The sequence below is a fragment of the Uloborus diversus genome, chromosome 4, assembly GCF_026930045.1.
Source record: "Uloborus diversus isolate 005 chromosome 4, Udiv.v.3.1, whole genome shotgun sequence".
NCBI classification, from domain to species: domain Eukaryota; kingdom Metazoa; phylum Arthropoda; class Arachnida; order Araneae; family Uloboridae; genus Uloborus; species Uloborus diversus.
In genome coordinates, this window is record NC_072734.1 from 168390386 (window position 1) to 168534564 (window position 144179).

Sequence of the window (144179 nt, forward strand, 5' to 3'; positions counted from 1 at the left end):
TCTGTAATTTTTTTTTAAACGTTTTAATTATTTTGACAACTTATACACTGCGTGGTGAAAAAGAAAGCCTTCAAATGCTTCTGGTCCGTTCTTGCTAATTCTTATATTAAATGCCTCCCCCCATTCTTTTGAGGGGCTAGAATGGTGAAAAGTTCAAGAACATTTGTAACAAGTTGGTAGACCCCTTATGGGGATTCTCTCCCCTAAAATATTTGAAAAATCATCAAATCGATATTTTTTTCTAGTTTTTTTTTTTTTTTTTTTAATCTTTTTTTTTTTCGGTGTAAAACCAGAGTATCGGAATTCATTCCTATGAGCCCTCATGGGTGACAAAATTTTCATGATGTAAGTTTATTCTAAAAACTCTTGGAAACACTGCATGCTGCATATGTGTCCCACCGCAGATCTCAAGTAAAGAAACTCTTCGTATTATTTATATGTATTCAAGTTGCATTCCTAGATCTAGTTAAGATTAAAGTATACTCGAAATGTAGCATATAGCTCAGAAATTTAAATATAATGTATATTTAAATTTCTGAGAATGCACCGCCCCCACTCTTTATGATTTAATGATATAGTGCTAAAATTAAGGAGGAGCATCCCCAGAAATATAACTCAATGTTATATCGCACACTAATTTCAAAAACATGACATATCAAAAATTAGCGATTTTGAGTTATGCCTTCTTTTGAACTGCCGTGAATGAGTATAGCATGTCTCTGGAAGACCTGCATTTCTATAATTTAATATTTTCACGTTAGAGACCATGCATTTTCAAGAATTTTCAGAAATACTCTTTTGAAGAATGTCACATCTTGGGTTGCGCTTAATATGTTAGGCATGAAACATCTGCGTCGTCTAGTAAAAGATTTATTCCAAAAACAGTATTGCACCCAAAAAAAGACCATATTTCACTCTTATTTTTCAATCAAGAACGCACTATTTGCATTTATGTCGGTACTGTCGGTATTGTAAGGAGAACAATTAGTAAAAATAATGATATATTTTAAGAAACTTTAAATAGTATCTTCGACATTTAGTGCGAGTACGTCATAAATGAAACGCAACTTTTTAAAACTTAGACTTTTTACATTCCTTCTTCCTGAAACATAGAAGAAACCCCAGATTTTCTTGAAAAAGACCTTATGCGTTAGAAAAAGTGCAAACAGTGGCTTGATATATAGTTCTAGAACATGGTATCTTACTTTTAATTTTTAAAAATCGCTCTCCTGAAAAATCACGTTTTTGCGGTGTGACGTTGTTGAATGGAGTGAGCGATAAAAACAATACAAAAATCTTAATGAGATAAATAAACAGCGAATTTTTTTTCAAAATATATATATATATATATATATATATATATATATATATATATATATATATATATATATATATATATATATATATATATATATATATGTATATGAATAATAAACAAACAAAAAAAATAGATATTTATTTATTGTAGTGGGACGTGAGACTAAGTGAAAAATCCGGTAAAAGTGAAAAGGTGAAGTATTAACGCTTTTTTTAGTGCCACCTATCTGCTAATATGTAAAGCATGTAGCAATACATGTAGTGTATTATAGTCAGAAAGAAAATTACCTCTGAAAATCATAGAATATGATAAAAAAAACAATTTTTAAAAATTGATACTCATATTGTAATACTTTGTCGTAAGTCAAAAATTATTTCTGGTACTTTAAAACGATGAAGTTCTTGTTGTTAATATTTTAAATACTAAAGTGAAACCTATTAATGTTAGGTACAGTATTTATTTATTGAATATTCAGCATTTATTATTATTATGATTTTTTTTTTTTTTTTTTTTTTTGTTTTAAAAATGTTGTACAATTAGTCAAGTGCATGTGGAGCAAAGTGAATGGAGCCAAGTTTATTTCGTTTTCTTATTCAATCATTTATTTCATTACTTACGTATTCATTTAGTAATTAATTCATTTACAATCCTTCATTTAATAATTATTTTTTCTTATTTATTGATTCATTTATTTTCTTATTTATTCTTTTATTTATTCATTTATTTGCACAAAAATATTTTTAATAACCAAAGAAAAAATAATTTCTTAGATTTTTTTTTCACTTGGACCCGTAAAACAAAAGTGAAAACATTTTCCGCCTTTTTTATTTATTTACTTTTGAAGGTACAGATTTACTGCCAAAAATAAAAACCATTGTTTCAATGCAAGATTCATTACAAAAAACTTTGTACTTTATTTACTGCACTTGATGTACTGTACCTCCAAAACAAATTTCCTATTTATTCACTTTTTGGAAAGGTAACTTATCTGAACTATTTCACTTTGCCCGACACCGCACATTCCCCACACTTTTTTTCAAGTAAATCTCATTTAACAATTTCATTGAAAAGTTAAAATTTCTGCTTTTTGATTGAGCAATAGGAGATTACGTCTTGCAGAACCTCTGTGAGTGCTCCCATGAATCATAGAGTTCCGTGGAATCCGGGTTGAAGAACTAAGATCTATTGCATCTAAGAACACGTAGAAGTTACTATTTAAACTATAAATAAATTTGTACTCGAAAGAAAACTAAATCAGAGGCAAAATTTGGTGGACTAAAATGAGATACAGATGGACGTACATTAGATTAAACTTCGGATTTAATTCGTAAGACAATTTTAGAATGGATGAAAGTACGGATGAAGCTTTAATAATTAATTTACGCTCTTTAAACGTTGGAAATGTTAAGAGAAAAAACTAAATATATTTCCAAAGTTTGCTCTATTATTTTTCAATTGTTTTTCAATATTTATATTTCAATTTTTATTGCTTGTAGGTGCTTAAAACATAGATTTTAACATGTTGCCTGCATGTCTGAATTTCACATTGTCGATTTCTTTTTTGTCTTCTTCCATCACTTCGGCAGAATTTAAATACTCTTTTACTTCAATATGGGCTATGACTTATATGTTTTTTAATATTTCCACGTCTTTTGATAATTTTACAATGTTTTATCCAATGATAGGAAAATATATTATATAAAATCTTGATTCGTATCAGGTTTAATGATTTGAAACGATTGCTTAAACCCGTCTTGATGGCTATGGACATTCAGATCGCTGTAAGAAGCTAGTAATCTATATATCATTAACAGAAGCATAATGTATTTGAACTACATATGGCACGAAAAAAAATTGATTTTTCCGAATACGACTGGTTAATATGACGATGATGACTCATTCACGACGTGGTCAAAAATCGGATTGTTTACAGTTAAGTAATCAGGATAATTAAGATACCTGTTAGGGTGGCAGAAACGGTGTGGTGTTTCCAGATATGTTATTTACTAACTCGATCAAGGTTTTTTTTTGCAATAGATACATCATTATAAGTCATAAGAAACCGCTGGTTGTTCTTTCCAAGTAAATGGTAAATGCTAATTGTTGTGCGATTGAATTAAAGTAATTATTGAGAATAAAATAAAAAATCGAATTCTTAAATTACGAAATTTCTTACTGAGAAATGGAGGATTCGGCAATTTAAGAATAATGTTTTCAAACATTTTTTTCTATCTTGAAACATTTTTCTTTTCTTTTCCCTGGTTCAAATTAAGAAATAATTTGAATCACTTTGCTCCATATGCAGCGTAGTTGACTACAACTACTACATGTTTCTAAAAAGCTATGCATGAGTTACAAACCATCTTTTCCAATATTTTATTCCCACTAAATTTCATACAAAAAGAACACTAGCTAATCGAAACGCTTCAAAAGTTACATAATACGTAAAGTAATCATCAAAAGTAAAAAAAAAAATACGTAGTAAGAAATCTGTACTTACAATTTTTAAAATGTAAAATAATTAATGTGTATACTAAAACAGTCATTTCACGTCAAATCGCCAAATGCCATGTGCAGTCATGCCCAAGATTTTGAATGCATATTTTTTTATTAATAGAGTATCTAAGAGATAAGCTTAAATTATTATTTCTTTTTTTTTTTTTAGATTTTTTGAATAAAAATTAAGCTTTAGAGAATTTTTTCAACAATTCGATTTTTGATCACTTTGGTCACTTTTTTGGTATGAATTTAGAAAAATCTCCCTAAATTCAATATTTTTCAACCAATTAAGCTGAATTAAGTATCACTTTCAAGCTAATACTTTTCTCTTTCAGTAACAGAAAATACTCTGCGAATAGTAGAGTGGTGCTACTCTTCATCTAAAGTCGGGTTTTATGCTTTTTCGTTCGGGAGATTTAAACATTCATGTCTTCGGAGAACCAGCTAATAGCTGAATCAAATTCTTTTTTTAGCATAAATTAATCATGCTCTTACTATGTGCAAAAAATTAGAAGGGTGTTTTTGTTGTTTTGAAAAAAAAAATTAAATTTGTTTTACAGAAAAATTTACTTCAAATACAAGTTTTCTGCAATTTTAAAGTCCTTTTGAGCTTAAAAATGCCGAAACACTTTTCAGAACAATTCATACTGGAATACCAAAGAATTAAATCGTAAATCGTTAAAAAGTTGTTCACTTCGGAAAATAATTGTGCAAAAATCTCCGTTTCAGACTTAACAAAAAAAAACTTTTGATTGAAAATATTCTATATATTAAGAATAATAATAATATTTTAAAAAGCATTTCTAATAGCTATATATTTTTCCACATGAACAGAAAAAACAAATTGAGTTACTATTGAAAAGTTTTCATAACGCGAACTTGCTTGGACTACGTAACATCTGACAATGCTGCCGTGCGCAGGTAAACGGCAAAAATCTGCAGAAATGAGTTTTCGAGAGAGTTTTTTTTTTTTTTTTTTTTTACATTCATTTCTTTGGATCCTGGATGTGTTATTGTATCTCGGACTCATTACGTTGTGAAGAGTACCTGAATTAAATATGTGATGCAATTCTGATTAAATTGACGATTTATTGCGGATAGATGTCTTGGAATTTATAAATAAATTGAAACTAATAATTTTGTGTGAAAAATGTAGAGAGTCTTTTTTGTAGTATTGAAGCCAGGGGAAATTTATAGTGCTATTTAAAATGCTAAAGAAAAAAACAGTATCTCTTTAATCATTTTCTCACAAGGTTTGAAAATATCATGATATTTTCGAAAATATCCGATTTTTTGATACATACAGGGTTCGTATGGGTCATGGAAATCCTGGAAAGTCATGGGGAAAAAATAAGCAAATTTCAGACCTGGAAAAGTCATGGAAAATTGAAATTTTCATTCAAAGTCAAAGACATTTTTTAAAAGTCTTGGAAAAATGTCCTGGACTATACTGCCGTGTGCAGGTAAACGGCAGTATCTGCAGAAATGAGTTTTTGAGACATTTGAAGAAACGCGTTTCGGATTCAATACTAACAATAGGGAAATGTTGGAATTAGACGTCTTTTTCGCGCCTTTTTTTCAGCGGAAACCTAATGAGCGAGCTTGTACAATAAAGATAACGTACAATAGATGAAAAAATGCAAAAAAAAAAAAAAAAAAAAAAAATGAATAAATTAAAAAATAATTTGAATTCTAAAATTTTGAATTCAAATTATGTTTTTCGCAATCACGAACTGAGACAGAACACTACTCATTGGAATTATTGTTTCTAGAAACAGCTCCCCCCCCCCCCAAGCCTGCCTCTCCTCCTGGGCGTTTACGTGTGCATAGTTGTGTGTGTAAGCGTGTAGGCTTGTGTGTGCACGTAGACCTGTGGGTACGCACATAGGCGTGTGTGTAGGACATGGACGCCTCCGACCAGTAGAAGCGGATAGCTCAGGACCGGAGCAGCCGCGTCGCGCCGCCTGCAGAGGACGGTGGGCGGTGGTGCTGCAGCGGCTTCTGGTCCAAGCTGAAAAAGGCACGGAACATCAAAAACGGTCAAGTGAGAACAATAAGCAATCGTGATTGCTCAAAAATTTGCAGATACTGCCCTTTACCTGCACACGGCAGAATGATCCTCAACTCTTAAATTACAGGGTGACAAGACATTACTTGGACAGGCATAATACATTATACTTTTAATGCTTATGAAAATATTAAGACCAAACTTCAAAATTAATACGAACACATCATTTCGTTTAATACATTTACAAATTTTCAAGATCGTTATCTTTAGCCTTAATACAGCTTTAAACGTGACACAAAATTTTCGGCTGTGGGTCGCAACTCACTAATATTTTATCCCATTTCTTTAAGGATGCCAAATTTTCATGAGGTTTAGCTCACATCCTTGTCTTTAAGACCTTCTTGCATTGTTAAACAGCGTCAACGACCTCTATCTAATGGTTTATGTGCTAGTGGAAAACTCTGAAAATTTGTAAATATATTTAACGAAATAATGTGTTCAAATTTATTTTGAAGTTGGGTTGTAATATTTTCACTAAAATAAAAGTTATGATGTATCATGTGTGTCTAAGTCATTTCTTGCCACCCTGTACTTACTCTCTCCCAGTTAATCTCAAAGAGTTACCATTTTCTCTCAATTCATTCAGAAAAAAGGGAAGGATCCAAAGTTGAAACATTGAAATTCTGTTTCCCTTTAGGCCTCCTTCACACGAGGCAAATTAGTTGAATCAACTTTCCAACGAGTGGCTATCACCCGGAGTGAAGGAATCATCCAGTATCCATCAGACGATAATCAACTCATCAGACACATCAAGCACGCGCACCGCTACCACTCTCATCCCGACGAGTTGGAACTACATACTTTTTAGTTGATTAAACTCATCGGGATATTGCCAAGCGTTTGCTCTACGCAAGAGTAAACTATTTGAGTCAACTCGGTTCCGTTTCAACAGCGTTGTGGAGCAGCTCTTCGAACAAATTTGTCTTTTTGAAAAGAAGAAGAATGTTTCAACTAAATTGCCTCATGTGGACCCAACGAAAAGCGCCTGCCAACTAGTTGGCAGGCAACTTTTAAGAAAAGTTGATTCATCGAACCACCTTGTGTGTAGGAAGTCTTAGTTCAACTGACTCTACTTCATTTATGTCTTTGAACATCATATGTGCGAGTATAAGCCATGGGTCTTGGGAGAAAATAATTATGAAGGTCAATGGTTTAACAAGAACGATTTGATAAACGGCATAAGGTCTATCCCACGAAAGGAGGTCACTTGGACCCGTACGTCCCAATGTCCCAACTATACATTTCATTAAAAATAATAATTTAAAAGGGTGATGAACAAAATTTTGTTGTTCAAGAAATCACAAACGTATGTGTGACCTTTTAAGCAAAAGATTTCGTCATTACCTTTTACAATTATTTCTTTTTTATGAAATATAGGAACCGTCACATGCGGGAAAAAATGATCGTGTTCAGTGGAATGGCCCTATACATTTTTTCCCAATGGTTTAAACTATAACTTCTCAACAAATGAGGTATGTTTCTGCATAGTTAGAACCTTAATTTTCAAAACCTACAACTTGTTTCGTCGTTGTTATATTAACAAAGCAAAAATATTCAGTAATGCGTACAGCACAGGTTGACTTTGGATGTCCCGAACATGACGCAAGCAAATAAAATAAATTTTAAGAAACTAAGTTATTTAATAAAAATAATACTGTTTAAGGAGTAGTATTGTATCAAACGCAAATATTAAAACATGTTCTTACTCCTTGATTAATTAAAATATTAAGATCTATAACAAAATATTGGTGACGTTTTCGAGTCAGTTTGTCCCGTACGTGACGGTGGAATGGCTCATAATTGAATGGATCTGGTTGCAAAACGAGTGTGGCATTTCTTTTGCAAGCGACGGATATTTCACTTTCCCCCCAAGTCTCTGGTCCCAAGCCCGGTTGAATAAATCAGTGGGAGATTCCCAGACGATTACAGAAGGAAGAATGGGCATCACTTTCTCCTCCACACAAGACATCTATAATCTTTCTCTCGATTACCTCCAGGAGCATCCGCATTTGTGGTGACGTCAGGAGAACACGTTACGTCACATTAACCACGAATCACACCGGGCTCTATATAAGCTTCTCTATCCGGCAGACCCTTTTCACTTTCCGTGCGATTTTTTGGCCGCCAAAGTGCGCGCGGGGTAGTCTTGATTGTTGTTGTTGTTGTTGAACGCGGGGTGAGAATTAAAGTGGGTTGCGGATAGTGACGTGCGAGGGCAAACCGGCCTATCGTAAGTGAGAGGTGGCAGCCGGTCGGACAGGTCACGCTTTTTTCTTGGAGAAACCGAAGAGTACTTTTTGGACTTCTCCTTTCGGGACGGAGCTTTAGTGATAGCGGGACTTCCGTGAAACCATCATTTGGTTAGTGACGCGCCACTCACTACTAAGGAAGCAGTAGAGCAGGTAAGAGCTGATCCTCCTCTCTCTTTCTTCGACTCTCTCGTTTTCACTTTCTCCCTCTCTTTCCGAAAGTGGTTTGCTTCTGTCACGCTTTGCTGAGTTCGTTTTAATCGCTAAATTATGAAGTGATAATTGAGTCGCTTAGAAGCTAATGCAAATCAGTCCATTTGTGTGTACGTTTTAAAAGAATGAATATGATTATTTTAATGATTAATCACTTATGAGTATTGTTTTTTTTTCAATCATATTCGTCAAAAATGTGCTTATTTTTGAATTCAATAAGTTTCTAATCAAATCAATTCCCTCAAATGAACTAAAATCTGCAATCATCGTTTTTTTTCTTGATTATGAAGTGATAATTGAGTCGCTTAGAAGCTAATTTAGATCTGTTCGTTTGTGATATTTACTGGTTTTTGTAAATTTCAATATAATGTATATGATTATTTTTAATGACTATCACTTATGAGTTTTGTTTTTTCGATCATATGTTCAAAAATAATAATAGTTTTGAGAAATAATTGTCTGATCAAATAAATTTCCGAAACTTAAATCTGCAATCATCACTTTTTCCTTGGTTGTGAAGTGATAATTGAGTCGCTTAGAAGGCAATACAAGTCTGTCCATTGTTGATATTTACTATTTTCTGTACATTTTAATAGAATGAATATGATTGTTATTAGTATTAAACACTTAACAGTTTTTTGTTTATATTACGTTAAAATATAAGCACATTTTTGATGAATACTTTTTCGGATCAAATCAATTTCATAAACTCAAATCTGCTGTTATCACTTTCTTCTTTTTTCGGAGGATTCCGAAAATCGTTTCTGTCACGCTTCGTTGAGTTTGTTTTAATCGCTGAACGGCAAACGATGAAGTGATAATTGAGTCGCTTAAAAGCTAATGCAGATCATTTGTGATATTTATTGGTTTTTGTAAATTTTAATAAAATGAATATGATTATTATTAATAATTAACCATTGTTCATACTGTGTTCTGAAATTAGCACAATTTTGATTAATTACTTTCTGATCAAATCAATGACAAATTCAAATCTGCAATCATCACTTTCTCCTTTTCTCCGAGGGTTCTGAAAGTGGTTTCTATCACGTTTCGCTGAATTGGTGGATTCGTTTCAATCGCTGAACAATAAATTAAGAAGTGATAATTGAGTCCTTTAGAAACCAATGTAGATCGGTCTATTTTTGATATTTACTGATTTTTGTCCGTTTTAAGGTTTTGAATATGATTGCTCTTAGTTATTAAAGAAACAATCGCTTCTTTTATTCCGAACATATGGATTCCGTTCGCAGATTCTGATTATGATGTAAAATATATACAGTAAAAAAATTACTTTTTTCAATTATTGTGTTTTGCACGTTCTAAGCTACAACTTTTTGCTTCTCTCGGAAAACTCCAAAGGGGATTCCATCTCACACTTTGCTAAATTACTGGACATGCTTTAATCGCTGAACGGTAAATTATGCAGTAGTGATTCAGTCTCTTAGAAGCTAATGTCCATTCTCGATATTTAGAGATTTTGTTTTAATTTCAATAGAATAAAAAAATAATTTTTTACTCTTTCTTACACGGTGAGACTAAAAATGCTCCAATTTAAAAATACACGGTAATGTTTTAGTGGGACATTTTATGTCAATTTCAAATATTTACAAAATCTGCAATTATAATAAATTTACATTTTAGCCATACATCACTTAAGCTGTTGGAAATGTTATCAAACAATTTAATAAATGTGTTGGCAGGTATCACCAGGTTTGTTGTTCATCATGTGATGCAACACTTTTGTTTAATTTTAAACGCAAAAAAAAAGTGAGTATAAGGGTATCGCCCCAAATAGTTTAAGGATTTAATCGCTTTCTATTCTTGGATAACACATAGATGTGTATAGCTGCTTTTGAGTGACATAGTTTACAGCAGCAATAGAGGTGTTTCGACTATTACTTTTTTTTTTTTTTTTTTTTTAATTGAGTTAGTTTGAATGCAAAAAACTGTAGTAAACTTCGGATTATCCACGGAATAGGGTGGCACACCAACTACGGATAATCAATTACGCGGGGTAATCTGTAAGCTGGGTAAAAATGATGCCAGCTTATGCAATAGCTTTAAAATATTAATAACAATCGCATACATTTAAAACCTAGTTAAAATGATAACAGCATGTAAAAAATGCATGTAAAAGCAAAAAAAAAAAGATCGCTCAATATTTCACTGGATTACACATGCGAGAGCAAATTGTGCAAATAGATTACCTTAGGAAAACCAAAAACGCACAGGGGAGAGAGGGAGAATTTTCAAGACTGATCCAGTCACTCGTTTACGTAAGGTAGATATAAAAATCAGTTAGTAGTGTATACCTAAAGCAGTAAGTAGTGTAGATCTAAAGCGGAAAGTAGCGTCGATAGAAAGCAGTAAGTAGTGAAGATCTGAAAATCGGGTTTTTTTTTTACTAGTCAGATTTTCGGAGATCTTTGAAGGTGTGATGTCATTAAAAAGAAGGGGGGGAATAAGAAATAGGAATATCTAAACATAGATTTTGCACTTGTTAAGGGGTCTAAAGACCCTTAACCTTCAAAATTATCGACTTTCTGGACAAAATATATGTTATGTATAATTTAATTCTGAACAATTTGATACCTTATTTATTACCATACGCAAAAACTTTTCATGTTATCGAAAAAAACGCGTAAACTTTCCCCGTAGAGATTTATGTTAATAGCAGCTGTTTAAGCCTCTTTTTCTCAGGTTGAGTTTTCTCAGGTTTCTCGTTTTTGTGTATGTGATTTCTCAGAAAAGTTTCTCATATATTCCCGTAAAACTTTAAATACATGTTTGTCTGGTTTATTTGTATGATCTGAACCTAAATTTATTTGTTTATTTTAAATTATTTATTTATTTCGTTTAATTTTTATAAGTTAATATAAAAATTTTTCCAAAATTTTGGGTGAAATTTTTTTTTAGCTATAAACTTCATTTTTAACTAAAAATTTAGGTTCATATCGTAAAAATAAATCAGACAAAACATGCATAAAAAATTTTTACAAAAATACATAAGAAACTCACGCACGCAAAACGAGAAACCGGCACCTGAGAAAAAAGAGGCTTAAACAGATGCTGTCAGCATTATTCTCTATGGAGAAAGTTTACACATTTTTACGATAACTTGAAAAGTTTTTTTGCGTATGGTAATAAATAAGGTATCAAATTGTTCAGAATTAAATTACGCATAGCATATATTTTTTTCCAGAAATTCGAAAATTTTTGAAGATTAAGGGTCCTTAGACCCTTTACGTTTAAAATATGTGTAATTTAGCTACATTGAATTGTTGATCGCCGAAAAAAAAATATTTTTGAAAAGTGTGAAAGGTCACGGATAAACCGCTCATGTATAACAGCGAGTTTACTGTATTACATTTAAATGTGAAAATTAAAAGATGTGAACTTTGTCATATAGTGTTTGTAATGGCTTTGATATAACATAACATCCAAAACATAATAAATTAACGTAATGATTCATGTTAAATATCGCTTGAGTAAAAGAAAGCCTTCTTGATATTCAAAGATAATTTTCCAGCTTATAATCAATATAATATGTAACAAAGTCTTTTTCATCTTATTTTCTTGTTTATGTAATTGATTTGTGTAAATAGGTTCCGTTACTATATGTATTCAGTAGCAAAGACAATTAAAATAAATAAGTCAAACAGATAATGTACAGGGTGTCCAAAAAGTCCATGACACATTTAAAAAATTCATAGAAAACCAACAAATTGTCGCATGAATTTGCGGTTTGCACCATAATACTTCACAGGTTCAAAAGTTTTTATGACATTGGAAAAAAAATGAAAAGGGGAAAAAAAGAAGAAGAAAAAAGGCATTTCGCAGTCAGGGTATCAGTATATGCTATGCTTGTAATTCTTCGTTTAGTAATTTTCATTCATTTTTATGTTTTCCCATGTCAACAAAAACGATTTAAAAGTTGGTGAAATGCCGCAAATTCTTTCGACAATTTGTTGGTTTTCTATGATTTTTTTAAATGTGTCAAGGACTTTTCGGACACCCTGTATAGTTAAAAATTTACTATACAAAATTAGTATAATATCAATATAATAGGCAATAAGTATGAAAATAAATAAAATGATTAACGTCCACTACCAAGGCTTTTGCACCAAAAACCCAATCAAACCCATATTAGTGAGTATGGCAAATTTCTGTAGGAGTTTTTAATTGATAATTTGGACTTATATATCTTTAACTTTTGCTGTATAATCCAAAGCAAATATTTAAACCATAACGAGTCAAAATTACATGTCTGGTTTTCAAAAAGAGTTCTGCCATTTCTATTTCAAAAGTAAGTCTGTTGTAAAGATATGTTCTGAAAGGGGGCATCTAATTTCAACCTACATATTACATTTCTAAACATAAACTAAATAAAAAAAATAACTGAACATTTTACAAATAATATCATATCAATTACATTCAATCAAAGTTATAATCAAAAGATTTATTTTGCTTATTTATTAAGTTGGTATTTTTATTTCTTAAAATTAAATTACTACACTGGTAATTTTCATTGCACTAAAAGTTCATTTTCCCTATTTTTGATTTCCTTGCAGTTAACACTTTATCATCAGTTCTTTTTTCTTTATGAAACTACACAATGGTATGATTGGGCATTGAAATGGTGCAATAAAATTTTTAAATCACGTTCTTTAATGGTTAGTTAAGTAAAATACTAAATTCTTTTAGAAAATTAATGACATAAGCCAAAAATGTACAAAAAAAAATCGGGGAAAAATACATGAAAGTAGGATTAATAAAAGGCAACTTGTATAACATACATTAAATACAGTGTATAATTATGTGAAATGTGTAATTATAAAAACTTATGACCGTAATAATCCAATGAATAATAATTTTTCAATAATAATTTTAGACTCCAATTCAAAAGAAAAAAAAATCTGCAAATTTTTAAAATAATGTCCAAATTATTACGATTTGTAGTAGTAAAAATTGAACTTTACAATACTGTTTTGAACTTTTTTGTAATAACTGCTTTTTAAGGTATGATTGCTTCCTAAAAGTTTCATGTGACGAAAGGGCATAATGCAAAATATTGACTTGATCTAACAATATTTAGATAAAGAAGGTATTTCATCTCTTCATTATAAAATCGTTTCTTCAATATTACACGTAAAATGTTCTCTCTTTTTTTTTTTCAAATTTACAGCCTTTTAAACACGCATCTCTCAAATAATATTTCATTATAAACCACACTTCTCTGAATTAATATCACTGACATAGGTGATGTTTTTTTATTAAGCTAAAAAAGTAAAAATTGAGCACAAGGAATTAGTACTACATTTCGAATTCAGTATTATCAGCATTTTAAATTTTATTCTTAGCTAAATTTCATTAAGTCACTTATGAGAGAGAGCACACTGCATAAAACTTATGATTACATGAAACAAAATTACAAAAATAAAGCAACAAAGAACATATTTTTTTTTTCAAAGCTATATTTTACTCCATATTTTGTTCTGCAAACTTTTGTGTACCCTTTCCTGTAAAATAAATATGTTAAGAAAATAAAACTAATGAAATCATTAAAAATTGTGTGAGGGGAGTACTAATGAGTATAATTCTCAGAACACTTCACTCGAAAAAAATTTCAAAATTAGTCTTTGAAATTTCAAATTTAATCACGAATAAACGCTTTCCCACACTTCTCATTACTATTCTTCACTTTTTACTTACTTCGAACTTTAAATTACTAGCATTTTTTTTCTTTTGTGTGTGCTAACTGTACAAACTTGTTTGAAAACTGCAACCTTTCAAACAGTTGCTATTTTATTTCGGATTCATTTGTTTTTGTGCTCGTTTTATTTGATTTTACTTTTAACTAAATATGACCTTTTTTTCGAATATTATTGCTCACTATTTGTTCTCTTAAACCGTTCATTTGGTTTCGAGAAATTGAAAAAATAAATAAATAAATAAAATATTAAAACGCAAGAGTTAAAAAAAAAAACCTTGTTTTAAGCATTTTGAAGATTTTACTTAAACCTGATTCATGAAAAATTTTACAGTCTAACACTAGTGAAGCACTAAATGTAAGAAAAGGATATTAATATTAGTTCGTTCTCTCTTTACAAAAACTGAAGTCATCAAACTTGGATGATCTCAAGATTCATCCTGTAAAACCCATTTCTTACGTAATTTGTTACAACGTACGTATTTCCTTTCATGAAGGAAATCCCGTTATCAATTGTAAATACTTTAAGTTAAGTTTAAAACCATCTCTCTTTTCTAATGTGTAACATTTAAATTTACTTAAAATTTAAAATTCTTCTGTAAAAACGAATTATCATAATTATTTTTTTGTTTTGTTTTTAAAGACTTTGGCTGAAAAACAATAATGTTTTTTTTTTTCTAAGTTCCTCTCCAAAATATAGAATTGAACGAAATTCAGAAAACATGTTATGCTTTGATAAAATTTCAAAAGATTTTGAAATGCATGCAGTACAACTTTCAATCAATTACGTTACTTACACAAACATCCTTTTAAATGGCAAAAATCATCTTAAGTTAGAAAGGAAATAATATTTTTAATTTAGTATCATTACGTATATCATAAGCATTGTTAATGTAATCATTTGACTAGAAAAATGTTTAAAAAATCAAAAATTTGAATAAACATTTCTTTTGAACTGTTCTAATTTATAATAGAATTTTAATGTAGGAAAAAGAGTTTGTTTTTGAAATATAATGATTTAAAAATGAATAAAATTACATTCTTTTATGAATGGAAATTGTTATATAATGATTTAAAACCAATAAAATTACATCTTACCATGAAAAGGAATTGTTTTGTAATGATTTAAAAAACAATAAAGTTACATCTTTCCCATGAAAAGAAATTATTTTATAATGACTTAATATTCAATAAAATTACATATTTCAATGAAAATAAATTGTTTTATAATGATTTAAAAATCAATAAAATTACATCTTTCAATGAAAATAAATTGTTTTATAATGATTTAAAAATCAATAAAAATGCACCTTTCCATAAATGGAATTTTTTGTGCGATTCTAGAAATGTAAATATAAGCTTTAAATAACTCAATCATAATATCCTTGATTCAACGAGACAAGATCACTTCGACCAAAAAAAAAAAAAAAACTATTAAGTTTGTAATGCTAACAACCTTGGGTACTCGTCCGTTGAAGATACGTCACTTAGTTCAGTGACTTTTTAACTATTTTTGGGCTCTATTGCCTTGGCGACAATGGAAAAAATGTATAAAGTGATTGACAATATCATATTACAAGTATATCGCATATCTAGAACTACTGAAGCTCTTAAATGTCACAAGTATGAAATTTTTACTTTTTTTAGCCATAAAGTTTTTAGCACTCATCAGCCCGGAATAGGAATCACATGAGCTGGTGCGGTCACTCATCTGGTGTGCTAACTCTACATTAGCTACCAGTTTGTTTGGCTCTCTTGGCTCCCTTAAGAGGATTCTGCCACCAAAAAGCACGAAACTGCAGTCCTCGAATGGAATAACTGAGCTGGTGGTGTATTTTAAGTATTTCTGCCTTAGCCCTGGCTTAGGGCGGTAACTTGCTACAAAATACATAAAGTTTTCAGCCAAAAAGTAAAAGTAGTTTTTTAGCCAAATTTTTTTTTAGCCAGTTAGCCTTTTTTTTTAGCCATAAATACATTTTAATCGCCAAAAATAAAAAATGCGCCAAATGACGTATCTTTATCAGGAAGAGTACTTAACCTTGAAACCGTTTTGTCTCCACATAAAAACACAATTCACGAAGTACTTAAATTTAAAAGCAACAAAATATAAATAACCACAAAACAAGTAGATTGCCTCTATTGAATATAAGCCAGCTTACGTTTCACAATGTACCCCAGCGACATAAACTATTAGAAAGCGATAAAGTGTCCATTCTGAACCTGATATAAATCTCTGTTGCTCAGTCTGCGCCGAATGATTAGTGTGAACCATCAGTGATCGGAAAGCATCAATAACATCGATTGCTTCCTATCTGCTCATTAAACCGATGACTGGATTCATTTTGCCTAAATCACCTTTTATAAACACTCTTGATTAATATCCGTTTTTTCCCCTATTCAAAGGTTAATAATGTATGCTCCAGGGTTAACATCAATATTAACCGCACAAACACATGGAGGAAATTAACCTTCGCGCGACGGGTAGTGTGAAAAAAAAGTTATTAATCGGTTTGGTCGTTTAGCTGATGCTTTCAAAAAGATTTCATCTCAAGTCGAATTGGATTTCGTTTTCGTTTTGAGGGAAGTGTTCGAAGGATGGGAAATGCGCCCCCTGTTGTCGGTCTTCTGTATTTCCGCTCGGCTTCTGAGCGAGGCAGGAAAATTACTTTTACAGAATTCTTCTTGGAAAGTTTTCTTAAATCGCCTGCATTGTTTCTGGTTTTCGATTATACAATGTACAGTTTACTCACAGTGAATGTCACAGAGTAATTTTATTTAACAATTTTAGCGTGAAGTTATTTTTAACTGTAATCGGCAAAAAAAAAAAAAAAGAAAAAAAATCTTTACGTTATTTGAGGGTTGATATTTTTATTTCATAGTAAATGAAAATTTCGATATTTTTTCAAAAATATTTGTTCGTTCAATTATAACTGTATTTGGACGAACTACTTATTTTCATGCATGAACCACTAGTTCATCACATTGTCATTGATATTTATGCAACAAAATAATACTTCTTTTAATTGAAAAACGGAAATATATTTTTTCATTATGCCAAGCGGCTCATATAAGTATCATTTTTCAAACAGAAAAATGATTCATATATTATTTTTCTTCTTTTCATTTTACAATCAATAATTAGATATTTAATCAGCATTTTGAAATAAAAAAACGAGCTGATGTGTGCATCACATGACTTCCTTTTACTCCAATTTAATGTCATTTCCCCATTATTCGCTATTTTAATGTGATTCAATATTTATTCTCTAAATATCACCAACAATGGCCAAATTAAAACCAAAAAAAAAAAAAACTCCGCCAAATTTGTCGCCAAGTTGGCGACAAAACTTGGCGACCAAAAGACTGGCGATATATCGCCAAGTGTCCGACAAATTATAACGCCACTTGAGTTTACATCGAAATTAACAATGATTTCCCCCCAAAAAGGTGCAAAAGACCCCCTTAGGAACATCCGAAAGCAACCAAAAGGGGAGGTGCACAACTAGACCCCACTACGAGTCTATGTACCAAATTTCAACTTTCTAGGACATACCATTTTTGAGTTATGCGAGATACATACGCACATACGCACATACACACATACATACAGACGTCACGAGAAAAGTCGTTGTAATTACCTCGGTGATGGTCAAAATGGATATTTCGCGTGTCTATACATTCTTAGGCACTTTTCCGCATGTGGTCGAATCGGAAAAAAAACTCAACATTCATTTGGGGGTGAGCAAAATGGAAATTAAGGGCGATTTTTGAGTGAAAATTTTTTCGCGAATACAATACTTCCTTTTTTGTAAAAGGAAGTAATAGTTTTCTGTAAAGCATTTCTCGTGTTCTTTATGTGCATGTTAAGATATTCCTGTTCTTCATGTGTTCTTCTTGTTTTAGTAACCTTGATAATATTTGAGCTGATATTCTGTGCGAGTTTTTTATTTTTCGAAACAAATCTAAAATATGGACACTTAAAATCAATATTTATTTAGTTACTTCCCAAAAATTTCAGTGTTTAAATTTATTCTGGTTGTTTCCCGAAGCAATTTATCAAAACATGGTTTGCCTTTACTAAAGGATTTAAAACAGGTGGTGTGGTATGGGAAAATCTGAAGTCAAAAGTTGTTTGCTTTGGAGTTCTCAGATAGGATTTTTAAACATATATGTGATATGGGGCAAGACAGCTGCTCCCAAACTTTTCCAAGCTATGGTACCCCTTGTGCGGTTAAAATTTTCTCATGACACCCTAATTATTTATCTGAACTATATATCTATATTTATTTGTCCACGTATACGTTTTTTTATTTATTTATTTGTAAACAAAATTGTATATACTTCCGTAACGATAGTTAAACATCACGTCTATATATTTGCATGATTTTTCTGAAAAGACCAGAAATTACGTAGAAACAGAGTTAGCACTTAAAAAATGTGAGTTATGAAATGAAGACTTTTTAAGATTCTTAATCGACAGGAATTTTGTGTGCATGGTTTTTATTTATCTATATATATTTTTCAAATTAAAATACATGAAACGGGGCGAGACTTTGATAAGCAATCATTAAAATTTTTTGTTCAATTATCAACGAATATTTGGCATCGTGGACACTTAGTGGCACCCCTTACTTATCACCATGGCACCCCAGCCTGTCGCGGCACCCACTTTGAGAACCCCTGACGTAAGGGACGGTTTTGTTTGATTGTAAGTTGAGCAAGCATTCTTAAGAAAAAGTGAACGCGACGATTTAGTAATATTGGTGATTTATTGTTATTAAACGCACTCTATCACCAGAAAAATATGAAAATTAGTTAAAATTTATGTTAAAATAAAAATGAAATTTAGTGGCTTTCTCAACCAATTTTGTCGGTTGGGACATTTTGCTCATATATATTTGCACTTTATTCGGTAATTTTTAAGAAACTCAATTAAATTAAGATTTATTTGAAATAAAAATGAAAAATAATGGATTTCGCTACCAATTTGGTCGGATGTGACATTTTTGCGCATATATTTGCACTTTATTTATGACTTTGTTACGAAACTGAATTAAATTAATTATAATAATGTGAAATTTAAATGAAAAATATTGGATTTCCCAACCAATTTGGTCGGGAAATATTGGGTTCGAATAATGTGACTTTTTTGCACATTATTCAGGACTTTGTTTTTAATTTTTATATAGGAACCAATTCTTTTTTCTGGAGAATCCCCTTCCCTCCCCCATTTTGATCGTTGAGCAAAACGCAGCGACTGTTTTTGCGCCCCCCCCTCCCCCTCCCCTTCAATTCTTGTACTCCGATCAAGAAAAATTAGCACTACAACACTGGTTACATCCGAAGAAATTTTCCTTCAGTTGGTTAGGATTATTCAGTCTACTTCCTCGTCTCAGTAGTTAAACCAAAGACTATCTCTTTAAATCCAAGACTTAATAATAGAATGACACACATAGAACACTTTTTTTATTTCTCAGGAAATAGTTTTTCGCCAACTAACAAACTTTTAAGCTGATGAACTCAAGCGAATCATTAAACACATTATTCAAATAAAGATATTATCCAAACCATTTTAACACCAACCTAAAATCAACCTCTAGAAAACACCCACCGATTCAATTAAATCCTCTTCAGCGTAATTTCCTCTCATCCACACACGATGAGCAACTTCGGCTGAGCATTAAACAGCAGGTGATTCCCACTTCCTGGGTTATTGCAAAGAAAGGAAACATTTGGCCTTTCTTAATGATAGAAAATGATACTTCCTATTTGAAGAAGAAAATTTTGCATTTTTTGCTATGATTCTTGCATTTTCTGAAGGGGAGTGCTTGAAACTTTCTAGAATATTTGTGTGTTTGAACGCAATTGAATCGCTCCGTTACAAACTTATCAGTTCACAATTCCACTGATGTTTCTAGTTCCTCAATTATTCAACTACTAGTGGTGCCCGTACGGCTTTGCCCGTAGTAGAAAATTAAAAGGTCATTTTGGTTCGACTGTATATTAACAAATAATGGATGATGAATTTCTCGCCAATCTTAAAATTGGAATATAAAAAGAACAAAATAGAATTTTTAAAAATCGCTTCGAGGTGCACACCCCCATGATACAAACTAATTTTGAACCAAATTTCATGAAAATCAGCCGAACGGTCTAGGCGCTATGCTTGTCACAGAGATCCTGACAGACAGACAGAGATCCAGACAGACAGAGAGATTCGGACAGTGAGATATCCAGACATTGAGACTTTCAGCTTTATTATTAGTAAAGATGACAACGCATACAAATGCTGTGATCTGCACTAATAATTTCAAATTAGGTTGAACAATGCTTTTTTTTTTAAATCTGTCTAAAAATAAGGAAAAATTAATTATATTTTCAAAAATCGCAATGCTTCAAAGAAGGATACAGGAATAAATCCAACTCGGCAATACGCATTTTTATGATTTTCGAAAAAATTATAAATTTATTCGAGCCATGTTTTTTTATTTTTTTACATTTTATTTATTTCATTTTTTTACTTTGATATTCGTGGACTCTCTAATTTCTTCCAGAAAGTTCTATGAGAAGTTCATTTATTTTTACTTTAACTAACATTCAACAATGCAGCTCATACCGTTCAACTTCTACCTACTACAACACTGACAAGTACTAACTACACACGATGAACACATTTCTCTACACTAAACTTGACTGACTTCATAAATAAATTTCCACAAGCCTATAAACCCTCTCAAAAATGCCAATTACGAGTTGTTTATACTTTTCTCTTTCCTTTGTTGTTGTTATTATTATTGAACCTTCTTCAGAAATCTTAAGACCAATTTCAATATTTTCCGTCGACAGTCTTTATGGGTCTTGTATCTGTATAGCAAATATCAGTATCCTGTTAGACTGATTAATCAGCACTGCAACTAATTTGAATAATCTCTTTGAACATTTTTTTACTATAAAATCTAAAATTTCTGCTATAAGTACCCTTTCTAGACGCTGACTATTTTACACTGGTAGTTTTCGTTATGAATCCAAAAAGCAAATCTCAATGTCGTCTTAAAGCAAACTCGAGAGTCTAATGGCCCTATAACTGATATTAAGGTTATTTCTTAACATTCGTGTAAAACCTATTAATATATTTAAAGCATTTTCTCGGATTCGAATGTATGTGATTGATTTTTATATTACCTTTTGTCGTAACAGTATTCACAAAATACGTCGTTAAAATTTTCGGTGCCCTGCACAAATAATATAGCTTGTGTTTGTATATGTAGGGTTCCATTTATTACTCTAAATTTTCTATGTATTGTTATGAAAATTTCAAAATTTTACAAAAAAAAATCTTTTCCACATGATCCCTTGTAACAGGAATTTCATTGTAATGGAATTCAGTCAATGTAATGGAAATAAATTTGGGACTGAAAATTTATTTCATATTTCGTTTTGTGTTATAATGGTATTCACTGTAACGGGAATTCACTGTATTCACCCTTTCTACTTCTCAGCGTGAAAGGCGCTCCAATGTTCCTTTATAATTATTTGTCGTCTGAATAAGTACTATAACCCCTCTTAATTTAAAAAAAAAGTAATTTAGAACCATCCTGTTTTACCTTCAAAATCGTGCATTCCTTTTCTGTAATCTATTTGTGTAATTTGTTTCCCTTACTTCTGTGTGCTTACATATTGAAACATAATGTCCTTAAATTTAAGGTGTTCTGGGATTTAAAAAAATTTACTAAAAACTGAAAATTGCCGTGATGCCTTACATTTAAGAGAATGAATTCGCTATCGCTTTTTTCTTTACTTAATTGTTTTCTCTTTGCACAAAATATAAATTTTGTTATCCTAAATGATTTTACTGTCCAGAGAGCATATTTAATAACTTACTCTGGATGGTAAATAAGTTGGGACAGATAGAGAGAAATATCATGGCGATGTTAGAAAACTTGACTTGTCATAAGATATCATAGGCAAGTTGAATCCTGGACAGAAGTTTGTTCATTACTAGGGCAATTGACTTTAATTTTACAGCCCGTAGTTAAGGGAGTTCTTTTTGCCTTAATTTTCGACGCCAGAACCAAGTGTTTTTGCACTACTTTTCGATCATGCAGGCATTTTATGAGTTTGAGTTACAAAAGTTCATTTCCAAGAGTCCTCATTTCCTTTTTTTTCCGTAATACACATCTCTCTGGAATTGTACCATTCATAGCACAGCGAACCATATAATGCATTAGCAACTTTTTATATTGGTATGGTAAACAACAGTGAACCACAACGAAATAAAATTTACTGCAAAATAAGATTAGTTGATGACACTATCATCAGTTAGGCTTTCTGATGACGATTAAATCACGATATACTTGGGGTAAGGCGCGTAGGTAAATACATACGAGCCGACGCATCAGCTGAAGATCAGCCATTTTGGATCGGAGCACGTTTTTGAGTGGTTGTCTTTTCTGGCCAGTTATCGCGTTTGGTGATTTTTCACAGGAGAAATTATTAGCGGCACGTGAATTGTTTATTAAATAAAATAGTATTTTGGGTCAATTTGGCCCAAAATCCAAATTTTTGCTCTGGTAACCCTGGCTCCGCAACAATGAAAATCCGATACAAAATGGCTTAAGGGGTCTAAGGACCTTTAACCTTCAGAATTTTCGACTTTCTGGAAAAAATATATGCTTTACATGATTTAATTCTGAACAATTTGATACCTTATTTTTTACCATACACAAAAAACTTTTCAAGTTATCGCAAAAGTGCGTAACTTTTCCTTATCGAGATTTATGTTAATAGCAGCTGTTTAAGCTTCTTTTTCTCAGGTGCCGATTTCGCCCGTTTCTTGTTTTGCGTGCGTGATATTTCAGAAAGTTTTTTATATATTTCCGTAAAACTTTTAATGCATGTTTGTCTGGTTTATTTTTATGAACTGAAACTTAGTTTATTTTTTTTCTTTTTAAATTATTCATTTATTTATTTATTTATTTATTTATTTGAAATTTTATATGTTAATATCAAAATGTTCCAAAATTTTGGGCAAAAATATTTTTTTTTTAAATTAACTTTCATTTTTAGTTAAAATTTAGGATCAGGTCATAAAAATAGACCAGACAAACATTCATTTAAAGTTTTACGGAAATATATAAAAAACTTTCTGAAACATCACGCGCGCAAAACAAGAAACCGACACCTGAGAAAAAGAGGTTTAATCAGCTGCTGTTAACATAAATCTCTATGGGGAAAGGTTACGCATTTTTACGACAGCTTAAAAAGTTTTTTGCGTATCATAATAAATAAGGAATCAAGTTGTTCAGAAGTAAATTATGTATAACATGTGATTTTTCCAAAAAGTACAAAATTTTAAAAGGTTAAAGGTCCTTAGACCCCTTAACTTAATCTGATACGTCGGCCTGTATATATAGCGGCTCTAATCTAGTTAACGTAGGTCTTATTGGTCTCATATCCGTATTTGGTGCAACCACCTTAGTAGAATTAGTGAACTGACAATCAATTGTCTCTCCACACATTTCCGATCAAAGACAAGACTCACTCTTGCAGCAGAATCGGAATAAAATCCCCGTCGCACCTCTTTCTTTTCAACTTGATGGGCCACGTCACAATATTGGCGCGGGTTGTTGCGCTTTACTACCTTTGAAGGAAGGGCCGGGCCACGGGCTGCCTTCAGAACTTGGTGGGCGATCAAGGTTACACGCGCAACTAACTGACGCAATGCGGTTAACCTCCACTCTTCGGCAGGGCCTTTTTACCTGGGGTGGGCTCCAGCGGGCAGAAGGGAAAGTGTAGGCGCGAATCATTGCTTTCTAGTCCATGAAGATGAGAGAGGTTTAGTTGTTTATTGTTTTTCAGGCTATGAGGAAGAAAACATACAAAGGGGTTCTTTTTTTTCCTGGATCATCTTCAGTTGCCCAGATCTCGGTGAATAATCCGATTTATTGTCCGTAGTATGCGCGTAATGTGTCTCACATATTGTTGTCGCCCAATAGGCAAGAAACTTTTAAAGCCTTTTTACTTCCTTTTACAAAAAAGGAAGTACTGTATTTGCGAAAAAATTTCACGCAAAAATCGACCTTATATTCCATTTTACTCACCCCCGAACGAATGTAGATGTTTTTTTCCAACTTCACCACCCGTGGATAAGTGTCTAAGAACGTATAGACCCACGAAATATCCATTTTAACGACTCCCGAGTTAATTACAACGAGTTTTCTCGTGACGTCTGTATGTACGTATGTATGTCGCATAACTCAAGAACGGTATGTCCTAAAAAGTTGAAATTTGGTACGTAGACTCCTAGTGGGGTCTAGTTGTGCACCTCTCCTTTTGGTTGCATTCGGGTGTTTCTAAAGGGGTCCTTTGCCCCTTTTTGGGGGGAAATCATTGTTAATTGCGAGGTAAAATCAAGTGGTGTTATAATTTGGCGGACACTTGGCGATATATCACCAGTATTTTAGTCGCTAAATTTTGTCGCCAACTTTGTGACAAATTTGGCGATTTTTTTTATTTTTTTTAAATCTGGTTTCAATTTGGTCACTGTGATATTTGGAGAGTAAACTATTGAATCACATTAAAAATGCCAATAATGGGGAAATGACATTAAATTGGAGTAAAAGGAAGTCATGTGATGCACACATCAGCTCGTTTTTTTTTTTTTTTCTTTTTTAACAAAAAAGGTTGTGCCAAAAATCATCATTTCAAGAAGAAGTTACACATTTACTGCTGAGCTAAATTAATGAACTTTAAATTATTTTTTGTTTTAATATAAATGATATTTTTCTGCTTCATTTTCACTGTACCTTGTACTGTCTTCCAGAACGTATTGTTCTTCAACGAATGCAGTGCGTAATCTTGTTGATTAATGTTGTTCTTAATGTGTCGTTTAATGTTTTTTTCTTTTTTGTGCTTTATTTTCACATAAAACAACGAATTGTTTATTATTCGGATGAGATCAAAACCTAATTTTGAATAAATATGTGTCAGTGTAGTGCATGATAGGTATCAGGATTCACCTGGGCCTTAGTACCCCTTGTATTTGTTTCTTGTAAGTTGATGTACATTACTGAAGGGGAAAGACTTTCAGAAGTTATTTTCAAACATTACCCCAATTACAAATCTTCCTTCCCCACAAAAGGAAAACTTAAAAAAACTCGGAAAAACAAAAACTTTACTTAAATACTTTTTAAAGGAAAGAGAGCATTTATACACTGGTGGGCTGATGTACTGATTATACAAGGCATTGTACACAAAAATCCATCAGCGTTACTGCGCTCAATTTTGCACACGTGTGTTTCGAAGTTGCAACTCAACCCTTTCATCACCCCAAGGGGGAAAAAAGCTTCAAGATAGAGCAATGTATTTTTTCCATTTCTCTTCATTTATTAATTTGTATTTTTTTTTTTTTTTCTGAAAGCAGTTTTTATTGAAAACTAGCTGCGTCACCAGGCTTTGCGCGGTCTACCTCGAAAATAAAAGTTTTTTTAAGTGACGCGTATTCAACAATCAGGCTTGAACAAAAAAATAATCTGTAAAATTTCCCGACAGATCGCGGAAATATAAAAAAATGAAAAATAAAAATAAATCCCCCGATTACAGGAGATGTCTCCAAACAAAAACCAGATTTTTAGTTCATATTCGTCAAAAAAAATAGCAACATATCTTCCTCCTCAAATATTTTCTTCACGCTACAAATTTTATACAACGCATTGTTCAACAATGACCGTGAACATTAATAAATGTCTAATTGAAGGCTTACCTACATTTTAGCGTGAAATTAGTTAAAAACAGTTAACTCACGTTCTAATTACATTGGAACATTGGAGCAAATTTTATCTAATGCAGAAAAAAAAAATAGAATAAAATATTCATGGAAACCCCTAATCTTTGCAAGCATTTTTTCGGCCTCATATTATCGAAAAACGCCGTTTTCAGGTCCTATTATTAAAATTCGAACAGTTCGGTTCTTTTCGATCTAATGGTTCGGTCAACCTAATCACGGCTATCAAAACTAGGACGTTTAGGTATTATCCAAAAACCCTATTACGACTTCCATTATTTTTCCTACATCTTATAAAACCAATAAATTACTTTGCCATACTAATTTAACATTGTCTGTTAACCTTATCATTGGTGCTTATACTTTTGTTATAACATTCACTACATGTATGGTAGAAATTTTCCGCACCCTCTATAAGAAAAACCAATGGGTATATTTGGTTACATATTATTATATTTACAACTAGTGGCACCCGCATGGCTTTGCCCGTAGTAGAAAATTAAAAGGTCTTTTGGTTCGCCTGCATATTTACAATAATGTATGATGAATTTATCGCCAATTGGCTTGCCCATGTTACGGTTCCACGTTATGATAACTTAGTAATTTACTTGTCCATCTTATGATAATTTTGCTGGGGAAAATGTTCTTAAAACTGGAATAGAAAAAGAACAAAATCGAATTTTCAAAAAATCGCTTCGAGGTGCACACCCCCATGCTACAAACTAATTCTGTGCCAAATTTCATGAAAATTGGCAGAACGGTCTAGGCGCTATGCACGTCACGGAGATCCGGACACACAGAGAAACTTTCAGCTTTATTATTAGTAAAGATAAACCTGTGAACTTTTTATGCACATAGTGACAACATCGAAATTATTAGAAAAACATTCACAGCATCAAAGTAAATACATCTTTTTTTGGTTGCAAAGAACCTTTTTTATTTTATGTAGAATTGTTTTTAAACTTTTGGCGCTATAAATAAGCTGTCATCATGGACATGCTTTCCGTCAGCTTGCTGTTGAAAGGTAATACGTAAAAACGTGTGATTCTAATAAAAATCAAATCATGTCTTGCGGTAAAAATTAAATCATGGTTTCCCCAATATGAATAAAAATATAAATATTTAACAGTCTTTTAAATATATAGTTTTATGCGAGTTAAATAAATTTACTTTTAAACACATTTCTTTCCGATCATTCCCATTTTAGAAGATTATTTTATCAGTAAGTCAATAATTATTTATAGTATTTATTTGTCTGTTTGTTTATTTTTTCTTTTTTGCTTAAACCTAAAATACACTTTATTATTATTAATAAAACTATAACGTCGCCCGTCAAGGTATGACGGGTGAAAATTGCTTCTACATTTGAACGAAGCAATTCAATGTTTGATGATATTCTGATATTTGAAATTTTAACCCTAATGTATCAACCCTAAACCCCAGTAGATAGCGCTCATTGTTGACCACTTTTTCGCTTCTTCATTCTAATAAAACGAGATTTACCAGTAAAACAGTTAAATTACCGGATCCAGTTTAGTCTTGTCAAAATAAAGCCTTTCCCTGCTTGTTAAACGTTACCAAAACACACTATCAAATTATCACGCCGTGGAACAAGTTTCATTGTTGATGACGTCAGAAGCGTTACTCGATCATTCGCTATTATATATATATATATATATATATATATATATATATATATATATATATATATATATGAGGATAATACATTTTGAAACTGTATGGTAACCCAGCCTGCTATGTTATGAATGGTTTATTTCTTTGACACATGTTTATATTCTAAAATCGCTAAAACTGCAATTTAAACAAATCATAATAAAATTTTCATCAGTCATCTTACATTATAGTGAGATAAATATTATTTCCAAAATTAGAAGTATTAAGGAAATGTTAAAAAGAAACGTTTCCAAAAATTGCCTCACATCGATTTTTCACCGCAGATTTGTCACGGAAAATAATCACGATTTTTCCACGATCACGATTTCATTATTTTGTTTACTTAGAGCAGTGTCCTGACACTTTTCTTATGAGCTATAGTTTGGCGAATCATAAGAATAGAATTTAAAAAAGGCTGCAGAAATTTCCTTAAACGTGGTGTAGCAGATTATTTTCCTATGATTTATGCTTTTTGACAAAAATGATGACATAAATATATAAGTTAAAAATGTATTTGGAAAAATGACGTTACTTTTTTTCTGCTTCCACTATTTTTCAAATTTTGAAATGTAGGGGAATGTAGGGCAAAGTGAAATGTAGAAATTTTTACTCCACTTTTAGAGGGTAATATTTTAACTATGTAGTAACGCATGTAGTCTTTTCCAGACAAGAAAAAGTTACCTCTGTAAATCAGCGAATATGATAAGAAAAGCAATTTTCAAAAACTGATTACACACAGTGTGATTTTTTGTTGTAAGTTAAAAATTATCTTTGTTATTACTAAATGGTAAAGTTCTAGTTATTAACGTTTTAAATATTAATTGATATACACTAATACTCGCTGCAGTATTTATTTGTTTAATATTAAGCTTATTTGGGTTTTAAACAATTTCTACAGTTAATCAAGTGCATGCGGGGCAAGGTGGATGAGGCAAAGTGAAATAAGTCATTTCGTTTACTCATTCTTATTCATATACTATTTTATTCATTCATTCATTTTTTCTCGTATATTAAATAATTAATTGATTTTTTATTTCTTTATTTATTCATTTATTATTTCATTTACTCATTCATTTGATCAAAAATACATTGAATGATCAGATAAAAAATGTTTCATTCAAAAAGAATTTCATTTTTCACTTTGCCCCATAAAAAAAAGTTAAAATTTTCTCTATCTTTTTTTTGGTGGTTACTGCCAAAAATAAAAAATAATCTTTCAGTGCAAGTTTTATTATAAAATGTATAGTTATTTCTTTATGAACCGTAAATTTTAAAACAAAATTCCTATTTGTTCATGTTGAAAAAAGTAAGTGATCTTAACCATTTCACTTTGCCCCACATTCCCCTACTTTTAGTTTATTAAACATATTTCTTTTTTTTTTTTTTGAGCAATCACGATTGCTTATTGTTCTCACTTGACTGTTTTTGGCGTTCCTTTGATTTTTCCCACCGCCACCCTCCGCACCATCACGGTCGACGGGCTCCTCACGATGTTGCACCTCTAGCGAAAGCCGTCTCCAGGTTGCATCCACGTCCTTCACACACGCACATACATACACAACTACACAAACACACGCACACACAAACACACGCACACACAAACACACGCACACACAAACACACGCACACACAAACACATACACACACGCATACATACAGACACCCACACAAACACACACAAAAACATACACACACATACACACAACTACCTACACATTCATGCCTGCACACAGACACAAACACATATGCCTACACACACATACACATACCCCCCCCCCACAGACACACATGCCTACACACACATACACATAACCCGTACACACAAACACATACCCCCACACACAAACACACACGCCTACACACACACACTCGTGATTGCGAAAAACATAATTTGAATTCAAGATGTCAAAATTCAAATTATATTTTTTTTTTTTTTTTCGAATCATTATTGGAAATTTTTTCTGTATATTAAGTGTGTTATCATTTATCAAAAAGAAATATTTCAGAAGTACAGTAAGTAGACAAATACATTAGTACTAAAATATTAATGGTTAAGGATTTATTTACAAACCAGTTTCTGCCATTTAATGTTTAAATTTTCAAGTCCCGAAAATTACGGGTGCGAGTCACAAGTCGGATATAAAAATGACAGATTTAAAAGAAAGATAAAGAAAGAAAGAAAAATTATCAGAATTCCCCCATATGCCAAATAGTTTTTTTTTAATTACATACTTTAAAAAATGTATCAGTTTCCATTACCGTACAACGCGTCAAAAGTTTGTTATATTCAACTTTCTTTACATAACCAGATACATTTTTTTATTGGCTTTACATTCACTATCATCGTTACTCTGATCCGTTGATAAAAATCATATCACGTTCCACGTTAGATTGTAAAATATTATTATCAAAACTTTTTGAGCTACTTTTGAATGATGAGTTTCAAATTTATCTTTTGAATTATTTCAACTCGTTCCTAAATGTTGAGGAAGTGCTGTATACTGAGAATATTAATTGAAAATACGCAGTTTGAAGTTGGAGGGAGCGTTATGTACACCCGAAGCACTTCGTGTTTCAGAGAATCTACCACAAGGTTAGCAGCAGTAACTAAAACGCGCAAAGATTAACAGCGGTTAAACATTTAAATATTAAACAAATTTACGCCTGTGAATCAATTATCTTTTTCTCTCTTTGTATCAACTTACGCATGATGACAATCTATATATATAAAAATGAATGTTTTTCTGTATGTCATCCATGAACTCAAAAACTACCCGGCAGATTTGGCTGAAACTTTCACCGTTTGTTATTTTTGGTACTGGGAATGTTTATAGACCAGTTCGAAAAAAATCCGATCGCTAGTTCCTTTTTTATTCCAATTTAAGTCACAATCCATTGGATAAATACGAATAAAATTATCGGCTGCAGAAATTAATTCGCGTGAAAGATCTCATTGATAAGAAGTTAGCTGTTGCCATTTTTCTCGAGTTTGAACAAATAAATTCTTTCTTTATTGTTTTATGGCTTTTCATGCAACGGGGGGATTTAAAACTTTTTCTATTTGATATTTTTAGCGATTGATTGATCTTGCAAACTGCGTGAGTACAAAATTTGAGTATAGTCACGGCTTCACTTGATACCTGGACCGATTATTATGAAAATTGCTATATATATGTATTTTTCCACGGAGAAGGTGCATAATATGCTCATTGAAGCCACTCGCCACCAGGTGGCACTGCAGAGTAGCAACTTCTGCCCCGTTCAACCGATTGTCATGAAAATCAGTATAATGATGTATTTTTTTGTTGGCGTAGCAACGCGCGTCGGGTATAGCTAGTTAACTTATACAAATCGTCACAATAATGACCCATGGTATGTGTTCCTTGAATAAAATCGCTGAATTCTTCCGATTAACAATCCTTTTCAGGATCAATGCAAGTTGCGATTGTTTGCAAAACAGGATTTAAAAAAAACTGTTTTAAGGTAGGGATACCCGGCGTGGGTGCCGTGGCATCCTTAGGTGCCCCAGAGAGAGACTAGGAGTGCTGCAAAGTGTCCACAATATCAATATCAATACACAAAAGATCTGGCCACGGCTGCTGTAGGAAAATTCTAACTCTTCAAAGCTTCTTCTTGTAGTGAATCGGAAAAATTTGAAAACCCTTGTTTAGATTATTTGTGCACTCAAAAAAATTATATCACAACTTGTCAAGTTTGTTGACTGCCTTTACCGGGCACTCACAAGTGTTCAACAAAATATAAATAGAGTACATTTTTTTTTTTTGACAACTTACAAGATAAGATAAATACCTTTGTGCTGAAAAGTAAAGTAAAAAATAACAATGTTAAAAAGCACAAGTTGCATTTTACTGCAGACACGTGTTTCGGCGTTACAAGGAACGTCGTTTTCAATGCAAAAAGTAATGAGCTTATGGATGAAAAGACCTCCGACAAAAACCAAGAATTAGATAAGCAAACAGCTTTAAAGAAAAAAATAGCAGATTAACCAAACACCAATGAGAAAATTATAAACCAATAAAGAACCAATAGGAATGCAAACAACGGGCAAGAACTCTCTCATGGGCACAGTAAAGCCGAAAGAAAGAATTCAATTGGACAAATATTAAGCCACAAAAGGTCTGAAAAACAGGAGATCAAAAATGAAGATTACTTCGTTTTTAAAAAAATCAAATACAAATAATTTGCTTTAAATGTTTGACTTTTTTTTCATCGCTAAACCACACGTGAAGAAGCTCATTAGTACCAAATTAACTCTAAACAAATAAACGTCAAAATGCACATAACTGTTAATTGCAAATCAGATAACATTGCACCATTTAAAATGTAAAAAAATCCTTACACATTAAATGATAAAATTTTGTGGGAAAAAAAGTTTTAATTGCACTTCTGTTTTTGTTGTTAATCTGTTGAAACAAGAAATTAAATAAAGTAGTTTAAAAAGTCCATACTATCAGACCCATTTTCAATATCACGACAAGATGTAGTTTTAGCAAGGTAATAGCCTAGCTTTTGATTGTCGAATTTATAATTGTGGGCATTCCATCTCAATTTTTTAGGAATTTTGAAATCTTAAAAAACACAATACACCACAGGAATCATCGCTACAGAAGTTAGAATTCCACGTTTTGCTTAAATTAAAGGATTGACATTTGACCATTATCTGCTCCATTAAACGAGTTTCTTTTTTCTATTTCAGTGGCTTCCCGCCGGGTAAAACAATCTAATTACCTTCTTCCTAAAGTCTGACAAACAATTGTTAGCTCTTTTCGAGGCTTTCACTTTTTTTTTACCTAAATGTATTCCTTTTTATTGGTGCTCGATTTAAACACACACGTAAATAACACAAACCTTCTTCCTTCATCGGATTTTGCTAAGAGCTTCCGCGAAATGTGTTCGAAATCTAGAACTGTCCGATGTCCAGGAACTTTTCAAAATGGGTTCTCTTTTCAACGGCACGGAAAAAAGAAAAAATAACAAGACCATCATTCTAATTAAAAATAAAGAAGGCAAACATTTGAAGATAGAAAGTTATTCCTTGACAGATGCCATGGAAATATTTCAATGGAATGACGTCGATAAAAAGCTTCGCGCTATTATTAACAGTTGCAGTCGTGATTTCAGAGGTCAAAAACACTTTAATTCGCTCGAGTAACTCCAAGAATTGCATAACACTTTATTTTCCTATGTAGAATAACCAGTAAAACAAAGAAAAAAAAGAGAAAGTAATTGGCGATGCTTTTTCTGTTTTGCTATGTGGTTGGGTGTGTAACCTTTTTAGGCAACCTCCATCCCACGGTGGCGCCGTGACTGTCCAGTGTGCTTCAAGATCCCTGATGAATTATATGTATAGCAGAATGGTAATTAGATTGAACATCGAAGCAAATGGCAAAATATGCGCTTTATTTTCGTTTTCATTCGCATGTCCGCAAAGACATATTGTGAATTTCTGCAAGAGGAGGTGATTGTCTTTTAACCTTACTTCTTACTACGTGTCTGATTTACAGCTGCTTGGGCAGATTGGAGGGTTCTGCCATATCATTTTTCTTTAAAACAACTAAACTATAGGGGTCATTCTCCAGAAAACGTAACTTTTGAATGCAAATATTTTTCAATTTCGAAACCTCTTGTTTTCTTTTTTTTTTTTTTCGTTCTTACATGAAAGTGTTACCTACTAGAAGTAACCATAAACAATGGCCCAGCTAAGTTCCAGTTATTTTACTCATAAATAAAAAAAATGTCTTGTTCATAGAAATAAAAAAAAGAAAAAAACTTTTAATATAAAAATTCGAGGCCAATTTAATATCAAAGTAGTAATTTCGTTAATTGTGCAAACAATCAGCTATTTTAATGATTAGTGGGAACATAATATAAGGCTCTCTTAATTAAAATACGGTTTAATTAGTAGTTTCAAAGGTATGTTTAAAAAATAGTATTTAGTAAATTTGAGGATATACTGGCAATTCATAATTTTGGTAGAGTGACTATTATTGATTTATTTCCCCTCCATCATTAATTTTCACCTCAAAAATAATGACATTGATAAAGTCTGTCATGGAGTTTTCCATTAATATAGGCCTAATAGATACATTTTTCAGGGATTTTTTTTTTTCTTCGTTGCTACAATCTTCACATACTAAGCATATGAAAACATGTTCACTTCTTTTTTTTTTCTACAAAAAACTCACAACTTCAACTATAAAAAATTAACAAGAGGGTTCCCTTGTATCAAGGAAAATAAAATTTGATGTCATTACTGCCACGTGTTAACGAGGAATGGCATTTTGTGTTTAGGTAACGGAGGGAAGAATTTTTGTGACATGACTTCTTGGCCGACTAAAACGAATTAAAACACAATACTAAAAAAATAAATAAACTTGAAACACTTAGCATTTGAGACACTTGTGAAAGGAATAATCAATAAATAAGTATATACTTTTTATTAAACAAGTCATTAAGCAACATAAACAGTCACACAAGAAGTGTGACATGCCACAGAGGAGAGAATTCACATGTTGTGAACCAAAAATATACTAAAATAAAAATTATTATTCAAAAATTGGTGGCCCGTTTAAATAGATAAATTTTTGATGAAGTTAAAAATCATTGTTAAATGAATTGTTCGTTTAAGTTTTTATTGTAAAAGGCGTGTGACAGAAAAGTTACACTTTTTGAAGAATGACCCTTAGAGGTACACGATACCTAAGACACGATACTAAGGATACCCTTAGAGGTACACCAAGGCGATACACGAATCTATTTCTTTCGTTTTTCTTTGATAAAGCTGTTCTAAAATAGCGTTTTAGAAACTCAATTTTGAAAACATTTCAAGGGGAATACGTACCCGATTCCTTTCCTTGTCGTCACATCAAAAATGACCTACACTTCTGTTTTATGACCTTAATTCGGAAAAAATTTCCTGCGCAGGATCTCTCAAGGGAGGGGCGATCGCCTCCATTGCCCCTTTCTTGTATTCGTCATTGAATGTCCAAGACTTTATAAATTACGTATTTATTGGGAGTTAAGATAAGAACTTTTTTTCGGAAAATGTTACGTTGAAGTCGTCGGTTTTGTATGCATTCGAGCTTTTAAAACGAGCAAATGCAATTTTTCAAAAATAAAAGTTCAACACTTATGTCTTTCAATCCATTATTATTCCAAAGTTCAGCATTTATTTTAGTGAAAGAAGTTGAAAAATTGAGAAATAACTCAGCATAATCGGTTATCATGAATGTCAGAAAAGATTCTTATTTGTGAACAAACAAAAAGAGAAAAAGTCTCATGCAAATAGTGCGATTTAAAATCGAAACATTGTTTCAGAAAGACCATATTAAATAGGATTAAAAGCGATCATTTAGATTGATTACAATGCCCTTATGAACATATCTAAAAAAATTCTTAAATGTTAAAAGATACATGTCCAAAATAATAGACGAAAATTGCGAAATTCATAACTTATGTCTAAATATTTTGTACAAATATCTTTATATATTATGAAAATATTTTTAATAAATTTTGTTTCTCTTACTTATTTTTTCTTAGTGTGATTAAAATTACTATAATGACTAGCATTTTTCAAATGTACCGGTAATTTTGGTGATCTTACACTCTTTTTTCTTTTTAATACCTTTTAAAATACCTCTAGCGTCATCTGTTGAGGAACAGTGTAACTAATTTTTAAAGTGTTTCTGTTGGAAAATTTACTCTTGTCCTAAGCAAAATGCAACAAACGGTATATTTCTATTGCTAACCGTTTAGTTTTTATTGATTTTTCAAATATATCAGTCATTTTTGGAACACACTGTATATTCAAGCGTTGAGATAGTAGCTTCTCTTAAATAAAGAGAAGCATTTTTATTTAAAATTTCTAAACTGTCGGATTTTTAATTTTGTTTTAAAGGCAGAATTTAAAAATTAATTTATGGGTTCTACTTTACAATTTCAAAGTATTTAGAAGTTGTTACGCTGGAAGAATATTTGTTAATTTTAAAAACTATCTTTACCTTTCGCACACTGAAAGTTAACTTTTTTAGTTTTCAAATGAAACAATACATTTGTGGTCGAAAACCAGAATTGCTTATTTATGTTGTCCGAAATTTCCTCCGAATCTCGATGTACATATTCTCCTAAACAAGATGTGCAAAAGAAAAAGCGACTTGTCATAAATATTCCATGCATGGACTTTCATAAATCAAATCAATCAACTTGCTTGAGAACGTTCTGACATTTTGAATCAAGAAACGTCATCCTATTTTTCCACTCTTCCTTCTAAATGGAACAGCTAAAGTTCCAAACACGACCGACGTGGTATTCATAAGAACTTTTCTCCAATGTGGATTATTAATGAATACAAGATAATTCTTTCACAGATTCGACCTATCCCCTTAAACCACTTTAAAACTGGATACTATTTCATTTTTACCAGACAGCTTAGGTTTACCGTAAACGATCGAATTCTAAATGCACGTATCCGTTGCTTAACTTAGGTGCAGCTCTCTTATTTATGGCAGAGAAAGTGTTGTTCTTTCCTTGCTGGGGAGTAATTACTGAGTACGTCCACTTCTGATGCCCATCGTCCTATTTTAGCAGCCATGTGCGAACTTATAAAAGAGAGACTTTATTAGAAAGTCGATTACAAATTGTCTTTTCTCTTTTTGTAACCATTAAAACAGATTCTTTTTAGTCTTAGGCATAGAGCAACGCGCTTTGAGTCTCAATAAATGTTGGAGTAAAAGGAAAACTTAGGACTTGTGTAATTGGAACACACATACATTTATTTTTAAGGGTATGTTAAAATAATCAGTAGAAACATTTTAGTTAACATTTATTGAAAGACTAAATCAACGCATATTTTTTTATTTATCAAAATTAATTGTTTTCCTACGTGATTAAACAATGAACGTTTTCCCTTTTGTCATCACATGTGCGTCAAATACTTTAGATTCCCAACAGCTAAATGTACGCCACATTGACGTACATTAAGTTTTCTACGAATACTGCTACAGGAAAATGTTTAAGATTTTTTCTTTTAGCACTTTTTTCCCCAATATGATTTCAATTCACACATTTAAATTTTAATAACTTTCCTAACCTAAGTGACTTAATAATATCTTGAATGTCTGGAAACTCTTGATTAAAACATTCAATAACAAATGTTTCATAGTAATGTGTAATAACATGTTTGCCTGACTTTCTGAAAAATTGTCGGTTTAATTTCAAAAACAAATTGATTGAATTTTATGGCGTATCACTTTTCGAATTCGCGTTAACCAATTTCAAAACTTAATTTGTCTTCAGTTCTGACACTGCTATAGTTAAAATCTAAACTGTAAAAATTTGTAAAAGATATTTTTTTTTTTTTTGTATAAATATTTTTAAAGGGAAAAGCAACACATTTTTTCAACATATGTAGCCTTTTTTTCTCACAAGTTCAGACTTTTTTCTTTAAATTTATTGTGACGCAAATTGCTGTAAATTTCAAACATAGATTTTTTGACAAAAGGAAACTATAAACGATTTGAAAGAGAAAGTGGGGGAAAACGGAAAATTATCACAGAAAAAAAAACGAAGATATTTTATCAGAAAAATCATAATTTTCATTAAAAACAGTATTTTTTTTTTTTTTTTTTTTGGTTCTTTACATTCATAAAGTAAAAACGTATTCCGATGTGTAGCTTTCTCCCAAAAATATCGCTTATTTCTTTCGATTTATTATGCTTCAAATTTCTGTAAATTATATCAAGACGTTTTCGAAAAGTGAAATTAAATACAATTTTTACATGACAAATGCACAAGAACAAAGTGAACCTGTCCTATCAGAAGCAGCATCATTTTCTTCAGGAATTTTTTTATAACCATTTGCATTGATAAAAGATTTTCTTTTTTCAAAATGTAGTTTTTTCTCCAAAAATGTCGATTATGTATTTATTTATTAACTTTTAATTAGTTCTGCTTCAGATTGCTGTACACTCTGGCTATCAGTACTACTTTGAAAAACTTAGCGAGAAACGATTTAAACTTGGAAAAAGAAAACGAAACTGTCTTATCAGATGTATTGTTCCGGAGAGGCATTTTTATAGTATTCTAACGTAAAAAGAAAGGACGGAAAATGTCTTCTCCAAACCATCATTGTTTATTATATTTTCTCTAGATTGCTGTAGATTGTAATGATCGAGATTACTTTAAAAAGCAAAACTAAAGATGACTGGATGGGGGGGGGGGAGGACAAATGCTCAATAACTGAATGAACATTTACTGAACGATTACTTGTAAGAGACATTTTTATAGTATTCTTTACTAATAATAAAGCTCATAGTCTCTCTGTCTGGAGGATGTCTTGATTTCTGTGACGCGCATAGCTCCTAGACCGTTCGGCCGATTTTCATGACATTTGGCACAAAGTTTGTTTGTAGCATGGGGGTGTGCACCTCAAAGCAATTTTTCGAAAATTCGATTTTGCTCTTTTTCTATTTCAATTTTAAATACATTTTCCGGATCAAAATTATCCTAAGATGGACGAGTAAATTACGAAATTATCATGACGAGGAATGGAAGAGCGAATGAACATAGCCAATTGGCGAGAAATTCGTCATCTATTATTTGTAAATATACAGGCGAACCAAATGACCTTTTAATTTTCAACTACGGGCAAAGCAGTGCGGGTACCACTAGTGTATGCATAAAAAGGAGAAATGTTTTTCCCAAACTATCATTTATTTATCATATCTGCTTTAGATAGCTGTAAGTTCTAATTGTCAAGATTTCTTTGAAAAGCGAAACTGAAGCTGACTTGAAAGAGGGAGGGGGGGGGGGTGACAAATGCTCAGAAAGAAAACGAACCCGCGCTATCAGACGGACCATCATTCGTGAGCGGCAATGAGTAAAAATTAATTTTAACCGCAAATTTCCCCGAAGAGGAAGTACGCTTTTCTGACACATTTAAGCAGCAAAATCGACACCTGACCCAAATCTTCTCCGCGGTGGACTGAAGTAACAACCTTCGGGATCATTCCCCGATTCCCCCCCACCCCCTTCTTCCGCCTCTCCTAATGAATCCTCTTTTCCGAAATTCTAATCTGATTGCAACGAGACGGTGGCGTTTATGATGAACTTGCGCAAAATTTCAAGGAGATTCGATTCTTGTCTTTCTTCTCTCGCAGATCGAATCAGGTGAAAAGAAAAAAAAACGTCGGGCCGATTGTCAATTACTCAACAGCATTTTACGATCTCGCTTTCGTTTTCCCCTCGGCAATTTTCCTTTTCAACGAACCGCTTGTTATACGTTGTTGCATTTTAAACGAAACTTCGTCTCGAAGTATCAGAGTTTGCTGCCTTTCGTAACAACATAAATTTAATGATATGTTTTCTCTAGACATTTTAAAAACAAGGATTTTTTTTAATTTTTAGTTTTATCAAACGTATTCGATTATTAATGCAGTAACATAGAACTGATTGAATACACCCCAGTGAATGAAAAGCTGTGGTTTATTTATTTATTTATTTTTTATTTCTTTTTTTTTTAAGTTTTATTTATTTACTAGAAAATCACCCGTCAAGATATGACGGGTGAAAATTGCTTCTACATTTGAACGAAGCAATTGCCTGTTTGGTGATATATTGATGGTTGAAATTTTAACCCTAACTCCAGTGGATTAACCCTAAACTCCAGTAAATAGCGTTCATTGCTGACCACTTTTTCGTTTTTTCATTCTCCTAAAATGAGTCTTACCAGTAAAACAGTTAAGTTACCAAATCCAGTTCAACCTTATCAAAATATTCGCTGCATGTGAAACATTGTAAAAAATATTATCAAATTATCATGACGTGGCGCGAGTTTCATTGCTTGTGACGTCAGGAGCGTTACCCGATCAGTGAATTCGCTATATATATATAGCTATATATATATATATATATAGCTATATATATATATATATATATATAGCTATATATATATATATATATATATATATATATATATATATATATATATATATATATATATAGTGGCTCCCAAAAGTGTTCGTACACCTTGAAATTTAGTAGCAAAACCAAAATAACGCAAAACTGAATTCGAATATGAAGTCCAATTTTTTTTCACACCATTCCTATGCCATTCTGAATAAAACCCAGTAGTCTTTTTCAAAATATTGCCAGATTTTATTTTTGAAATTTGTCGAAAAACGAAGAGACAGAGAAAAGATACGTCACAAAAGTCATCGTACACTGAGATATTTTCGAATAAATTCATAATTAAAATTATCATATGCGGTTTTTTTTTATTATTTTTGCATTGTAATGACACTATAAAGTCATTTGCCTTTGATTTTTCGTGTATTTATTCCCTAATATTCTGCTTATTATTTTGAAATGTCAGGTATGCGTAGAAAACAACAAACACGATTCGAAATTTGATTTTTTTTTCCCTCACAGTAGCCGTAAATTGGTTTGAAATGTCTCTAAATTGGTTAATTTACACCATTCTATAGTGAAGTGCTTGATAAAATGCTTTAAAGACAAGAATCGGATCGAAAACAAGGTAAGAAAAGGTTAACCAGCAAAGTTAACAAAACGTGATCTGAGGTTTACAGTTAAAAAAAACATGAAAAATACACATTTCAGAACTGAAAAAGTTTCTGCAGAATTGAATGAAACATTTTACGTTTAATTTTTACCTAAAATTGTTCGCCAAGGTTTATGATTAGCTGTATTAAATGGGACCTATTCCCGCAGAAATTTTCTTGTTCGTGCGAAAAACGGTAAGCTTACGCTTTCCGTCGTAAAATCAATGATAAATAAGCTCAAAACGTTTTGGAACAACGTCTTACTGAGAGATGAAAATAAGTTCAACATTTTGGGTTAAATTGTTGTATAATTGTAAATGGAAGAAAAACTGAGGAATTTAATCTTAAGAACTTAGTTGGATCAGTTAATCAGGACGGTGAAGGTGTTCTTGTGTGAGGGTGCATCTCAACATAAGGACTTGGAAATTTGGAATTTTTTGGTGAAATAATGAATTATGATGTTCCTTTAAATATTTCAAAAAACAATTTCAAACTATTAGCCAAAAATTTGGTAATCGGAAACAACTTTGTTTTTTATCGAAATAACGATAAGAGGCACACATTCGCGTTTGGTGCCTCAAAAATTGTCCTTAAGCTTAGATATATCTCCTCAATCGCCAGATTTAAACTTAATGGAATATATTTGGAGATATCTGGTGGCTAGATTACGAAAATACACCATTGAAACGAAGAGCGAATTAGAAACAGTAAGACTCGTGGTGCGGCTGAACACTTACTCAGAAATTGCACAAAAAAAAAGAAAGAAAAAACAATGAAATCTATTCCCAGACGTTTAAAAGCTGTTGTTGTTACTGCATGATATTCTACTAAATAATAACTTAGTAAAAAATTAGATTATTTACTAATTTTTTGACATTTTTTCAAAGTGTACGAAGACTTTTGTGAGATTAAATTTACGGCACGTTTTGGTTTTTGATTTTTAAAAAAATATGTTTTAATGTTTTATTAAAATTTTTCATGTGGTTTTGTAAAAAATAGATCATAGATCTTATAATAAAATACCTATTCCGAAATATTAATTCTACCCAATGGATAAGAGTCTATTTCATTGAAAGTCGTAGGTTTACGAACACTTTTGGAAGCCACTGTATATATATATAAAGGTTTTTTTAAAAACGGATTCAGAATTTTTTTTTCCTTAAATTCACTGGCAGTTGTCATTTCTTTCTGTACATTTCCAAGAAGATAATGGCTGTACAATGCTGTGTTTATAAAAGTTGGTTAGGAGTATTCATTCGTTGAGTTACTGCACTTTTTTATTTTAACCTCCCAAACGATTTGACGCAGAACAAAAAAGGTTATCCTTCTTTAAAATTCTTAATTCTTTAAAAATAATTTTATATTTCAATTGAAGTATTTTCACTGCAATGTGCAAGCTGATGCGGGGTTTTTTTTTTTTTTTTTTTCACAATATTGGGATTTTTTGAAGGAAGTGAAATGGCGCTAGAGTATTCATTCAATGTTCTGTCTAACCTGTAGTATTGAAAATTTTGATACGTAGTTGGGTTTTTGAGGAAATTAGTCATGAATAAGAGTAACGACTTGGTTGATTTCTGAATTTTCTTTGATTTTAAAAAGAAGAGAAGTGAAATGGTTAATTTTCGTTACTAACAAACATACTAAACTTCGGAAAAGGCATTATCGAAACTTTTAAGACTAAGTCGTACATTCTTTTAATTCATTCTTATTAAATACTTCATTGCAAACTGAAAATATTTTATTTTGATGTGTCATATTTAAATACTCAACGAACTGTTTTTGCCTGTATTTGAAATGCGTTGCTTTGAGCTCGATGCAATAAAAGTTCTTATTTAACATACTTTTACTGTTCCTCTTCTCATATTTCACTAAACAGTCATCTCTGATTATTTTCAAACCAGCGTTAAAGGCAATTATCTATGTAATAAAACGTAAAAGTTTTAACAACTACTAGAGTTCAAAATAAAAGGTTGGCTTTAACTGGTAAAAAAAGATTGTTTGATTATTCAGTTTAATTTTCGTTACAGTAAACGAAGATTAAATGTAAGCTACTCTAACATTCTAATTTAAAAAATTTCCATATATTTAACGTTTGGACGAAATTTTCATACATTTATGTGTCATGCAAGATAATTAAGTTTTTAAACTTTAAAAAACAAAAAGTTTAAAAAATATGTTGAAAAAACATGTAAAAAAGAATAACTTTGTGTTTTTGGAATAATTATAAATACATATTGAAATGAACAAGAATTAAGTTGTTTATTTTGTTTTCAGCAGCTTCAAGATAATAAACGCAACAAAAGAATGAGAGACAGAGGGCCGTGGCGGTTATGGAGCTTACTCCTACTCCTAACTGCAGGTAAGCTTATTTTTCCTTTTTTTTTTCTTTTTTTTTTTGTGAATATAAATGCAAGCTGGCTTTTGTAATTCAAATTTGCTTTGATTTTTCTAATTTGATCGAACTCATAGCACTAAGATATATCAGTACAATTCTTTTTCAAAGGATGTTGAATTTTGTGGCTGCTTTTTCCCCCTTTTTTCTTGTTTCACCGCTGAATATTTGTTATAATTACTATGCTTGTGAGTTTTATATTGCGTGGGTAATTGCATTTTACCCTTTTTTTTTATTTAACATTTTTTTAAAAAAATCATTGTGTTACAACAATAGAATGCTCTGCATGCTTAAGCATTTGGCAAGACAACTTCATTTTTATGCCATTCAAGTTTGGATTAAACATAGGATTTCATTTTTCTATTTCTGCACTTATCTCAGCCCTGATATTTGAAACAATTCTCAAGGATTTTCAAGGGAAAAAAATTGCTAATGTGAAAATAACTATATAGCATTTGTAAATATACATGCCAAGAAAAGAACTAATGCTACTTACGAAATACTGTCAATTACTTTTACTGCAGGACATGTTTTATTCAAAAAATATTTTTAGTACCATATAATACTTTGCACATGATTACTTTCTGCAATATTTTTTCCTCATTGAGTTACTAAAATCCAAAATCATGTTATTATATGCATAAAGGCACAGATACCCAAAGGCAAGATGAAGCCCAAGCCCCCCCCCCCCTCTTGGAAATGAGAACTTCTTTTCTTTTAGCACTTTTTTCTTCGCAAAAATGTAAAAACATTTTTTCTCCAGCCACTAATGAATAAGTTATCCAAAATGTCAAATTTTAATAACGCTAATCTGTACTGAAATCGGTTTCCACGGAGAAAATATCTGAGCCCCCACAAAATTTTGCATATCGGCGCCTATGATTATCTGCATTTTTTAAACCTTAAGCCACTAATGAATAAGTTATCCAAAATGTCAAAATTTAATAATGCTAATCTGTACTGAAATCGGTTTCCATGGGGAAAATATCTGAGCCCCCACAAAATTTTGCATATCGGCGCCTATGATTATCTGCATTTTTTAAACATTATAAGAGTTTTCGAAATGAAAAATTAATTTATTTCGAGAAAGGTAGCGTTATGCTATATTCAGTACAAAGAAAGGAAAAACTATGCACAAAAGCGATCAACATTTATTGTGAGATAGATATGTAAACTTTTCCATTCATTAAACCCAAACATGGCTACCCAAACATGGCTGATGCCAATAAACTTCTCTTTATCAAGAACTACAAAAATAAAAAAGAAATTTAAAAAACAAATTAATTAATTAAAAAACAAAACACTCGTCTTCCTCGCCTCCGTGAATGCGACTCTGAAAATAGCAATATTAATAACTCGGAACTTAAGAAAAAAACAACGAAAAACAAAATGTCTTGCTTTCGGGAATTTTGAGTAAAATTTTTAGCAAAATATAACATGTTAAAATTATATTACCTGTTTCCTAACTCTTTCTGAATTTACAAAAAATTAACATAGAAAATTTTCGCTGACTAGTAAAAAGAAAGTTTAAAACCATCAGTAATAGAAAAAACTAATAAAATTTTAAATTACAAAACAAAGAATTTTGTTCAAAGCGCTAAAAGTTTTTCAAAAAGTGACTTTCCTACTTAGAACATCTGTATTCTTTACACATTATATCATTTCAGTTCTCACAAAATGACCCCTATTAGCTATTTTAATTTAAGAGTTCCTTGCAATAAGATCAGTTTTTTACGATCATCTTTATAACAGTAAAATTGTTTTTATGATGACTGATTATGAAAAATATTTTGATCTAATAAAATGATTTGATGTAATAATATTTTTTAAAAAATATGTAAATTCAGTCAAAAATTGCAAAACAACATCTATTTGATATAAAAATAAGACAAGATATGATAATATAACAAACATCAATCAAGTAGCTTTTTTAAGAGCAAATACTATAATAAAGCAACATCCAATCAATCTCATAGTCAGATTTCATAAAGCGTTCATAGAATTTGAAATCTTTTCCCTCTTATTTTTGTATTATACGCTTAAATTTTGTTTCTTCTCCTCAAAACCTTAGACTACAACAGGAATTTCCCTGATTGTTGCTGTGTTTTTACCAACGCTCTTAAAACAACTAATAAGCGGTATTCGAAACAAGAAGAATCTATTAAAAGAACGAAAGCCTCCAAGTGACAAATTTGACATGGATGCACTTTCCCTTCCTCCATGACATAACCTTGTTATTTTTCCACGATGAGCGAGCAGAGGCGTAAATAGCTGTTAAACAACGCAGCAACGTGACTTATCAGCTCCATCATATCAAATCATCACGCTCTTAGTTTTATTATTATATTTTTTTCTTTTCTTCAGACGAGCAAACAACGAAAACGATATGGTTAACCTTTGTCGAGCCATCTTTTCCTTCTGTTGTTACCAGTTTTCCCCCTCTTCCACAAATAATATTTATTGCGGCTTCAGGCGATTTCACGGTCCATGGAATACCTGCTAACCTTTTAAAAGCTTCTGTGTCTCCACACTTAGGGTATTTTATTGACAGACTGCCGATTTGCTTTTGCGGGATTAAGAAGATAAGCATATCAGATATGTCTTGTGAGGGCTTACGAACAATGAAAAACGACCTGATGAGAATCTGTTGAAATGAAGATGTGTTAATTGTCTTTTAACAAATAATCCCGTAAATACAATACAAATAATTTCCGTTAAGCAGCGAAAAATCATGAAACAAATCATGCCAAGACAGAATGTCAAGGTATTACAGTTTAGCTTCAAGATTTGAGTGGCGGAAAAATGTTACTAAAAATTACCAATTGGCAATCCCACGATAACAGACGAATTGTTGTACAAAGTACCCTACAATGACTGCACATTAGGGTGGTTCAAAAAAAAAAATTTTAGGGCTAAAGTCTAGGACATCCCCTATTTTTTTAAATATTATGCAGTGTAAGTTTCTGCTTCTTACTCAAATTTTCAGAGGTCGTTCAATGACCCCCTTAATTTAACATTAGCCGTAGTATAGAAAATGCTGAAAGTTTAGAAATATTTAATTTCCCCAACTGTTTTTTTCTAAATAATTATTTTGATGCAATGTGTATGCATATTACTAGTGTATATTATGATATGTAGCATTGTTTTTTCAGTTTAATGTACTTTTTTAACCCCCCCCCTCCCCCATCTTTGTACTGATTAAGTTTGGGGGAGGGGGGTTGAACACCCTTTTTCAGTTGAAATAAAGAGCTAAAATTCTTCCAATACATTTCTATCTACAAGTCTAAAAATATTGAGAGGTGTCCCGTAATCTAGGAGGAACTTTTTTTTACATGTATTTTTAAACCACCATACTGCACATGTGATAAATCTTTGTTCAGTTCATTTACTTTATGAAGGACATAAAATCAACTTCGAAATGATGAAATTAAATTTTAAAGATTAACATTAAGCAAAATACTAAAGTATTTGTTTTTTTTAGTAACGGACGTGTCTCAGATACGTCCGTTACTGTGCTAAAAACATATTACTTCTTAAATAATATTTCAGGAAGTCTTGAAAATGTAATTGCATTTTATTAAAAAGGAGTCTATTTTTTTTTAGTGAAGTTCATGAAATGAAACAAGGACCTCCCATATTTGGAGTCTTTTAGAGTATTTTGTGCAACAAACGATACTTCTATTAAAACGAAACTGCCCAAATTTTAAAAATAAATGCCATTATTGTTATTTTTTACTTCGTTATTCATTTTCTCTTGCTTACATTTCAATAAACATCATAACTCTAACTTCACTTTTGGCCTTGACATTTGAATAAAACAGCCCAAATAATTCAGCTGTCCGAGTTCATTAAAATTCCCTTTTAAAAAGTATCTTGATTATATAACTATTTAAATTTCGTGACCTGGATCTAAAGATTTCTTCATTGCTAAACTTGACTTCTCCTCCGTCTGACATTTTTAAAGATGATAAAATCAGTTTTTATATTCCTCCATCGAGCTCTTTCTCAATTTATTTAATCCTAACTCATTTTCTATCACGTATTCAAAAGTAACACAGTTCGTTGTTTTTGTACCAAATATTATCTCTGTATTTCCGCCGTTACAGTTTTCGACAATTTAGTTCTAATATTCTCTTCTCTTCCCTTTAATTAAAATTTTGTTTTAGTTATAACATTATACTAAATTCACTTGCATAAAAACCAACTTGTTCGGACTGTCTTTTCAGCATAATTTTAATTTCGACGATCTTCGCACTAAGGGCAGATTCAGCAACTGATTTTGGAGGGTTTCATTACAAAAATGGAAGCACAAAAAATGGAAGGGGTCCTTTTTGCAACATTCGGGCACAAATAGTTAATTTAGGACTGTCCCGGTTTTTTTTTTCGAGATTTTTACCACCCAAAATGCAGTTCAGGGGTATCATTTCGTCCTGTTAAGGAGGTCAGGGCTCCCATTCCCAGGATTATCGTTTGCCCTGCATGAATGTTGCTAAAAATATTAAATACCATCTGTTAACTGCAAAACGATTTGTTGCAAAAGGCTTAAATTTCCTGTATATGTAACGCGTCTAGTTGTACACCCAACTTTTTGGTTGAACTCTGGTGTCGCCTCCCCCCCCCCCCTGGAATGAAGGAATCTTAAATAAATGTAAATTTCAAGCTGATTTTCCTAGCAACATTTTTTGAAGCCATCAGTCAACCATGTCACTACACTAATAGTCAAGTAAAACAAGCTTCAATGAGTTTAAAGCCCGATAATGCATCTCCAACAACACTATACATACTTAAAGTTAATTTTCTAACCAGAAACAGTTCATCAGAAATATTTTTAAAAAATCTTCTAAGTTTTGTGGTACGCTTTATACACTAGTTCCTGTTATTTTTTAATCTTCGGTTTTTGAAACGCGACTTATGCGTGGATAGGATAAGTATAACTTACGATATTAATTATAGATGAAATGGAAAGGTGCCACCTTGACAAATAAATAAACTAGGCCTAATAGGCTGGCACCTTTATTTGTGCATGATAATTCAACACTGCAGTGATAATTATCAGAAATTTTCTTCAATGTAGGCTCTCTCGCTTTTTAGTTACGTAAAAAAAAAAGAATCTGCACTTAAAAAAGCATTATACGACATATCGTGCCTCTTAGAGCATTTGGTTCAAACACTTTCAGTACTCAACAGTTACTAACCACTTAAATAATTGTTGCCATCTTTACTTTGTTTGAAAAGAGTACGAATTTGCTATGTGCATGCAATATCAGGGGTGAAATCTTAAATTTGCCAATACCATTTCACTCCAAGGTCCCTCGTACCTACCACTACTTGTGATTTAACCAGTTGGATGGGGCCCTGAAGACAATACTCTGACGTTTTGGTCCAGACCAAAAATCGAGCAAATCAGGGTCTAACATTGAAGGAGTTTGTGACCACAAGCATATTTAACGCCCCCCCTCCCCCGTCAGTTAATGAAGACGGTGGATCTTCGACCGGTTAGAATCTATCCCGGGACCCTCTTGGTCACAAATCCGATGCCTTACTGATCAGGCTACCACGACCTCAACTTGCTAATACCGGAACGCCAATTAGAAATACTTAAACTCTGAGTCCTGACCAGCAATTACTTTCAATGCCACCTACCTGAAAGTCTATTTACTTTAATGTTTTAACTTAACTATACGCTGAATGATTCATCAACTACGATTAAAAATTTCACTTCAAAAACTCTTAAAATAGGATTAGGAACCATAAAGGTTGGTGCCAATCAGTTGACTGCAATTAAATCGTTCCGTCCTTGCACAAGAGACATCTTTATCAACCATCCTGATGAACAGTGGGTTTTTCCAATACACTTTTCATAAAAGAGAGTCCGAAAGCAATTTAAAAAAATGAATAGCTGCAATTTAAGCAAATGTAACCGCCATCAACAAAAATACACTTGTAATCGCCATGACTGCAAAAAACAGGAGTCGCCAGCGGAAGATTAAAAAAAGAAAATGACGCACACCTGATTTAATTGGACCCCGGGGCTATGACAAGAGGCACTGGAGAAGACTTTCCTCAAGAGGCATCTGAGCAACCTTGAAGATAACAGAACTAAGATGTTCTTTAGTATACAATTCCCAAAACGGTAATGAATAGAACTTTGCCGTTGCTTACCCCCATCCTCCCGCTCAACTGGCGGCCTTGCGATGACGTTATCAAGGACTCATTTGGAATATCTCGAGGAAGTCGAGCAGAAACAAAATTCAAACGATGAAGCTGATGAACAGAAATGCTTCGGTTAACATTGAGGGAAGTCTCCTCTCAAAATATCATTGAAATTGTACACATTACGAAAGACGAGAATCATTTTATTTGCGCACAGTTATAACAGGGAAATGTACTTTTTTTTTTTTTTTTTTAATTCGATACAAGTTTATAACCATCGTCTGCCGAGAAATTTCCACGTTTAAGTACTTTTTAAAAGTTGAAGTTTTTGAACAATGGGGAAGCTGTAAACCTGATCAATCACTGTTAAGCACTTTTTGATATTTGAAGTGTTTCAACAATAGGGAAACTGTTAAACTGATCAATTACGCATTGAGTGAATGCGCATCAAACCAGTCATGTCTGGGAAAAAGCAATCAGGAGAGAGTAAATCTAGATATTCCCGATATAGATTTTAAATTCAGGCACAGGAGAAATTTAAAATATTTAATTTTAACAACGTGGTGCGACTGGCCGTGAACATTCACTGTTAAGCACTTTTTGATAGTTGAAATCTTTGAAAAATGGGGAAGAGCTGTAAAACTGATCAATTGCGCAGTGAGTGAATGGGCATTTCACCAGTCATCTCTGGGAACTAGCAATCATTGGAGAGAAATTCTAGATATTCCCGATCTAGATTTAGATTTAGACACATGAGTAAAACTAAATATTCAATTGCGATTGGCCACTAGTACAATTGATCATAAAATATCAGTCACGTAACTATCGTGAGATTGTTTTTACGTAATTTTTACATACTTTTAAATGCTTCTTTACAAAATATATAAAAATAATATTCTAATGGACAAGACTATACACAAAAAAAAATTTTTAAGCACAAAAATGCAGTTTCTTTCACATCCTCCAAGCATCAAGTCATCATTCACGTGACATCAGAATTAATCATTGCAGGGTTTTCAAAAGTGCAAATTACTTTGAAAAATTAGTTTAAAATATAAACAATAAATATTTGCACTATTATTGAAGTCAAGATAGATGAGGTACGAGCACTACGCCATTTTAAAAGATAGCAGCTGCCATTGAATGAAAAACTTAAATAGGTGAAGGATTTCCAATGAATGCGAAAAATTAATCTTTTTTTTTTTTTTTTTGTAAACTGTACATGTAGGAGAAGGGTGGCCAAAGTGAAATAGTTGAGAAAAATTATTTTATTTTCAAAATGAACAAAAGAAAATTTATTTTGACAGTTTCAAAGCATAAATATAGAACTATGTATTTTAGTATAAAACTTGTATTGAAATTTCATTTTGCATTTTTGACAGTAATTTTGTACCTTCTAATCAGGGAAATTTGAAAATCATCAGATTTTCCCATACATGAGACAAAGTAATGACCGAAGTATTTTATTTTTGATCATTAAAATATTATTCTTCAAATGAATAAATAAATAAATGCATATGTAAATGAAACAATAAACAAGAATTAATTAATTAATTAATGAGTAAATACATGAATGAATAAATTAGAGGATGGATAAGAGAGTAAGTGAATGAAGAAACACGTAGTTGGATAAATAAATGAATACAAATGAGTTAATGAATGAATGGTTGCTTATTTCAATCAGGGAACTTAAATATGCTCAATATACTTCTTTGTTACAATACGTACATTAGTTTCCTTTATACAGTAGGCGCCGCTTAATGTGATCATGGTTAATGTTATCATTCGCTTAATGTTATCAGAATCACGAAGTCCCGGAACACTTGTATGTTAACACACGTTAAAAAAGTCGTATATTGTAATCAGCGTCTTTGTTTATTGTTATCACTTTTTCATAAACTTTCAATTTTTTCACTTTTTTTATTCCTCAATTAACAAAAATACATAGGCAAAACCTGACGAGACTAACTTTCTGTGTAGCATTTTGTGGTTTTCAATAGCAGTTCAAAATTTTTCTAGGAATGAAGCTACAGAAAGTTTGCCCCCAGCGACCACACACACCCCCTAAGAAAACTTCCTTTTGCACCTAAAAAAATTCAGTCGCTGAACATGTGTCAGGCATTGATGTAGGACCTCAATTGGTGCCATTACTTTGTAAACTATTAAAGAATTGTGTCGAGATTGAAAACAAAGCGATGTTAAATTAAAATTTAAAGAACAAGCAAAACCATGCTGGAAAAGATAGAAAAGCTGAATGTGCTTTGAAACTGGTTTACGAATGTCAGGAAAAACGGTCGTATTTTACTTCACCTATTACTATGTGATTAAAAATTGCATAATTTAGCTTTAACTTTTTATAATTCAGATATATCCATTCTGTTGATTTAATTATTTATAATTTAAAACTATGTTCAGTTGAGTCATTGTGATTTTAATTTGAGGTTGCCAAAATAAATGCACCTTAATTGGAGAAAAAAAATCATTACTTTGTATCTCCTGGATTCTTTTCGGTTATTGTTATCAGTCGGTTATTGTAATCAAATTACATTTGTCCCAAAGTGATCACATTAAGCGGCGCCTACTGTATATATATATATACACTGGTATAAAGTAATATTTACAATATTTTTCGCGTTTGTCCATTTAAAAATAGTGCAATAAATACAGAATAAGAAACCTTTCGATTCAGCTCGAGCGCCTTTTTTCTTTCGGAAAATTCAATATGGCATTTATGCAAAAAAGTTCCCCAACTCCTGCAACGTATGATACATTTATACTTAAGGCCTTTTACCCAAGGATTCCTCAGCATGAAATCGAAAGGTATGGAGCCCAAAATACTATGTTTCAAGGCAAAATTGATTTGAAACAGAATTTTAATCTCACTATATTTATGTGCTCCAAGATGTTTTGCTGAACTGCTTTGGATCACTTGCTTATTCATTCATTCACTAATTTCTTCACTCTTGTATTTCTCTCATTACTTTTAATTTATTTAATCAATTACATTTATTACTTCACTTGTTTATTGTTTCAAGGCAAAGTTGCTTTGAAAAAGGATTCAAAAAATGTTTTGCGATACGTTGTCTAGGTGTAATTGAGTTACCAGAACGTTGTTATTCTGTTTTTCTTTACCGCAACACGCAAATTCAGAGCAGCCACCCTCACCCCCCCCCCCCCCCCTTCCTCCCAGACAACTTTCCTTTTAACTGCCCTTTACGAAAAAAATATTTTTAACATTCCTGACTTAAAATCCTTGATTTTACTGATATGCACATCCGTTTGATAGGTCATTTCAAAAAGACCAATTCGTAAAAATAGCAAAAACAAAAAAATATAATTAAATTGTTTTTGATTTAGAAGTCATATTTTTCAATTAGTGCCTCTTTTACGACGGCCTGTATCAGTATGAAATAATTGCACCCTCTTCCCACTCCCCTTCCTATATTTCCTATTTATGTATTGAAAAAAAAAATTCTCCCAAAGTATTACTTTTACTAAAAAACCTCATAATAGCAAACATATTATATTTAATATTTTTAATTTCTAACAACGCAATTCTTTATGTAATCCATAATTACTGTCGATTTTTCTTTAATTAAATCTTCAGAAAAAATATTGCAAAACTCACCCTTTAGCATACAATAAAAAATAGAACTACCAATCAGGTACGCGTCGAATCACAATGAATAACAATGATAGTTTGAAACTTACAACAGAACATATTAAATATATTGTCACTCAACTCTTAAGCTACAGACCTCTAATTTAGAGCTTAAATGATTAATTTCTTCTAAAATATTAATGAAATTCATTGAATTTACATCGCTAGGCATCCAATGCAATAACAAACAATATCGAGTACGTGAATCAAGATTAACAAAGTATAAACACGTCAACCTATGTATTTAAAATTGTTTTTTATCTTTTACGGGCGTATAAAGAAATTCAAAGTCATTGTTAAAACCGAAAGTGTTAAACCATACACTTAATGAAGCTTCTCACGTGTTTGAGATAAGATTGCATTTAAGTCACAAAAAAAGGTGAGTTTCAGAAAGACTACGCCTTGGCAGATAATAGAAGATCTCAACGAAGAAATAAGCAACTGTCTTCATTACTATTCTAGGATCGTAGAAGTTTTGGGTTATGACTGAACATGAACCAGTGAAAGTGAATGTTATATCTTTGTTATTTTGATTGGTCCCTCAGTGCAGCGTAATTGCTAAAGACGCGTTTCGTAATTGGGTATACACTTCTTCAGCTTATCTGGTAATAATACGGCTATTACGAACTTTAGAAAACCATGTGATTAGTGACTAATATAAGAGATCAGTGACTATATAATATCGTTACTATTTTCTGTTGCGAGTCTCAGAAAATAAATTTTTATTACATGAAATACACCGCCAGCTCAATCATTCCATCCGAGGACGCAGTTTCGTGCTTACTAGCACTCATAAGCCCGGAATAGAAAGTGCCTGAACTGGAGGTGGAAAACCTCTTAAGGAAGCCAAGAGTGCCAAACAAAGTGGTAGTTAATATAGAATTAGCAAGATGTATTTCATGCATTTCTGCCTTAGCCCTGGCTATAGAGCGGTAACTTACTGAAAAAACCATGCCTTGCCTTCAATCTTCGAGTTGAACCGAAACAACCGTCAGTAGGATTGCGAATTTTGACGCTAAGTTTCCCATCAAAAGGAGGTACCTGGGTTTTCTATGATGCGAAACTGCACAAGGGATTTTTAAATTTTTCCGAGGATATTCAAAGCCAAACGAATACCCAAGCAATCTTTTACATGCCGCAAAACAAAATAACATGTGCATGTTAGTTTTCTACATCTCGAAAATCCATCTGAGCCGCGGATCAAATCCCAGGACCAAAGACACATGAAGTCAACGCCTTACCACCACGCTCTCAGTCGACCTTATGAAAAATATAGTGTCTTAAATTTAAAATATTAGTCCTTGATCCTACTTTATTTCTTACACCATCATGTTTCGCAGCTGCATGTGATTTCTTTTTAAAAAAATTGTGATAGTTCATTGTTTAATGAAAATGATAAATGACAGAGATAAATTTAAACAAAGAATAAGTTAGTCACTCGCAGAAGTCACGAACAATGTGGGAAATGCAAGAGCAAAATCCAATGAAATTCGATATATGTACTTCATATTTATTAGATTGATCTTTCGGTTTGAAAAATTGTTTCGGATTAATTGCTTTGTAATTGACTTTAAATTTTTTTACTGACTGAAATGAAAGTATTTCTGTTTATCTGAAATTTAATTACAATTTACTCTCAACTTTTGATCTACTGTTTTCTGAAATAACACATTTATAGTAAACTACTGAGCATTACCTACTGAATCAGTCATTTCGTTTTATTTTATTTTTAATTTTATATAGGCATTTTGTAAAGGTTTATTTTATTTTAACTCGGTCAAACTCTTTGTGTACATTATTTTCAAATATTAACTTGTGTATAAGCTGATAACTCGAAGCAAGTTTTATTTCCTTTTCGCATTTTAATTCATTACTTCAACTCATAACTTGTGGGTTTCAACGAAAATATTATTGTTAAATATCTTGATTGCATTCTTTTAACCCTCAAACTCAGCAGTAAACATAAATATCACGTGATTCTCGAAGAACCATGATGACTCTACTTTCTCCAGGCGAAATACACTGCGCTGTAGGAGAAAGATTGCCCACCTATCCCTTTAAAGATCTATGATCTTCAGTTAAAAACAAAATGTTTTTTTCCAAAACACCTTCCTGTTCATTCTCATCTAATGATTTTCTGAATTCTAGATTCTGAAATTTGTTTCTTCTTTTTCTGCCTTGCAATTATTTAATTATTTACTCACTCATTTTATTTATTTAGTTTATCCTTTTTTTTTTTTTTTTTTTTTTTTTTGAAGCAATTGCAGTACGTAAAGCTTTTTCCAATTGATTAGAATTGGTTTTATTTAATTTTCACTTGTTGGTTTTATTATTTTACAGCTAACAAAATTTAAATTTACGTGTTTCATTTCTTACACCCGTTTCTCAACAGCAAACTTACATTTTTTTAAATTTTAGCTCCAGGTACTCTCTGTACCTACTTTTATAGATTAATTAAATGAACAGCACTATACCTGAATCGCTTTTTGCTAAAAGCAAATTTCTTCCTCTATCTGCCTCTCTCTCTTTCTCTCTATAGTTTGAGTTTCTTTGCTTTTGCCGATTTTACAATGCTCACCACCGACGTCATTTATTACTCTTAAGAATAATAATAATAAACTTTTAAATTGGAAACGCCACTTTATTTATTTTATTTATTAATTTTTTTATTTCTTAATTTTTTTTATTTCTTAATTTTTTTTTTTTTTTTTTTTTTTTTTTTTTTTTTTTTTTTTTTTTTTTTTTTTTTTGCTTTAAAGCAGCGTTCGTCATATCGTGTTATGCTGCTAATAGTAAACTTTGCAAATTTTAAAGATTTTTTTTCCTTATTGTAAACAAAAACCATATTTTAGAATATTTTTTTACTGTTTCGTTTTTGACGAATTATTATTATTGTAAGAAATTTATCACATTTGCTCTCTACCATAGCTGAAAATGTGGTCAAAATTGAAGTAGCGAGAAATAAAGAGATGTAAATGGACTCTTAAGTTTTTTGCGTAAAACGCGTACCGAATTCAAACCCTAAGAACATTTTTATTTGAAAAGTTTTTCTCCATCATGCCGTATAGCATCTACCAAGGCTACTACTACCATCTCTTTCCCCAAAACAGATGAGAATTTCTTCTAACATTTTCATCGGTTATATCTAGCTTTGAATTTTGACAGCAGCACCACTTTGCTTCTAGGGCATAAATTGGTCTAGCCATTCGAGGGGCTCTCTTAAGATGATTCCGTTAAAATAAAGATGGTGAATTATAAAATATCTCAATGATGAAATAACTGTCAAAACTACTTTTTTTTTTTTCAAATTTGAACAATTGAATATAGTACTATTAATACTTGTAGAATAATTTATAAATCTGCCCTACTTTTTCCCTCGATTTTTTGGCCCGATTCTGAAAATAATACGTTGAAGTACGCGGGTAGAGAATAATTCAAAAACACGTAGAATAACCATTTTTCATTTCCACCGAAAGTGAGATAGAAAAATAATCATGGTATGTTTATGGATATTAGCCTCTGCGTTAAAAGATAGCAGCCACACCCAAGCGTCTGGATCACTCAGTCACTTCAAACAATTAAGCTTAAATGTCCTAAGAAGTAGCAGTTAAAATACGGTTGGATGAGATACCTTTTTAAAAAATAAAACCCAAATTGGGGATATTGAAAAGAAGTGAAGAAAGCGAGAGCGAAAAAAAGATAGCTAGGCCTAAGCTACGCCTAACGTTCGACCTGGTTTACATCCATACGCATCGAAGTTTGAAAAGAACAACATGACAACCAAAAACTGTACGGTTCAAAAGGATATGAAGTGAAAATAATGAAGAAAGAAAGTTCTGCGTAAAATATTCGCGAAAACGCATTAGTTTAATAACAAGTTTTAAAAAGGAGGCTGCACTTTTATTATTGTCCAGTTTTGCTGCATTGAATTAGGTGCTGGAATGTTCTCTTGATAGATGATTATTGTATGATGCTTGAGCTTCCGTTATGAGCCGCTGACGTGTGGGGAATCGATTATGAACTGCGCACATTCCATTAACTTTGGAAATAATTTTCAATCATCAAGGATTCCGATTAGAAACTCATCATTAGTAGTCGGCAATTTGTGCTGAAGAGTAACCATGTTTTGGTTTCAGTTTCTTTGTGAAAGTTTCCACGAGGTCTCTGATGCCTGTAATTTTCTGCTTAGCATCAAACACTTTTTTTTAAATAAAATCATAATAGTTTTGTGCCCAGTTTCTAATGCAAAGCATCTGATTAGCGCTGGTAATTCAGAACTTTTATCACCCTAGAGGAGTTCCGTGTTAGACCTTAACACGTGTGTACAACATTTTAACTTTTATAACACTGGTATTATTTAGCAGTATAAGTTTTCGCCCCTAAGCCAGTGCTAAGGCCAGAACAACATGCAATGTACCAGACTGTCCGGTTATCACATCCAGAGAGGTCAGTGAATAACCGAGAGGGAGGCAGATGTCATCTCATTGAAGTTGGTGCCCTCAGCTTCAATGAATTGACATCTGCCTCCAGCTTGGTTATGCACTATTCCGGACTGAAGAGTTCTAATAAAAACGAAACTGCTGTCTTTGGATGTGATAACCGGACTCTCTGGTATATTGGAAGTGGCTTTATTATTTGCTCAAATTATTAGTTGCTGAATTCAACCAAATTTAAAGTAATAGTCTACTAAGGTACCTTTGTAGAGCAATACAAAATGTGTTCTTTTTTTTACTTGTTTACATTTTTTTTTTTTCCTTTCTGGACCTTATCTTGTTCAGGTTCAAAACTGTTGGCAATGAAATGTTATTTGTACCTAATTATGTTCTAAAATGCACTTAACATATTCTAAAACATTGCTTGAACTTATAACATTCCTTAGAAAAAGCTTGTTATAAGTTGTACTTTACTGAAACATGCATAATAAATTACGGTTCGAGGAGAAATTTTTATATGAACTAATTATTTTCGTCTCACATAAATGAGATGTTTTGTTTCTAGAAATCAGTTTTCAGTACTAAAAAGCCGCATGTGCAAAATCAGTTGTCTTTTGTAAGAAATTTCATAAGCGTTTTATTCTGTAAACATATGTTTTGATCATATGTCAATTACATCAAAGAGCCGTTAATTGGTTCACGCTTTATTCATCTTAGACTTTTTCGACGCCATTGCCATTACATATCGTCAACACACTTTTACTATAAATTTATTTCGAGAGAAAGAGAGGAAATGAATTTGAGTAACAAAACTGGACCCCCTCAGCAGAAAACTGGTTTGAACAGTCAAAAAGAAAACCGAAACGGAAACATTTTATTACTTCAATGCAACATGAATAATTTAAGTGCGTGATAAATTTTTATATCGTGTATTAAAATTGGAGTCAATGTGTTGCTTGATGCCAAAGTTCAAATACAAATAATATATTTAAAACTCTTAATTATAGCATTTGTAATCGCCAAAAAAGGGACAAAATCCTAAAGAAAATTGAAGCGATTATAATAGTAGCTATATCAATTAAATAAAGCGAATATCTTTCCTAACTGAATTCTTTAAATCATAATTTTTTTTAATGGATATTAGTCTTCGTTTTACGTTTACATTATTTTATTAACATCTAATGCGTCTCTAAATAATTGTTTTAAAATCGTAAAGAGTATTAATGTTAAACGATTTTTTTTTTTTTTTTTTTTTTTACTTCTTTTAGAACTAATTAAAAAAAAAGTACTCTTTGCCATTTCGTTTTATTAGCCTAAGTTTAATTTTCTACAAGGAAATTTATTTTTATTCACCTGAAGCAAATGTTAAAGTTTATTATCATGACTTCATTTCAATAGGTTTTAAGTCAGTTTCTCCCTTTTTTTTTTGTAATGAATTGTAACATCATTATGACACGAAGTTTTCTTGAGCAAGAACTAAATGCTGGTGAATTAGAACTGGAGAGTTGGATGAATATTTCAAGAAATTAACATATATATATATATATATATATATATATATATATATATATATATATATATATATATATATATGCATTTGTTAAAAATGCTTCGAACTTCCATATTGTGCCTCAAAACTTATGACTTTCGAATGGTTAAAAATCGCAAACAGTAGTTTTGATGCAAACAAGATTACCTCATCGTCAGTGCAAAATTAGCGAGTGGTCACAACACACCCCTTGCCGAGTTTTCTGAACTATTGTGATTTTTTTTTTTTTTTTGAACAAATTTAAAACGAGAAATTTAATGGTACAGCAAGATAAGGGTGAATGAACTGGGGCTTTGGACAACATTTAGTTAAAAAGTTAAGAAATAATGATCTCCCCAGATAGCACAATTCGTTTTATGAACGTTGTAAAACTGATGTTAACATTGCCGCAGCAGTTTTAAAACGTTTGAACTTTTCGTGTGCACTGGTGTGGGTCTGAGATCACCGGTGAAAAAAATGCGTTGTCTCGGAAACGTCAAAGCACCAGAAAAATTTTAGCACTTTTAAGAGTGGCATCGTAGCTTCTTAAATTGTAATAAAATCTGAGGAAGTAATTAGTTACTAATAAAAATCTGATATCGAAAATGGTTCAAAAAAATTACATACGAGTACAGTACATGAAATTAAGTGCTTAAACTGAATTCTCCCTTTCCTGTTTTATAAAACAAACTACATAATGTTTGTCTTCTCGCGATTCATTTTGAAGAAAAAAAACTGGTTTTGGAAGGTACTTTTACTCCATAATTGTACATATTTCGATTTTAAATGTATAACATTATAAATATTATGCATCAATACAGTCAAGTTTTTGAGGAAAGACAATTTTTACCATATCTGTCCCTCATTTTAGCCTATCATTTTAGCCATTTTTATTATCATGGCACTTGTGTCACCCAATTCCGCGGAAAATCGGGAGTTTACTGCATTGAGTTTATAAACATGTCTCTCACCGCAAAACTTTGTTTACACATTGCTACATTCAACAGCTTTGAATTAAAAAAAAAAAACAGGCGTGTCCCCATGCACTTACAAAATGTGGCGAAAAAACACTTAACCTATTGATATCAAGTGATGATAACCTAATAAATGTTTCTCCGTTAATTTGTGTATCGAAGAGAGCCATTAAGACGAGTTTTTGTGCCTATTAGTTGATTTAAAATTTCGATCAATTACGCCTCGATGACCCGTTTTCCGTAACTTCTGGACCTTTCCGAATCAACAAAATGCGACCATTATGGTCATTCAGGTTAAAAGAACAGAGCGGGTCACTCGCGTTACCTTCAGAAGGACGTCAGCAAGGACACGAGATCTCTTTTTTCCGTTGGTGATAGCTTCACTTGATACACTTCTGAACAAGGGCACTGAATCATTGATGATGGTTTCATTCGATGAATTTCTGACGATGACTCTGCAATGACTTTTAATTACTTTGTCGTCTGGAGCGCTTGATAGCCGCGGTTGGCAACGAGTGACGGCAGGCGAAAGTGAATGCCTTCCAGCGAGTGGCAGAATGTTGTTGGAGAAATTTATGGTGGAAAATGTGTTAACATTCAATGCATTTGGCTCCTTTTTTGTCACTGTCATATAAAGAGAAAATTTAAAACGCCGTTTGTCATAGCGTTTGCCTGAAGAGATACTTTCATCGTCTAGACCAGTGAAAGTACCTTTTTCATTGGGAGGGATTTCGTTCGAATTTTTACTCACGCTTGTTCGTGAAAAATTAACAAAATAGAGGTTTCGGAAGTTTATATCAAATAAAACTTTTGAGACATTTGCGTAGTGAGCTTAATTTTTATCCGTTGTTGTGTTTTCAAAGAAAAGGAAACGAAAACACGATGTATAGCTATATATGGAATCAAGATTTTAAAGAAATCACTTTTGTAATACACTTACTTTCAAACACCTCATTCTCAAGCCTACTAGTGGGGTCATGTCATAGATTGCGCCGTTTAAATTTGTAAAGGGGTCTTAGTCTTTTCTTTGGGAGGTCTCGTTCATGGGGAAATGCTCCGTTGGAGTTGAAGGAAGGCCTCATCTTTCTTGGAGGGCTGATCCTCCTTGATAAATAAGTAAATCTTCCTTTTATTGCTACTTAACACTCGCTTAGGATTTGACGTTTTGTGGTAATGTGGTTTTTTAATACCTTGTTCAGAAGCTCAATGTAACTCTTACTCCTCCGTTAGCTTCTTTAGCATTTTAAGGACTATGAGATACATAGGAGGCAGTGAGAAGCAAAGGGATGTGAGTGGACATTTTCAAGTTATGAGTAAAACGCGTTTAAAGATTACGTCCTAGGTAGGTTTCCATTGAATTTGTTTTCTAAATCATGCTGTACAGCAGCACCTATCAAGGCTACTAGTACAATCTCTTGCCCCAAGACAGAGGAGAGGTTCACCTGCCATTTGTACGGGTTATCTCCAAATTTTTCATTTTGCCACTTGCATCTCTTTGCTTCTCACTACCTCATATGATCTTGACATTCAAAGTTGATTTCATAAATGATTAGCTTTACTTGCTTTCTATGGCCAAAAAAGGAAAATTTATGTGCGTTGGAAGGGGAATATAGTTCCAACCCCACTCCATGGACACACCACTGCAATTCAGCCAAAAACATCATTGAAGAAAAAAGCTTAAACTTAAACATTATCAGCTGCTGAAAGTCACTTTGTGTAGTTCTGCAATAGTCAAGGCTGCAACTAGATTAGAATCGAAAACAGAGATTAAGAATTTCAGCGTTCCCGGAAACGGAAGCAATACTTGAGGGGAGGGGGGGCGGTGAAATTTAAACACCAATCTTCTTTTTTCCGCTGTTAAATTTCCATTGAACTTTAAAAGATAACTTCAGCAATGGACGTAATGTTTGGATGTCCATAATCACGGCATTTTAGGAAATCGTACCGTGAGACAATAGGTAGACATTCCATTAAGAAAATAATTGCTTCCGAGCTCTCACCGGAAATAAATACCCACAACGTCCTAGAAGCGACGCCCGAAACTATTGGCTACTTGAAAACGTGTAAAGCCTCCTGCTTCGCGCAGAAATAGGAAACCGCATGTAGCTATTTCCAAAACAACTTGTGCATCTTCACTCATCATTAGCGAATAACTTTCCTCATATTTGCATTAAAAGATGCCAAAACCTAACATAATAACATGCCCCGGAGTAGATTATTGATTGCTTCTATAAGTGAAATAATTAATTCAATGTTATGTGGCCTCGTATTTCCTCGTGCGCGCAGTATTGGAACATCATATGTGCCAGGGGTGCAGGAAGCTTTTATGGGATGTCCTTCCGGGCATAATTTGCCTTCCCAGTCAGCTATTAAGGATGCAAATTGTGTTGTTACAAGGCCAAGATCGGAGATTTCACTCATAGATTGTAATTATTTGTTGTCAATTGATACTTTGTTGTTGTTTTCTTAATAGATCGTTGATTCATACTGTAAAAATAAAGTAGCAAGTGTATTGGATGTCCATCATAATGGGACAATGAAATTGGTATTAACCAGCTTAAAATTCACTCGGGCACTAAAATTGGATGAATACATCGTGGTAAAATACTAACTTTCATTTCGCTTATGATTAGTTCACTTCTACAGCCTATACAGAGGGAATAATCATTGAGCGAAGTTCGACTCCTTCGCCTTTCTCTGTGTGGGACATCTCTTTTTGTCCCAAGTTCACAAATTCAACTACTTTTCAATATAAAGCTTTCACCCCTTTTTTAACTTTTTTTTTTTTTTTCGAGAAACTGGATACTGTTTCGTCTCTTTTGAAGATAAGACGTCATTGTGAATTGTTCTGTAAACCAAAATGTCTCAACTTTTTTCTCCGAAATACGGGCTTGCAGTTTGTTGTTATACCTTTATTAACTCCTTTTAGCACCTTACACAAATGTAGCGATTTTTGCTAGTTATTTTAGTTAGAAGCTTACCCTCTCAACCTTACAGCAGGAATTAGTAAATGGAGGGAGCAAATCCAGTCATTGACTAAGCAAAAGCTTGGAAATCAATCCAGGGGCGGCAAATAGGGGGGTCAAGAGGGGGCGGTTGCACCCCCAAATTTTTCACTGTGAATAATAAAAAAAAGGGTAAATTTAATTTAGATAACTTAGAAAATCATTTGCCTGCATTTTCAGAACAGAAAAAACTGATGGAGAATAATGGTTTGCCTTAACTAAAGAAGTAATCTCTTCAAATGGGTTAAATATTTTAAAATTGTGTAATCTGTGTTATGATGGTGCATCTTGTATAAGATGCCTGTACCGTGATGAGACCGTGCAAATTTTACACGTGAACTCCATGTCATCTTACATGAATTTAATGCTCATATTATTACTTAATGCTTAACTAGTAAGTGCTCATTGATTCCCTGTACTAGAAACACATTTTAGCAACTTGATATATTATATGCTTTCATAGAAATTTTTTGTAAAGATATGCTATTTTTGAAAAACTTCCCACACCAAAAGATACTTTCATATCAACTAATATATCTTGAGGCTCTTTACTTGACAATATCTGAGTGACACAAATGGTATTCAAGAGCTAAACCTATAAAAGCTCCCTAGAAGAATTACTGGAAAGCAATCTTCCCAGTGATGGAAAATCAAATATTATTTTAATATGTATGACTTAGTTTGAATTTTTGTTTACTTTAATTCATGCGGAGCGTTTTTTGAAGAATACCACACTCTAGCATAAAAATTTCAATCTCAATTATTGGATTGACAATTGAAACTCTTAGTAATTTTTGCACTAATGCATACTTGAACCAAGTGTGGAACTTTGTGACAGAACTTTCTATAACAGTTTTTACTGTATGCCAATGTAGAAGAGGTGACAAAACTCACATGAAGTTGTAGTCAAAATATAAAATTAATATTTTGAATAAAAATATCAATTCAGTTTCTCAAGAAATTGAGGCAGGATTTGATGAGAGACATTTATCATTAGTCTTAAGTTCAATATTATGTAGGTTGGTTATAGAAAACAAAAAAGAAAATATATTACACTTATACACTAGTGCAGCCAAAAATTCCTTCTGGAGGGTTTTTTTTGATCAAAAATACCTTCTGAAGGGAATTTTTTGATCAAAACAGCCCTATCATATGCATAAAGTACTGCATTAGAATCTGCATTTCTGTTAAAACCAATGGCTTTGGGGGGGGGGGGGGGGTTCACCTCCCCTTCAGAGCCACCCCTTCCTTGTGTTACTGCACTTATAAGAAAAATTTATAGTATGAGGGAAAAGGGATTGTTTTGTGAACTACGACTATACATTTTAATGACGCAAAATAAATACTAAACCAATTTAATAAGCTTTCTTGGTTATTTTAAAGAGAGAAATCTGAAGGAAGTGTGTTTTTTAACATAACTTTTTCTTGCTTCCATTGTTTTTTGTCTGTTTCAATCTGGTTAGTCATTTTAAAGATGGCTTGTGTGTCTTAGAAGATTAAAATTACCTTTGAAGAGCAATGTGGCAAGCAAGACCTTGATCTTTAGCTGTACTGGAAAAAGTCAAGATAAATTTGAAGCTTTGGTCGCAAAAATTTTAATTGTTATTAACAAACCTACTTATTCTTAACATTAAAACCATTTTATTATTCCTTCCTGTTAACCAATATTTACTTTGTACCGCACTGAGGAAATTCATGTTCAAGAAACTCGACCCCCCAAACAAAATGCTGAAATGCCGCCCCTGCATCAATCTCATGTCGCGTGACTTAACAACGACGAATGGCTGACACGTTTTGCGAGAAACTAGTGAAAGAAACCAGATTTCTTATATATATATATATATATATATATATATATATATATAATTCTTTTCTTTAAACTATCACGTGACTTGGGGGTCTTTCCTTCACGAGTGAAAATCTTCACTCCCTCCATTTTACCTCTTCGCAATGCTCTCGGTCAGCTCTAATGTACTCATACATTTCCCATATCCTATTTTAGGCAGATTGCACGTGCCATTATCTGCTTATGCTATCAAATAACTTACTAAAGATCTTTTAGCTAGACGAATGGGCATTTTTAAAGCATTGTAAAATATATTAATGTAACTAATACTTATTTCAACAAATAAAACAATACCCACTTATACAATAAAGTAACCAGGCGGTTTTCGTAATTTTCCGTAACATTGTAAGCTAACTGTAGCCAATAAATGTACATAAACTTCAAAAAAGAGAAAAAGTTACAATGAACAGTATTTTCTCAATTTTTTTCAGAAATTAGATGCTGCGTCCTTTTTTAACCAAGACCACTAGCAATAAGAACGCTGAAAATTAGTAAAGGGAAACTGTTTAGAGTAACGCTATTGAAGTATATTATAGTAACGCCTTAAACTATTTAGCAAATATTAGGAGCCAATTCTTGGTATACCTGCCATAATGTCAATACGTATTTCACATCCTTATTTGGCCTCGTTTTTTATCACTTCATTAAGTTATGTGAACCCTAAATTCACCTTTTGAACGCAACATTCGTCTCATAGCCAGGTATAGTTTATGGTTAGTATTTATAGGTGGCACTGTACATTAAAGTAAGTCGGCCCGAAAACTTCAGGCATAATGTCAAAAAAATAAACATGTTGTTTTCTCGTATTGTATTTTAGCTGTTTTAAATTTACCGAAACAAAATTACCAAATAACTCCTGAACCAGTAGATTAAAAGAGCAAAGGCGAATCGACGTCTCGGAGATTTATGTTCTTCAAAACAGGGAAAAAGAAAAACAATCTGTCCTAAGATTTAATATGCCGTGCTAAGCACAAAAGTCGTATCTTCACTTTTCCTCAAAATAAAGTTACGGTCACCAAGTGATTCTTTGTCACATATATTACCTACTAGCGGAATCCGCACGGCTTTGCCCGTAGTGGAAAAATCTCGTAGTGGTTCGCCTGTATATTTACAAATAATGGATGATGAATCGCTCGCCAATTTGCTATGTTCATTTGCTCGCCCGTGGTCGCATATGGTATAGTTTGCTCGTCCACGTTATGGTAATTTGCTAGTCCACGATATGGTAATTTTTTCGTCCACGTTATGATAATTTGCACGTAAAAATGTTCTTAAAATTGAAATAGAAAAAGAACAAAATCGAATTTTCGAAAAATTGCTTCGAGGTGCCCACCCCCATGCTACAAACTCATTTTGTGCCAAATTTCATTAAAATCGGATGAACGATCTTGGAGCTATGCGCGTCACAGACATCCAGACAGATCCAGACTTTCAGTTTTATTATCAGTAATAATAATAATAAAGAAGAAATACAATGTTTTATCGTCATTTGTAAATAGAAAATATTTTCGAAGAAATTCTGAAAAAGTTGCATCCGTATCAAAAACATGAAGGCACACTTTTGAAAGGCAATTTCTCATTTTGAACTCAGTTGCAGATACGATTTTTGCACTTCGCACGCAACCTCTACCACGCTGTAATATGATTGAGCATTGTACTCGGAAAAAAATAGAAGTTTTATTGGAGTAGAGTCACCACATAAAATATACACTTTCCCGCACACAGTGATATATTATGCGCTTGTAATATTGTATCTTACGCAGTCCGTATGGTTACAAAGAGTCAATTCATCCTTAACCTGTCTGAAACTAAGTAAATTATATCTTCACTTTTTCAAAGCTTGTTTTTTGCTCATTCAAAAAGACTATTACTTGCTACGTTTCCAGATGAATAACATCATTTAATATTCATCGCTGCAACAGCACATTAAACTATTTCACTGTAGCAATTACCCGTAGACGAAGAAAATTACAGCTGAACAATAAACAGTTTCCGTTAAAATCGCGAAGCTATGAACAATTACTTTCTAAAGAGAATTCAAAATGGATTCCAGGAGACCATATACAGTCAAGACACGTGGAGTTTTATCAACAGAGAGCTAGCTTTAGGCAGTCTGTCGTCTTAATTGTCGCAGGAGAATCTAAAGAACGTTTATCTTCTGGTCACTGTTTAAGAATTTTGAATGAGTTGTAAAACTTATTTATAACTTTATAGCAGGTGGAACCTTGATGTTTGTTTGCCTGAAGGAAAGATTTTAAAACAGGAAGTATTGAGCAATATTTCTTGAAAATTATGTTTACTACCATTCTAAACGAAAGTTAGTACTCATCAGACGGAAATAACTTTTTTTAGATATGAAAGCAAAAGGTTATGTATATATATAATATATATGTATGTTTATATATATGTATACATACGAGTATATTTTTACTGTTAACTCTCGATAACTCAAAGCACCAACGGACCGGCTAAAACATTCGAGTTATTAGTAATTCTCGCTGTAGGAAGTTTTCACCCAACAGTCTCAAAAGTTTTTGACCCGGTGAAAACTTCGAGATAAAGGAACATTCGAGTTATAAATTTCGAGTTATCGAGATTTGACTGTATATAGATAGAGAGAGGGTATTTTAAATAATGTAATATTGAAAAGATACTTTATGATAGAGTGCATGGAATTTATTAGAATATTCGATGAACCAGTTTAGAGTAAATTTCTTTTAATTTCATTTTTTTCTTTCGATTTTTATTGTTTTATTAATTTTTTATTTTGTTATTTACTATTTTTTGGTGTAAAAGTTTTTGTAGAAATGTAATACAATCGTACTCGCTTAGAACTCATCTATTATACTATTATTACTCGTAGTAGTAAACTGTGTCAATTAGTTTTTTACCTTTATTTTTGAGTGAAATTAAAGCGTTACTGAGATCCCTCGGATATAATGTTTTATATAAGATAATATTCGCATAATCCAATCCTTTATGTTTGTGTAAGGTAATTAATACCTATTTTATATCCACTTATCTCTTAATCTACAAACCTGAGTTAAACGATAAATTGTTTCCAGTGGAGTTGATTTCATTTTTACATGCCTCATTCCGCTCAAGCTTTAACGCAACATTCATAAAAAAAAATGTAATTAGGAAAAACAATGGAAACAATCCGGAACATGAAAAATATTTCAAAGAACTTCCCACTGAAATGTAGAGAAAAAAAGATGAACCACGAAGATGAGGACCGTTCGACCTTGAAAGGACCTTTCTGCTTGAATTGCGAAAGTTCGCAGGATCTATGTAACTCGGAAAGAACCAAGTTGTGCGCGTTTTCCTTTTGCGTTTTATGTAACTAGGTGAGAATTGGGTCAAGTTGATGCAGCCACTTCTCCATTGAATTAAATGTAGATACCTCTTCCCATAACAAGTGATCTTTCCTTTAACTTCTGTATCAATTAGTCAAATACTCAGAAAACAGTGAGGAGATAAATAGCCGACCCCATTTCAGGATAAGATAGTGCGTTTTTTCACGCATTTCTTTCACTGATCTTTAAATTTATATCAGCCACAATGATCGTTCTATAATGCGTTACATTGTACTCACTCCATCTTGGTTGGGTAAGTAGCTGGCAGCTGAGCAAGCTTTTTAATTGATGCCAAAAACAAAATTGAATACTTACAATTATAAAGTTAGTAGTTAATGAAGTTACACTATGAAAAGAAAATCCGAAACGTTACTGATTATTTCCATGGAACGTTTCTTCCCTTTGTTTTCTTTGATACTTGTCTCTGCGCAACATCCAAAATTAGTCAGGCGTCATCTTAATGGTTTTTTTTCTTGATTCTTAATATCCATTTCCACTCTTCTGATGAAACCTTTCACCCATTTCTTCGCTAATGGCATCTAAACTTCTTGGAAAATAGTCAAAATAAAAAAGTGGGACTGTTTTATTCCTTTATATCCATCTTCCACATTCTTGAGATGAAATCATCCTTCAAGCTCATGGAAGTCTGAGTTTTTGTACGACTGCAACATATTATTCTCAACTATATGTTTGAAGTACAGATCCATCTTATTACTAAGAAACTTAATTATTATATCTATAAAGGATACGCAATTTTTGTTTCGTCTTGTTTCTTAAAATATTTTCACTTGAAGAGTTTTCCCTTGCGTCATCATCAATAAAGACAATATCGTTAGCTTAGTGGTTGATAGGGCTGCAAATTTACCACTAATGTAGTAAAAAGTATGCCCTCTTCGACAAACTGACTGACTACTGACAAACTGTTTCATCAAATAGAATTCTACATGCTGAGATGGAAGGAGAATTTTATTTGGATGTATGAGAACTTTTCTGAGCACATTTCGCACTTAAAATTCTAATGAAGCATTTTTGGGTTAGCTGTTAGGTTGAGGTTTTGCTGTGAAAACCAACGAAAAACGTAATGAAATAGCACGTTACGCTCAGGAGCATGCACGGGAGGGGGGAGAAGGGACACCTGTTGGCCCCGGCCTGGACCTGAAGGGTGCCCGAGATTTTTGAAATGAGGATGAAATGTATGATTGGACGTAGGAGTAAACAATATCGATGGGGTTGCTCTGATATATTGCATGCAATATAGTGGGGCCCGTAAAAGTTATTTGTGACAGGCCCCGAAATTTCCGTACACGCCCCTGGTTACGCTCACTTTCGCAATGTTCGTGACAAAACTGATGAGTCAAGAACACTCTCCGTGCCTCTTCCAAACAGTCAACTGTTTTGAATTAATAATGCATGATATATGCTTTAAAAAGTGAATGTATTTTATCATGAGTCTTGTTTGCTTTATAGTTTCACATATTTACAATTCTTCGACTTTGCAAGTTTTAAAACTTGCAATTTTTTTAAAACCCTTAACGTGACGGAAGCAAATGAGGATCGTTTTTGTGTTCAGCATTAAAACATATGCAAAAATTATTCATAATGAATTAGAACACATAACCGTACAAACCTTCTGTTATTGTTAAAATCTCTTCAAAAAAATTCGAAGAAAAGTCGATAAATCTATGCTCTGAAATAATATTGTTTGAACCTTACATGACTTCCTTATGCAAATTATTTATTACGCACTGGTCTGTCTTGTAAGTTATTTCCACTCAGTGGGTATTTTTTCCAAGATAGCTATTTGCACTTACTTGCCTAATTATAGAAAGCTAAAAATCATACATATCGTTTGCATTTAACACTAGGTTTTTACGATACTGTCCATAAAATTTCATCTATACAGCAGTGATTATTATCCCATATTGTTTTGACTTAGTGTCTTCACTATTCTTAGTGGAATCTTCACTATATACAGGAATTAACTTACACACGTCACTAAAACTTTAAACTTGTTTTTTTTTTACATAAAAAACTAATTTAAACTGCTGACTGCGTTTTTATTATTTGTTTTTTTCTTCAAAAAACCCTTTTTCCCCTTATGATTATTTTTTCAAAATGTTCATAAAATCAATAGAAATACCTAAGAAAATGTATCACGGGGAGGGGAGTCCATGCATTGCAGCATTAATATTCTTAAGCATAAACAAACTGATGACGAAATCAATCTTTCGTTTAATTATAAAATGAACGGTGATTTGAATGTGTGCCCGTTCATTACATCAAACAGTAAACGCAAGCATGTGGCACAACCCGTTAAAAATTTTGCTTGTGCCGCGATGCTGTAGAAAGCATTTCCTGATAGCTTTTCATTCAGCTACTTTGCATTCAGAATCTCAAAAATGTCGTCATCGATCTTTGGATTTCCTAAAAGCTTTATGTCTATATGGTTGTCATTCCTTCTCAATGAAGCAGGTTCACCCAGGCCGCCATTTCCGCTGCAATGAATACCAACTATTGCAGAAAAAGAATTGTGAAAGCTGGAAACGTTGAATGGCACTGACAAACTATGAAAATCTAGGCGTTCCATTTCAGGGAAATGACATCCTGACAGTACGAAACGAATCTCGAATGCAAATACTGCCCAATCAAAATGCAGAAGATATATTCCATGGGGTACTACAGATCTCAGATGAGAGTCACGATCCACAAAGGTCAGGAAACAAACTTTCACTGTTTGGGAGTATCCAAAATCTCAAATCGTCGAGGGATTCTGTGACCTTTCTGGTTCTAAATCTCAATGGAACCTGAAAAGAACAGTTGTATAAATGTTTTTCTTCACCCGGGGGTGTAAAAAAATGGCCCACCCTCTAGGAATCAGACAAGATCCACTACGCCCTGGGTTCAAACTGTCTTACATTCCGCGAATGAAATGTCTTTAGAATTTGGGTGACTATTGGAATCTTTACAAAAGAGTTTTTTCCACGTGACTTGAGAAAACAAAAAGCACACCTCTTAACCTATTTGGAGGTGTCTGCTTCTTTCCGATTCGTCTACTCAAAGGTTAAACGTTTCAGTTAAATTCGGTAACATCCGGTAGCATGTGTTTTCGTCACTTTTCAAGAGTTTTCTGTCCAAAACTTGATTGCTTTTTCTTTTTTTTTTTTTTCGTTGAATACATTCAGATACGATGCGCACAAAAAGTTTAATAGGAAAAACTCTCGCATTAAAATCATATGGTTATGAAATTTTGCTCAGTATTTTCGATATTTTGCCATCTGAAATTTGTTTGATCCTCGATTATCTTCTTTTGAAAAAAAATGACAGTTCTTTTTCTTCATGTGTGAATCTTCTGAAGTTTCAACTTTGAAATATGAAAAGTATACATTTATTTTTGAAATGCATTAAGCATTTTTCTTCTTCATGTAGGCAAATTAAATTTCAAACGAAGTTTTGCAAGACTATGGTTGTTCCTGTCTTTAAATGTTTTTATTGTTTCGAGAATTGATTTTTTGACTACTAGTGTGGACCTTAAATCTTTTTTAGACAGGACCTTTTTTGTGCTTTTGAACAGCACTTTTATACAGTTCCAGCTTATACAGAGGTTATTTTATATTAGTTATTCAATTCTGTCTAAGGCGAAACCTTCATTAAGCAGAAATCTGCATATGAGAGGGAAAACGGCATTTAAGTGTCCATACATCATAAAGCTGAATTTGAAAGTTTTCGAAGAAAGTTGGTTCAAGGATTCAAAAGAAAATATTGATTCTACTAATTTGCACCCAATACAAAAATGGTCAGTTAACCATCTATGTTCTATGCTGAATTTTGTGTCAATTTCCCATGTATGCGCTTAAATTTAGGGAAAATAATTGCATAAAAATGCACCATTTTAGTAAGTAACAGTTCTTGTAGCTGTTAAAATCAACAACATTCAGCTATTTTTAACGTTTTTTTTTTTCCTAAGATTCACTAAGCACTATTATACTTAAAAATATTTTGAGAGAAATAAATATTACCTAGTTTAAGACTTTCAATAAATTCAAATTTTATTATAATCCGAATAAATATATAAAAATCACAATCATCCAGTTCCAACAATTGTGAGACACATTTCTACCAGTTGTCCGACTAAACTGCTGCCCATGCTCCAATTAAGTGTGAAGGAAATTTAAATTGTCTAATTTTTGTAATTTATTTATTAATACAATAATTTCGTTCTATATCGACAAATATTAAAATTTCAGCATATCGTTACCTAATCAGAAAACTTCAACAACTAAACCTTACAGGAATACAAAATAACTACTAACCTTTTAAAGTAATAATTTTCGTTTCATTTTATGAACTTCGTATATTATTAATTTGAGTTACTTCCTAATAAATACTTTAAATTTTGAATTATAACTGCATTTATAATAGCTAACTGTTTTTTTGATAGAAATACTACGATGTGCGATCTCTAGATTGCTTTGTTTAATTGATCGAACGTAGTTGCAAGATATCTTAGAGTTATTTCTGGGATTAGATATTTCCCCGTTGCTCTAAGACAACGACTTCATGCGATAACTTTTTCTCAATAAACTTTGCTACAGTTTTAAGTTTTCTAAAATGTTCAGTCACTTTAATCACTATGAGTTTGGATTAAAATAACTAAGTTTAAATTCTAGACAATCACAACCCTCGGTACATCTTACTTCGAGTTATATTTGAAGATACTTTTTGCAAACTTGTTACGTCTATATGTGAAATGTGAGGAACCGCGTTCAGTGTATATAGTAGTATGTTACCGCCCTTAAACCAAGGCTAAGGCAGAACTACATGCAAATATACCAGACATCCCTGTTATCACATCCAGAGACCGCAGTTTTCTTATTAGAACTCATCAGTCTAGATTAGTGCATAACCAAACTGGAGGCAGATGTCATATCATTGAAGCTGAGAGCGCAAGCAAACTGGTAGATAAAGGAAATTTTTCTCACCAATGAGTGTCCGCAGCATGGTAAGGTACGACTGGTGAATTAAAGGCAAAGCTTGGGCTTTTTTTTTTTTTAATTCACGAGTCGTACCGAACCATGCTGCGAACATTCGCTGGTGTGATAAATTCACTCTATCTTACAGTTTGTTGGTGCTATCAGCTTCAATGAGATGACATCTGCCTCCAGCTCGATTATTCACTATTGCACATTGAAGAGTTCTAATAAGAACAGAACTGCAGTCTCTGGATGTGATAACCGGACTGTCAGGTATATTGCATGTAACCTTTCAGTGTATTGTCGCTTGTTTGCAGTAATGCTACAAAATAGCATGATTGTTATGAAACAAGTTCGTCACATAAGAACTAATCGCGCTTACCTTCCCGCTCTTCAACGTCGAGTTTTTGATATTAACCACACCCCAGTCTCCCTTTCTCTCTCTCTTTCGATTGCCTGAGTCTCCAATATAACTTTACCTAAATATACCTTACATAAGTGTTTAAGCAATTATAAAAGAGCGTTTCTTTTTAAATGTAAGATAAATACAAGAAACAAGTTATACAAATTAAATGAGAGAAAGTTGTTATAGAATAAAATTAACATCTCTTAACAGAGCTGACTTTTCGAAAAAAAAATCAACAAATCATCCTGATTAAATACTACAACTAGGTACATAAACTGCAATTTGTAAAAAAAAAAACCACTGATTTTTTTTTTTTTTTTTTTTTTTTTTTTTTTTTTAAGGTATTAAAAGCTATTTTCAAAGTAAAGTACAAAAGGAGTTTAATATGAAATAGCCAGTCACGGGTGTTTGTGATCCGAAAATGTTAAGCTTTTAAAATGTTTTTATTTTCAATGTTTTCAATGATTTTTGTATGCATATTTGAAGAGCTTTTACGGGGGGGGGGGGAATCGAGCTTCCTCATAGTTTCCAAAAATTTCATACTGTCTTCAGAAAATTTTACTTGAGTCCACTGTCAGCCCTGCAGTCTTAATATGTAATGATGTGGGTGGTTTCAAAATTATTGAATTACTACTTCAAAACTTCAGTTTCTTCTGAAGCCTTTTTCGTTCCTTCTTTTTTGTCTTTTTCTTTACAATCAATCCTCCAACTTGTTTTTAATGTGGGTAGTAGATTATAGTAGAAGGAACAACTTTTTGGCTTATGTATGAATACTGCTTTTTAGAGGAGGTAGTGTATGGGTAGGACAAACCTTAAAATAATAAGACAAAGCCATAAAAGTATGCCACTTGAGACGGCAATAGACAAGACATCTTATCAGGTTGGGGTGCCAAGTGTCGTTTTGAAAATGTTTCCTGCCCTTCAATCCTTTTTTGTAGAGTCGGCACGAACTAAAATTGATGAAATAAATGGAATGATCGACAAGCCCATAGAAATTTAAGTCACTGTCCTGTTTCTCCTGATGAACGTTACCAAAGTGAAGAGCCGCATTGCTTGCCAGAGGGGGTACAGTTGATGACTCTTTTTCTGTACAGAGAGTAGACAGTTCCAAAACCAACTTTAAGCTTATGGAATACAGCAGAAAGATAATATCTTTCTTTCATTCGCCTTTTTATAGTATTTGCTGATTACTGGGTGAACATTCGATTGTCCATGTGCTCTTTTTTTCGTGTCACTAGAGTATTAAATTCAACAGATATTCGGCATTTGAGTGTGAATCAATCTAGTTAAAATAACCTAAGACGCTGCAAATTGCAAAAACCTGCATGCTGAGAAATTCCTCAAAAACTAAAAACGTTTTCAAAAATGTCCTTCTAATTACAGCTATCTGATTTACAGGTATTACAAGGACCGCACTATTTTCATATAATGCAGATTTTTTTTTAATCCTGCTACAAACAAATAAAAAAACTGCAGTCAAAGTGAGTCGTGTTTCAACCCACACTAGGAGCTTGAACCAGATTCTGAAGATGAACCACATTCTTACCACCTCATCCTAGTATAGATAGACACGAAAGTGCTCTATGGAACAAAAGGCAAGGGGCGTCGTCCCAACTTCCACGAAAACAGGTCAAGGCTCTTCGTAATAATTAGTGTAACCAAAAGAAAAAGAAAATGCCATGTGGGAATAATTTTCTTGTTTATTTACTTTTTACTCGCAAAAAATGAACTTTTATTTTCGTTAGAATATTTTGCAACTTCTTTTTGCCAAAGCTGGTTTTAGTGTGCAGCTTTGCCGACGAGGGGAAAGTCGTGCGGCTTCTTTGAAAGAAAATTAACTTTGCCAAAGTAGCAAAACATCACGACGGAGAGTTATTTTTTTAGTGGACTTAAAGTCTTTTTTTAGCAAAAAGGAGCAAAGTTTTATCTGTCGTACTCTGTTTTACTCGTGCACAACCTCGTTGGGGATAACTGAAAAAATCATCCTGTCTCTTCTTTCTGACAAAACGATAGCGGAAGTAGCGCGAGGCTGCGACGCACAGTGGGGCGAAAACATCAAAAAGCGCTTTAAAATGTTTTTGAACCTCTTCCGCTTGTTAATTTACACTGGCATGTAATTAGAGAGTTTTTTCGAATTGTTTGGGCTCAGGGTTCAAAGTTCGCACGTTTACGCAGCTAATTCCTTTTCAGGGTCTTTCTACAGACCATTGATGAGTAATTAATATTAATTTCAAAAATTACATAAGAGGACTTTTTTTTTTGTAGAGTGTCTTGTAGAGTGTTGTCGTAGAGTGTATTTCATTTTTCTTTCCTTTTGATAGCCGAACTACTGCTGCAGCACGCAACTAATGCTTTTTGTTTTATTTGAAAAAGAATCGCAATTAGAATGTTTTCTTGCCTTAATTAATGTGAGCATATTTCTTTTCTTTTCTTTTTTTTTTTCCAGTGGTCAGCATCACACTAGAAAAAATAATTTATCTTTCTTCTTTATAACGCATCACGTTGCTTCTTCTCTGCTTCAAAATGTTCTGTGACACTAGGAGTTTGAAACTTTTGACTGAATTTAAAGTCGAATTTATTTTAGCGTCGTCCAGCTCAGTTTAAAACCATATGTCTAGTGGAGAAGTTGTTTTCGGTTGTATCAAAAAAACAAAAAAACCATTAACACGGGGTCTTGTCCACGGCGAACAGTCCTCATTTTTCACTTCCGCGTTCGATAAAAAGCAATTAGAAAACAGCTCAAATAATCTTCTTTCTCTCACGTGCTCGAAGATTCAAAAAAAGCTGTTGCCGAACAGTTTCTGTTACGGCACAACACATTTTTCTGATAATTTCTTAATCAAACAGACAACCTTTCAGTAAACACTCTCTTTTCGCGCTGACCATTTTCCGTCTTTCGAATGCCGAAGCAAGCTGAGTGATTGACGATTGGACCTCGATTCCTTGACACTATGTCAACCACCAAGTTCGCGGCTACCGTACAATTACGGGAGGGATGGCGCGAGCGTGAGGTAAGGAGCAGAGAGGCACGTGATCTGGGAAAGGGTGTTATACTCAACCCCCAGGTGAAAATGTACGGATCACGTGTCCCCCTACCTGGCCTTGTTTTACGAAGTAGGGTAATCATATGAACGTCATCGAATTCTTTCTGATCCGCAGAATTTTTGTTTATTTTTATATATGAGTGAAAAAGCAGACTTCCCCGCCGGTCATATCTCCAATACGGGTGATTGCTTATGAATGTATTCATATTCCCACGTTTGCCGGTAGTAGCATCATTCGCATTTGGATCACCCATAGAAAATGACGTGCTTTAAAGAAACAAATATGCTAAATTAAGCAGGGTTATTAGAGTTTCGGCCAGTGCTAGTTTTAACCATGGATAAAACCGGTTAAAACCGGCTTGGATAAAATCAGTTTTGACCATTAGACGTGGATATAGGAAATAATAAAATTTAAAATCAAAATAAATGAGTACATAATTAAAAGAAATACGAAACATCTATCCTATAATCAGTCACCATTCATTATTTAAGTAAACAGTTCATTTTACACCCTATGCAAGTAATAAATGACTGTTCCTAACGGTTAGTCGGATTATAATGTTTCAAACAGCGTAAATAGCACAATGCATACTTGTTTCAAAGTTTTATGCGCACAAAATGAATTTCAAATTTAATCAAAGTAAATTACTTATTTTTTAATATGTTGTATACATGTTACAAGTTTTATGAAGAATAGCTATTAGTTAATATTGTAGGCTGTTTAGTATTCCTAATAAACGAGTGTCCCTTTATCTTCGTTGTGAATGATTTTTAATGTTAAAGAAAAGTTGCATTTAATCAATAAATCAATTTAAAAAATTATTTCAATTATGATAAATACACATCCTATTTCTTTTAATCATGCATTGAAATGTGCAATATTATGCATACAAAACGTATGTATACACGTATTAGTGTGCTTTTATACAATACAGTTTTGGCCAGCTCTATATGGTAGTTAAATCCAGTTTTGAGCCGGTTTTAACCGGTTTTTGCCAGTGACATGGCAAAAATGGGTTTTGTCCGGCCAAAACTGCAACCCTGAAATTAAGCGAAAACAGTAGAAATATTTTTTATTGTAAAATGTCATAATATATTTTTGTGTAATTATGTTTTCCTAGCATTTTTTTTAATCTGTGGTTATTTGACAAAAGTTGATTCGTTAAATTTGACTTTACCGATCATGATATGTGTTTAGAGTGGTATTTTTCTATGCCAGAATTTTGTAAATCTAAAGATAAAGTAAAGCGAAAAAATGAACTACCAAACATAATGTAACAAAACCTTTCATATAATTCTTCACCAAAAGTTGACAACTTTAATATCCTGTTTTTTCGTATCAAATTCGACATACCAATTTTTGGCAAATAACCGCAGAAATATTTATTGATTTCGAAAGTTAATGTTTTATGAACAAAGTCAAAGTTTAAATTCATATTTCCACTTTATTCCACAACATTTGCCCCTGAAGGCAGGGATGTGACCAGAAGAGGATTTTTTCAAGGTCAATTACCACCAAAAACCTTCCCCTTGAGCTATTTTACCAATCCTCGTGTGTTAAAACACCATTATACCCAATCGACAACCACACATCCAAACCACACATATGATACCTGTTATGTTATTACATACGTGAAAGATTTTATGAATACTTATTTTATTTTATACTTATATATTTTAAGGAAGGTGGGGGGGGGGTAAATGTTAGTCAATCTCTAGAGGGGGAGATGGATTCAAAAAAGTTAGGAACCACTGGTATAGACCATACACTCACCTACATAGATGCCCAGCGCTCTCAGCTTCAACTTTGTGTGAGCTACACTGAGAGGCGAGGGGGTCAATAGATCTTTTTCTCGTTGTTACGTTTTACGTTTATTTTTCCTATTTTGCTGTTTTTTCATTTGAATCTGTGCCAGAAAATTAAAAACATTGAAATTTTTCAATAAAATTTTGCAGTATGCTCTTTTATCAAAAATACACTGAAAAAGGAGTATCGGTGGTCGAACGGTATTGCTCAGCAACTGCTTGCAAGCAGAGAGACGTGAGTTCGATTCCCGCCAACTGCCCTGGGTGTTCTCCTGATTTCCTTGTATTGTAATAAATCTGAATTGTGCTATCTGTCTTATGTGTCTGAGCAAATGTCGGACTTCCATCTAAATGGGACTCAGTATTATATTAGCTCCAAAAACGGATTAAAGCCTTCGATATTCATTACCTTGGGTACTCCAAGGGGCATCAGAAACAACAACAACACTGAAAAAAAACCTACTTCGCCTGCAAATAAAAAAACTCGATAACTTTCGCAAGCCTACCTTACCCACTAAAATACGCTGTTAAGCAAATTCGCGCATCATCTAGCAACCATCATTCGATCTTCATCATTTCCTCCAGGTTGAAGCCCCGCGGGCACGAACGTCAAAATCACCTCTACTTTCATTTCGGAGCTACCCCCTCGAGCAGTGTCCCAATATTCTAATTCGACCGACTCTGAAACTCCGATTATCGGGGCGTGTGTTCCACTCGATGCAGATTTTGCTGTCACTTTTATTTCCCGAAATATGAGAACCCGACAGAATCGTCAGACCGATCTGAAGACTGGGATGTGGTTCGGGGCGGAAAAATCACAGAAAAGAATAAGAGGTTGGGGAAAGGCTCCAAGCGTACGATACATGAAATTACTGGTTAAACAAATGTTATCATCTCAAATACGAATTCACGAACTTGAAATTCCGTAAATCAGAGCAAATCGATATACTTGTTGCGACATTTTTTATCTGCTCTACTAATAATAAAACTGAAACTCTCTCTGTCTGGATCTCTGTCCATCCAGTCTGGATCTCTGTCCCTTCTGGATCTCTCATATTTATGTATGATGCGTTAAAATTCTTCTGAACTCTGATGGTAAACTCGGAGTATTCGATGCTAACAGAGAAAAATGAATAATATGTTTTTAATTTTAGAAGTCTTAATAAAAGCAATTCAAAAACAAATCATTCTTTTATTAAGACTGCAACATCTGTAGAAATGAGTTTTCGAGATACTTGAAGATACGCGTTTTGAATTCAATACAACAATAGGGAAACGTTGGAGTTAGACGTTTTATTCTAGCTTTTGTTTCATTCATTTTGATTCATTGGAAACAAGCTTGTATACACTAAAGCTAACGTACAATAGATGACAAAAGTGCAAAAAATATGAAAAATGAAAAATTTGCTGTTACCTTTACCTGCCCACGGCAGAATAACACAATAGCTGCGAAATGTATCTTCAGAGTATAGCCTGGAACAAAGGAGAGTCAGAGGGGACATGATTTAGTTGTTTAAATTTATCAAAATGAAAGATGTTAATGGATTAAATTTTTGCAGGGAAAGCAGGACGAGGGATCAATACTTTTAGCTATTTAAATCTCAGGTTAACTTGGAAATCGGGAAAAACTACTACTTTAGTAGGGTCGTGGCACTTGGAACAGCTTACACAAGGAGGTGTTAATGAGCAAGGGGGTGGATAGCTTTAAGAGGGCCATTGATCTTCATTGGGGACTAATAAATTGACTAGGACCAGCCTAGTTGGGCCCAGATCCTGTTGCTGGTTGTCACATTTGTATTTGTATGTAAATTATAAATATTGATAAAACTATTGAAAAATGTTTAGCAGTAAGTTACCGCCCCCAAGCCAGGGCTAAGGCGAAACAACATGCAATATCACACCCAGACAGCTCGGTTATCACACCCAGAGCAAAAGCTTATTTCAGCATAAAATTAAATTTATTTACATATGAAACAAGAGAATTTTTTTTTACTTTTTCCGGACTCGAATTACAATATGAGTAAACAACCTAGCTGACCGAAATAAACCCTCCGGTAGTCCTAAAACAGTTCCAGAAGTTTTCTTTCTGTCAGAGAAGAAGAGAAAAAAACACCACGCGTTAAGTGTCGAAGGTGGACTGCTAAAAGAAAACTTTACCCAGAGCACCACCTAAGGCTTCTAGGAGTCATGTCCTTTGCCCTTTTGCTCGTCATTTATGGGGAACCGAAAATCGCTTCTGTGTCGCCATTTGAATCATCATCCCTGTTTTGATGGTAACAGTCCATCTGTTGTAGAGCCAAACGTTCTGTTCTTGGGAATAGAAGCTCTGCTCATGGGTGCAGGTGGCCCGAGCAGCCCAATCCTTGTCCCAGTCTGCAAGGCAGCCAGCATTAGTATGCAAAACGGTAGCCACATTAAAATGGAGCAAGAACACGTCGATCACTCATCAGGGGAGAACAACCAAAAAAAGAAAATGGCAGATAAACGCGTCCGACCTGCACCCCAGGCAGGTGCGTGGCCCCGAGTGTACGTTCGATCGAACATTGTTCCCCCAGGACAAATATGTTCCACTTATGAACTGCCAACACGAAAGACTTTCGTCTGTGGTGGAAACTGCATTCATCATCATTGCAGAAAGAAATGGAAATTGGAAGCGACAAATGTCGAAAAGTTTGGAAACAACCTGATGAGGGATTTATTTTCTTCTTTCTTTTTTTCGCTCCATGGAGGAATTTGAAAAGATGACTGGAAAATTGTTTTAACCGCCTTTGGAATGAATGAATATGATAATTAACATATTTCAAAGCAGTTATTGAAAAGTAATAAACTCATTATTACTATTCATTTAGCATAAAAGAATTTTTGAAATCATAAAACAACAGTTCTTTGATATATATAATAACTATATTATGTTTTGAATCGTGTTGTATTTCTGAGACTTTTTGTTTCAAATGTTTATAACTTTCTTTGCATGTGCCAAATCCCTATACAAACTCAAATTCTTCAACGAATTTGAATAAAGTAGATAAAATTAAACTAGTTCCTGGAAGCAAGAAGAGAAAACTGGCACTTCCTGCACACCCATTTAATTATTCGAATCAGTTTTTTAATTTATTACGATTTTATTTTGTAGTTGTAGTAAAAAATTGAAGACAATCTTTAATGTTTTTAAATAATGCATCACATTAAAACTGACGGCAAGATAAAGTACTGAAGAAGAAATGAGTGCAAAATTCGTTAAAAAATGGAACAAGCATTTTTGGACTAAAATGATGCAATGACCTTTCACCGGTTTTGGAAATTTCTCTACATTGTTGAAATAATAAATTGATATGTTTCATGAGATCATTCATATGTGTGTAGAAATAATCTTATCCTGCCTAAAATGATGTAATAAAACTAGCGAAAAGTCACTCAAACATTCTCAACTGGTTTTCGAGTATGAAAAAATTGAAAATGACTGTACTGTAAAGTTTAAAGAGAATACGTAAAGACTAGATGCATACGTTTTACAGACTTTATTGTGAGTGAATACATAAATCATGAAAAATCCTTGAGTAAAGGGCATTTATTTCTTGATCCTGATCCCGGACTGGTTCAATTGGCCATTTGTTGCCTTATTGTACAGTGCATACGGGAAAGACTATGAGGAGAAGCATCTTCAGCAGAAATATCCTTCAATCCTGATCAAATAAATTATTACCCGTTCATGAAACCAACCTTAAAAGAAGGCATGAAGCAAAAGATCTGCCTTAGTTGTGAAGAAATGCTTAAGGTATTCAGGGCTGGTCAACATTTGAAATCAGGCGATGCCTGTCCTCATGGGTAAGTTGGAAGGTCTCCTGCCCCATCTTCTAAAAGACACTGCTTATTTTTCTCAAATGAAATGTACCAGTACTACAGTTTCTTATCTTCTTTGGACTTGGTCTTGATCAAAAATTCATCATTTCTTGAGCTAAGAGTACAATGGTGATCTAGCAAAGACAAGTTCACTTTAGCAAGTGCATCTGCCTCCGCACTCACGGGGGTGTGCCTCCTCACCTCGGGATCAATTGGAGAATAATTGCCTATTGTCTTCAATTTTCAAAATGATGATCAGTAGCTTCCTTACAAAGAACCTTTTAGGGAGACTCAGAATACTTTTTGTAAACCGAAGTCTAAGGTCAACGAGGAACACAGTTTTATCCTTCAAATTAGATTTGAAAACCTCAATGGCAAGAAGCACTGCAGAGATTGCCTCATTAAAACAACTACGATGAGTTCCACGGGGTTCTTTTTAGTAAACAGATTAGTTTTAAAGATCAAAATAAAAGCTGGTGCAAAAAGATCCAACTTTAGCATTTCCTGGGATTGGATTAGCATATTCATGGTTTTATGCTTGAAGCCAGTCCTGGAGCGGATACCTTTCACAGATAGCAGCAAGAGTGAAATATGTTAGTTTTATCTCAGAAAAACTCCTTCTTGGGAGGAAGAATGAGCGCAAAAAATTAATTCAGCTACCTTTGGATGCTTATTGTGAACGTGTTAATGAAGGGCTTTTTATCAACAATGGGAATGTTCAAGTTATTTGTAAATTTCATCAGCACGTTCAAAAAATGCAGGTTGGGATTTAACCCTTTTTATAACAGGTTTGTGGTTGTTCCAGTAGTGACCATCTCTTCTGATCTTTCCCAAAAAGCCAATCTGTCACGGCGATCAAAAAAAAGGCTCAATATTAGTCTGAAGTTTCATTTTCCATGCTGCTCCAGTAATCAAACGGAGAGTAGAACTTAGTGTAACGTCAATTTTAAGTAAACGCGACTAGAAGCTGTAATCGAGAGTTCAGAACCATAGTCGAAAATGTGTTTAATAAAAGATTCGTAAGTATTGGTAGGAACGTCTATTGGTGCATCTCAGGTAACAAGAGAACCTCTTCAGCCATTTCCTTCTTTTAGAAACCCGTTTAATTGCCTTTTGACTTGGTTATTTCAATTCATTTTTTATTTAAAAGTTATTCCAATTCAGCCTAACATAATGCCTTTGTTCGTAGGATTTTCTTTTCACAACAGAGGTTGGTGTTTGAAGTTTAGACACATAGAGGGTTGTTTGTATCATGATAAAAAACTTATGGTATGTAGTTTCCTCGGGATTCATCAGCATTTCATTCACATATGACCAATGAGCAAGTTAGATTTGTGCTTTACTTAATGTTATCTCATGGTTTCTGACATTTGAACATGTTGACCACATAACAAAGTCATCTGCATATAGAAAGACTTGAATCTCGTTCATGACACTTAACTCTTCGACGACACATTAATCATTACATTAAAGAAACTAGTACTTAAGACTGATACCAGAGGGAAGCCTTGCTTGTTTTATTTATAACTGGACTTCACCTTGCTATTTCTAATGCTACTAAATCTTTGCCTGAGGAGAGATTTAATCTACTTGAAAGGCTGTCAGTAATGCTCAGATTAAGTAACTTTTTGTGTAGTATGATTCTCTAAAAACGGACAAAGGCGTATTCAAAATCCACATACATGGCCATCTTTCACTTCCTGCTGAAAACGAACAACTTTAGTTAGTGTTACTTCTATAGCTTATAAACCCAGATTGCCTCTCAGACACGTAGCCATACTTTTCCAAGTCTGCCCACTGCCATTCTATCAGCCACTTTGCAAAGCTGCAAGTGATATATAGGTCTAAGACTATTAATGTAAAATATGGATCCTTCCCACTTTTAAGCATAGAATGAAATCAGTATTCTTCTATGTAATCGGAAAATGGTCATTCCAAGTCTTGTTTATAAGCTCTGAAACAGTTGCCTTGCCAGTAAAAACAATTTGAAAACAAAAAATATGGCAACAGTTCATCAAGACCGACAATTTTACCCTTCGTCAAATAAATATTCGTCTCCTCTGACAAATTATTGCATAAATGTATTTTTATATGATCCTCTTTGGGTAACTAAGTTCGAAATCAAGGATTGAGTAAGCACATATTAGAATGTACCCACGGAAAATTATGTACCCAATACAAGAAATATGTTTTGCTGTATAAAGAGCTCTGGCTGTAATAAAAACTTTGACTTATTTGGATATGTTAATACCCATATGCTTAATACAATTTTCTCCAAATTTTCAAAGACTTCATGAAACAGTGTACCACTTTCTTCCGTTGAGAAATCTTTACTAATTATAAAGCTGAAAGTCTGTGTCTCTGGATCTCTGTCTCTCTGAATGTCTGTTACGCGCATAGCATCTAAACCGTTCGGACGGTTTTCATTAAATTGGCACAAAATGAGTTCGTAGGATAGGAGAGAGCTCCTCGAAGCGATTTTTTGAAAATTCGATTTTGTTCTTTTTCTATTCCAAATTTAAGATTATTTTCCCGAGCAAATTATCATAACGTGGACTAGCAAATTACCACAACGTGGACGAACAAACTACTACATGCGACCATGGGCGAGCAAATGAACATAGCAAATTGGCGAGAAATTCATCATCCATTATTTCTAAATATACAAGCAAACCAAATGAACTTTTAATTTTCCACTGCGGGCAAAGCCGTGCGGGTACCACTAGTTATACAATAAAAACCGTAAAACTAATATGTGTGAACATTATTCCTTAGATTTATAACTCCCTAAAACATGTGTTCTCGACCCTTAACTTGAGGTTACCCGCAGCATTTTAACACATTCATGATAACAATTTTATCAAAAGAAACGTACTAAAAGAAGATATGAAATGACCCATGACCAAAATCCGGTGAAGATTCATCCTGCCTCATCTGCGTCCTCGAAAGTGTTCTAATATTTTCTCTTGTCAACAGACTTTTCTCCCAGGAACAGACGATAATTCACACTGAATGGAATATAATGAGAAAAGTGGTAAAAGATTTGTAATTTCTCTTCACCTTTCACTTTAACGCTCTTCTTTTTGAAAGTATAAATTTTCTGAACTGACAACTGTTGCATTTTGTGACTACGCGTGAAGTATTGCTTGACAGAGGAGGTCGAGACTGTAACAGGCGACCTTCAGAATTCCGAAACGATTTATGTGGGCAATTTCTGCAGTTGAACCAATAAATAAAACTGAAGCTGAAGCAAGATGCTAAACAGCTTCGATAATCCGCGACAAGTTGCACTCTGTTTAGGAATCGAGAAATGTGTTAGATGTGTCTTTAAAAGAAATTAAACATGGACATTCCAGAAGAAAAACATGTCCATGGCATGAAACTTGCAAGAAATGAAATTCATTGAAAAATCTCCATCACATGGAGAAAACCGTTTTTAAGGCACTTTAAGCGTTCTCTTTTTAAGAAATGAATCAGATAACAGTTTTGTCTTTCCACTAGGTCTTCCTGAAGAAAAACTTATTTCGCTCTTTTTATGCACAAGTGTTTTTATTTAATTACTTTTTCTCTTAAAAAACAAATATTTATCGCAGAAGCGATCTATTAAAAAACATGTAAAACTACTTTTCGCTCACATCACTCTCTCTCCCTCTTTTCTTTTTCTAAAGCAATTATATCAGCGGTTTTCAGTTTGTGGGGTTCGCCCCCTGGAGAGCGTGAGGGTATAAAAGACAAAGTAAGAAATAAAACAATGACTTATTCAAATTTGTGGTCACGTGTCTAAATAACAGTGTCAGCCCTCTCATTGATGCTGTGAAAGTGACTTTTGGGGTGCCCACCAACCTCACCAGATCCGCTTCTGAAAATTTTCATTTGTTTCTTGAATTTCATATATTAATAATGCGTTCAAAGTTAAGTTTTTGCCAGTAATGTTAAATTTTGCGCCGAAAATTATCGGTATTTTTACTTATTAACTAGTTTCAGCTATCCTAATCAGCCCCAAATTCCTATTGTATTAACCATTTATGGGGGCGTGACCAGGGGTGGATCTAAAGGGATAATGGGAGTAATAACCCCTCCCAAAACCTTGTGGGTGTAGGAATATTTTTAAGAAAGAAAAAGAAATATTATGAGAAAATAACAAAATTTAACACATGAGTTTTACTTTAAAAGAAACTTAGGTTTCAATTGGGAGAGAAATTTAATCCCTCTCCTCGTAACAAAACTATTTTATTTCTAAAATTTTGCTCCATCGTTTACATCATGTCTTGATGCCAACTTTAGACTCTTGTAAGATCTATAAATGCTGCGGTCTTCTGAGTACACTTATTGCTCACTAGATTAAAGAAACCCCAAATTTGCTTTTTATGGCTTTAATTTCGAAATTTTTCTTTAAGAGAGCCCCTTATTCCTATGCTCCTCCACATATGCCACGAAGAATAACTATAAAAATGTTATCTATTTCTTCAAAGCAATAAATTATACATAATGAATTTTTTGGTATCTACCTTATCTTAAATTTTCTAAATTCACCCTACTTCTGTTGTCATTTTTACATTCGAACTTGCTATAAAAACTTAAAGATGAGAAGATGCGGTTTTTTTTTTTAGGAAAAATCAATGATCCGGTAATATAGTATTCAGTTGACTTTCGGATTCTTTGTGATTACTTTATATGATCGTCGAATAGTGAAGACTTATCATGTCTCTTTTTTCTCAATTCTGAGTTTTCGTAACATTTGATGATCGTGCTAAAACTTCAAACTGTATTTGTGAAATGATATTCTTACGAAAATTGACGGGAGCATGCATGAAAAAAGGGCAGGTAAAAAAAGGTTGGAAAACCACTGGATTAATCATTGAAATGCTTTTCTTTTTTATAATTAACTATAACAATTCTATGTATTAATTAAATATTTCTTATATACTATAGACTACTGACATGTATGTTTTAAACATTAAAATATTTTTAATAGTTTTTAATGATCATTAACGGTTTTTTTTTTTTTTTCTATTTTTCAGGAAATTTGAAGAGCTTGTTTGTTCAGTGCGTAAGTATCAATTCTGGCATTTCTTTCTTTCGTAATTAAGTTGGCAATGTATTCTGATATTCATAAAATAGCAGTTTGGTTAAATTCTGCAAAGTACATTTTTAAGCACAAATTTTAGGTATGCAAAATTATACATTGAACTAGAAAATAATATTAACGGAGCAATAGTTTAGGATTTATGTTTTTAGACTTTAAGGAACGGTATGCGACACAGTTAATACCACACGTATCAAAAATGTGAAGATATTAATACAAAAATTATGACAGTAGTTTAATGAATAAATCACTGACATGCACAAAAATTACTAATTACTGTAGTAAAAATTTACTTTTGCAGTAATTATCAATTTTTGTGCATTAAAACGTTGGTGATTCATTCATTTAATTTTCAAGCACAAATGTATTTATTCATTATGACAATTTCATTCCTAATGTCTAATATATACTGGTGGACGAAATTATGGACTAAAAAATTTTTCGATTGTGCTTTAATCATAGCTTAACTCCGTTCAAATCTTTTCCCTTAAATCAAAGATGAATAGTTGAAAAATAGTTCTAAATTCTATATGACTCATCTATTAAATTTTAAAAACAACGTAATTAAAAATGAACAACTTTTATATTCTATCATTACGTGAAACGTAGGCAAAAGTATGAGTTCAAAGGTAAAAAATCCTCGATTACGATTAAGTTTTTTTTTTTCGAATAATTTAACTTTAAACGAAAACATGGACTAATATTGCCATTAGTGATCGTTAGTTGCTTCATATTTCGAAACTAATGACAAAAGTCAAATCACACACAGCTGAACAAAATTATAAACTCAAAGCATTCAACTCGCTTTACTCCTAACTTAAACCAGTTAATGTTGTTTTGTTTATAGTAAAGATAAGTAACTGAAAAAATAGTCCTTACTGTATTTCATAAAGTTAATAAAACAGTTAACGAAATTTTTTAAAATGGGCAACTTTAATATTCTATCACTTCGAAAAACCGAGACAAAAGTATCAAGTCAAAAATAATTCCTGCGTTGCAGTAAAATTCTGTACGAATGTGTCCGTTTAAAGCCATAACATGAGTCATTGTTGCGATTAGTGATCTTTAGTTGCATTATTTGTTTTAATCAATGAAAAACGGTGAAAACATGAAATAAAAATTAAAATTCTTTCCTGTGAAATTCAAAATTTCTGGTTCTCTTCTCATAAATAAGACATATGGCCTGAAAATTAAAAACAAAAAAGAACAATTAATCTCGTCTTTTTCGTCAAAAGATATCATTTTCTATTTTTTAAATTATTTTCTCAAACAATAAAAAAATGACTTAAAAGAAAAAAAAAACAATTAGAAAAAAAATTTCCGTACAACTGTCACCCCCTATCCTTTTTTTTTTTATAAATTGTTGAAGGAAAACTTTTTTATAATCTGATTTTATGTACCGAAAGATTTGATGCTTTTAAATGCATGTTCTTTATTTTGTTGAGTACTTAAATAATGTTCTTCCTGCATTGAAATTCGAAAAATTTTGAAATGATTTGCGTTTTTACTCTCGCAAAACAAGTAGTAAAATTATGGCCTGAAGAGATGTTAAAAATTCAAATGTTAAGTTGCTAGTTAAATGCCTCTGCTCTTTGGGAGCATTCAACTAAAGCGACAATTTGCTTCAGGGTCTTTGAACATCCCCAAGACCACAATTTTTGACCACTTTTCTTTCTGTAAATAACTAAAATTATAGGCCTGACATTTCAAAATCCTTTGAATTTCAAAGTAAGAATAACAGTAAATTACTGGCCCAACTAAACAGAAAACACAAATTTAAAAACCTCAAATCATCCCAAACGTAAAATCATTCAACGAAGAAATTTTCCTTAAACAATTCAAAAAAAAGGGAAAAATGAGCTATATAGAAAATGGTAATTTGCATTTTTTTTTTTTTTTTTTTTTTGGAGTTGTATTTTAGATTTGGACATAAGTTTTAAAAAGTAAAATAATGTCTAAAGCCCGTATTTAAAGATGAGATTAATTGTTTGTTTTAATTTCCAGCCATAAAACAATATTTAGGAGGAGAAAACCAGAAATTTAGAATTTCATCCGTATGATTTTTCATTTTTTATTCATATTTTCACGGCTCCTCATTAATCTCTATATATGGTGTTTCAGAAATAATGACCCGATTTAAAATGCGTATATTATGAAAACTATTGAAAATAGACACTTCATATTAATTTTATATGACATGGATAATAATAACGTTTTTTTATATACAAAATCAAATGTGCTCAATGTAGACATATGCACGGCATATGTCTACACGGTAGTCAAATTTGTCCCTAACTTTTGCGAGCATGTCTGCATCGACTGCTTCCTAATGCTTACACAAACAACCAGTGTCTTTGAATTGTTCATACCATCTGTGCTAATGCTCTTTGGGGCAGGAGGTTCAACACCAGGGTATTCTCGACGAAAATCACGCTGAACAGTTGTTACGGACTCGCACTTCACGAAGCGTAAAACACAATACGATTTTTCTCGTACAGTCGCCATTTTCACAAACATTAAAATGGCGGGCGAAGAAAGAGAGTTAGCGCTACTTGTCGGTAACTCCGTAAAACTCGAGATTTTCCCCGTTCTAACGATCCTTTATTTAATGAAACAGAAGAAAATCTGAATAGTTAAGATTTTTTGAAATCGGGTCACTTTTGAAACACCTGTATATTAAAAAAAAAATAATAATAATAACGTCAGGAAATTGTGGTAGGAAGTCTGTGGCGGCCCTCCGTCCAGGACATCCCACAGAGGAGCAACAAGGATCCGTATACGGTTAAGCCCCGCCAAACCCTTGGTTTTAAGTCATATTTGGCAATCCTGATAATCTTAATCGAAGCCCAGTGGCTCAGTGGTGGCGCTTCGCGCTCTCACGCTGCAGGCCCGGGTTCTATTCTCGGGTAGGGCATGGTCGACTCAGCCATTCATGTCTTCAGTGGGTTGATAAAATGAGTACCAAGCGTACATGGGAACCAAACACTGTGGATTCCGCGTTAGGCTGACTACCTAACCGGAATATCTGCCTTGCACCCCAGAACCCTTCGTCGGGAAAACTGAGTTTGGCACAGTAAGCCTTGGCCCTCACGGGCTGTCGCGCCACAGGTTTTGTGGGATAATTTTATATACAATAGAACTTTGTTTATCCAGCTCCATTTATCCGGATCTCGGGTTTATCATCCCGTTCATATTTTGTAGATTTTTTTAATGTATTTTCTTAAATAATAATTTTAAATTATCATTGCAAGAACGGAACAATAAGTACGTATATGCCTAATATTTCGTTTTTATTTTGATAAAAAGTACTATTCCTGCATAGAACATACTATAAAGTATTGTACTAATGTTGTTGTTGTTACATACGACTTTATTGAGAAGGATATTAATCCATTTAAAAGGCAGCCAAAAACAGGAAAAATAATTTCAATAAACAATTGAACATACAACAAAAGTAACAACTTAAAATAAAAAAGAAATCTATAAATTAGAGGATTTTACAATTGTTGCAGAAATAAAGAGAAAGTCATTTCAGGGAGTGCATGACTGATCGCGCAGACCAATAAAGCTTTCCGGGTAAATTTTGTTTTTGATCAGTTGGGTCAAGTTTTGAGTAGGAGAGAAGATGAGTTGCATTCATGTTGCCAGAACCGCAAATTAAACAGGTACTAGATTATCGTACTAATTTTAAAAAACAATATGGCGTACTTTGGAGCATCTGTCCGTACACCTCTGCAGCTGAACTATAAATGATAAAGTAGTATTTGTGAGAAACGCTGCTGTGCAGTTTTCTTACGAAGTATTGTTTTTTGCTGTAATAAAAGATAAGCCTGCATTTTTAAGCATGTGTGGATGTGTTTTGCTTATTATCCGGACTATCCGGTTTGCCTTTTGAGCCAGGTTAGTCAAGGACGCATACAAGGGAGGTGCAATGGGGGCGATCGTCCCAAACTTGAGAGACCTTGCACTAACAATGTTTCGTAATCGAAGTCCTAAAAATGCAAGTGTATGCCATCTTTGATGACGGTAGGAGAAGAAATAGAATTCAGGAACTTTCCTCCGGTAATTTTTCGAAACTGATGTTCCAGAAAATGAAATTTTTGATGACGTTGGAGGATGTTCGAAACATTCCCTCGGAATTATTACGAAGTTGAAAGTTCTAAACACGCAATTTTAGAAACTTTTGTAACGGAAAAAGGAAAGGAGTACGTTCGGGGACCTCCTGCCTCCCTCTCCTACATCCGAATCTCGATATTTCAGTTGTTTCAAATAAGCATAAATGTGGTATCCCCCTCCCCTTCCAAGGAAATGTGAATGACATGTAAAAGATAAGTAAAAAGAATCAATCGCTCCTTCCTTGAAAATGTTCTGGATCCGCCCTTGCGGATAGTCTGGATAAACAAGATTGTACTGTACATAGATTAAAAAAATATTTTGACCCTTCCCCCCAACCTCTGTTCACCGGAGGAAATTCTGGTCATGCCAGTGAATTAAAGCCGGCGAACTTTGTTTGGATTCAAGAGCTCGAACTACTATCCTACTACAGTTTCTGTCGGATGACTCTAAACGTAAGGATCGTTCTCACGAAACAGGAAAAACTCATGTCTTTGCGACGTATCACTTATAAAATGAAAGTGACTACCGTTAGAAATATGTTTTTCAGTCATCTATGTTTCAAATTAACTTATAAGTAACATACTACAACTTGAAAATTTTTAATAATTGTATTTAAAAACGCATTACTTATTCAAAAGTCATTATCTCGGCTTGTCAACAAAGCTATCTATGATTTTCAAAAATCTGATACAAACAAATAAAAAATTAAGTTTAAAACTTTATTATATGTTCATAAAAAATAGTATTTTAGCTATGAACTACTTTTTCATTCTTTAATTAATCATAAAATCTGCGTTTATAGTAATAGAATTTTTTTAAAAATACTAAGCACTTTTCATATTGCCCTCAAAAAGACAAAATAACTTTCTGGGTCAGAAAGGACAATTTAAGTATTCCTGTAGTTTTCAATTATTCCAAGAAAAAGACTTCACAAACGAAGAAAAGTGCGGCTCAAGTCATCTAGAGAATGTTTTATCATTATCTAGCTTTCAATCATAACGATGATACGTGCATATTTTTCTTAATGGGAAGGTTTGGTTTTAAATGATTTGAGCGCACTTTTCTTCGTTTGTGAAGTCTTTTTCCTGCAATAATTGAAAACTCCAGGAATACTTAAATTGTCTTTTCTGACACAGAAACTTATTTTGAGCGCATTATGAAGAGTGCTTAGTTTTGTTTTATCTGTTATTTTAAAGTTTTTTGCTTTCAAACAAATTTTTATTCTAGAATTTAATTTTTTAGCTTTAAGTTGTACCTTAAGATTAAACAAATCATTTAGTGAAATTCCGAAGTCTCTAAATAATCTAGTTGCTGAGATATAAGCAAAAGAACGGTTCACTACATACAAGTTACTTTTGTGATAACTATCCTAATATATCTCTTAACCTAGTCCCATTAATTTCATCAGCCCCGTAAAATTTCATTCATGCTCCAGAGAAGCCTTGATTCAAAATTTTCCTTATGATTACTATTAACATTACTGTTGCAAGGCAAAAAAATTGTAACAATGGGTTTAATATTTAAACATTTGATGGGGAAATTATGTGAAATTGGGTTTTTCCATCCTCACCGAAATAATAATTTTATTTAAGAATTTTAATTTTTCAGCGTTAAATCGTACCTTAAGATTAAGCGAATCATTTAGTGAAATTCCGAAGTCTCTAAGTAATCTAGTTGCTGAGGTATAAGCAAAAGCAGGCCTCAGATTTTTTTTCCGTAACAGTCAGGCCAAGTATGATAAAAGTGTTTAAAAAACGCCTTTATCTTGGCAGATATCATTACACTCGATATTTCTCACATTAGTACCTGGACGACCGAGCCTCGGCTTTAAAACAATTATTTTTTGTCAACTCGTGTTTTTCTAAGGTTCGATACTTTTTCAAATATACTTGAAAAGCATCACGTTAACTAAATATTAAGGTTCTCGATGATTCCGAGAAACGAGAGATATACATATAAACACTTCATCAGCATTATAATCATTTCAGTTATAAGGAGCCTACTACTGAATATTGGCCTCCTCTTCCCCACAGTCATCCACCTAGGAAAGCTCTGAGCTGGTTGCGAATAAATATTTAACGCATGGTATTGCCAAAAAAGTAGTTTCTAAGACCAAACATGGCGACAATAAATATGAAAAAAAAGATTGAAAATGCGCCGCTACCTTCTTATAAACATTAAAGTACCAAACAAAGAAGATTCTGAATGCAATTAAATCAACATTTTGCTTCAAACTATCTGTTAGGGGAGGCTGGGGTAATAAGAGACAAAAATAAAAATAAAAATTTTTTTGAATTTTGTGATCCTGAGTTCAAATTATGTATTTCGCAATCACGAGTGAGCTAATTTTAGATTAGCGTGTGTGTTTGTGTGTGGGGGGTATGTGTGTTTGTGTGTAGGGGTATGTGTATGTAGGCATATGTGTCTGTGTGCAGGCATGAGTGTGTGGGTAGTTGTGTGTATGAGTGTTTGTGTGCGTGGGGGCGGAGTGTGTGTATGTGCGTAGGTATATGTGTCTGTGTCCAGACATGAATGTGTGGGTAGTTGTGTTTATGTGTGTATGTGTTTGTGTGTGTATGTGTTTGTATGTGTTTGTATGTGTTTGTGTGTGTATGTGTTTGTATGTGTTTGTGTGTGTATGTGTTTGTATGTGTTTGTGTGTGTATGTGTTTGTATGTGTGTGTATGTAGGTGTATGTGTGCGTGTAGGTGTATGTGTTTGTGTATGTATGTGCTTGTGTGTAGGATATGAAAGCAACCTGGAGACGGTTTTCGCTATAGGAGCAGCATCGTGAGAAGCCGGTCGACGCTGATGCTTCCCCCCCCCGGGTGACGGGGGGGAAATAAAATCATAGGAATTCAAAACAGTCAAGTGAGAACAATAAGCAATCGTGATTGCTCAAAAATAAAATGTATCCTAATATTCCGAAAAACTTTAAACAACTATCTCATACTAACTGCATTAAATGGACTCCTCTTGGATTTTTAGAAGATTATTTAACTTAAATATTTTGTTTTAAAAAATGTTCAAAAATTTCAAAAAATTCTTGTCTCTAATAACCCCATGTGGGGTAATAAGAGACTAAGGCTGCCACTCTTCAAATAAAGCAAGGTAAAATCCTCTGGAGTAATGAGAGACATCTGCAAGCAATTCTGAATCCGCCAATATTTTTAAATTTTTGATATTTTCATCCGTTAAAAAAAATGTTTTTTTCTGAAAAATATTTTTTTACAAATGTGTTTGTGACATTAATTTCTCATAATTCTAGGTCCTAAATAACATAATATTAGACTTAATGATAGTTCTAATTAATGAACATAACCTTAAGGATCGATCAAAACACCAATCTAATTTAAAGTGGTCAGAATATACAGTCGAGTCCCGACTAAGGCGAGGGATGCGTTCCAAGACCCTTCGCGTAAGTTGAAATTTCGCGTTGTGGAAAAGGGTATGCGTAAAAACTTATAAACATACCCATACGATTAAAGACACTTGTAAACACCACCTCAAAATGTTAAAAACCATTTCTTAACTATACATTACTGCTTCTCAAATAAAAAATTGAATTTTTATTTATTATATTTTAAAAAAAAAAACGTTTTATTTAACATAAAAATCTGCTACGATGCACAAAATCAATTATCAATGGGAAAGGAAACGTAAAATAAACCATAATTTCTTACTACATAATGTACGGTACGTATATTATGTAGTAAGAGAAACAAATGCACTATAGTTGTTGAAACTTTCTCTTTTTCTTTCTATCTTCACAAACTTTAAATGGAACAGCGCTCTTAGGTGTCATTATATTTCATCAACTTTCCCATATAGAATGAAAAAAAATGAATGGAAAATGAGGAGTAGTTATTTGTATCAGCGGTGTGGGAACTTCCGCTCTCAGTGATGCCAAAGTGATAAAGGTCCATTCACGAAAAAACCGCGATTCCCTTCGGAAAATTTTCATGTTGCGGGTGAAGAATTCGCGTTAGGAATAAATTTCTTTACCGTGGAAAAAATCGCGTTATAGCCATTTCGCGTAAGTCGGATCGCGTTGTAGCGGGAGTCGACTGTATTTTAAAACTTCTCTAAAGTATAGTTGAAAATATGTAAAAAACGTGTCTTAAAAGTATGTGTTGTTAGAGGTTTTTTTCTAGTCCCTAAGTATAAATGAACTTGTGCTAGTTATTATGTAATGAAGTAGTAGTGATTTATTAATAACTTACAGACATTCTACGCATAAAATCATATATTTATAACATCTAAATATGGTCTACTCTGATGAGTATAGCTAATTTTAGATTTAGGCTATGTTGAAAAAAAAAACTATTCTATGAACTTGCGAAACTTATACTAACCATCAAACTCATCGTATTTTACTTAAAACAAACAAATTTGTTAGTATGGGGGTAATAAGAGACACCTGTTTATTACCCCTACAAAAAATAAAAATGGGGTAATAAGAGACTGGCCCACAACCTGTAAATAAAGAAGACTTTCAAGATTTCAAAAAATAGTACTGGTCAGAAGTTTACACATTTTAATAACTCCCAAACACTTCACCTACAAAATATCGCGAACTTTTAAGGTAAGATCAACGTGAAGGGTTTTTTTTCATTGCATGAAAAAAAAATCAAAACATGTTATAAACTTTTAAATAAGTGTATTGTAGTAAAGTATACATATGGTTCTTTATATTACATATTTTTAAAGTTGTCTAATTTTTTTTTTTTTTTTTTTTTTTTTTTTTTGTGATTTTTTGACTGCGCCTCTTATTACCGCTGTCTCTTATTACCCCGGCTTCCCCTGCATTTTGTTTCCACTGTACAATTTTCCTGTCATCAATTAAAAGACTTTGAACTTGGTGCCAATTTTACTATGGGCAAATCGGTTTTTAACCCAAAACTTCCTTCCATACTATGTCGCGATTCACGATTTTATCCCAATCGAGATTTTCATTTGGAATAAGTACTCTTAGTGTAGTTGGTCACTTTACGCCATAAAATGCTACATACAGCATGCTATCCATAAAAACTAATGATCCACAAGACACTCCAACAAATTATAACAACAAAATATAAACTGTCTCTAGACATATGTTTTTTCGAAATAAAATTTAGATGCGTGATTTAAAAAACATATAAAACTATTTGAAGTGTAAAAAAGAATATAAGTAGATAAAATAAAATAAGACGATCAAGCAATAGTTTTGCTTTAAAAAAAAGCCTTACATCGACTTGCATAGTGCTTTTGAATTTGTTTTTAGCCAAGTGTGATTGAAATGAGCCAAAGTGGCTAATATCAGCCAAGCCTGGCAACCCTAAGCTAGTTTAAAATTTTAAAGCAAGAAGAGACAAATTTTCATTGTTATGGTTGCAAATCGTCTTCCTTATGTGTCAATTCACATTTTTTTTTCAAGGCTTAACTCAATTAGACTTCGTATTAAAAAACTTTTTTTGTAAAAAATCGCGTTTTTACAGAAAAAAAAACACTGATGTAGATGAACTTAGAACGCTAAACTACAGTTAAATCCAAAATTTCATCCAAATCGTTAGAGCCGCTTCCGAGATACGAAATATAAATATATATATACATACCCACAAGAATTGCACGTTTAAAGATATAAGATAAGAGCTTATCTTCAGATATCAGCAGAAAGAATTTTCAATTTGTCTAGTCTGGGATGTTAACGTTAATAGGCAGTTTGCACTATTTTTTTTTTTTTTTTAAACAAAAAGTGAAGTTTATTAAAAGCCAATTTATGCTTGTTTAATGTCATTTTTCTAGCCCTTTAGAAATCTTAATTGAGTACAAATATTTATTTTGTTGACATGTAAGGCCCTTTATATGGTTATTTTAACAATGCATAACTTTTAACCACAAGAACGTTGAAAAACTGGTACCAGCCCTTAAAAACATTACTTTCGTTACTATCCATGCAAGTTAGCCTCCTTAATCTTTCGGTACCCGGGCATCGCGTTTTAGATTCAAGGAGTTTCTTCGGTTAAAGAATACAAAGTTTTTTTTTTCTTCATATCACTTTTTCCTACTTATGTCACGTTAAAATAATTCTGATGAAAAAATTTTACTAAATAAGTTCCTCTCAGTCATTATCCGGTACGCTCAGGTATAGGCATTTGAGAAACAACTTTTTTCTTCACACCACAGGCACACATTTTACCCTTCTGTTACTTTTTTCATATTGTATAGTGCTATGGACTGGTATATTTTCCATTGATCACAAAAATGTATTTTTAAGGTTGATAAAAAGCAATCAATTTGCTTTTATAATTTTGGGCTTTCAAAGCCATTTCTTAACTGCTGTTACAAATATCAGGTTAGTAAAATTTAATTGATGAAAATTTTTAGGTCTGTTCCCCCGTTTTGCTATCAATATAATTCCCGAATTAGCTGATCACCGTAAGTCACTTATAGGTTTGACTTTTACGTAATGAAATTAGCTAAACAAGCATTCATGTCTGTCGCTATAAAAGTGGGGATAACTTGTAAATGTCAGAAAATATGCGTCAAACACTTAATTACATATATTTAAGCTTTCTTATTAATGATCGAAATTACCGCATTTACTCGTATAATACAAGTTTTGTTCTTTGCATTTATGATCTATATCTGATAAATAGTTCTCAATTACTTTAAATAAAAAGAAAATGACAGCTTCAAAAAAATATATGATCCAGCATTTCGATCGTTTAACAGTAAACTAAATTCATCATTAAAGAAATACTATTTTTTTGGTGTTGATTGTTTTGGATTTTTAATAAATATTTGTGACTTTTTTTCTGGTCTTATTCTCCAATGTATTTCGAAAGAGAGAGAAACGTCGTTCAAATTAAAATTATTTGGGCAGTAAGCGATAAAAGAAGCAAAGAATAACAAAAAAATTGAACCGCCGAAAAAACTGAAAAGCAAAAAATAATAAACCATTTTAATTAAACCTTAATAACTAAGTTCTTAAACTGATGTAAGTATACCTGAGTATATATTTTTGTAATAATTTAGAGTTTTTAATTAACCTTAATAACTCAGTTCATAAATTAATGTAAGTATACCTAAGTAGTTTCGAGTCGGTGCCAAACAAGCAAATTAATTATTTTTGTTAAGCGTGAGGCGCAGCGGTGGCATATGGCGACACGCCCCTTCGCCGGAAAATGTCGAGCGTTCACGAAGTTAAACCCGAACGTCGTCGAGTGGTCTCGAAGAAGCACGTGTCGAGTATTTGGCTGCTACTGAGCTTTTGCCTCATATACAACAGACAAAATGTTTATATCATTGTTCATCATACTGAAGAAGGATTTCTTATCTTGTTAAAAGCTCAAATAAATGGTTTTGTGGGTCATAGTATTATTCAGCGTAAGTATGGCATAACAACTGTAGCCGTTAATTGCATACATGATCCTGAAGATTTTTCTCACTGGTTGTTTGCCTCTCTCGTGCGAGGTCCCAAAGGTTTCAAAGCTCCAACGAGAGGTACTTTTTGTTGTATACGATCTACTAGTATTCATGATTTAATGATGGCGTGTGGAGGGAGCATTTTTTGAAACATTTATGTTTATCGCCGGACATTTCACATTACATTGCTAATTTTATTTGGTTATTTCTTTAAATTTAGGTAATTTAGGGATCTTTGTTTATTTATTGTTTGGCACCGACTCAAAACTACTTAGGTATACTTACATTAATTTAAGAACTGAGTTATTAAGGTTAATTAAAAACTCTAAATTATTACAAAAATATATACTCAGGTATACTTACATCAGTTTAAGAACTTAGTTATTAAGGTTTAATTAAAATGGTTTATTATTTTTTGCTTTTCAGTTTTTTCGGCGGTTCAATTTTTTTGTTAAAAAGTTTTTATTTTATAATTTTTTGTGGCTATAAGCTACTAATGTGGCTATAATCTGTATGCTTATATTTTTGATTACTTTTAAAATAGCTACCTACCTTACTTTAGCTATTAACATATATATATATATATATATATATATATATATATATATATATATATATATATATATATATATATATAATCGTATTTTAACAATTATCTGTTGTGTTACATAAATAATTTTAAAAAAGCAGGCTTTATATACTAATATGGGTAGGCCTACAAAAAATGCTGCTCGGATGAGGAAAAGATGTTTAGAAGAATCTATTAATGAGAAAGAAAAAAGGTTGGAAGCAAACAGAAAGAGAATTACATTAACACGTTCACAGGAGAGTTTAGGTCAGCGCGAGGAAAGACTGTTGAGAATGAGAAGCTAAAATAACGATAGGTTATTGCAAGAAGGTTATAAGCAGCGCGCTCGTCGTTTAGATATGATAAGAGAGCGACTTTCAAATGAGAGTGAAGAGCAACGCGCTCATCGTTTAGATCTGATAAGAGAGCGAGTTTCAAATGAAATTGAGGACGAACGTATGCTGCGTTTGGATGCTGCTCGTAACCGTTCAGCAATGGTGGTACTTCACGAATCTTCCGAGGAGAGAACTAATCGTCTGAGCGCCATGCGACAAGCAGCTCGCGAGCAAAGAAACCAGTGTAACGCAGAAAACTTTAAGAAATCAATTAATGTTTATGCTGACTTGTCGTGTTCAATATGCAAAAAAAATTTGTATCCTCAGCAACGTAGGAAATTGCAAACTAAAAATTTAGGCTCTATTTTGCCTAACGAACTGGTAGCTTTAGGTAATATAATTACTTGTTCACGATGCTCAAACAATATTAAAAAACATAAAACTCCACCCCAGGCCTATTGGAACAAAATGTCGGTAGCTGCAATACCTACAGAAATTGATGAGTTATCGGAAATTGAGAAACGTTTTATTTGCAGAGTAGTGCCATTTCTTAAAATAATAAAAGTTCAAAATCGTTTGAGCCAAGACTGGTGCAAAGGGCAGGCAATCCTTTTTGCTCAGGATGTGGTCGAGCTGGCGGAACAACTTCCGCTTGAACCTTATCAAACTGGATTAGTGCTCGTAGTACAAAGTCGTGAAAATTTAGAACATTCTAGGGAGTTTCAAATTGATATAGGTAAACTTCAAGTGGCATTGCAGTGGCTCCTAAAGAATAATGCACTGTATAAAGATGTTCGTGTGCATTTTCCTACTGTGATCGATATTTCTACGATAACACAAATTACTGACGAACCCGCACATGTTCATGACAGTGAAGAACCAATTGTTGAACGGTCAACTGTTAATAAAAATAACTATACTGTCTTGCATGCTTTATCTGATCTAGTGCCAAATAAGTTACTACACAAACCTCACGATGAACGAGCTTTAGCAGAAATGCAGAGACTGAGAGCTCTAAATCAAGAGACTGACAAATCTAAAGCTCATTCATCGTGTTTTTTTTTTTTTTTTTTTTTTTTGTAATACACAACTCAGTAATAAAAAATCTGTGAGCGAACAATAAATCACTCCTAATATCTCACCTTTAGGTAAGGAATTTTTCCAAATTTACATGGGACCAAATTCTAGGTACTCTTTCCAATAAAAAAACAACTATCGAAATTAGACTATTCTGTAAAAGTTATGCGTCGTCTTACACGAAAAAAAGTAAAAAACCTGTGAGTGAACAATAACTCACCCCTGTTTTCCATCCTTTTGGATAGGAAATTTTTTTCCAAATTTATATGGGAACAACTGGGAAAATTCTTTCCAATGAAAAAAGAACTATCAAAATCGGACGAACCTGTGAAAAGTATTGCCTGGTCATACATGAAAAAAAGAACTTATATATACGGGTCGACTTGAGAACCTCCTCCGTTTTTTCGTCGGTTAAAAAACTAATCCTAATTACAAATACCAGAGATTGAGAGGTCTACACTGCCGTGGGCAGGTCAAAGGCAGTAACTGCATTTTTTTTTTTTTTTTTTCATTTTTTTTTTTTTTTTTTTTTTCATTTTGTCATTTATTGTACGTTAGCTTTGCTGTACAAACTAACTTATTTGGTTTCCGCTGAAAAAAATATATAACTCCACCATTTTCTTATTGTTAGTACTACTGAATCCAACACACATTTCTTCAAATATCTCGAAAACTCATTTCTGCAGATACTGCCGCTTACCTGCCCACGGCAGTACACACGAGAGATATACAGGTCTAAAGCTCATTCATTGTGAGCTTTTTTTTTTTTTTGTAATACCCAACTCAGAATCAAAAAATCTTGGAGTGAACAACTAATCACCCCCTCTCCCCCCCCCTTTGGGTAGGAATTTTTCCCTCAAATTAATAGGGGAATTACTTCAGGCTATACCCTTTCTAATAAAAAAAGAATATTCAAAATCGGACTATTCTGTAAAAAGTTATGTGTGGTCATACATTAAAAAAAAAATATATACGTGTCGACTTGAGAACCTCCTCCGTTTTTTCGTCGGTTAAAAATAGTACGTCACCATCACTAAACTTCGCCCTATTTTTTCATACAAATCCTGAATATAAAAAATGTTTGACGACTGGCACTGAAAACTAACCCTAATCACAAGTACCAGAGATTGAGAGGTCTACACTGCCGTGTGCAGGTAAAGGGCTATAACTGCAATTTTATCTTTTTTTTTTGCATTTTGTCATCATTGTTTGTACGTTAGCTTTGTTGTACAAACTAACTTATTTGGTTTCCGCTAAAAAAAATATAATTCCAACATTCCCCAGTTGATAGTACTGAATCCAGCGCACAGTTCTTCAAATATCTCGAAAACTCATTTCTGCAGATACTGTCGTTTACCTGCTCAAGACAGTACACACGAGAGACATACAAGTCTGCATCTCATTCATCGTGTTTTTTTTTTTTTTTTTTTTGTTATACCCAATTCAGCGTCAAAAAATCTTAGAGTGAACTACTAATCGCCCCCCTTTCCCCACCCTTAGGGTAGGATTTTTCCCCTCAAGTTTATATAGGAACAACTTCAGGCTATACTCTTTCCAATAAAAAAAGAATATTCTAAATTGGACTATTCTGTAAAAAGTTATGTGTGGTCATATATAAAAAAATCTGTGAGTGAACAACAATCTCCCCATTTTCCCACCCTTAGGGTAGGAATTTTTTCTCCAAATTTATATGAAACCAACTTCAGGGTATAACCTTTCCAACAAAAAAAGAATTATCAAAATCGGACTATTTTGTAAAAAGTTATGTGTGGTCATACATTAAAAATCTGTGAGTGAACAACAAATCAACCCATTTTTCCCACCCTTAGGGTAGGAATTTTTTTTCAAAATTTTTATGGGACCACCTTCGGGGTATACCCTTTCCAATAAAAAAAGAATTATCAAAATCAGACTGTTCTGTAAAAAGTTATGCGTGGTCATACATTTAAAAAAAAAAAAATATATACGTGTCGAATTGAGAACCTCCTCCGTTTTTTCGTCGGTTAAAAAATGCATGCATTCATTCATTAAATATGAGAACAGATTTCCCTTTCTTCGGAAGTCGAATAATAAACTTGACATGCGTGGACGACAACTTGAACTACAATACTGATACTAAACTTATGCTTGGAATAAGAGCAGCGTAGTGCTCTATTATCTAATGGACGACAAAGGAATAAACAACATGTGTGACTTTCATTTGTGAAGCATTTTTTCTAAAAACGTAATACGACAAGGTTAAGATTGCAATTTCATTCGTATCGGTTACTTTCTCCTTTTTCTGTTTTTCTAATTTTCATCTGGTTTATTTTCCTTTATTTCAGCCTTTCAGAAACCTTTTTTTTATGTGCGATTATCACAGAATATCTACATTTCACGCTGCTTCATCTACTCGGCTACGCATCATCATAAAATTATTTGCGATGGGGGAAAATGTATTCAAATTGGTCAAACAAACAAAGAAACAAAAAATATATATATCTGCCTGCAGCTAAACACACTAAAAAAATAACTTCTGATTCGTCTAGCAATTTTGGTCATATACGCGATAGTGTGTTGCATTTGACCTATCCAATAACTACCATCAAGACAAATTTCCTAATATCCATAGGATCTTGTCATGATTCTGTTGATTTTGCCACAAAAGAAAAATATTGCTACTGCTCTTTTTTTTTAGCTATTGGTGTAACAAGTGCTAAACTTTACAAAACACATTATCGTAAATATTTCATTTAATTTTAATTACGTAACTGAAGATAAAAATGATATTTATTTTCTCTTTTAGCAATATAATGAAGGTGGTGCAAGAGGAGATGAAGGAAGTCCGGCAAGTCTCGGCTTTAGCGGCGTCGAACTAAGGCACGATGGTTACGTAAAAGGCGAGACACCTACCATACCACAAACAAGCTTCAGTTGCTCGGCTCAACCGTATAATCCGGGGCTGTACGCCGATACTGAAACGCAATGCCAAGTAAGAAATGAAAAATTGTCAAACTTCTGAACTAATTTCATTTTTCTCGAAAAATGAGACGATGCTTGATTTGGGTTTTTGATTTTTGCAGGTTTACCACGTTTGTTTCGAAGATCGCCAGGAAAGCTTTTTATGTGGCCCAGGCACGAACTTCAATCAACGAATCTTGGCTTGTGACTTTTGGTACAATTTTGACTGCCAAGAAAGTCCTTCATTCTACTCTGTCAATGCAGACATAGGAAAGGTTCCAGATTCAGTGTTCAATGCCGGGCAAGGAGGAAGACAACCTTCCCCTCAACAGCCATCTTATCCACGAGTTCCACAGCAACCACCATCTGTGGGATCAAATGTGCCTCGAGTAACCGCTCCGCCACCACGAGTTCAACCACAACCTGAAAGACCGTCTTATCCAAGTTTCCCACAGCAGCCTCCATCGCAAGGATCTATTCCAAATCGAGAAAGCGTACCTCCTCCTCCACAGAGAATTCAGCCTGAGTTTCCTAGAGTTCAAACTCAACCTCCTAGAATAGAGCCCCAGATTCCCCGAATACAACCCCAGCCACCAAGGATTGAGCCACAAATCCCACGTATACAGCCACAGCCACCTAGAATTGAACCTCAGATTCCAAGGATACAGCCACAACCACCTAGATTTCAACCACAACCACCTAGTATACCCTCTCAGCCACCAATACCTGAATTCAGGCCCCAGCCTCCACCAGCGTTTGTACAACCTCAATATCCACGAATTTCTCAACCAGGGGGACAGCCTTCAAAGGTAAGACCACCACCGGTACAACAACTAACGCCATCGATACAACAAGAAGAAGATACTGGATATCAGTTTGGTGGAAATAATCGTCAAAAGCCAATATCATTGCCACCACCGCAGCAGGTTCGTCCACAAACATCCAGACCAGTGTTTCCTCCCGTTGTTTCTCCACCCAGAGTATCGCGTCCACCTCTGACACCTCCAGTCATTCGTCAGCCAGAAATAGCTATATCGCGTCCCAGAGTACCTATTGCAGTCGGCAGGCCTGAGTTCCATCCTGATTCTCATTTGAAAGGAAATGTTGATTATCGACCTGCACAACAACCTCGACTTCCCCAACCAAGCCGGCCAGTAGGCACTGGATATCCCAGTTACCCAGTTTCTCAAGTGCCAGCTGCACAAAACCCAATAGAAAAACCTTCAAGGAGACCATCTTACCAACCTCCAATAACTCTCCAACAAGAGCATGTGGATACAGAATACGTTCCTCCACCACCCCCGCCGCCTGTTAGACAGCCATCAAGGCCAACAACAGAATATATCCCACGGCAGCCTCCTCCCAAACAGCCATCAAAACCTACAACAGTATATGTTCCACCACCTCCTCCACCCCCACCTGTGCAACAAGAAATAGCACATATTCCTCCACCTCAGCCACCATCTCGTCCAGCTTATGTGCCTCCACCTTCACCTGCCTTTCAAAAACCCGTTGATACTGGTTACGGAAGACAACCAGCTGTAGAGAAAAAACCAATTGAGAGTGGACACGGAAAGCAACCGCCTGTTTCACCATCTATAATCAGAGAGCAGCAAAAGCCTGCAATTTCTCCTCCATCCAGACCTCAGGTGTCTGTGGGAGTAAGACAACCTCAACAACCTCAACGGCCAAAACCAGTATTTCCTCCACCTTCGGATCATCCAAATTCCAATATTAAAGGTGGCCCTGGTTACAATCAACCACCACCTCAGGTACCAAGATTTGAACCAACTCGAATTTCCAGACCGTCGATACCACAAGGTGGATATCAAGAACCCCCCAAGCAAGTCAGACCTCCTGCTGATGTCGAAAAATTATCTGTGAAACCAACTATCGAAAAAAGGCCCACAGCTACAGGATCTGGCGGCTATAAACCACCAACACAGGGTCGAATTAAAACACCAAGTGAGCCACCAAGAAGTGTTTATCAACCGCCTATTCAAGTTATAGATCATCCACGCAGTGAAATAAAAGGAACAGGTTACGAAGGACCAATTGCTCCTCAACAGCCCCAACGTATTGAATCTCAATCATCACCTATTTCTGGTGTCAAGCGACCGCAAACTGGTGGTGGATATCAAGAACCACAAAAACAGCGCCCAAGAGCTCCAATAGTAGTGGCAAGACCTCAGCCACCTTCTTTGCCGCGAACTTCAGTTAAACAACCTGTTGCTCCACCAAGTCGAATGAAACTTCCGAGTCAAACACAAGTACAAAGTGTTTCTAGTGGTCAAGCTTTCCGACCTAGCCAGCCAGATGTTCCCTCTCACGGAGCTTTTGACCATCCCAATGCTAATGTCAAAGGTGGTGGTGGTTACAATCAAGTCAGACCTCAACCTGTTCAGATAACAAGAAGACCTTCCAATCCACCTTCTTTGCCTTCCACTTCATACGAGCAAAAAACTCCCTCCGGCTGTGGTAGACAAGGAGGTGGATGCCGGCCTAGAGGAGATGGAGGTTACAGTCAACAACGAATTCCTCAGCAAGACTATAAGCCACAAAGATCACGAACCAAAACAGCCCACTCAATAAAAACACCGCAAGAATTTTCTGGGGTGAAAGATGTTGGTACTTATCAGAGACCTCCAACGGTATCTTCGCATAGCAGCATAGTACCAAAACAAGTGAAGCCAGATTATGATTCTGGCTCCAGTTATACAAGAGGACCTGACATTTATCCTAAGCCTGAATTTGGCCAATCAAATGGGCCGCATCCACCTGTATCAGTTCCGTCCAGAGCAAACCATGGAATAAAAGAAGGACCAGCTCCCCAAAACAGCATCGCAGAGAACAAACCCACTTATCAAGGCCTTCCTGCGTCTTCGGGCTCCGGCACTGCTGTTCGTCCGGAATATCCTTTCCGGGAGGTTCCAGGACACCAACCTCCACATCAGCCACAAGTTTTCCCTTACAGAGAGAATCCCGATCATCCTAATGAAAGCCTAAAAGGAAGTGCGGCGTACAGGCCACCCCCACCGGCCGGTTACCAAGCAGCAGCTTCTGAAGTTCAGGAGCAGAAAGTTGCAGCCGAAGCCAAACCAGATACATCATCTCCGTTGTTGGGAGATGTAGGTGTCGAGTAGAATATTTTGTAAATTATGGAACTGCGTTCGGAAAATGTTCGTTGGAGGATGAAGGCCCTCACGATATGTTCGTAAATGGAACATTTGATCTCGACAATAGGAGGATGAGAATCTGGAAAAATGGCTGATATGTATTTTTGATTTCATCGTTCTCAATCGCACAAATCACGAACTTACGTTTGCTTATTAATCTTCCAAACAACTGATCACACGGATATACGTTTAGGACAATGGGTACGGTTTCAACTAATGGGTCTGGGCTTGTGATTTTTCTCGATAAAACAGAGTAAATAGGTTAAAAAATAACCTCACAGTTTGTAGCATTTTTTGGAATAGGAAATCGATTCTCAGTCATAAATAATCGACTTCGGAAAAGAAATACTATTGCCATTTGAATTTTGATAATATCTCACCAAATGAAATAAATTATTAATTTTAGTCTAAAATGTTCGCGTAATCTGTGATAAAGAAGACAATGTCTTCCGTTTTTGTGAGAAATTTAGAATGCAAATATGATTAGGTCTTGAGTGTAGAGTATTTTTCTACAGAGCGAAAAAAAAAAAAGTCTTCATTCAGTTGATTAAATTTACATGGTGCAAAATTTATTTTTAATATTGGTATTTCAGCATTAGAAAGAAACCTTAGGTTGTTATACATGATCTTATTACTGCGTGTACATAATATTTTACAATGAACTGATTGTTTACCTGTGAATTTTTCATGTGAAAACGCATTGTTATATCACCCAGACAGGATGTGTGTTATGTGCTTTACTTGGGATTTTGAATAACTTATTGTTGAAGTGCGTCCAGCTTTTCCCTATGCTAATTTGGTTCGTTTAATAGAAATATTTTTTTTTACAAAAAGAAAATCATTGTATTCTTTCATGAAAACAGGTACCTGAACGATTGCACGCATTCCATAAAAGTTACATTTACTTATTTATTTCAAACTTCAAAGTAAAAATCTTATCTTGAGTCGTACTTACGTCAAAATACAGTAATTGTAATCAGTAAAGCTTTCAGGCTTAATTAGCATGGGGAGGAGCTTTATTTCTTCTCTTCCACGAGGCATGTTTAGATTCTACGGTGAAAGAAAAAAAAAGCTACTATGGGAAAGCAACTATTCATTGTCCAGAATCTTCACTGCCCGTGGAATTGCATACTCTTATTAGTGTCCGTTTCTGTGTTCTGCTTTTTGTATCTATAATTATGTAGAAGTTTATTAAACATTTCCATTTTTAAATAGTCGTTGTTTGTTTATTTCTTTATTTCTTTATTTTTTTTTTTCATTTTTATGTCATGGAAGCCTCGATTAATTTGTCATCAAGGATCGAAAAAATTAATAATGGGCTATTCTCCGTGGAAAACGGTGATTTTGCCCCGCACGTGACCGCCTCATATATTTCATTAAAAGAAATAATTCAAAAGGACAATGATAAAAATGTTAATGCTTAACAAATTACAAACGAATGTATGATTACTTAAGCAAAAGATTTCGTCATTGCCTTTTTAAATAATTGCTTTCTAATGAAATATATAAAACCCTAACGTGTGGACCAAGTGGCTACTTTTTCCGGGAATGGCCCAATACATAATTTTTTTCAATGGTTTAAACTATTGTTTGTCAAAAAATGAGAAATGTTTTCTTTTCATTGGAATCTTTGCTTCCAAAATCTACAATTTATTTTAACATTAATATATTGATAGAGCAAAAATATTAACTCATTCATAAGCAAGTTACAAGAGGTTGACTTTGGATGTCCCGCACGTGACGCATGCAAATGAATTAAATTTTAAACAACAATATTGTTTAATGAAAATAACTGTGTCAGGAGTATCTTTGTATCAAATATAGAAGTTGAAAAATTTGCTTACCCCTGCTTCATTAAAATACAGGGTGCAGAGAAAGGTATACTCTCATTTTGGAGAGCAATAAATAAAATATTAAATGCAAAAGATTGGAATTTTTCTATTACCTTTGGTACTTCAAACAGTTTTCTTACATTAACGTTTAAAAACGATATTTGGAAGATGGCGACCTCCAGTAGCAATGCACTCATGTAGCCGATTTTGGAAGCTTCTGGCTGCGTTTTGGCACATCTGAATCGGAATGGCGTTCACTAGGGTGGATCGAAAAAAAAAAACAAATTTCGAATCTTAATTTGGAATACCTGCCAAAAGCTGTGCATGTGTAAGTACAACACACATGTAAAATATTATCAAGTTTGAACAACTTTTTGAGGGTCCTACCAAGTCTTCAATTTCTTCAAAAATAGAAAAAAAGTACAATTTTCCAAAATTTTTATGAAAATACTAGGGTTTAAAATTTTTGTTGTAATACGGTTAAAATTCTTCCTCTAAACACTCTTTTCATGTGTCTTCACAATTATTTACAGTCTTTGCACCATTAAGTTCGCACATAAGCCGTTAAGTTTTGCGAAATTAGCCAAAAACTGACTTTTTTTAAGCTTTTTTGCACATTGCAATATTTTTTCTTTTAAAGTCCAATTTTCTTTTTTAAAACGCCTGTACAGAATGCAGTTTTAAATGGAAGTGAAGTTAAACTTTATTACATTAACAGTCCAGCATCCACTAAAAAAAATGGTAGCATTTCGAGTTCCATTCTACCTTTTCCATTTGCCGAATGAGGGACTTGAAAAGTATCAGTTAGTTAAAGTCACAGACAATAGTCAGTTCGTCACATCCATTCATGAAACGTCTTTGAAATCATTTTTTGATTCAAACGATAACATGATACTTCGAGATTTGATTTTTGCTCTTATGAAGCCATCTCTTGCCGATTGATTAATCACAAACAAAGAAGCTTCTGTCACCACATTAGCACAGCGTTCCACCACCTGAGTGTGACAGAACTAAACGAACGCAAAATTGGCGTTGGTGTTTTCAATCTATTGTTGAAGACTTTCATTAGATATGCCAGCTAAAATAGGAGAGGGGGGGGGGGGCAGTTATTGCACATTCTTGCCGGTTAATAACATCAGAGTAGTCTGATGCATTAAAGTTAACACTTGAATAATAGAATTCTCTTATTTCTTCATGAACAGAAGCCACTTGTCTGGCCTTCAAAATCTTCGCAAAGCCAGTTCTCTGATGTACTTTGTTCATCAGTGATCACTGTTAAGAGAATATTTTCCGGGTGGCAAAAATTGGCATTTCGTTGAATGACAGGATCAATATTTTTTTTAGATTTTCACTTATGTAACGAGGTGCTGTAATAACATAGAGGAGGAACAGCAAAAGTTTTGTTTCAATTCCAGAAGTAGAAAAATTTGCAACAGAGCCATCAACATTTTTTGGTGTTGATGTCACTTCAAAAGGGGAGCAAATGAGGCTTTCTCAGCCAACGCTATCAAGAGTGTGCTACCAGTACGGCATTTCTGACAGATGTACGATGTGCTGCAGCAATTGCTTCAGACACATTATAGGATTTTGGTACTGTGTCAAATAATTGTCACTGATAGGAATACAATTCGAAGACAGCGACAAGAGTGTCACAGGTGTCACAGACGAAGTACGTGCTTTTCTTCAAAACCTGCAACCTAGAAGTGAAAGGGTTTGAAAAGTACATTTTTCGATAGCCGAAAAGACAAAACTATGACAAAAAGAAATGGTTGGAGACAGATACCAACCAAGAACCACAAGCGAGGAATCCATGGTTGAAAATTCCAATTCTCTTTATTTGGGTCATGTGACGCCAACTTCTGGAACGGGAAAACATGTCGCGACAGTAATGTGATTTTTGATTTGAAAATTTTTTTAAGCCTTAAGGATTTTTTAGCTTTTTGCTGTGATGGCACGGCCACGAATATACCAGAAAGAAGAACGGTGCAATTGTGGCCATAGAGAATAAAATTGGATATCCTGTCCCAAGGTTAATCTGCGAACTGCATACGAGCAGCCTTTGCGTCACCTGTTCACAATATTTGATGGTGAAACTGCTGGTCCATGTGAATTTTCGCAGGACTAATAGGTAAATTGCTAGACAGGTGCGACAATTTACCACTGGTCCAGTTTGAAGAAATTACGCTCCTTGTCGTAGGTGCTGGGCTGTTAGTATAATAAAGTATAATTTCATTTCCATTTAAAACTGCATTCTGCACAGTCATTGAAAAAAAAATGGATTTTAAAAGAAAAAATATTGCAATGTGTAAAAAGGCTTGAAAAAAGTCAGTTTTTGGAAATTTCACGAAATTTGACGAACTTGTGTGCGAACCTAATACTACAAAGAATGTAAATAATTTTGGAGATACATGAAAAGCATGTTAAAAGGAAACATTTTAATAATATTAGAACAAAAATTTTGAACCGTATTATTTTCATAAAAATTTTGGAAAATCGACCTTTTTTCCTATTTTTGGAGAAATTCAAGCCTTGGTAGGACCCTCAAGGAGTTGTTCAATCTTGATAATATTTTACATGTGTATTGTTCTTAGACATGCACAGCTTTTGGTGGGTATTCCAAATTAAGATTCGAAATTTCATTTTCTTTCGATCCACCCTAGCGTTCACTTCTTCGATGAGAGAAATTTTAGTATTGGACGCTGTTTTTTGTTTTCCCCACGAAAACCAAGTATACAACATTGTACAATGAAGTAAAATACAACGAATGTCAAAAATGTAAAAAAAATGAGAAACAAAAAAATTTACAGATACTGCGCATCACCTTCCCACGGCAGTACACGTTCATAAATCGAAAAAGATCATCACGCAAAGTTGTGAATTGTAACTATGGTGCGGCAAACTTTTAAAAATACCTTGACAGCCTTTGCAACTGCAAATAGAAAAGAAAAAAAAAAAAGGTGCACTTTAGTTCTCACTTCACCACTAAAGCATAGTCATCTCATAAAAGCGGATCTTGAATTTTAAAATAAATATATTTGCTGCTGCCATCTGTTGGGAATAACTGACATTGAAAACGAAGCCTACTCTTTTAAGAGGCAGGAAGTGTCGATCTCACCATCACTGTCCCCAGGGGTGTCCACCGGGGGGGGGGGGGGAGAAGGGTCATGGCGCAGACTGCGCCATTAAAATTTTTAGAGGGGGTATTTTTGGGGGGGATCTTGATATTTAGGGTGGTGGGCCCTTGCTCTTAGGGGGGGGGGCACCCCTGCTGTCCCTTCCTGTGCCGTAGTATGGCAAAGAACTCATGTTTATGTGACGGGAAGTATAGAAATTTTCTGATTTAACAACTAATTTCCATGAATTGCCAATGATTAAAAATCTGATGCAATTTTCAGGGCCGAATTTAGCTCCATGCCGCCCCTAGGCAGATTTGAAATCTGCCGCCCCCTCCCCACTAAAAGAAGCAAAAACTCAAAGACACGCAAAAAAGTGTTCCCGGTATTTAAACTGTCCAGCTTATGAAGAGATGATGACGTTTCACATTCAGGGGCACCCCGATGGGAGGTTACAGCGATCGCCCAAAAAATCCCTTATTCGGCAGATTTTGCTGACGATTCGGAAAATTTGGAAATAATATTGCATTTTTTTTTTTCTTTTTTTTCTTTTTTAAAATTGTTTTTTAATGATACCTAACGTTCCTTCTCATTGAATGTTATGTACGTATGTGTGAAATGCGTGTAAGCTCGTGTTTTATCATTCGGTAAAATTAGAATTTTCCTCCTCCCTAAAATTTTTGTTCAATGTGCCTCTGTTTATATTATTTAATTTTGTACATCGGGGGTTTCATGGCTCAGGTACTGCTCTTGGGCAAGTTTTCAAATGATTCACATAAGACCAATTTAAATAATATTTAAAATATGTATATTTATTTACAATTATCAATTAATCGAGCAGTTTATTTTTTCATGGCCCTATACTTCCGTAAAGCATGTTCTCTTTCATTCTTTGAAGTTTTAAAACATTCACTTATCATGGCAACGCAGATGAATAACTGAAAAATGATATAGACTTGAGTTAGACCTATCTATAAGGGCAAAAAAGATGATAGAAAATGGGGAGATAAAGAGTAACAGAGATTTGTCTCGAATGCTAAACATGTTAGTATGCTTCACATAAGACAGCATCTTTATTTTGAGCAAAAATAGCTAACTTCTTTGCTGTTTCATTACTTGTTATCATTTTGTTACAAATCCTGTAAATAGTAATTATTGTAGGAACGTAACCTGTAAATAGTTTCCCGTAATGAATATACAACCCCTTTTTCATTCGGCTAAATTATACGACCCCTAGTTTCTTTCTTTTCATTGATAACGGTCTACTACTTTACAGAAGCGTGTGGAATATTTGAGAAATTTCTTTTCGGTGTATTTAAGCCGTTAGCGATGGATAAACAGTTAGTTTCGATTCAGATTTCGAACTGAGAAGATTTTTGCTCTGTTTATAGCGAGGCATTTCGCTGTGTTGTTTTCGTATTTGGAAGTAAATACGTGTGTAAACGTTGAGTTTACGGTGTTGTGTGATAATTGCTTAATTGCTGATGAATAATTTAGCAGTTGTTGAAGATCTTTCCTGTACATAGTGTAAATAAATTTCCTGTGTTTTTATCAAGAACTGTGTCTTCATTTCAAGAAAGTGGAAGTCGCACCGAATCCGCTACAATTTGTTCAAAAAAAAAAAAACATTTCGATTTTAGAAAAAAAAACAGAAAAAAAACTATTACATTCCGAATTAATTCTGTTACTTTTTTTAAGTTACATATTAGTGCTCTTTTGATCAAAACTATGCTTTGAAATCAAACTTAGCTTAATTATTTAATATCTATATCGCTGAATCTTTGATAGCACTGAACTTTAATGTCTTGTGCGTTAACCATTTTATCAGTTGTCATCTTTATTTATAACAGCATCTTTTTCCCCCCATTTACGAATCAAAGTTTGAATAATTTCCTCTGTTATTGCGTTCACTTTTTTTTTTTTTTTTTACTTGTGTTTTTACCACTCCTTACTCTTCAATAAGGTATGTCATAAAAAAAATAATATTGACTTGCGCAATTAGGATGCACTGTATCTGCCCCCTAGAAATTCATTTCTAATATTATTTTTGAAAAATATTAAGCTTTAGCTACCGGGAAACAAGCTACAAAATTTGAAAAAAAAAGCTAAAAAATGGTCAATTTCCAAAACTTTTTACGAAAATAAAATGTTTAAAATTTTTGTTCTGATAGCATTCAAATGCTTCCTATTAACTCCAAGAGAGATGGATTCATACGAAAGCAGTTGCATAATCGAGACTCAATGTCTTCTTCGAGAACAAATAAAGGCTTCCTTAAAATGCTCCGAATTTAATGGAAAAATAACTATCAGTGGATGATTGCAGTATTGTTGTTTATGCACCTGAGTGAAAGGTTGACCATACGTTACGTAAACTTTTCCATGCATTCAAATTGTTGTAACTATTTGGTATTTCAAATCTTGCAGTAGATTAAGTATGTTTTGTTTCACATATACCGTACTTTTTACTTATTAAATAAATGAGTTAATTGATGATAATTGTCTGTAGCCATTAAACAAAAGGCCACAAGCTTATAATAAAGTAAGAAAAAACGTCAAAAAAGCAAAAATTGCAGATAACGGCAGACATGTGTTTTGGCGTTAAAGGGAACGCCTTTTTCAATGCGCATTTGGCTTTTGTCAGATGTCTTTTCATCCATAAGCTCATTACTTTTTGCATTGAAAAAGGCGTTCCCTGTAACGCCGAAACACGTGTCTGCTGTTATCTGCAATTTGTGCTTTTTTGACGTTGTTTTTTTCTTACTTTACTGTTCAGCACAAAGGTATTTATTTATCTCACAAGCACATACTTAACACGAGCATCATCGAGCATTTTTAACTGTCAGAAATAATATCAGAAAGGAATATCTCATGAGTAAGTACATTAGATCCCAAATATGCAAATCAATACTCAAAAAAATTTCATTAGTGCAGGACATACTCGACGTTTATAGTGCACATTTATTAGAAAATAAATATTTCGGAACTTTTTCAGACAAAATACTGCAATGTACAAAAAAAGCTGAAAAAATCGAATTTTGGTTAATTTCACGAAAATGTACGGCTCATTCTCGAACTAAAAGCTTTTAAGGAATGTAGTTAATCATAAAAATATGTGTAAAGAGTGTTAAGAGGAAGCATTTGAATGGTATCAGAACAAGAATTTTTAACATTTTATTTTCGTAAATATTTTTGGAAATTGACCTCTTTTTCACCCTTTTTTTTTTTTTTCTTTCAAATTTTGTATCTCGTTTCCCGGTAGCTAAAGCTTAACATTTTTCAAAAATAGTATTAGAAATTAATTTCTAGGTGCAAATACAGTGCATCCTAATTGCGCAAGTCAATATTAAAAAAAGAAAAAAAAAATATGACCTACCCTACTGTTCAATGGTATTTTATTAGTGAATTGTAACTGCAAGCTACAAAGCTGCTTTGCAAAGAGTCCAACGTTTCCACTTTTGAAAACTGCTCATTTGAAAAAAACATAATTAAATTTTAAGAAATTTTTGAAGACTTTTTTGTTTTTCGGTTTTTAATTTAGCATGTTTAATTTATTTAAAATCATTCCGCCTTTTTTACTCGTCACTCACTTTTATTTACCTCCGAGACTTAATATTAACAGAAAACAATTTTTGAATATTAATGATGTAAAAAAAATGTCAATCACTCAAGAATCCAGTACTGAATTAATTTAGTATAGCACTAAAAATCTTTGTCAAACTCCAATCTGGTTGCGACTTCTGGCTAAACGCAACGACACTTTCTGAAATCGACTCCCGCTTTCCGTCTTCACTTACTATTTTACGCTGATCAATTACCATGATTGAAAAACATCTGAGTTTCATAAGAAGTGTGAAAGTAATCATTATTAAATTGCAAGAAAAAAATTCTCCGAAAAATGAAAGAATGTTAATGTTCTACTTTCAGAAATAAAAAATTCATTAAAAAAAAAGTGTGGTTAAAGCAAAATTTGCCGCCCTAGGCAGCTACCTACTCTGCCTATTGGGATATTGGGCTATGAAAATTTGCCAAAATGAATTAGCAGATCACTGGCGGAGGCAGCCACTATGAAGAAGACTAAGGTCTATACAGCGCAACGGCTTTTATATATACTGCAGTTAAAAGTGATGCAACATGCCAGAATGTGGGGGTGTTGTATCCAAGGGCGGATATAGACTACCATTTTAGGAGGGGGCATGCTAAATAAGGACTTCCACCCCTTCCGACAGAACCTACGGTTTTAAGAACGAATGTATTTTCAAAAGTAATTGATCCTGTACATATCTCGCGCACACATGTGCAGCATATGGACAACAGGATCATATCATTCACCCGATCCTTCAGTGATTTAATGAGGACACCGGAGTCCTAATAATGCCAATGTACCTCTGCAGGGGTGACTCTAAAATAGCATGAGTAATTTCGTCAATCTCAAGCGCTTCAATTTTAAACTCTGTTCAATCCAATTTATTTTTTACTTTAACTTCTACTTGAGGACAAACGCAACGACGAGGAATTTTCGACCCAAATGTATGAATTAGCAACGATTCTTTTCCTAATGTACGTAACCTCAAGGATCAAAAAATATCTTTCCAGAAAAAAGTATTTTCACTACCCGTGTCAAGAAGGCAATGTTAAACCTTATTGGTATCCTTACCACCTAATTCCGAGGGTGCAGTTTGAAATAAAATTCTATTACAGTGGCCGCCGCTTAACTTGTTAGAGCTTTAAGAAGATGAAGTGATATGAATCACGTTTGTTCTAAACAGCATTGATTCAATAAAGCGGTTGATTCAATAAAGCGGCTAATTCAATAAGGCGGCTAATTCAATAAAGTCGAGTTTTATTCTGTTTTTGACAAATTGATTCAATTAACCACTGATTCAATTAACCGGCGTCCACAGTATTACCCTCTAGAATACAATATTTGAAACAAAGTTTTCAACTTTATTAGAATTGACATGTACTTTATACTTAAGATTTTCTTTCCTATAACATAAAGTGACATTGTGTTATTTTTTTTGTACAAAACCTGCAAGATTTATCACTCTTAGGGCAGTCTACAAAAAAAACACCTTCCGGTACGTTTCAAAATTGCCCTTTTTTCGTCCACAGTTAAAGAGCAACAATTTTCACTATCATGATCTGAATTTGAACAAAACATACAACATTTATCGATAGGTATCAAAAGTAGAACTGCAGAAGGAGTGTTTGTAATATTTCTCTTTTGTGAAACGGTTTTTTAGAAAATTCTTCGATTTATCAAAGGCAAATTTATTCTTTTCCAAATTTGGAATATTTTGACCTTGGGGAAATGGGGTTTCCGCTTTTTGTATAGCGTAAGCTCGTTCTTTAGTCTCAATTTCTACTCTAATAAATTCCATTAAGTCTTGAACACTCAAATTTGTCTTCTGAGATTGTTCTCGCGTAAATCTGAGGGTTAAATCAGACGGAAGAACTTTTAAGATTAAAGGGCAAAGTAGTATAATATATGTGTCAGTAGCAACATAAAGTGATTCTAGACTTCTAATTTCAACAATACATTTGTCATTAAAAGCACGTAATGCATATAAATCCCTAGAATTTTTTACACGTTGAATATTTCACAAATTGTTCGAATGAGCCTGGGCTAAATCTGAATGTCTTCTGAAACGAGATTGAAGAATTTCAATCGCAATCTTATAGCTTTCGCTGTTAACACAAACCCGCTTACTGCATTTGCAGTCGAACCACCAAGTAGCGATTTTAGATACGAAAATCAGTCAACGTCTGTTAAAGAAGGGTTTTTATGAACTGCATTTTCAAACTGACTCCAAAAGTTTAAATATTTATCTCTTTCACAGTAATATTTATCTATGCGAAGTTTGGGCAAGTGCACAGTGTTGATTCAAGTTAAACTTTCAAACCCCGAAACATTTTGACTACCAGATGTCATATCGTTGTTAAATTTTAAAAATTTTCGATCAACTTTTAATTTTAATGTACGCATTTTATCACTATATTCCGCACATTCAAAAATTTCACTCTCAATATCTTTTTCATCTGTTAAAGGCAAAATTTGTTCGTTTAAATCTTTCAAAAGTACAGTTTTTTCGTCTAACTGAATTTTCAAATCCTCAAACTCCTCAATAGTTGTGCTTGTATTATTAAGTTTTTCTTCTCTTTTATTACAAACGCGTGTAACTACTGTTCGTAATTACATTTCGATAACTACTGTTTGATACGGTGCACATATCGCTTTCAATGCTTTTAAGTCCATAATGAATTGCGGAAAACAATTTCAAATATCAAATAACGTAAAAGTGGGTATTTTTACTTACCCCTTTCTGAGAAGGTTCAATATCCAAAGTTGTTTAGGTGTCCAATTGCACAATGGTCCAAATTGTCCAAAAGTTCAATTTGACCAATAATCCAATTTTTGATAATAAAAACAGTGGAAGTGTCCAAATTTTCGGTAATCCAAATAGTTCGAGCTTTCAACTTTTTCCAGCAATCTAAAGGAACCTGGTTGAGAAACCAAATTAATATTCAATTCATCAACAAAATAGCTTGGTTATTTGGGAGAGCGTTTCTAATTCAATTTGAAAAAACAACAGTTCAACGTTTTAAACTTATTAGAACTTTAATTAAAAACTAGAGCATATGTACATTTAAAGAAAGTAAAAAGACGACATATTTGAAAACTCAACAGTGCCGGCAGACGAACATTCGAAAAGCCATGAGCCAGTACAGCAGCGCCGTTTTTGTAGGAGTCTCTGTGCTGCCAACAAACAATTCAGAAACTATCGAATGCTCGTGACAATGGCGTTATTGAGCTACAATCTACGTTTCTTGGTTATCAACTTACATTAAAAAAAAATGTCGGTACACAGCGACATTTTTCTTTTTGAATCCACCAACTGCATAAATTTTAAGTTATACAAAAACCTAATACAGTAAAACCTGTGAAGTTGACCACCCTTGTAAGTTGACCACCTGGTCTAAGTTGACCACTGTTTTCAGGCACGAAATTAGCCCTTATCATATAAATCAACCTTTGTAAGTTGACCACCTGTTTAAGTTGACCACTAAAGTAGTTCTCCGCAAGTGGTCAACTTACACAGGTTTCACAGTGTACTAGTAAACTACAGTGAACCATGAAGAAACAAAATCCACGGTAAAATACGATCGGGCAATGTTTCTTAAGACTTTTTTGTAGTAACTGTTGCTACACTGCTGCTTGTTGAAAACAAACTGCTTGTTGATAACACGTTTTAATCAGTTAAGCTTTCCAATGAAAATAAAATCACGATCTAGCGAATTTTTGCTAATCTCCGAAGAACAAAGTTCTTTGTTAGTCTACATGGCCTTATTTGGCGCACCCGCCTTAACATACGTGCCCAATTTAAAATTAATTTTATAACAATTAAAAATTTACCTTTATGTTTGGATACTCAACGTTTTCCTACATAACTTTCAAGGGGGAAAACTAAATATTAATGGTTTTATCATTATTGCTTGATCTTTACTAATAATAAAGGTGAAAGTCAGAATGTCAGGATCTCTCGATATCAGGATCTCTGGATATCTGGATGTCTATTAAGCACATAGCGCCTAGACCGTTGGGCCGATTTTCATGAAATTTGGCACAAAGTTAGTTCTTAGGATAGGGGTGAGCACCTCGAAGCGATTTTTCAAAAATTCGATTTTATTCGTTTTCTATTCCAATTTTAAGAAAATTTTATCGAGCAAATTATCATAGCATGGACGAGTAAATTATCATAATATGGACGAGCCAATTACCATAACGCGGATGAGCAAACTACCATATGCGACCATGGGCGAGCAAATTAACGTAGCAAATTGGAGAGAAAATCATCATCCATTATTTGTAAATATACAGGCGAAACAAATGACCTTTTAATTTTCTACTACGGGCAAAGCCGGGTGGGTACCGCTAGTCAAAAAATATAACCGACTTTCAAAAATACTTTTTTAAAATTCAGATAGTTTTGTGTACACAACGTACTCTGTGTTAGAGTACTAAGTAGTATTTTTAACTCTACCAACAATGTTAGTCGACTTAAAAACTGATAACTGATTACTCATTGCAGTTATAGAAGGTTTTTCTTTTTTTCTTTCTTGAGCAGCCAATAATTGCCTGCTGTTTTTACTACACCAGATACGGCTGTTGTTGTAGTGTTGTGCCAGCTAGGTTGGCAATTGGGGTGCGCTGCTTCATTTTTCCAACTGTACCGTAATTTGGTGTGAAGTCCGACTTCCACAGTACGCACATTCTATAAGGACCCATTTATAGGGTAGGCAACCATTCACAGCATAACAACACATTCACACTAAGGAAGGACAAGGCCAGGAGAGAGAAATTACGTCCATGCTCAAGCCGGGATTCGAGCCCGGAGCCACCCCATCGCAGTCAGACTCCTCTGACCACTGGACAAGGCGGGCCGCACCAGATACGGCTTCCGTTGCCCCCCCCCCTTTGGTCAAAAAATTTAGAATTTTTCGAGGCACTCATTTGGATGGTCTTATGCCAGAGTGAACTAGGTTATTATTATTTTTTTTTTTAAGTTTCTAATTTACAAATGCTGCTTTCTATCTTACATTGATTAAATATAAAAATGTCAAGTGTTACTAGGTACTGCTTTCCTAGCTTAAACAATACAAATGTGTTTTATGTGTATTTTTCTACATTAATCTAACTTCAAACCTTCTCATTGACAAAATTTACGGACGATGGTTAACTCCGGCATAAGACGATCCATTTATACTGGTGTCTTATTTTTAGTACTGAAATCAAGGGAAATATAACTTAAGAAGACAATTAACATTGTTTCGCAAATGTGGTGGTCGTGAATTCCCATCGTTATATGGTCGTAATTGCGCTCTTATAGCGCAAAGAGTACTTTTGTACTTTGCGCTTTGTAATACTTTTGTACTTTGTGCTTTGCAGTACTTTTGCTCTTTGTAACGAAGGAAATTTCGCTGAAAAAAAATGCTTACTTTACTATATAAAAAGAAATAGCGTCCTCAATGTCTTTAATATTATATAATGATCAACCGATTGAAGGTCTTTGTAGAAATAATATGAGGAAGATCTTACAATAACACGAACAGAAAAAAATATGACATTACGAAACGTAATAGTTATTCAACTGAAAACCATTAATTCCGCATTGCTTACATATTGGTTGAATAAAAAATTTCATTCTGGTTGTTAAATGATTTTGTGTTTTGTTTTTCAAAATGAAAGACGTTTGAATAGCCTACTTCACTTGGCAATCAGCAGGAAAAAAATTATACTCTTCGCCATGAACCAATCATCAAACATTTAAAAATTTAACACTTCCTGCCGTATTAGAGAGGAAAAAAGCGTATCATCTAGTTCTGCATTCATCTTACTGAAGGATGGGTTTTCCCACATATTTTACGTTATATTCATCACCTACTTCTTATCCTTGAATCCTGAAATACTGATTTAAATCAACAAACATCAATTTGAACGAAGGCCATGGCAACCAACCTACCTGTTCTTGTTGAGTTTTTTAAATCTGATTTTCAATTTTTTTTTTTCTCACTGCTTGCATAATGAAAGGAACTCTTTCAATTCATTTAAGGACAAGAACTCCGTGAGAAAAGTAAAATATTATGATGCGACTTTTTTGGTTTTGCTCTGAACTCAATGTCATGGTGGGATATTAAACTAAGAAAAGGAAGTTTACTTTTTGATTACTGGTAATAATCTGAAGGAGATATTAATTCACTGATTGTTATGATTTGGCTTGCCAGACGTTCCGGTTTGAGTGGGACAGTCCCGGTTTTTAGAAAAAAAACCCGGTGTCCCGGCCGGTTTACTTAACGTCCTGATAAAAATTAAATTTCATCACAGATGACCAAAAAGTCTAAAAATAATTAACAAAGGAGGATTATATCTAGGATAATTGCCATTCATAACATCGACTTAAAAAAATATCAGATTAGCTTGTGAGAATTTTTACAAGAATAAAACCAAAAAGACTAAAAAAAGTCCTTGCCAATCGAAAGTATTTATGTAAATATTGTTCAATTTTTATTCCTCATTCAAAGTGTTTCTTCTCACTAAAATAACTTGAAAATCTTAACATGCAAGAAGTAATACATGAAATACACCGCCAGCTCAAACTAAAACAGTGGAAAACCTACTGGAGGTTTTCCACCTCCAGTTCAGTCACTCCTATGCCGGACTGATGAGTGCTAATAAGCACGAAACTGCAGTCCTCGGCTGGAATTGACTGAGCTGGCGGTGCATTTCATGTATTTCTGCCTTAGCCCTGGCTATAGGGCGGTAACTTACTGAATATAATGGAAGAAGTAAAATTATTAAATTTACCTGCTTGTGTCATTTCTTATTACCCTTGTTTTAAGTGCATAATTAGTAATCATTTACTCAAAGCATTGAGAATGAACTGTCCTGTAAATACTCTTAAGAGCCAGCCAGGAGTGTGAACCATTTTAAATACTCGTGAGGCTGTGTGGGGAGGGGGGGTCATTCTGGTGTCCCGGTTGAACATTTCAGAAATCTGGCAAGCCTAGTTATGATATTGTTCGCTGGAACTGATATAGGGCGTGTATTGCAGGAAACTTCGGAAACTTAAAAGGCCTCTCGCCCCAATAAAGGATTTAAAATTACGGATTTCTTGAAGTTTGGTTGTATATTTGAAGCATTAATTCACTGGGCTTTGGATGATGTTTCTTAATTTGTCGAAATGATATTTGACAGTTTAAATTTGTTTACTTATTCACTTTAATTTGATTAATCATTTATGTCTTCATTTATATATTGAACCACTTAAGTATTCATTCATTGATTAATTTATTTACACTCCTTCATTTATCAATTCACTAACCTATACAGGTATTCATTCATTTTCTTATTTATTCACTCATTTACTTTTTTCTCATACATTAATTAATTAATTAATAATTCGTTTATTTTCTAATTTACTCACTCATTTACTTTTTTTTTATCTTGCACTAATTATTAATTTATTTGCTTAATTCGTTTATTGTTTCATTATTTAATCATTTATTCACTTATTTGTGGAAAAATAGTTTTTGTAATCGAATAGAAAAAATTTGAAAAGAAAAATAGTTTTATTTTTCAATTCGCTGAATGGAGGAAAAAAAGCAAAGCCTTCCACTTTTTCTTGAAGTACAAATTCACTGACAAAAATTAAAAAATTAACGTTTCCATGCAAGTAGATAGTTTTTTCCCCTTGTACTTTAATTTTCGAAACCAATTTCTAATGTGTTCATTTTGAAAAAAAATAAGTTATTTTAACTATTTCATGTGGCCAGATCTTCCAATAAATATTTCGGCAACAAAAGCTTTGTTTAGAAAAAAATACTTTTAGTTTTCGATGAGTCAAGAAATCATGATGTCAGTGTCAGTCGATAAATACCTTCTACAGAATTAAGTTGATTAAAGTCATATAATTTTAAGTTAATTTTATGTGACACTTCAATAACAACATCCATCAAAATTGCTACATTAAAACTCAACTGACGAAAAAAGGTGCAATTTTCTAAGCAAATTCTTATTTTCTCCAGATTAAAACTGATCAATCATCATAAATAATGCTTCAGAAATTATATCGTCACAACTTAAAAGCTCTCTGATTTATGGAAATCGATGCATAAATTAAAGATTGTCACAAATACGCCCCTTTTTGATTTTTATTATTATTTTTTTTTTTTTTAATTTTAATTGTCGTCATCTAGAATCTAAGTCAAGTTAAAAACTACTAATTAGAAGTCTTACTCTACACTTAAAAGCAATAGCATAAGAAACAAATTTCTCTTCACTTTATTTCGTAATTCGTTGATATTTTTAGCGAATGTTCCGGTGGTCGGAAAAATGATGTAATTAACGAAATGAAATTTTATGTGACTAGTCCAGAGTAAGTCAAATCCAATAGCTGAATTTAATTTTTTACTTCAGCTAATCAACCTGTTAAAATCAACCAAAATAAGAAACGTTTCAGACTCGAAACTTCGATAAAAATACGAAAAAAATTACAGGTGGAACGGGAATTAAAGTTATAAATCCGGAAACAATTAATTAGAATTTATATGATAAGTACTGTAACGGTCCATCAAACCAATGAAGTTTACTACTCGCACATTCAGAATTTGATTAACGAATACAATGAGATAAAGATTAAAACTCAAGTTTCGGCTGATGCCATTTGTCCTGTCATTAGTGATAAAACTGTCCCAAAAAAATCTTATGTTATAGTTGGAGATTAGATTTTTTTTAATGAAAATATATGTTGTAAGTTTCGTAAAGTGAAACAAGTGAAATTTCCTTCACTGAAGTCTACCATAAGCAACCCTCTCTGTTTCAAAAATATCGTTTGTTGTAGTTCGAGATTAGACTTCTCTATGGGAGCATAAGGTACAAGTTTATTTAAGTGAAACTTCAATAAATTTTCTTCACTGAGACCTACCACAAACAACCTTTACGATTTCAAAACTATCCAAAATTACAGTTGGAGATTAGACTTTCTTGTAAAAACATAAGTTGTAAGTTTATTAAAGTAAAATGTCAAGAAATTTCCTTCATTGTAGTCTGCCATAAGAAACCCCTAACTAATTCAAAAATATCCTTTTTTATAATAAGAGACTAGACTTTTCTTTGAAAGCGTAAGTTATGCTAAGTAAAACTTCCATGAAATGTCCTTCACTGAAGTCCACCCAGTGACGGATTTACTAGAGAGCGCGTGGGGGCGACCGTCCCCTCCGTAACGGTCACTATCTGAGAACAATAATTTGAAATTCAAGAAATGACTAGCAATTGCCACTATTTTAATCAAGTGAATTCTATAAATTTACTTCAAACTAATTTTAGACAGTAGTATAGTTGAGGAGGGGCGGTGTTACCCACTTTTTAATTTTAACCTAAGCTCGCCCCTCCCCTCCTCCGTTTTTTTTTAACTTTAGTTACACTGCGCGGCAAAAAAAAAAGGGGGGGGAACCGTTCAAAATGCTTCTGACATAATTCTTGCTTGCTTATGTAAAATAACCCCACTGAACCTACACATACAACTGCAGTTTTTGTAAATGGTGCCCCCCTCCACCATTTTTTGTCAGTTTTGACAATTTTATAGCCATGATTTTTATTTGGAGGGAAAGGGGAGCTCTATATTGGCCATTAAACACTGTTTTGAGGGGTTAGAGAGGTGCAAAGTTCAAAGCATGAACATTTGGAGCAAGTTGGGAGACTCACAGGGGTGGGGTATTCCCTTCTTAAACATTTAAAAACTTATTTAAAACCGATCTTTTTTCCCTTAGAAGCTTGTTTCACTACGCTTTTGCTTATTTTTGGCATAAAACTGGAGTATAGGATTCACTCCTATGAGCCCCATATCCGATAAAATGTTAACATTGTAACAAAAATAAAAATGTATATTGGAAGCATCGTATTTTGCATAGTAAAAGAGGCAAAGTAGCCCTAAGGGGTGGGGGAGCAATTGACTTCCTGCCCCCCCCCCGTGACGAGTTTGGGGGGAAGGCTTTGCGGTTTTCAATAGCCACCCCCTTGAATAGACTATAAATCCGCCCCTGAGTCCACCATTAACAACCCTTGCTGTTTCAAAAATGTGCTTTGTTAAAAGTCGAGATGAGAGTTTTCTGTGAAATCATATAATAAGTTTAGTAAGGTAAAACCTATGAAATTTCCTTCACTGAATTCCTCCATCAACGACCCTTCCTTCCTTTCCACCACCTTAGCATATGGGTGTAACCAAAAGATGTCGAAATGGCGTCTGGAAACAAGTGGATCAATCTTCTATTATTTTTGTTTATTTACTTCGAAGGTTGAAAGGGAAAGGGTTTGTGTATATCAGAAACAGCAATATCTTTTGAGGAGGCTATAAAAGGGAGGTCCAAGGCCTCACTCAGTCGAAGAATATGAAGGCATTTCTCACCCACCCTGTTGAATCAAGTAACTGTCTACCTTGACCTGTTGCATTACGCTCGCCATGGAAGTTGCTCTTCATATCTGAGTAAGAAATCGCAGCGGGATACTTCGAGACGGGAAGTCGTGGAACTCCGGTTACGCATTCGAAAAAAATTAAAATAAAAGTATCTGTATAGAGTAGGTTTTCGAAGAGAATTTTTTCAGTGTATTGTCAAGTTGGAATGACTATTTGAGAATTGATCATAACTGATGATAACGCATTATGTCTTCTCAAAGAGTTAAAGTAATATTCCATAACAGCAAAAAAAAAAAAAAAAAAGGTGAGTATGACCATGACCACATAAAATTGGAAAGTTAGATCAGCGGAAATCTCAAACCAGTAATAACATAATCTGAATCTTCCAGCATATGCTAGGGAGGAACCGGCTGACAGAATGAAAAATGAGATTGTGGTCAAGAAATTTGGGGAGTTTTGCCGTTCAAATTGCATTTACAGGAAACATCACTGTTTAAAAAGCACTTGGGTGAGAGGAAGGCCTTTGAGTTAGTCAAATAACCATAAGTGTAACGCTGGCAACTGAGTGACTAAAGATCAATACTCAGTCTAGTTCATCTTTGCTCTGAGGTTGACACAGTTAAGATTTGAAGAGCATCGAAAGTAAAAGAAACTCGTTGTAGCAGGAAAGTGTCGTAAATAAATTCCACTATTTTGTCACATGCTTATAAATGTCAGCAAAGATTTGTTTTAGTTGATAAATTTGCTTTAAAACGGTTTGTTTTTCAAGATTTTGACAGAGATTTCAGAGGTAATGCGTTTTTCACGACAGTTCCGATTTCAGAGCATTTATAAATTGTTGTATTTACCTTTTTTAGTCCTTAGCTTATCTACCAGAGTTACTATTACCATTTCTTGCCCTAAGACAGGTAACAGTTTTTCCAACCATTTGTACTGGTCCTCTCCAAAGTTATAATTTTGGCAATTTTATCCCTTTGCTTCTATTTACTTTAATTCAGTTTTCTAATTCCTTAGTATGTAGATAAATAACAAATTACAGTTAATTTTGGGCTGCTAAATTTCAAATTGCTACGTTCTGAGGCCGGATTCCTAACTTGTCTTGCGTTCTTCTCCTTCTGTGAAAATGAATCGCCGAGTCCCATTTTAATCACACAATGGTATTTGCGAAATTTACGTACTGATGCAAAGTAAGTCATTTTATTTTTGAAATAAATACTTATTGTTACAAATTACCGCTTGAATGAAACAATTCATCAACATCTGTAAACAACCGAAAAGATTTAAAAAGTAAAAAAAGTAATAACTTTTCCTGCATATATAGTGTGGCTCTGATCTATAAACTTGACAGGGGAATCACTGAAATCCCCCAAAAGGGGGATACATTGACAATGTTATAGCTCAACTTATCGAAGCCACACTTTACCCCTAGTTTGCGGTGAACTACTTCCCAGTGATGACCACAACGATGAAACACCACATAAGAAATCATGGCAGCAACACATTCGGAGGTCCAAAACAGTGTAGAGCAAATTATCGACGCTAAAACTTCGACAATAAAAACAAAGAAAAAGAAACTTGAAATTTTAAGTTTTGACATCTTGAATTCAAATTACGTTTTTCGCAATCACGAGTGTGTGTGTATGTAGGAGTGTGTGTTTGTGTTGTAGGCGTGTGTGTGTCTGTTCAGGCTCATGCAGGGCCTGGTTATTGAATAAGCCAACTAGGCTGTGACCTAGGACCCCTGATTTTTACGGTCCCCCAAATGGCAACTTTTTTAACCAATAGCTAAAACTGTTTTCGCCAAAGTCTAAAATTGTAAGGGTTGACTACACAGGAGCCCCGAAAAAGCATATGGCCTAGAGCCTTCCTGATGCCTAATCGGGTCCTGGGTGCATGTGTGAACATGTAGCGTTTGTATATGTTGGTGTGCTTGTGCGTGTGTGCAGGCATGTGTGTGTAGGCGGATGTATTTCAAGAATATTTGACGTTAAGCTTAACTCAATGAAAGATGATGGATGATTAATTCCTCGCAAATATGGCATACTAATTTGCTCATCCATGTTATAGTAATTTGTTCGGTATTGCTGCAGAGGAAGCCGGTCTAATCTGAAAAAGGAACCACTACGTCAAGGACGGTCAAATGAAAACAATACCAATCGTGATTGCTCAATAACGAAAATATAATTTACATTACCTCAGGAAGATCAGCTTGTCTTTTGAAAGATCATGGGATTACGAGCTTCGATACTAAACGCCTCAGCTAACCCTTAACTGTTGACCTTTTTTGCTGAAAAATTTGAATTTAACAAAAGAGTACAAGTTTCAAGAAATCCCTTGGGTGATTTCCGCGGAACCTCCTTTTCTTTAGTTATTTACAATTCATAGTTATAAATTTAATTAATTAGTAATGTTAGTAAAAAACAAAATAGTTAATAATTGCTATTCCTGCAATTTTCCTTCATATAAATAAGTAAAAACGACGAATTGATCTTGAATAAAGGTTCTTAAGAACCGATAAACGTTCTTAGATAAAGGTGATCTAAAAAAATAATGTTTTTGAGCGAAGTTATCAACAAAAAAATATGTCAATGTTAAAAAATATTAACAATCTTGAAGCAAACCCAATATTTGCCCAATATCAAAATTTCAGGTATTAATTATTAATACGATAAGCTAATCATCAATAAAATAGTTCCTTTCATCTCGTGTATCCATCAAAAGAAACAACCTATTTGTCAGGAATAAAAAAAAATAATGACCAATCAAAAATGATCACGTCATCCAGCGAAGAAACAATTTTATGGCGCTGAGGAGCATTATTATCTAAATAAGAATTGATTTGTCCAATTATTGCAAACTACCTTCATTATAACAAACCTCCCTCGCCGCCGTCCAGAGTTAATAAAATGGCGAAAGCAACGACCCATTCAAGGAATTGAAACAGGGAAAGTTGCTACTACCTCATTCTTCAAAGCAGCGTCCAGTCTGGATTTAAGTCAAATATTAAGTTATTTTCAACACACATTTCCGCTCAAAATTCTTCCTCACGCAGAGAAATGCCCAATTTGAGTTTTCACTGTGATATTTTGTAATGGTGTTTGGAAACTCATTTGTATTCTGTGAAGCTGCCGGCAGACATAAAATTATTTTCTTCTTCATTTGCGGAAGCAAGGCAACAACACAACTTGTACTAGAATGCATGATTCGTGATTGCTTTCGGAGAGTTATCTAAACCTAACTTAACGCGAAAAATATAGATTATTAGGTGATAGTTTATCTAAATAATCCGGAAGGTTTGAACCAAACATTGTTTCAATAGCTATTTATGAATTAAGAAATGATGGGGTTGTTTCCTTCAGTCAAAAGTACTATTTTTAGTTACTGAAATTAATAGAATAAGCAAAAAAAAAAAAAAATAACATAGACCCAGAAAATACTTTCATTTTCCCAACAGTAATTTTTTAATTATTTTTTTTTAAATGTCAGATTTTTCAAACAAGGCGTGGTCTTTATGACGTCACAAAATGATGCACTTTGCCGCATCTTTCTACCGCGGTTCCACGTTATGATAATCAAGGAGCGAATTAAATATTGCTGTCAACCATATCGTTACCAAGATACGTGAGTAAAGATGCGAATTAAATATTTTGCTCTGTGAATGGCAACAGTTAATGGCATTTCATCATTTGTGATGTCATCGGCAGAAGCGTAAACAATGAAAGCGCACCGATTAAAGTTTTTTTTTTTAAATAATAAACTGAAACAAATTATTTTTAAAAAATGGTCAGATCCTATGTTTTTAAACATGCTCGTTCAGAAAAAATACTTTTAAAATTTTGGAAACGACCCCATTGAAGGCTTGGAGCAAGGTACATTTTAAAAACTTTCAGAAATTACAAAAAAAAAAACTGTTTTCATTTTCAAAAATTGTGAGTTAATATTATGTTAAAATTTGTCTCTATGAAACCAATTTTGATGTCATATCAATAAACTATAATGTTACATATGTGTAATTGCGTATAGGAGCTTTCTCGGTTTTTCTCCAAATACATATAGTAAGGCAAAAGCATTTTGTATTTTTTATATAATAATTAAAACGACATTTGGTTTTAATACTAAGTGAAATAATATTGTTCAATTCTGCGAGAAAGGAGAACATTTTGCCCCGCACGTAACAGCGCATATGGGTCATTCTCCAGAAAACGCAATTTTTGAACGCAAATATTTTTCAATTTCGAAACCTACTGTTTTCGGTTTTTATTATTCTTACATGAAAGTCTTACTGACTAGAAGTAACCATAAACAATGGCCCAGCTAAGTTCCAATTATTTTACTCATAAATAAAAAAAAATTAAAAAAGGCCTTGTTCACGGAAATAAAAAAAAAAGAAAAATACTTTTAATATTTTAAAATCGAGACCAATTTAATATCAAAGTAGTAATTTTGTTAATTGTGCAAACAATCAGCTATTTTAATGATTTGTGGGAATATAATATTAAGCTCTCTTAATTAAAGTACGGCTTAATTAGTAGTTTCAAATGTATGTTAAAAAGTAGTATTTAGTAAATTACAGGATATACTGGCGATTTATAATTTTGTCAGAATGCCTATTATTGATGTATATCCTCTCCATAATTTATTTTAACCTCAGAAATAATGACATTGATAAGGTGAGGGAGGTGAGATTCACGGAGGTGAGAAATTTTCCATTAATATAGGCCTAATAGATACATTTTTCAGAGAAAAATTTTTTTCCTTCGTTGCTATAATCTGCACATGTTAAGCATATGAAAACATGTTCACTTCTTTTTTTACATTAATTTACATCGCTGAAATTCAAGTTCACGGAGGTGAGAAATTTTCCATTAATATAGGCCTAATAGATACATTTTTCAGAGAAAAATTTTTTTCCTTCGTTGCTATAATCTGCACATGTTAAGCATATGAAAACATGTTCACTTCTTTTTTTACATTAATTTACATCGCTGAAATTCAAGTTCACGGAGGTGAGAAATTTTCCATTAATATAGGCCTAATAGATACATTTTTCAGAGAAAAAATTTTTTCCTTCGTTGCTATAATCTGCACATGTTAAGCATATGAAAACATGTTCACTTCTTTTTTTACATTAATTTACATCGCTGAAATTCAAGTTCACGGAGGTGAGAAATTTTCCATTAATATAGGCCTAATAGATACATTTTTCAGAGAAAAATTTTTTCCTTCGTTGCTATAATCTGCACAAGTTAAGCATATGAAAACATGTTCACTTCTTTTTTTACATTAATTTACATCGCTGAAATTCAAGTTCACGGAGGTGAGAAGTCAGAATAACCACACTAAGTTTCTAAAGCAAAATCTATCTGTTTGTTTTTCGACCAAAATCTCACAACTTCAACTATGGCTGAAAATAAACAAGGGGGCTCACTTGTATCACGGAAAATAAAATTTGATGTCATTATTGCCACGTGTTAATGAGGAATGTATTTTGTGTTTAGGTAATGGAGGTGAGAATTTATTTTGTGACATGACTCTTTGTAATGCTAAAACGAACTAAAACACAATATTAAAAAATTAAATATACATCCATCCATCCATCCATCCATCCACTATAATATTAAAATCTGTTCGCGTCTGTCTGTCTGTCTGAAGATCTATCTTCTCGAGAACCGCTGCGAATCGGGAGTCAAACGAGATACCGATCAATTCGAAATTTCCCAAAGAAAACAATAGGACCAATCTCGTAATTGTGCGACTTTAATTAGCGGAGATATTAATTAAAACGTTAATTAACATAACGTTATTCGGGAATTTTATTTCTTTCCTGTTGCCATTTTGAATTTGCGTGAGCAAATAAAAGTCTAATAATTGTTTTCAAAGAGATTTTTTTGGCTGCTGTCCAAATCTTAAAACAACGTTTCCATCTAGAATTTCATTTTAAATTAGTTTAAAATTGGTTGCTCTATTCGGATATAGCATTTATTTTATCGTCTGTCCTTTTTTTATTTTTTACATTCAACGTTCTTAACTCCTTTCAACATATGAAAGTTGTTTCTTTAGCTATGTTTATTGATTGTAGTGTAAGTTTATCATTCACCAGCCTCATATTTTGGAACATTTAGGATGTGCGACTAATTACGTTTATTTTGTTGGACTTTTTCCCGTCACATGAGTGAGTTTTCGAATTGTAATAACTCTCTTTTTCATTCCTGTTTCTATTTTTGAAATACAGTTTGTATCGTTAAAAGAACATGTTAAATTAAGATTGTTTGGATTTCTTTAAGTGAAACAGAGTTGAACAAAAATATTGTTTTTAAGGATTTTAACTAAAGCTTAATTCGAATCTGATGACTTGGTATTAAATTAATGCTGATTGGTACTTATTAAGTCTTCGTGCTTTAGTTTCACGTAAGCAACCAAAAAGTATGTGTCCTTTTATGTAAAAAGCTGATCGTAATTGTACATACAAATGTTTCAGATATAGTCTATCAGATGTAATTCAGTTTAAAGTGAGCACAGGTTATAATTGGTATTGCATATATTTTCATCTTTTGTGCTAATTGAAAATACTCATAACTTGTATCATTGATAACTATGATTAACGTTAAAGAGATTTCTGCCAAAAATATGCTCTACTGGTGTTTTGCAAACCTTGCATTACGCGTATTTATTTACTCCTTAGCGCTTTAGAAACTGATGTCAGAGAAATACAAAAACATCAATTGGACATCTCTTTCCTTTTTTAAGTAGCCCGTGCAACGCCGGGCACGCAGCTAGTAAACAATTAGTATTTGAGACACTTGTGAAAGTAATGATGAATAAATGAGTATGTACTTTTAATTAAACAAGTTATTAATCAACATAAACAGTCACACAAAATGTGTTACATGCCACGGAGGTGAGAATTCACATGTTGTGAACCGAAAATATACTAGAATAGAAGTTATTATTAAAAATTGTTGGTAGGTTTAAGTAGATATATTTTTTGATGAAATTAAAAAGGATTATTAAATGAATTGTTCCTTATCGTTTTTACTGTAAAAGGTGTGTGACTGAAAAGTTATACTTTTCGAAGAATGACCCATATATTTCATAAAAAATAATAATTTAAAAGGATAATGAAAAATATTCTTGCTTAAAACTCTTACGTCTGCGTTTTCTTTAGCAACAAGATTTTGTTTAATTTCTAGTTAAAATATAATTTTTATGAAATATATTAAGAGTGAAAAGTGGCACAAAATGTCCGCTTTTCCGCGCAATGGCACAATAGCAGTTAGGCTAACACGAACTGTGAATGAACAAGAAAAAAATTAATATCTTTGTGAAAGTAAAAAATATATAACAACATTAAACCGCACAAAATTTGCAGACATCTGCAAATTTAAACGTCTGCGTGAACTAACGAACATCTGTGTGATTTATTTAGCAGAAAAAACTATGCTCGTTTTATACCTTTTACAATTATTACATTTTAATGAAATATAGGAGCTCTTGCTCGACAAAATGGTGAGTTTTTCGTGGAATGGCCCTATTACGTTCTAATAAGAAAGCAATACAAGTTTTGTCATAAATGCCACTTTAGTTTCAAAGTACAGTAAAACCTGTGAAGTTGACCACCCTTGTAAGTTGACCACCTGTCTAAGTTGACCACTTTTTTCAGGCACGAAATTAGCCCTTATCATATAAATCAACCTTTGTAGTTGACCACCTGTTTAAGTTGACCACTAAAGTAGTTCTCCGCAAGTGGTCAACTTACACAGGTTTCACTGTATTACAAAAAAAATTGATGATTTTTTTTTTCCTGAAACGTAGCCTTTTACAGCTCGTTTAATACTTTACGGAATAATGGTAGGAAATGCCTCATAGTTTTACAGATTGAAAGATAATAGTGAATCCTGTGTAAGTTGACCACTTGCGGTACACAACTTTAGTGGTCAACTTAAGCAGGTGGTCAACTAATAGAGATTGAATTATATGATAAGATCTAATTCTGTGCCTGAAAATAGCGGTCAACTTAGACAGGTGGTCAACTTACAAGGTTGGTCAACTTTACAGGTTTTACCGCATCTTCCTTCATACAGGGGCGTTCCGTTTTAAACCTAACCGTTAGTCCTAGACGTATACTTCCAGTTGAAAAAATGTTTAAAAAAAGGTGCAGAGTTAAGGTAATGAAAGTTCGAAGTAAAAATAAAAATGCTTCAAAAAGTACAAAATTTAACTTTTTATACGGGGCCCACGTCCCCTAACTTATATGTAAGGAAATAATCTCAATTGAAAAATAATTCCAACACAAAAAATTTGGAATTAGTACGACCAATATTCACCGAGATATGAAACGCAGCGTTTTGTGACTTACACCATTTTTCCCTCGCAGTCAAAAATTTTAATCATTTTTTTTCAAATTTTTTGTATTGAATTAGAAAATTCATACATCATTAAAGGAAGCGAAAATTTATATATTTCAGTAATTATAGCAATATTTTAAGTCAGAATGTTTTGTACCAGAGTTTCCTAAACTGTGGTCCGCGGACCCCCGGGGGTCCGCGGTGCTATCCAGCTAAAACGTTAAGTATAATTGAGATTGAAAGACGATTAAAGATATTTTAATTTTTAAAAAAAGTACGTTTATAAGGAATTAAAAAGTTTTTGCTGAAGTACATGCAGGACGCAGCCGACCCCCCCCCCCCTCTTCGGAGCTCTCGGAAGTAAACATACTACACATTATTTAATTTTGTGTACATGACGAAGTTCATATTGTTTCAAAACTGCCAAGGCAGCGTTTGCCCGAACCATAAATAAAACTCATTTGAAAAATTAACACACTTAAACTAGGCTAACAGTGTTTTGTTCGACAATTTCAAAATTTCATTTTTATTTGTAAACTTGTTATAGAAATTTAGTGTGATAACATTTTTATTCCTAATTGAACTTCAAATATAATTTTACTTCCATAACTCAAAATAATAATGTGAGAAATGAAAACCAGACAAGAGCTCAGAAAAATATACAGAACAATGAATGAATAAAATGTAAAGGAAATAATGTATTAGAAAAATATGTATTTAACTGTGTAAAATTATTATTTTTTTTCCTTTTCCGCGTGCCGGGGGGAGGAGGTCCGAAAAGTTCCTATTTTTTCCGGAGGGGGGTCCGCGGAGGTCTGAAGTTTGGGAACCTTTGTTTTTTACTAATGTATTCAAATTCCGTATGGCCTTGTCAATATCAGCATAACTGCAATGTTTCAGCTAAAATAATTAAACTGCAATATATCCGGTAAAGCCCTATTTCACACTAATGATACTTATGTCTCTAGACTGGCAAAAGCTAATTTCGTGACATCTTTTATTTTAGAAGTCGTTCGAAAAGAAAATAATAAAAATCCACGAAATGCGAAATAATAACAAAAATTAGGTCTTTTTTTCGACTTAATAATAAGAAAAAACAATGTAAGTAGTGACAGAGTTTGGAGAGATAATATAAGAATAAGTATATTGATTTTTCAACAAGTATAGGGGGAGCTTAGATTGTTTAGTAAATATTTTTTGTTAATTTTGACAGCTCTTTTTCAGAAAATAATATCATCGAGTGATCATGAATTACCTTATAGTAAATTGAGGCTAAAAACATCGACTATTTGAAGGCATCCCTTGGCACTAATAATTAAAATCATCTTAAAAATTCCCATTGTCTCTTCAAAATACATTTTGTATTTTGTTATATCATTCGTTCGTATTTTTCAATTTAAAAATAAGTAAGTTAAGACATTGATACATATTCATTAAATCAATGTCTTAATATTTATTTCCGTAGTACTTGCAACATTAAGTTGGAAAAAAAAGATGTTTTTCAATTGTTTCCATATATTTATAGAAGTAGATAAATTTTTCGTCATTTAACTACATGCTACATGTACTGTATATCAAGTATTTATTCTTGTTTCACTGGAATACGATAATTCAATTTGAAAATACTGTCAGCCCCGCTTAATCGGGTAACGGATAAACGAATACCCCGCTTATACGAATAAAACCTCCTGGAACCGAATATTTCCCCATAGACGCAATGTTAAAGATCCCCGCTTAATCAAATAATTTCCCCGGATAATCGAATAATATTAATCAGCTTCAGCAAATATTTTTTATGAGAAAATTTTGAATAAATTAGAAAAAAATTAAGAACAATTATTGTCATTGAAGGCAAGAAAAACAACAGTCATATTCCATCAAAATGTTCCAATGTTCTTTTACATTTCTTTTGCCTTTGTTATTAGAAAAAAGAAAGTGCAATCGATAATGAAGTTGAATAAAACAAATAAATATACACATTTTAGACAGTAAGAAATTGATAAATATTAAATGTTAGATATGGCAGACGAGGAGTGGGAAAAGCGAGTAAGAAAAGTGTTCCCAAAAGACCTTGAACAAGTAATTCCTTTTTATGGAATTTTTCAAAAAATAACATACTGAAAAAAGGTACGAAAACAAAGATTTCATAACTCAAGTTTTAGGCTACTTTTTTATAATTTCCATGCGTACTATTAATGTTACTACTTATTGAACTATTTTGCTTTAGTTTATTTCAAAAACATTTTAGCAATAACATTAACTATTTCCTATATATAACTATCTATTTATTATTAGTATTACGTTTTGACATTCGTTGTCAATTTAGAAAGGTAAATAAAATTTCCCCGCTTAATCAAATACCCCGCTTCATCGAATAATTTTTCTTGGAATCGACGATATTCGATTAAGCGGGGCGACAATAGTAGGTAGTTATTTGTTGTCACGTTTTTTCTGACTATGCTTCAATCGTTCAAGAATCTGCGTTATGAATGATTGAACTTAGCCGCTATCAAATGACATCTTCAAGCGATCGTCATAAATGGCAATATTTAAACGCTGCTGTGTTAGGAAATGCAATTCCACGGCAATTAATCAAAGGTTTTCCTGTTATAGAAGCTAACTCACGTTAAGACAATACTTACCAACGGCTATGATAATTGGCGAGAGCTTACATGTTCTTTATGCACAAATCTATTCATCATTTAAAAAGCCAGTAAAATGTTTTTGACATTTCTACTTGAAATGCTAGACTTGTAATGAATCAGTTCGGGATTTAAAACCATTAGTTTTGAATCTAGATGAAGTATCGGTGATCGTACCGCCAAATTTTCCTCAAAAACGCTTGGAGTAAAACGTTAGAAGGTACACCCTTGTGCGAATTAATGGAATCAAGTTAGAAATTTTTAATTCTTTAATTTTTTAGGTTGTTCAATCTTTGTTTGTAACAGCTGCTTAGTATACCAGTTGATGAGGTGCTATAAACTTACGTCTTTTTTGTCACGAATATTGTGTTTTGTTTACGTGCTACAAATTTCTACGTTTTTGTTGTTTTTTCTCAATCCAGTCACTTTTTATCTTTTTGTTAGCCACCTAATTAATCATGTACATATCATAAATCATGTCAATGTGTACCGTGTTGTATAAAAGCCTTGAAATAATGTAAATCAAGGAATGTGTACCGTGTTATATCGAAACCAAGTCATAAGGTGTAAATTTTATAATAGCTGAACTTTCAGCTCAAAAGAACATACAAACAAAAACTGGCAACCAGAACATACAGAGACCCACTGATTTAAAAATAAGAGTTGTTATAAACGATAAAATTTAATTATTTTACATACCCCAAATTAAAACTGTTATGCACAACAAGAAAAAACTTTATCCGCTTTTCTTTCTGTATTGAGAACAAAACGCATTCTATGAGAAAAAAATCTGAGCTTTTCTGTAGCAATAAAGTTCGTCTGAGCAACAACAACAAAACAAAATTTAAAATAAAATAAATAGAATCATTCTATTCATTTTATTTCATTTTGTGTTGCGACTACATTTTGTATTTATCGTTTGCCAAATTTAGCTTGTTTAATCCTAATGTTATTCGCAACTCCAGAGCTTGAATACGCTACCTTGCGGTGACTATCAATACTAAAGAAAAGGGTAAAACATTCCGTTCCACGTGTTTTCTTTGGGGTAAATTACAAGCTTCAGACAGTTTATGGTTTAATCTAATTTCAGAATAATAGAAAAGACAGCTTCCCACAAACACGATGAAAAATTACTGTCATTCACTAAGCAGCAAAGCAAGTTATAAGTTACGGCATGCGTTTGTTTTACCTTTTTCGTCTGCCATTACACAGAGGCTGCAGCGCCCCCTATAGTTTATTGGAGTTGCAAATTTTCTTACACTGCATTGGAAACAAAATTATGTTCACATTTTTGCTTTTAGAACACTTATGAGAAAAATCAAGTATGTATTTAAAAGTTAAAAGTTGGTGTTATACGCGGAAACCAAACTTTTGAACCCAAGACAGACAATTTTTTGTAAAAGTTTCATAAAAACAAAGTAAAAACTTATTACAATTGTTATCATACATTTTTAAACAGTGTATTGAACAAAAATTGAATTCTTTCTTTTAAAATTCGAGTTACATCAAAACCGTGTAGTTATGAGTTCAAGTTTTGTACCGTGTAATATCAAAACCGTGTTGTACACTGTTAAAATTTTCCGGAAAATTTACGGTAATTGTTACTGGCATCCATGTTGCCAATAACTATTACCGTAAAAATCAAATGTTACAGTAAAATTTTACGGCTTCCTCGGTAGGCCACAGCCACCAATTGGAGCTGGGATCGCTTATTTCTCCGGTATAAATGACCGTAAATATCAGCGATGCTGTAAGTCCACTATTTTACAGTAACAATTACCAGAAAATCTTCCTGAATTTTTAACAGTGTAGAAGTACCGTGTTATACGAGGGACGCCTGTAAACGGTGCTTCACATAACGATTAAAAATCCCGCAATCAACAGCAATCTCTTCCTCAATCATTTATGATCGGTGATATGTAACCAATCATTCTCAAATGACAAGTGACACAAACTTTTGACACATTTTCTCAGTTCGTACTTAAGAGTGGATCATAGAATAATAATTCAAAGCTTCGGAAAAGAGCGTTATACTCGTACGGTTCGTTTACACAGAGAAAGTGGCGCGAACTTGAGCGTAAAGAGGATTTAAAGATCAACAACATTTTAGACATCATAAAAAGCATCCATAAAAGCAGAAAATAACCTCTTCTGCAATGCTAATTGACTATCGGATGGAGAATTCATTTTCTTGACTGAAATGGAGTTGAAGAGAAATTGAAAAAAAAATCGTCACGGCTGGTTGAAACGGATAGCTGGAGTATGACCGAAAATAATCGTCAGTTGAGATTGAATATGTAGCCATTTTTCTTCCCTTAGTAGTGGGATAACTTTCCCTTCAAAAGGGACAAATTTAAGAGGATTATATGATACTATATGAAACGCAGTAAAAATTTTAATAAAACCAAAATGTAGCCAAAATAAATAAATGCTCTATTGAAATTGTTTTGTAACATTGTTCGCCATTAATACTTTAAAAGAAACTGCTAGATCTAAGAAAAATTTGAAATAGTTCTTTCAAATAATGATATTTTAATGAGCCTACTACTCGCATTTAATATTTATTTTTTCTTTTTTTTAAATAATTTGAACAAAAACCGTTGACTAGACTTCGTTTAAAATAACTAAATAAATCAACATGTTCAGTATGACTTAACACCCCCCCCCCCCCCCAACAAAGTGAAAAATAAATCCTTAAGCAAAGCATTTTATTGGAACAATAATTGGTTCTATATAAAGTTTAGAGAATAAAGTGCCTCTAACATTCTTGATGTCAATAAAAAGGAAATTTCTCCCCTTCCTTTGTTTATCTCTGTAGATTAAAGCAAAGTAACTCCTAAGAAATTGTGAAACAAAGTCTGTGGTGGGCCTGCGTCCATAGGGAGACCCCATAGCACTTACTGTCTTGAAATTTGGTGCAAAATTACTTCGAGCCCCGGGGGTTTGCAGCTCGGGGTTTTTATTTTAAATTTAGAATTAGTTTCTTTACAGTTAATTTTTTAAGCTCAAACTTCACGTAAAATGCCTATTAAAGTGATGAAAGATTTCACGAACCCCTCAACATTATGTTCCGTTTGAAAGAGATTTTTTCCTGGATCAAATAAAGCTTGTTCCAACTTTCTCAAATAATTAAAACAGCATATATAAGGGTTTGAATTTTAATGTAAAATCCTAAGCTCAACTCAATTCAAACCCTTAGCTAAAGAGCAAAATGTATTACTAAAGGCCACGAATTTGAAAACGACTTTTCAAACGTACAAAACTTCCGTTTTGTAAAGCTCACGAGCTCCTTAGCACCTATAGCTGTTCAAGTTGGTACAAGTTAGCTTAAAACCAGGGAAAGGGGTGCCTTTTGTTCCAAACGGAATTTATAACGCGTTTTTAATCTTATTCCTTCTAACTGACGATTTAAATCTTTGCGAATCAAATAAGATTGCCAAGCAATCTTTGGAGGTTTTGCAGGGTTTTTTAATTCTTTTTAATTGATTTTATTTGTACATGTATACACGTTGTCCTATTTGTAATTCATTTCATTGTACAAAGTTTTCGATTGCTTCTTTTACAATTTATTTTCTATTTGAATATTTCCAGCCTGATATAGTTTTTAAAAGTAAGGTCAACATACTGTAAGCAATATTGTAAAAAGTTTCCTTTCAGGGATCATGTAAGAAAAATAACAATGTCATCATACATGACATACACCGCCAGCTCAGTCAATTCCAGCCGAGGACTGCAGTTTCGTGCTTATTAGCACTCATTAGCCCGGCATAGGAAAGTGACTGAGCTGGAGAAGAAAAACCTCTTAAGGAAGTCAAGAGTGCCAAATAAACTGGTAGCTAATATAGAATTAGCGCAGACCAGACGAGTGCCAATGTCATCATAGTTTGAACCCGTCGAAGTAAAATATCCCCACTGCTCGTTGCACTGTTTCTAAGCTATTAGATTAACTTTACAGACTGGTGTTATTAATCTTACATTAACCTATTAACTAATGTTAATTTTAATAGTCGAATAATGTTGCTATTTTTTTTTCGTCTGAAAATGGCCGCCTTTTGAGTTTATATTTTGCAATGAGGGAAGAGTGAGACACCCCTAATTCGTTGCTTACTGCTCCCATTTAACTAATTTCTTAAAAGTAAAGAAATTATACACTGCCCTTTCCCTGTCCACGGCAGAAAGCAATTGGGGCACAATAGAAGTTGAAATACATTCTGTCATAAAAAAATTATTCATCCAGAAGGAAATGATCGATCTTCATGAAACTTATAATGCATGTTGCCTATGAGAAGATAAGGATATTATTGCAATTTCAGGATTAAAAAAAAAAATTATTAAGAAGTTGTAACCCAATAAAGGTTACAAAACCGTAAGTAGAAGAGCCTCCTCTAGCAGCTGCACAAGACAAAACAAAGCGTGGTATGGAGTGAAATAGGCTACCTATGTTCACTGGGACTAAATCGGGATTCATCGCTGAACATATGTCTGTCACAACCCAGCTAATCTAGTGCAGTGAAAATCCAATCGACGAAAATCCAATCCATCGCAAGAGACGCCGGTTCGAGATACCAGCGTCTTCCAGTCTCTTCCGGATTGTTTTTCTTGATACCATCAGCTTCTTGGAAGGTGTTACACAACATGAAACTAATGTGAACGACCTTATTGATACGGTAGTGTCCACTCTTATGATGTGCGATCTTCGCGTTCATTTTTGTTTCTAGAACGCTTTAACTGACTACAATGGAAAAATTAAGCTACTGCCATATTGCTCCGACCGAAATGGCGGCAGATACGCCCATACAACCAACCTGCTTCTCTGAGACCTACTGTACGTCCCTTTAAAAAGTCCAACAATTGTTTGCATACCTCTAAAAGGTTGTCATAATCACAATCGCATCCATACATACCGTTTCGTTTAAAGTGCTTTTTGATACAAGCTTTCCTACTTTCAATCGTACCTGTCTGTGCATCTTGTGTGTGATAGGGCGCTTACCCTTCCCTCATTGACGACGGAATTTAAAGTATCTCTAAGAAACTACATTCTTACCGAGTTTGCTGGTTGCAGCTCAATTTATTCTTGATGCATACATTTTTTTTAACAAAGCATATTTCAACCTTTGAAGACAGTGCAGGTCGCACGACTTAATCACTCCCAATGATTATGATTTTGAGCTGAAAATTTAATTTTAATTCCAAGCATTAGAAAACATTTAATGAGATTCAAAAATAGAGGTAAAAAATAGTTGTTCGTTACTCCGAAGTCTAAAGCGCCCTCTATCGGCATTTTTTGAACTACATCTTCAAAATTTATTTTCAAGAAAATGATAATTAAAAGAATAATTTTAGTGAAAACCCCAAACGAATTGATCAATTTTTCCGTTTTTTATGATCATTTGAAAGTTTGGACCCTAAACTTTTATTGCGCATATCCCCTTGGGAAAACGTTTGATACCCTTTTTTTACTATTATACTGTTTGTCCTTATGTGTACTATCAACCCTTAAAGTTTTGCCCAAGAGTTCAGAAACACCCTGTATTAATATAGTCATTGAGTTTAAATCAGATGGACATGCAAACACACACACCCAGAAGATCATCTCTCTTACGCATCACAGCTTGCTTTTTTTATCTCTTTCTCTCATATCGTGACATCTAAATAGTTTCGAAAGCACAAGTAACAACATATCCCTAAAAGTCCCTACTCGTCCGTTACTTGAAAGAGAGAAGCGTTCAAGTGTGCCGAAAACAACGCTCCAGAAAAACGTTACGCAAAATCTTTGCTTTCCTGGGACTTAATTGATGCTGTCGCGCACAGAGTGTTCCTCCCCGCTTAACTGCTCACTTTTTTTTTTCCTGCTGCTCACCACGATTGGGATTAGACATGAATTCCCATGATTTATGCAAAGATTTCCTCGAATGTCTTGAGTTTCTGGATCCAGGATAATTCGGCAAGCAGATGTTCGACAGTTCTTTGGAGAGGGTGTTGTTCCACTTGCGTTGCTGCAATCGGGTGCGGGTGACAACAGTTCTTTTTCAGTTCCTTTTTTTATTGTTGTGTGGACATCATTCCTACCATCCGCCGGCTCGTGCGGTATTGAACATGTTGGAATAATAATCCTGGAGCAAAAAGTAAGTCTCTTTATCTCTTCGTTAAGATTTAACTGTGAAAAGTTAAATTTTACAGAAAATGAAAGTAACTGAAATGGTAAAAATGAGTTTTTATCGTTCTAAAAGGGAGCGATTCCCAACCTGGGGGTAAATACCGCCGTGATCAGGTAAATGGCAGTATCTGCAGAAATGAGTTTTTGAGATATTTGAAGAAATGTGTGTTGGATTCAATACTAACAATAGGAAAACGTTGGAATTAGACGTTTTTTCGCGCTTTCTTCATAGTGGAAACGAAACAACCAAGCGTGTACAATAAAGCTAACGTACTACAGATGACAAAAATGTAAAACGAAAATTTTGCAGTTACTGTCATTTACCTGCCCACGGCTGTATAACCTTAAAGAGGTAAAATGGGATTTCCTCAGGAATAAAACTGAGAAACAGTATAGTGTCATTCGTCGGTCACAAAACAAAATTAACAAAACACATGCGTATCAAATCTAACTAACCGATAAACATTAGTGATTGATTAAAAAAAAAAAAGATAATAAACATGGAACTCGACTTACGATGTGCACTGGCCGAAACCTACTGTTAAAGAAATTTTTATAACTAAGCAGTATCATAAGAGCACCGTCTCATTGATTACTACTTTAATTTATAACTAGTGGTACCCGCACGGCTTTGCCCGTTGTTGAAAATTAAAAAGTCATTTGGTTCGCCTGTATATTTACAAATAATGGATGACGAATTTCTCACCAATTGGCTATGTTCATTCGCTCTCCCATTCCACGTCATGATAATTTCGTAATTTACTCGTCCATCTTATGATAATTTTGCTCCGAAAAATGTTCTTAAAATTTAAATAGAAAAAGAACAAAATCAGATTTTTGAAAAATCGCTTCGAGGTGCACAACCCCATGCTACAAACTAACTTTGTGCAAAATTTCATGAAAATCGGCCGAAAGGTCGAGGCGCTATGCGCGTCACAGAGATCCAGATAGCCTCCAGACACAGAGACTTTGAGCTTTATTATTAGTTAAGACAAATTGCTAATAAAGAGGTATTTCTTCAATCTGATGATTAAAATTTGTATTTAGTTTTGTAATTTGAAAGAAAAACTATTATTATGCGACAGCACCTCCCAGTTTAACATTTAACATAAAATGCTAAACACCGTAGTCATTTTTATTTATATTATCTCGTCATTTTTTAAGACATATTTTTCACATGCTCCATGAAAATGTATCTTCGTTAACAACCCATATCTCTTTTTTGTTAAATATTTTCTTTTAATGTCTTGACATGTAATTTCAATTATGTATTAAAATTATTCATGAAAGCTTTGTACATTTTGACTAAAAACTTTCAAAATTACAAACAAAAACGTATGAAAAATCAATGTTCTCGAACAGTTCAATTAATACGAATGAAAAAATGCACACATAAGTTAAAACAACAAAACAAACATTTAAAAAAAAAAAACTTCATATTGAAGTAGAAGATACTAAGCAAGTAAACTCCAAACTAAGCAAGTAAATTTTTTTTTTAAATGAAGCACGTGCTTGGCCATTTTGTATGTCGTTCCTTATAGTAATGTTCAAGAACGAAGGTTGTGTGTGTCTGGGTGGACGGGTGGGTGTGTAAAACGACATTTCACTTTTATCTACAAGTACTTTTTTAAACTCATTTGCTTTACAACTTTTTTTTTCGTCTAATGGGGGCTGCGTTTTTAAGGCTATTTAGCCTTTTTAGCAGACCTAGTTCAATCCTTGATACGGCATCCGTCTTTCATGTGCCAGCCCTAAGGCGCGGATGTCAATGGCACGGATAATTGACACCCAGTTTCCACCAGATGGAGGCACCTGGGCTCTCATTTGATGCGAAATTGCCCTAAGAATTTAATTTTGCCGAAGGAATTCTAAGCCAGACGAATATCCAAGAGATCTTTTACATGCCGCAC

General features: G+C 33.4%; 1 protein-coding gene across 2 annotated transcripts; it reads left to right on the plus strand.

Annotated features, from left to right (window-relative positions):
* The first annotated feature begins 8034 nt into the window (after positions 1–8034).
* LOC129221652 (uncharacterized) lies at positions 8035–107418 on the plus strand. Of its 2 annotated transcripts, none has more exons than XM_054856180.1 (5): positions 8035–8287; positions 42366–42450; positions 86527–86555; positions 102880–103065; positions 103157–107418. In XM_054856180.1, exons 2-5 carry the CDS (start codon positions 42396–42398, stop codon positions 106175–106177), a joined length of 3291 nt encoding a protein of 1096 aa, XP_054712155.1. In that variant the 5' UTR covers positions 8035–8287; positions 42366–42395; the 3' UTR covers positions 106178–107418. The 2 variants fall into 2 exon arrangements, with proteins under 2 accessions (XP_054712155.1, XP_054712154.1); XM_054856179.1 differs by having other exon boundaries at positions 42369–42450.
* Positions 107419–144179: the final 36761 nt, after the last annotated feature.

Coding starts and splice junctions, on each gene's coding strand:
- LOC129221652 (XM_054856180.1), top strand. CDS start 42,396: ATGAGAGACAGAGGGCCGTGGCGGTTATGGAGCTTACTCCTACTCCTA. Junction 86,556..102,879: donor AGAGCTTGTTTGTTCAGTGC/GTAAGTATCAAT, acceptor TTTCTCTTTTAG/CAATATAATGAAGGTGGTGC. Junction 103,066..103,156: donor ATACTGAAACGCAATGCCAA/GTAAGAAATGAA, acceptor TGATTTTTGCAG/GTTTACCACGTTTGTTTCGA.